This window comes from Vigna umbellata, chromosome 7 (assembly GCF_029865625.1).
Source record: "Vigna umbellata cultivar VRB3 chromosome 7, Vumbellata_1.0, whole genome shotgun sequence".
Taxonomy (NCBI): domain Eukaryota; kingdom Viridiplantae; phylum Streptophyta; class Magnoliopsida; order Fabales; family Fabaceae; genus Vigna; species Vigna umbellata.
Window position 1 is genome coordinate 38,990,070 of NC_142171.1, and position 144,179 is coordinate 39,134,248.

A 144,179-nucleotide genomic window follows, 5' to 3' on the forward strand; every position below is an offset into this window, starting at 1 on the left:
CATCCAAGATCCTCCTTCAAAGGGGTGGAAGAGAGAGTGTTTGCTTCGTTCCAGCCAAAGACACCTAACCCTAGGAAACCCTAAAGCTTATATATTATTCGTAAATTACAGAAAATTAGGTCCAAGCCCATTAAAGTGCCGCTCAGCGGTAAAATACCGCTCAGCGGTAAAATACCGCTCAGCGGTAAAATACCGCTCAGCGGTAAGTGCGTGTCACGTTTCTTCCCCTCAGCGGCCATTTTGCCCCTCAGCGGCACTCAGGAGCTCCTGAGTGCCGCTCAGCAGTAAACTGCCGCTGAGCGGTGACTTCGGCTTCTCCTTTTGCACTTTTTGATGTCTTTTCTGATTCCATATCTCTCCTTCTTCACTTCTTTCACCAAATACACCTTAAAACCTGCACAAAAACACTGAAATCAAGCATAAACCTGTCCAGCTCTCTTATTTCTGAAAATATGAAGAAAAGCATGATTTGAAGCTAGTTTCTAAGTATAAAGGTTGCTTTTAGTATCAATTTTAAGCATGAAAATAACAGTTTTTCAACTGTTATCAGTGGATCAGTGATGAGGAGACTCGTCTAGAGTTTTTTAGGTGGACGAAGTTTAAACATATTATTCCTCACAAGTATCTGAACCTTGACTTATTTGAAAAAAAAGGGATTTCACTTCCAAGAATGGATTGAAACTCAAGGTCTCTGTACACTTGTCCAGATGAAGGGTGATTGGTACCCTAACTTAGTAAGGGTCTTCTACAACAATATGAGAAACATAGATGGTGTCCTTCATTCTCAACTAAAAGGAGTAAATGTTCACATTGACAATGATATTTGGTTTTAACTTATGTACACTGAGTTGTTTCTATATTGGTAAACCCTAATACTGAGGAAAATTATCTGGTATCCAAATTCAAATGGCTTCCTTATCACATCCTTCAACAGACAGAGGAAAGGTTGTTGTGGCTGCAAGAAATGTTGATCTCTCCGGGTGGATGATGGACAAATTTATGAACACCAAATTATGATGTCACAAACTTGTTTTTCAATCGGCAAGTGTGACCGAATCGTTCAAGTAATAAACTTGGTAAGACCAAGTATCGTTCTTCCCAAAGGACTCACGGCCTAGTTTAGTTGTGTGGTTTCTTGATTAGTTAAGACTTAAAGACAAAATATTTGGATTTTTATATATGCAAAAGACGAAAATTAAATATGTATGCATGAAGTTTTTGATCAATGGCAAAAAGCAAAAGATAAACACTTTCAATGAAATAAATGTATGAATATGTTGTTGGGGGTCAATTTCATATTATCCACTCTCATATATTTTAGGAATTCAACATTCAAATCATCATTGTTAATGTCACTCTCTAAAGTACCTTTCAAGAAGGCTTCTCCCTAATCACGAGTTCATACAATTCCTAGCATTCCTAATGATCAGTTCATAAGTACAGGAGCTTAACGACAACCAATATAATATTGGGAGAAATTCCCCGGATCTAGACTTCCCCGTACGCGCCCGTATCGACAAAACCAATAATCATGCATCGAATGAGTTAAACAATGCAAGCATTACGCAAAGAGGAAAAACCCTAACTAATGATGAAAGAAAGCATAAGTCTTAATTAAAAGATGTAAAAACAGATTCCATATATGAGAGCTTCAAAAGATTACATTGATTCCCCAACAAACATACAGAGTTTAGTTCACCATATTCATGGTGAACCTAGATGAATTACAATGAAAGAATGAAAGATAAAACCCTAAAAAGGTGAAGAGGAAGCCTCAGCATCCAAGATCCTCCTTCAAAGGGGTGGAAGAGAGAGTGTTTGCTTCGTTCCAGCCAAAGACACCTAACCCTAGGAAACCCTAAAGCTTATATATTATTCGTAAATTACAGAAAATTAGGTCCAAGCCCATTAAAGTGCCGCTCAGCGGTAAAATACCGCTCAGCGGTAAGTGCGTGTCACGTTTCTTCCCCTCAGCGGCCATTTTGCCCCTCAGCGGCACTCAGGAGCTCCTGAGTGCCGCTCAGCAGTAAACTGCCGCTGAGCGGTGACTTCGGCTTCTCCTTTTGCACTTTTTGATGTCTTTTCTGATTCCATATCTCTCCTTCTTCACTTCTTTCACCAAATACACCTTAAAACCTGCACAAAAACACTGAAATCAAGCATAAACCTGTCCAGCTCTCTTATTTCTGAAAATATGAAGAAAAGCATGATTTGAAGCTAGTTTCTAAGTATAAAGGTTGCTTTTAGTATCAATTTTAAGCATGAAAATAACAGTTTTTCAACTGTTATCAGTGGATCAGTGATGAGGAGACTCGTCTAGAGTTTTTTAGGTGGACGAAGTTTAAACATATTATTCCTCACAAGTATCTGAACCTTGACTTATTTGAAAAAAAAGGGATTTCACTTCCAAGAATGGATTGAAACTCAAGGTCTCTGTACACTTGTCCAGATGAAGGGTGATTGGTACCCTAACTTAGTAAGGGTCTTCTACAACAATATGAGAAACATAGATGGTGTCCTTCATTCTCAAGTAAAAGGAGTAAATGTTCACATTGACAATGATATTTGGTTTTAACTTGTTGGATTAAAAGTCGAAGGGTTATTCTCTCACTTACGGTACTTAGAAACAAACAGATGGCTAAAGAAAAAGGACGTGTACAGTAACTGGTTAAGGTTTCTTGGGAGATACACAATTGAAAGATTATATATGCATGAGGGACTGAATAAAGAAGAAAAGATAACAGCACACGTTCTTGCTTGGGTATTTTACCTACTATACCTGTACAAGTACAAGACAGAATGACAATTGAAGATGTTTTCCTGTTGTATGCCATCAAGAATGATGTTCCTACCAATTGGGTGGAAGTAATAAAAGATCATATGATTGATGCAGGAACCAAACATGCACGACATCAACCATATGTTGTGTTTATCAGTAAAATCTTGACCCTTCAAGGTGTGGATGTTAGTGGTGAAAAGAAATACTCTTGTAATTGCTCAAATGTGATAAATCGAAACACATTGAATTCCATTGGCCTTGTGAACACCATAAAGGGATGGTGCTTCAAGGATGAAGAGAATATGGTTCAAAGTTTTGGAAGCACACCTTCACTAAATGAAGACCGCACCAACTTCGTCCCTGAAACCAGTTTTGAAAGATTTGTTGTTGAAAAACTCAGGAGACTCAAACAGAAGATAGACGTTCTGCATGAGAAAAAGAATAAAAATGATTCTCCAACTGAAGATTCAAGTGAAGAGTATAGTGAGGGGGATTCAATGGAAATATTCTGAATGAGAATAGAGGCTTAGAATTTTAGTATGGAGTCGGTTTTCTATTTATGCTATGTGTGTGTTTTGCTTCTAATCTGATTGTAATCACTATGATAATAAATGAAATTGTACTACAAACGAAATCCAAATCTATTAACTTATTTCTTGTTTTTCTATAGCTCTTTCATGTGTCATCCTAACTTTTGTGACCTTGAAAGAGCTATGAGGAAACATAAAAAATATGACATCCGAGTGACAAGTTACGACTAAATTTTACAAGTGCAGGACTAGATCAAGGATCCGCAAGTATATTTATAAAAATGGACTTGATCTTTGACGTCATCTTTTACAATATGTGACATAACATTCATTTTTCCTATTTTTATATTTTAAAACGTCGACGTTTTTAAGAATAAACGTAAAAAAACTTCAAGGATTTTTAAAAAAACCATAATCACATTAAACAAAGGAAAAATATGAAAATATAACCACGAAAAGTATATATTAAAATTTCAAACAGAGTTCAAACATACAAAAACATACTTAAATATATTAAAACATTACATTAATTTCAGAAAAATAAACTAAAATGGACTCTTCTTCCTAATCTGAGTCAGATGTCTCCATAGACTCATCTTCTATTGTGTTGTCTTCATCATCAAATTCACTTGCTGAGGGAGTTATGAGAGCATTGTCTTCATCTGATTTCTTGTGAATAATGATCAGAGATTTTTAAACTTTTGAAATTCTTGTTGAAAGCCTTCGAAATTGATCCACAACAAATCTTTCAAACAAAGTATGTGGAGTGAAGGTAGAAGGAGTTTCTGTTACCAATGAGGAGCATTGGTAAATTTGAAGATAAATGATTATGATGATGATGTAAGAAGATAGATTGTTCTAATTGTTTTAAAAGCACTTTGTAGATTATAAATGTATTAGGAAAGGCTTTGGACATGTAATACTTAGAAAAACTTGTACTTCCAGAACTGTTACGCATTTAATCGATTATCCTGAGCTTTTCTGAAAACCTTGTTGGTTTGGAATAATCGATTATTACTCCAAATAATCGATTATCACTAGTTCTGATGAGAACTGCCAAAGTCTCTGGAATAATCGATTATTCCTTAGGATAATCGATTATCACTTTTGAAAAACCCTATAACGGACTCAAATAATCGATTATCACTAACAATAATCGATTATTTGTGGCAGTTATAATTCATCTATGCGAATTCAGAATAGTTTGCTGTATAAGGTTCTTCCAAAACTCTAAGAAGATAACTTTGAGCTTTTGAGAATACAGTGTAATATGAGGAAGTTCCATAAGCTAGTTCATTGCACTACCTAGTCTCGTGAAAAGGAGAAGCTCGCGCTTTGTGGGTCAAAGGTCGGAGCGATTCTCTTCGAGTTGGCAACGCTACTGTTCTTCAAATTCGTTGGTCGAAGGAAGAACTGTTCTGCACTGTTTTGGTTCGTCAGTCGAAGGAAAGTGTAAATTGCTTGCTTCCAATTCATTGGTCGAAGGAAGGTTTTATCTCTCTGTTTGTTTATTCACTTTTATTGTAATTTGTTGAAACTGATTTTAGTGGAATCGTTAATCACTTTTTATAGTGATTAACAACTGGACGTAGATTCTTTTGAATCGAACCAGGACAAAAATCCAGTGTGTCAATTTTTTTTTCTCCCTATACTCTTTTCTGTTTTATACACATTAATTGTTTGATAAATTTTCTCTAAGAAAATTGTTTTTTCAAAAACAGACCATCAAAACTTGATTTGTGACCATAACACGCTTTCCAAATATTTTATTTTGCTGCACGACTCTTTAACGGTACCGATTGTTCCGACAATTGGTATCAGAGCTTGCTTTGATATTCTTTCAAACTTTTGCGAAAATGGTCGGTCATCAAAATCAAGTATATGCTGAGGGTGCATCCATCAACAGACTACCTCTTTTTACTGGTGATAAATATGCCTTCTGGAAAGTCAGAATGGAATTTTTTATGGGGTCTGTTGACAGAGGCAACTGGGAAGCTGTGCTAAATGGTCCCTATATTCCTAAAAGAACAGTTGATGGTGTAGAAGTAGAAAAACCATACTTTAACTGGACTCCTGAGGAAAATAGAATAGCCCAATTTGATATTAAGGCTCGTAATATTATTTCATCTGCTGTAGTACTTGATGAATTTTATAGAATTTCAGTGTGTAAGACAGCACAGGAAATGTGGGAGGTGCTCAGAGTCACACATGAGGGTACAGACGACGTGAAACGTGCAAGGAAGAATACACTCATCCAGGAGTATGAGATGTTCAAAATGCAACCTGGAGAAACAATTTCTGATGTCCAGAAGCGTTTCACTCACATTGTGAACCACCTAACATGTTTAGGTAAAACTTTTGACATTGATGAATTGAATGTTAAAATATTGAAATCATTAGACAGGTTTTGGCAACCAAAGGTGATTGTCATCTCGGAGTCTCAAAACCTAACTCAAATGTCAACGACGATTCTCTTTGGAAAGCTTCATGAGCATGAGCTTGAGCTGAGAAGATTAACTACAGAAGAGGATCAAGGCAAAAGAAAGACGCTTGCCTTCAAGTCTGAAATTTCATAAGGAAAAAGTTCTAAGAGAATTGAGAACGATGATTCCGATGACGATGAGGAAAACATGAGTCTTATGATTAAGAAGTTTGCTAAATTTATAAAAGCAAAGGGAAAAGACAAATACCATGGAGAAAGGAAAGAAAATCAAGGATCTCCATCAAGCATTAAATGTTATGGATGTGGAGAAAGAGGTCATGTGAAGATTGACTGTCCTAAAAATAGGAAAAGTGAAGAAAAGAAAGAAAGAAAGTTTCCAAAGAAGAAGAAAGCTTACATAGCTTGGGAAGAGAATGCTTCTAGTTCTTCAAGCTCAAGCGATTCAGATGAAGAAGCAAATTTGTGCTTAATGGCAGACTTAGAAGATGCAGGAAGCCAAGTAAGTGATTCTAGCTTAGAGTCAAGTGATGAGTTTGATTTACAAAAGGCATTTCTTGATTTGTTAAATGAATCTGAAAAACTTGATCTTGCTCATAAAAGGCTAAAGAAAGAGCATAATGAATTGAAATTGAGGTATGAAAAAGTACTAGATGACGAAGTTGTTTTGAGAAACAAAGTTAGTAATATGGAAACTAAATTATATGAATCTGATGTTGTTGTACAACCTCTTGAATGTTTATCTTGTAAAAGTCACATGTTTGACATTAACATACTGGAAAATTTACTTTCTAAAGGAATCAAGCATATCTCACATGTTCAAAATGTTTTTAGAAAGAGCAATGTTAGAAATATAAACATGCATCATCATAAAAAGTCTAAAGTTAAGAGAACTCGTAGAGTTTGGGTTGAGAAAGGGACTTTTGTGAAAAATAAAGTGCATGATGTTTGTTGTTTTTATTGCATGAAAAAGGGACATACTTCAAACAAATGTAGAATTAAACATTTTGATGTTCCAAATGGAAAATATGCTTGGATTCCTGTTATAAAGTAATATGTCTCTAACCTCAAAGGACCCAAATGAGATTATGGGTACAAAAACTATATTGTTTTATTTTGCAGGTAAAGTTTTCAAAAGGATAAGAGAGATCTATGGTATTCTGCTCTTTGAATTGAGGCTACAAGCCAGGATGTAACTCCATCAAGTGGTATCCAAAAGCCTTCGTTCAAGCACCAAGTATTTGAGCTAAGTGTTGTTTGAATTGTGATGTTGCATCTTGTTTTTACTTGATCTTCCATTATTTAATTACTGTTATATTCATTTTGGTTAGGCAAATGATATGTTCATCACTATTTCATTCATCCTGTGGTGTGTTCTTATCTGTTTACACATTTTGATCAAGTGAAATTCATCTATTTAAGATATTCATGTTATGAATTTCATCCATGTCATGTAAAGCCATGTGCATTGTTATTTTAGTGCTTTGTTGATAATTATCTATTGAATTTGGGTTTAACTGGCTTAGTATTCAATTTCATGAGTACTTTGAAGTTACTTTTGGTGTAATCTCTCTCAAGCATCAAAACTATGAAAAAGTCATTTAAATAAGTTGGCTGACAGATTTTCATTAGCAATTTTGGATGATTAAGACATGTGAAAATTAAATTGTCATTTCTATTTCAAAGTTCGTTCTGTGGAGATTTGTTTTTAAGTTCAAATGCATAACGAATGAGCTATGATAATATACATTGAGAGCCTGGATGCAGAAAATGAACTGATCAAATTTGCATAATTTTGATGTAAATTATTTTGTTTAAAACTGTTGAAAGATAAAACCTGAATCAGCTCTTGTGGTTGAATTTTTGTATATGTTGTTTTGATATGCATAGCTAAATTTATGGGATTGAGCAGATTGTGATATGATACTGTACGTATGACAGTTGTTGTCTAGGAAGTTGTAAATTGTGCTGTCAAAGTTAGTCTTAAACTATTTGTGCTAGCTGTAATGCTTTCATGTTAAACTCTTTTGGAATTACAAATCCTAATCTGAATTGACTATTACAAATTTATGCATTGCATTGGACTGAATAAATCTTAAATTTTTGGAATTTCTTTAAAAGGGGAATATTACATTTAGGGGGAGAAAATTTGGGTTGACATCTTCTACCTCCTGATTATTCTTCAACTCGTCCTTTTTAAAGTCTTACTTGTATTTCTTGATTAAGAGCTAAATTTCTGTCTTCTATGATGAACTTTATTCTTTCATGTTATGAAAGTTTAAAATACACCTATTCTTTTATTAAGGGGGAGTGTTATCAATCTTTTTGCTTATGATCAAAAAGGGGGAGAAATATGTGTAGTTACTACTAACTCTTCTCGTTGTATGTTAGTTTGTATCTTTTGCAGATAACCCAAAGTTGCTTTTAAAAAGTGATTTTTGATCATCATCAAAAAGGGGGAGATTGTTACCAATGAGGAGCATTGGTAAATTTGAAGATAAATGATTTTGATGATGCTGCAAGAAGATAGACTATTATTGTTTTAAAAGCACTTTGTAGATTATAAATGTATTAAGAAAGGCTTTGGACATGTAATACTTAGAAAAACATGTACTTCCAAAACTGTTACGCATTTAATCGATTATTAGAAGCTATAACTGATTATCCTGAGCTTTTTTGAAAACCTTGTTGGTCTGGAATAATCGATTATTACTCCAAATAATCGATTATCACTGGTTCTGATGAGAACTGCCAAAGTCTTTGGAATAATCGATTATTCCTCAGGATAATCGATTATCACTTTTGAAAAACCCTGTAACGGACTCAAATAATCGATTATCACTAACAATAATCGATTATCTGTGGCAGTTATAATTCATCTATGCGAATTCAGAATAGTTGGCTATATAAGGTTCTTCCAAAACTCTAAGAAGATAACTTTGAGCTTTTGAGAATACAGTGTGATCTGAGGAAGTTCCATAAGCTAGTTCATTGCACTACCTAGTCTCGTGAAAAGGAGAAGCTCGCGCTTTGTGGGTCAAAGGTCGGAGCGATTCTCTTCGAGTTGGCAACGCTACTGTTCTTCAAATTCGTTGGTCGAAGGAAGAACTGTTCTGCACTATTCTGGTTCGTCAGTCGAAGGAAAGTGTAAATTGCTTGCTTCCAATTCATTGGTCGAAGGAAGGTTTTATCTCTCTGTTTGTTTATTCACTTTTATTATAATTTGTTGAAACTGATTTTAGTGAAATCGTTAATCACTTTTTATAGTGATTAACAACTAGACGTAGATTCTTTTGAATCGAACCAGGATAAAAATCCAGTGTGTCAATTTTTTTTCTCCCTATACTCTTTTCTGTTTTATACACATTAACTGTTTGATAAATTTTCTCTAAGAAATTTTTTTTTCTAAAACGGACCATCAAAACTTGATTTGTGACCGTAACACGCTTTCCAAATATTTTATTTCGCTGCGCGACTCTTTAACGGTGCCGATTGTTCCGACAGTTTCGTCAACATCCTTGAACGCCCAGCCATCTTTTGTTTTCCTTAGACCATTATGTCTCAATGTCGCTTTTCCTATTTCATTTGATTTGGTGCACCAAATTTTTTTTGCACTAGTAAGGTCAACTTGATGATGCTTCATACATGGCTGATAAAAACACCATATGGTAGAATATGTCCATGACTACTTGCAATTTCAATCATGTGCTCACTCATAACAGCAACCCAATTGGTTGGTATTCGAGTTTTTATGGCATGAACAAAAAATAAATATGCAGTAGTTAGACGATCACGTAAACATCTTCCAGGTAGAATTACCCAAGTAAGTACAAAAGCACACATTTTTTCTTCCATTTTCAAACCATCAAGTAGATACGGCTTGTATACATTTAGCCTTGTTGGACTTCTCATATATTCCTTATAAATTTTCTTCTTATTGGTCCATTGGTTGAGTTTAGAATTTCTTTCATGAGACATGAAGCCTTCTGCTTTGAGACCAGTAAAAGATAGCCATATCTCGTCATCAATTTTAATATCGACACCTTTCACCCGAGAGCATATAACACCATCGACAACCTTCAGATTGTGGTACAAGACCTGTACCAGGTCAGGATAGCAATCACCGGTCATTTCTACAAATTTTAGAAGACCAACATCTACAAGTCATTCTTGAAAGATAAACCCCTCCCTTCTGAATAATTCCACATCCAAGAACTTGTGAGGGATCACCTTGAAGAGTTTTCTATAACATCCAAATATGTATCGTTCTTCGTCATCACTTATCCACCCATTTGGACTAGCATTTCTTAGAAGGTGTGTAGCCTTCTTTCCACACCGTGAAGATGAAGAAGCCATCTAAAACAGGATTTAGACATTTACAGGAAGGGTTTAAGAATTTTGTTTCTGACGATGGTACATGATAGATTTAATCAAACTATATGACGGTTTATTTTCCTGCAGAAGTATTCATTTATAAACCTTGAAGTTTATTAACTTTTAATTTCCCTGTTAAAGTTTGTCGTCGAATTCGATTCATATTTGACGTCCTATATCTTTTACTTGAACAAGAAACTACATTAAAAAAACACACGAATTAAATAAAAAAACGTCGAACCCTTTAGAAATAAAAAAACCCATCAAGTCAATTCTTATATTGTCAGAGTTCAATTTCAACCGCATAATAAAATGTCGAACCCTTTAGAAATTTGTCGCCCATCAAGATAATCCTTATATTGTCAGAGTTCAACTTCAACCGCATAATAAAACGTTGAACCCTTTTGACATTCGTCGTTGATGAAATTATTTTAATGGGATATATAAAATTGAAAATTTTAGTTGGGCCTAAAACTAATAAGAAGTGATGCACAACTTTATAAATACTAGATTTCAAAACGCACTCAGTGTTTTCTAAACTGAAGAGTTACAAACCCTAGAAATGTGAAAGACGTTCCAAAATCTTATCAGAAATGGCTTCTTTAGCATCATCAAGAAGAAAATTGAAGGTTGCCCGGATTGCAAGGAATGGTAATCCTACAGGTTGGATTAGTGATGAAGACATTCGACGGAAGCTTTTTAGTCTAAGGAAGATCAAAATTGTGGTTTCTCACAGATATCTGAAACGGGTGACCGTGTTCTACTCCAACTTAAAGATGAGTGATGAAACATTTTGTAACACAGTCAAGGGGGTCGATATGAAGCTGATCAAAGAGGTTTGGATTGGGATTGTCGTTTATCAACTGATTAGCAAAGAAGGCTTTCTCTTTCAAATTTGGATTGGTCATCAAAGACTTATTGGATTCACCAAGATAAAAAATGATGATCATCAGCAAGTCTATCCCATATCTGATTCTTGGAGTGCAAACAAAACAGATTCGACAAAAACTAAAGAAGATGAGTGGGCTAGATGGTTATGCGGTGAAAATAGATTGTATGTCAAAATCGCTCAAAAACATTCTTGGGGCTCAAGTAAATTGAAAGCTGACTGCAACAAAAGAATATGGATTTTCGTTCTTCGATTTTAATTTTGTAATCAGTGGCCTCTTAAGCGATCTTTTGTTTTGTTGGTTGTAATCATCTTTTGTATCTCAGAATCGCTAAAAAGTAAATTGAAAGTTGACACAATCATTGACAAAAGACTCTAAGGATTAAAAAATCACCGACAAAATGGAAAGGAAGGTGATGTGAACAACCAGAAAGGGATCAACAATAATTCTGCAACAGAAGAATATGAATTTTCGTTGATTGATTTTAATTTTATAATCAGTGGCTTCTTAAGCCATATTTTGTTTTGTTGGTTGTAATCATCTTTTGAATATTAATAAAATTCTCTTTTTGCAATAACATTAGTGAATGGTGATTGAATTGTTTAAATTGATTAAATCACTTGTATGATTGTAATTGAAATTTTTAATGTTACAACATTACATTGAATATACCATTACACTCTTTTTGTTTTTTTGTTCTTTTAGAACACCAATAGTACGTCGATTAGTAAAGCTATGTTAAAACGAAGAGATACACGTCGATATTGACACCACTCGACATCCTCTGTAGGGTCTATTTTTTAAATGATTTGAAGGAGTTTATGAATTTTATGAATGTTGTAGCGTTTTGAAAGGCCTTGGAGTTGTTACAAGTTAACACAAAGAAATCTTGGAGTTGTTAAAAGAAATTTTATAAATAGATGTCTACATAAATAATTATTGTTGGGAAAAGGCCTGATATGGGCCTGAAATGGGCTTCAATAGTGAAAGACAGACTACATAAATGATATATGTCAATTTCTTCAGACTTCCAAAGTGTCTTTTTGGTTTAATTCTTTTTTCTTTTAATACAACAATAATCGTCGGATTCCTTGGGCATCTAATGTATTATTCGTTATCAGAAGGCAAAGGTCGCTCTATTTTTTCTTTTTCCTTTTTAAATTCCCATAAAACGTCTGACTTTAGGGGGCTTCGACGTGAAAGGCATTGGAGTCATTGTGAGCATTAATTTTGTGCTATTATCAGAGGGATGTCCAAGTTATTTGGGAATTACATAGGGACGTCATTTTCCTTCAGTATTCGACGTAAAATTATTTGAAGGATTTGTAAAAGAAATCCATTATTATGTAGGTTATAAATGGCAACGAAACAAAGGAAAAACATAATAACACTAAACATACGAAAAAAATGAAAATCAAACCACGAAAAGATCCACAGGATTGTTAAAATGTAGAAGGATTTTTGTGAATGGAGGTTCTAGCGTTTTAAAAGGTTGCAAAATCCAAATCATTCAACCTTTTTCTTTGTTAAAATGTAGAAGAATTTTTTTCAATAGTGTCTGTTTTAAATTCATAAGTGTTAACATTTTCCTCTAGTTTGCTACCATGTCTTCATCGTTAACAAAGAAATTTCTTCGTTTAGTAGAGGAGTGGATAGCAAACCATGTCTACCATGTCTTGATGTTGGCCTTATTTGACGTTAATACATTTTAGATTACGTCGATATGTTTCTTGTTGACGTTAATACTTTTTAGACGACGCACTATTTTAGTAAATGAGCGAATCAATTTATTTACGAAAATGCCACCGATTATTTTTAACGTTGCATATTTTGTGCTACGACGTTGAATGTGTGACGTTATACGTTGTTTTTGCACTAGTGCAATGAGTTAATGAGTCTTTCATTTTTATATATTGTTCTACATTTTAGCATTTTCATCCAATGTGGGACTTGGACTCACACTTGGATACCCAACACTGTCTTTCAGTTTCAGACCTCTGGACTTTATATACTCCTTGCCAAACCTCTTAGAGGTTTATCTAAGCCACCTGAGAATACAAATACGTTCTGAGGAAGTTTCCAAGTGTTCAAATCAAGTCTTGTGAATAGGAGAAGCTTGCACTTAGTGTGTCTAAGGTCGAAACACTTCTCTTCAAGTTGATTGAGCAGGTTCTTTCGTTCATTTGTCGAAGGAAAGTGTTTTTTGTTCTTTATCTTTATTCATCTGATTGTAATTGTAACAACTATATTTTAGTGAAAAAGTTAATCACTATTTAAAGTGATTAACGAGTAGACGTAAAATCTTTTGATTTGAATCAAGATAAAATATTTTGTGTGATCTTCTGTTACTCTACTCTTGTTATTTACAACTGTTTGATAAAAATTTTAACCAAAATTACAGATTTTTAAAAGAACCATTATCTTGAGTATTGACGCTGATACCTACAAACTTACCATATATTTAGTTATGATCAAACAAATATAAAGAATTCTCTTAAATAATTTCATCGATAGTTCCAGGTCGTTAAAAGAATAAACGGTTTGGTCCGAAACCTAAAAAAAAACATAAATATGATTCTAAGAAAATTTCTAAAAATATATAGTTTTTTTATAAAATAAAACTTTATTATTAGAAAGCTATTTATAATTCAGTTTTTTAATAATAAAATAATTGAAACTCTTCTTTTAATAACTATATATATTACGTAACTCTTTCTTTTATATCCTTAAACTTATAAACTAAAGAAAGTAATTATGTTATTGATATGAAATATTTAGGGTTAAATATGTTTTTAGTCCCTAAACTATTGACCGTTTCTGGTTTTCGTCCCTCTTCCAAAGTAAGGTACAATTTAGTCCTCAATCTTTAAAAAACGTTCGTTTTAATCGAAAAAACGAACGTTTTGAGGACTAAAACGAGGACTAAAAACAAAATTTTGAGGACTAAAACGAACGTTTTTCTAAAGAATGAGGACCAAATTGTACCTTACTTTGGAAGAGGGACGAAAACCAAAAACGGCCAATAGTTTAGGGACTAAAAACATATTTAATCCAAATATTTACTTAGTAATTAATCTTACCCATCAATTATCCGGAGTCTCGTTTCTCCTTAGGACGTTTGAGATTTAAAGTCAAGATCTTTAATACATTATTACTGGACACCACAACTTATGTCCTTTAATAATGTAGTCGAAAGTTTAATTATGGTAATGTGACTTTGAATATATATATATTATGAATTTGGGTATTTTGTATATGATTTTCAATAAAATAATTATCGTTTTGGTTATTAATTTTTTTAATAATTAATAAAAAAATTATATGTTATGATTTTTTTTTTAATTTTCAGATTACCATTTATTGATATCTATTTGATAATTATTTATTAAAGATAATGAATGAATACGCGTAACTTATGCATTTTTTTTATTTGTAATCCACAATAAGTTTTTTTTTGCTTACATTTTGCCTGTAATAAAAAAATATATTTCAATCCTTATAAATTTGTATTTTGTTTACGATCTTTATCATTTCATTACGTTTTGAATGAGATGTGCACTGTTGTGATAATTTTTGTTAAACTGTGAGTTGAAAATATCTGTCTCCTTATATTCATTGTATTTTTTTTTTTCCTTTGGCATAAAGCAAAAGCACCATTTCACGTAATAAATTAATGTATCTAAAACATAAAAAAACATGTTTCATTAACAATTTAAATAAATATATCAATAATTTTTAGATGATTTTCACGTAAAACTTAATATAAAACTAAAGATTTACGCTTGATTATTCTCTACTGATTTTTTTATATTATTCTTCTACTATGTCATTAAAGTAAACTAATTTAATTAATATATTTTAAAAAGTGGAATGTAAAATAACATAAAAATTTAAACTGAATATTAATTTAATGCACAGTTATTAAACTTTAGTTTGAAATAAAAAATACTAAGTTTGCTTAAGTTGAATATTAAATTATCTCAAAATATTAATAATACATTCCTTTTAATGCAAGACACTGATACAGCATAAAATAATTCAACCCTTTTTCAATCATTCTCGTGCTGTACCTTTCCTTCAAATCTTTCGTAGCTGCGTAGGTTACTGAACAAAAAAAGTAAAATAAAAAAATGATTTCAAAAGATGGCTTCCACCATAATTGCTTTTCTTAGAAGCAAAAATAGCTGATGAAAAAAAGTTGGATAAGGGAAAACTAAATACAGTATTTCAAATCACATTTTCTTTCATTAAGTCATTTTCATTGTAACATTTTCTTCCATTGAGTTATCTTGGTTAGAAGGGTTATCGTATTAAGTTTTAATTAATTTTATATGGGTATATATTTTTAAAATTCAGTTTTATCTTCTTTTGCATTGAAAAACTTTTTTTTTCTGATTAAAAAAATAAAATTTTATGATAACTTTTTTATACTTATGACTAGAATTTAGTTGAAACTCTAAATCTTTAATTTTTGTATTATTTCAGAGTATAATAATAAAAAAGTTATACAAAAATCAAGAGTTAAATTTACCAGCTATAAAAGCTAACAAAAACACTTAAAGATTACACCGTTCTATAAAAGCTGATAAAAACACAAAACATATTTTTTGAAACGTAAAATTTTACTGTCTTTAAGAAATTATTTGCCGATTTTTGAAGATTTTAAAACTAGTAAGGATTTCTAATAATAGTATAAAATAAGCTTAAAATATTTTCTAAAAAAGATAAAAAGGATGAAATTAAGAGGAAACGAAAATGGGAGAAGAGTGATTTTGATGCGATTTTCATAATAGAGAAAGGTCTCTGTTTATAGAGTTAGAAGAGAAGAATAAAATAAGAAAAATTTTGACTGTTGCATCAGAAAAGGAACATTACCATTAGAACATTGCCATTGGAACGTTGCCAAAAGAAAAAGGATTGTTACAATTATGACGTTAGGTAACATTTCTTTTGCAATAATACTATATTATTACAACATATACTATATTGCAAAAGATTTATAATGTCAACAACAACTCTACCTTGCATGATCCAAAATCTGATGTTAAAAATACATTGGTAGTATTTTTATAAATATTTTGTTCAAATTAGACCTCTCATAACATATGTCAATTTTCAATTGAACCGTTGGCTTTAGAATTAATAGATAGTTTGACATTATTTAACATTTGTTATGCCTATGATCGATGTTAAATTGGAAATTGATGTCTAATATGTAAGGGGTTCGATGTCAACTTAACTTTTAAAATTTCATAAATATCATCAATGTTCTCACTTCTTTTTCTTGTTATCACAAAACCTCCTAACAAAGTGTAAGGATGACACCAAACTCGTAGAAATAAGTTCTTCAACCAACTTCATGGTAATGCTCATTTGAGTTCAAGTTTTCATTCTCCTCGATTACCTTTCACATTAAAGTTGGTGTTTTTATTCATTAGCTATTGTTGTGGGTTCTAAATGTTTCATTTTTAGTTTAACTATGATTTTGCACTAGTAAAAAATTGGGTTTTTACAGCGCACATTATGTCACGGTTCACTAGAAACCGCAGCATAATGGTGCGCGGTGGCAGTTTTGTAAATAGAAACCATCCCCTTTGACGCCACGTCTGAAAAAAAAATTAAATAACAGCGTATATGCCGCGGTTCTCTGGAAAACCGCGGCATATACCCCTGCCAATTTATTGCAGGGGCTGACTGAGTCAGAGAATTTTAGAAGTTACAGGGGTATATGCCGCGGTTTCTCAGCGAACCGCGGCATATACCGCAGTAAGTTCTGAACTTCTCCGTCAGTCAGAGAATTTCAGAAGTTACAGGGGTATATGCCACGGTGGCTCTGAGCAACCGCGGCATATACCCCCTGTCATCTACTAATATTCCCCAAAAGGCAGTTGGGGAGACAGTTGTATTCAGAAGTTACAGGGGTATATGCCGCGGTTCGTTGGGAAACCGCGGCATATACCGTAGTAACTTCTGAACTTCTCCGTCAGTCAGAGAATTTCAGAAGTTACAGGGGTATATGCCGCGGTTGCTCAGAGCAACCGCGGCATATACCCCCTGTCATCTACTGATATTCCCCAAAAGGCAGTTGGGGAGACAGTTGTATTCAGCACGTTTAAAAATAATTTCAAAAATGCCATTTAGGTTATTTTTTTAATGAGTATAGGCCGCGGTTCGTTGTGAAACCGCGGCATATAATCATGTTATACCGCGGTTAAGTAGTGAACCGCGGTAGATTCCCCAGTCAGAGTTAAAAAATAAAACTTTGGAACAGTATCGTCTTGTTCGCGCAAACGCTGGACGTCGAGTTTTCTTCTCCCGCCGACCACCCATCTCAGTTCCCTCGTTTCTTCACCGTTTAAACTCAAAATTGTTCGGTCATTTCCCATTTTTGACGATAAGAAACAGTTTTAGCCGATCAAAATCGTTTGAAACGCCTGTCATTCCTCTCCGCTGCCATTCCCCTTTGTTGCACCAAGCTTTTTCGCCGCCCCTGTTCCAGGTATTTATGCCCTTTTGCATTCTTAACATGATTTCTTCATTAGTTTTTGCATAATAACAATTGCTATAGTTTTGGTAATGTATGAAATTACTATAATTTTGGTAATGTATGGTATAGTTTTTGCTAAAATTTTGGTAATGCATGAAATTGCTATAGTTTTGGTAATGTATGGTATAGTTTTTGCTATAGTTTTGGTAATGTGTGTTGTAGTTCTTGCATTATTTATAAACCTTAAAATATTATTCACTAAGTTTCAATGATATGTATGAAATTGCAAGTTTGATTTTTAGTAGCTTATCTTTTTATGTAATATTTAGGAATATGGATCGAAATTGGATTAATTTACCACGTATTAGTGCTGAGTACGAGAGAGGTGTAGAGGAATTTATACAATTTGCGCAACGTAATGAGGGGAGAAGTGATGATGAAGTGAAGTTTAGATGTCCTTGTGTGAATTGTTTGAATGGGAGAAAGTTGAACGCAACTCAAATTAGATAACATCTTATATGTGATGGTTTCCTAAGATGCTATACAACATGGATATGGCACGGCGAAGAAATGCATTTTCCCACTGACTCTCAAACTGTAAATGTTACTGATTCCACCATGGAAGAAGATCGACCGGATGAAGACAAATTGGAGGACATGATCCGCGATGTTGGAGCAGAAAATTTTGCCAAAGCTCATGTGTATGAGACGATGTCGACTAATGCGGAAACACCTTTGTATGTCGGTTCAACTAAGTTCACACGTTTGTCAGCGGTGTTAAGGCTCATGAATTTGAAGGCGAGCAATGGATAGACTGATAAGAGTTTTACAGAACTGTTGACGTTGTTGAATGAAATGTTGCCAGATGGAAATACACTGCCCACTCGTAATTATGATGTGAAGAAAATTCTTTGTCCAATGGGTATGGAGTATAAAAGGATACATGCTTGTCCCAATGACTGCATTTTGTATAGGAAAGAGTTTGAATTTTTGACAAAGTGTCCAAAATGTGGCTTATCACGATACAAGTCAAAAAACAATAGTGAAGATAATGGTCAGATAGAAAAAAATGGATCTGCTTTGAAAGTAGTTTGGTACCTTCCAATAGTGCCCAGACTTAAGCGTTTGTTTGCGAATCCCAAAGATGCTAAAAACCTTAGATGGCATGCAGATGAGAGAAAAATTGACGGGCTGCTTCGTCATCCAGCTGATTCAAAGCAATGGAAAAATATTGATCGACAATTCCCCGAATTTGGTAAAGAGTGTAGAAATCTTAGGCTTGGTTTAGCCATTGATGGAATGAACCCATTTGGTAATCTGAGTACCAATCACAGTTGTTGGCCAGTTATATTGATAATTTACAACTTATCTCCTGCATTGTGCATGAAGAGGAAGTACATGATGTTGTCTATGATGATATCTGGTCCAAAGCAGCCTGGAAATGACATAGATGTTTATCTAAGCCCACTAGTTGAAGACTTGAAGGTTTTGTGGGTTGATGGGGTTGAAATATTTGATGCATTCGCTTTAGACACTTTTATGATGCGTGCAATGTTATTTTGCACCATTAATGACTTTCCTGCTTATGGTAATTTGTCAGGATACAGTGTCAAGGGTCATAAAGCGTGTCCTATATGTGAAGAAAACACTGCAACTCATCAATTGAAACATGGAAGAAAGACGGTGTATTTGCGTCATCGGAGATTTCTAAAACGTAATCATCCATATCGAAGGTTAAAAAAAGCATTCAATGGAGATCAAGAGAGGGACGAAGCACCAAATCCACTTACTGGCCTTCAAGTTCTTGAAAAAGTTAATAAAATACATCATGTATTTGGGAAAACATCCAAGAAGTCATCTGTAACGACCCCTTGGAAGAAGAAATCAATATTCTTTGATCTTCCATATTGGTCAAAGTTAGATGTTCGACATTGCATAGATGTGATGCATGTAGAAAAGAATGTGTGTGATAGCTTGGTTGGTACATTACTCAACATTCAGGGAAAGACAAAAGATGGAGTGAATGCTCGTTTGGATTTGGTTGACATGAATATCTGAGAAGAGTTGGCACCCAAGGAGATTGGTAAACGTACTTATTTGCCCCCTGCATGTTACACAATGTCTAGACAAGAGAAGATAAGTTTTTGTGTATGTTTAAAGAGTATCAAAGTACCACAAGGATACTCTTCAAATATGAAGAGTTTAGTGTCGATGCAGGACTTAAAGCTTGTTGGCATGAAGTCTCACGATTGTCACGTCTTAATGCAACAGTTGTTACCGGTGGCTATTCGTGGAATTTTGCCCAAAAATGTTAGGCACACCATAAACAGGTTGTGTTCATTTTTCTCGTCAATATGTAGTAAAGCCATCGATCCTACAAAGTTAGATGAACTTCAAGGCGAGATTGTTATCATCTTGTGTCAACTAGAGATGTTTTTCCCTCCATCTTTTTTTGACATCATGGTACATTTACTTGTTCATTTGGTTAGAGAAATCAAGTTGTGCGGACCGGTATACTTAAGATGGATGTATCCTATTGAGCGTTATATGAAGATTTTGAAAGGGTACGTTAAAAATTCATATCGTCCTGAAGGTTCGATGATTGAAAGGTATATTGCTGAAGAAAGTATCGAGTTTTGTTCAGATTACATGACATCAACGAATCCAATAGGAGTTCCTCGCACAGCATGGTTGAATAAATTTTCTACAAGTAAAAGCATCTGAGGTGTCAATGTGGTGACAAAAGATCGCGAAGAATTGTTGCAAGCGCATCTTTATATATTGAACAACACAGATGAGGTGATCCCTTTTTTGGAAGCACACAAAGCCATTGTTAAGAATAAAAATCCAAGACAATCAGAGAAATGGCAATTGATGGAGCATAACAAAACATTTATGTCTTGGTTCAAATCTGAAATTGACAAAGAGCCACATTCTTCTGAAACTTTATTGTGGCTTGCAAATGGTTTGAAGTTTGATGTCGTGTGTTGTACAGGTTATGAAGTCAATAATTGCACATTCTATACGAAGACTTTGGATGATAAAAGCATAGTACAAAATAGTGGAGTCAGTTTAGAAGCTGAGTCACTTCAATTTTCCACATCAAAAGATCAATCTCCTATACTTGGATCAATGAGATATTATGGTATAATAGAAGAGATATGGGAGGTTGATTACACCAAGTTTTTTGTTCCATTGTTCAAGTGTAAGTGGTTTGACAATAAGAGTGGTGTGAAAATAGATGACTCGGGTATGACACTAGTTGATTTTCGCAAGGTGGGTTACCGAGACGAACCGTTTATCATGGTACATCAAGCATCTCAAGTTTTTTATGTCAAAGATCCTGCGTCTGACCATTGGTATGTTGCTCTTCAAGGCAAAAAACAAATTGAAGTTAATGAAGACAATCTGATTAATATTTATATTGCTGACAACCATTCATTTCAAACCACAACAAATTTGGATGACCAATCTCTAGTTGACGATGATGTACATGCAATTCGGTCAGATCATGATGAGGGAATATACATATGATGAATCCATATCTTTATGTATGAATTTTCAATTTCTGTATAAGTATTTTATTAATATAACATAAGTTTTCCTTTTAATGTTGTTATTTATTTTGACAGATATATGGCTGATCATCCACATTCTTCAAGGGATGAGGCTCCCCCAACCAGATCCACTAGAGGGACCCACTAGGATGAAACAACTATTGATAAGGAAAAATAGTGGTGAAAGAACTCCGGTGAATGTGAATGTCACCACGGGTGTGGCAACTGGCCCCCATGCAGATGACTTCCGATCATACCTTGGAGTGGTGGCACGTGATAAGATTAGCATTCTCATTCCATCTTTTGATCATGTGTCCGAGGTTGATCGGAACATTATTTGGAACGATATATTGGTAAGTTAGTTAATAGCATTTGAATTAAAATTTGTTTATATTGATAATTTTGTACTAATACAACTTTATTATGTTTTTTTCAGCTGACATTTGACATTCCAAATGTCACAACACTTAGAAATAAGTGTTTGTCAACTGTTGCAAAAAATTTCAGAAACTTTAAAAGCAAGTTGACATCAAGATACATCTTTTGACACCTTAAACATAAAAGTCCATGTAGTTCATATAAGTCCATTGATGAGGAGACTTGGCGGCTTTTTAAAGAGAGTCGGATGTCAGAGGAATGGCAGGTTAGTGTAGTTCATATTATTCAATTCCTCATTAACAAATATATATCATATGAACTAATTAATTGATGTGTATGTGACAGGCAATTAGAAGCAAAGCACAAGGAACAAGTGCTCACAACAAAAACCCCCACATATTATCTCGTGGTGGGTATAGGAAGCTTGAGGAGAAAATCCTCAAGCAAAAGGCAGATGCTATACTACCATCTCAGGGTGGTAGCCCTCCTCAGCCTCCTTCTCCACCGTCTAGACATGAGAAATGGAAGTTGGCCCATATGCGACCATCGGGCACCTACTCTTCTGACACTGCACGAGAGATTTCTGAAAGAATTGTAAGTTATCACTGTTCCTAAAATAATAAGTATTGTCATTATACATACTACATTAAACTATTTAATGGTGTTTTGTAATGTTACAGGACGCCTTGGTTGAGCAGAGCTCCCAAGGCTAATTCACTTCAGAGGGTCGCCAGGATATTCTTGCTGCTGCGATTGGACGACCTGAGCACCCTGGACGTGTACGTGCTGCAGGTCCTGGAGTAGGAATTAAAGATTATTTTGGGAGCTCTTCTCGTCAGCCTTCATATTCATACAGCGATACACAAAGGATGACAGAAGAGATCACAAAAAAGGTCCGAGAAGACCTTAGAGAGGAGATCAGGGCCGAGGTGAGGGCTGAATTCCACATCATGTTCCAGCAGCAGTTTCAGAGCATGCGCCCGGTGCCGTCTCCTATAGAGGAACATGTTATCCCTCCCCCTCCCACAGGTAAACTTAATAAACATTTATGTGCAATTATTTCTATCTTTTGTATAATCTAACATTTACTCTGATAGGGAGAAGCGGGAAAGGAAGTTGTTCCGCATCAGCCATCCCAGAGGATGACATGGACGATGGTAGTCCATGTCTGCTATACATTTTAGAGGATACTGAGATGGTGCTGGTAGCTCGTGGAACAGAGTTTAGGTCAGCGACTGTATGTCATGGTATGCAACTATTAGAGGATGAGGTGAAGGTCTCAGTGGATGAAATGATCATACCAGATGCCTCGGTTCCTCTGTCCACGGAAGATATTTTCACTGTGGAACAAGCATATAAGTCGTTTATCACTTGGCCTAAATTTTTGGTTAAACTAGTTTCTGACCCCTCGGTATGAAATTCTTCTTTACACTTCTCAATTTTAAAGGATTTTGATGTCAAAACTTATCTTATCTTTTCATGTAACAACAGACGCAGGCACAAGAGAAGATTCCTCTATCTGAGGATGACCCTCTTTCTTCATTGCATCTACTTGCTGACATCCTTGATGATAAGCCTTTGGAGGTTGAGTATGATGCTAATGTATTTGGGACAGGCTCTGAGGTCCCAATATACCTTAATAGCCAAGATGTCCGTGAGCTTGCGTCGGGAACACAAGAGTTGAATATTTCAATTATTCAACTATGGACGATGTAAGTCTATGACCAATTATTTATATATAAAATTGATTTATATATCAAGTATCCTTATATCAAAGTTAATTTTTGATTTCAGGTATATGTCTGGGGTCAGTAACAAGTTGGGGTGTTCTGATGATTATGGATTCATTGATCCCCAATCAATTCATGAATCAAATGATTTTGAGCAGATCAACATGAATCTGATAAGAAGTTTTGGAAGGGGCAAGAAAATATACTTTTTGCCTTATATATCCGGGTAAGTGAACTTTGTTAACATAATAATGTTCCATATGTGATTTTAATATTTAATAGTTACGTTATTATGAATTTCAGGCGCCATTGGCAACTTCTTGTTATGTATATGCAAGACAACTATGCTTTGTGGTTCTGTTCATTGCACAGGCCTCCTCCCACACAACTCAGACAAGCAATTGATTGGTAAGAACCTCAATGTTTGGACTTTCTTTGTTATATAAATGAATGCTAAAACCTTTTTTTATATACAGTTCTATTCCAGCAAGTATGATGATGGGTGGGAGATCAATTGTTAATAGTAGAAAGATTGCTTGGATTTCTCTCAAGGTTTGACATATGCTAAAGCCATACTTTGTTATAATTGTTTTATTTTAATGTTATTCACTAACTATTATCAACTGTGATGATATATTGTAGTGTAACAGACAAAATGGGTCATATGAGTGCGGATACTATGTAATGTATTGGATGACCCATATTGTTCGTTCTCACATCACAAGTCGCTGGGAAACGGTAATATTTAACTTTAACAACATTTGATTTTTTCCCAAATGTTGAATTCATATACACTAATTAATATGAATTGTCTTTTGCAGAGATTCAAGACTACTACACCAGTTCCTGAGAAGTCACTATTATTCATTAGGAACGCTGCTGCGAAGTATATAATTAGATTATACAATAGCTCTTAGATTTAAACATTGCATTTGATTAGATTGATTTTTCTTAGACTTTGTACTTTATTTGATGTTGAAATACATTTGAACATGTGTTTGTTATGTTCAAATTGAATTTGTGTACATGTTTTTATATGCAGGTCTGTTTTTGTGGTAGTGGATATCACAAAAACAGACCTGCAATTTTAAAAAACTGCAAGGGAATATGCCACGGTTGTAACCACAACCGCGGCATATAGTGTTTCGTTTTTTTTTTAAAATGAGACATATGGCCGCGGTTAGTGCTAGAACCGCGGCATATACTGACCGCGACATATCGTGGACAAATTTTTTTTTTTAAAAAAAATTGGATTTAGGCAGCGGTTCCTTGGACAACCGCGGCATATTCCGCAACCTATATACCGCGGTCATAACCGCGGCCTAAAGTCTCTGACTTACTACCGCGGCTGAATAGGCCGCGGTTCGTAAACCGTGACGTATAGTGAAAAATAACCGCGGTAAAATCCCCTCGTGCACTAGTGTTGATTCAATCTTTTTTTTGTAATAGTTTCTATTAGATTGTATTTAAATGTAAAAGTGTTTGAAAAATTGGTCACAGATTTAAATTTGTGAAGACACCAAGATGAAAAGCTTTAAATGACCATAACTTTTGTTATGAATCGAAGACATTTTAAAAATGAAAGTATTAGAAATGAGCTCACAAATGCCCTAACCAATACTTGAAAGGGAGTGTGAGTATAAAATTTCAAAAACTCCATCATTTACAATGTGTTGTTTTACTTTAATATTTTCACCAATTTTTCTTTACTTTATAATTTTATTTTTGTATTATATATTAATTTTTCATAGTTTCAGTAAGTATTAAAAAAATTTAAAAAAAAAACAACAAACGTCATACCTTTAATTAATGTGAAAAACCCACCATAAAACACTTCAGTTAAAAGCTAGTGGTTAACTTTTACTTGTATTGTTTTTGGAATATATAAGTAATATATGCTTGATAATTCAATATAGGTGTTGATAACTAATTAATAATAATAAAGACTTGATAATTTAGTCTTGGTGTTGATAATTAATTAAGATGATATTGGATGTTCGGACATTTCCCTTTTTCTTTTCCTTCAAAGAATAATTAATTATTCTGTCAAAAACACATTAGTTAATTATCAAATAATATAGTTGTCCGTGGTACAGAACAAGCTTCATTTGCAAATATTATTCTCTCATTAGATCACGCATAACTTATTTAAATAAGTATTTTAAAAATTTTAATTAACAGATAATTAGGGTTTAAGGCATTCCAAAAAAAGTGTTTGCTGATCCATTTTAAGTATATATATATATATATATATATATATATAATATCATGATGTTGTTTTTTGCAATATTACCTGCTAATTTATTTAGGTAAAGACATTTTATGCATAAAAAATCTTATAGTTACAATTTTATTTTTCCTCCAGTTTATATGTTTGAAATCGCTTTACATTAGGTTTTTAACACAAGCTAATTTTTATTTATTTGAAAAAAGTTTTTTTTATATTCATTTGACATAATTTGAAATCTTAACAAAAAGTTATCATTTATATTAAATAGAAAATGAAAAATAATTTATTTAATGTTCATAAAATACAGTTTTAATGACATTATTTGAAGAAATATTGACATATGTAACGGAGAAATAATCCTAACATGCATTATGGATAAATAATGTCAACCTTAGACACAAAATAACATTTATTATCGTTGACTAAAAACCTATCATTTAAGTTGATAGAAAAATAGTTTCATCGACGATGATAAAATAAAAATCTTTATTGGCATTTATCTGAAATCAATTCTTCCAATATTGGTTGAGAAAACCTTAATTAAAGCTAGTGATAACTATTACCTACACTTTAATTAATGTTAGAAGAAAATAACCTCCACTTATATCAATTAAAAATAATACTAGTTAGAGTTGGTAAAAAAACTATACTCTAACATTAGTCGAAAAACATCCCTAATGTTGACAATCAAAATTCAAACTTATTTCAACTAAAAAAAAAACACTAACCTATATAAAAAATGTATGTGTATGTTTATAGAGAGTTTTAGTTTATAAAAACATAAATTTAACAAGGAAACAACAATAAATTATGATTTTATATTTTAATTTAATAATATATATGACGAGATGCAATAAATTTGTAAGTGGTTTGTAAAAAAATATTGTTACTCTAAATTCCTACTCATCTTACCTTAACTCATTTACTACTATAATACATATTTTCTAATTACATATCCAAATTTATGAAGTAATTCAAAACATTGTTATTGATAAATGATCAGCAACAATAATTTATTATTAAGAGATATTTCAGGAATCATAATTTAACGTATTAGATTGTTAAAGAGATATTTCAGGAACCACTGATAGCATATATCTCTTATAATTATGTAATGCTCATCTTGTATAAATATTGCATTCATATACATAATAAAGTGAATAAATTCATCTATATGGTATCAGATATATTTTCTTGATCCTATCTCTCCCACCTTCTTCAAATTTCTTTTACGGTCCAGGGCGTCGCTCCCTCTCTTCACGCATGGTTGTGGAATCCAATCTAACTTTCCCTAACCCCCATGAACCCACAAAGCCCTTTTCCTTTGTTACTTTGTCAGGCGCCGTCAAGCTGACACAATCCAACTATCTCAACTGGCACTTACAAATAGAAGCAATTCTAGATGGCCTTGACCTCTACAAATTCCTCGATGGGTCTCATCCAGCACCGATAGCCCTCATCGACAACATTGATACCCCACCTGTCAGTCAAGCCAACCCCGCGTATCTTTCCTAGAAACGCCAAGATCGTCTCATCTATGGCGCTCTTCTTACCACTCTCTCGGATTCTGTTGTCTCGTTGGTTACCCAGACCAAAACCTCTGTTGCTCTCTGGTCAACTCTCAAAGGCACTTTCGCACGTGCCTCTCGTGGACACGTCAAGCAACTCAAGGATCGCTTACGTTCCATGGTGAAAGGCACACTTTCTACCACATAATTCATGAACAACATAAAAATAGTTGTTGATTTACTTGCTTCCATCGGTCACTCCGTTTTCGTCGAGGACATTACTGATCACGTTCTTCGTGGTCTTGATGAAAGCTTTAAGCCCGTCATTGATGGCGTCAACGCCCGGGACAACCCCATTGCTTTTGATGAACTCCATGAGAAGCTCATCCAACATGAACTTCACCTGAAAACCACTCACCAACTGACCATAGGTCCCACAACGACACTCACTGCTCAGGCTAAACCCAACAAAGCCAAACCGAGGCCATCTGCACAGTCATGGACGTCTCCTCCACCAAATGCTTCTTGGTCTGTGTTGCAACAACAATACACCTCTCGTTCAGCAGGACCAGGACCACGACCCTACTTAGGAAAATGTCAATGGTGCAAAAATGTTGGACATTCATTGTCACAGTGCCCAATTTTCCGTGAACTCCATCTCACATTGTTCAGGACTTGCTTGTTCAGCCTGGTATGGCTGACACCAAACCTACCTCAACCCCACTTTGTGCATCAGTTCCTCTTGTCCATGCCAGTGGCACCCCATTACCTTCACCTACTGAATACCGTCAACTTGTGGGAAGTCTTCAGTATCTCAGTATCACCAGATCGGATGTTGCTTTTGCTACAAATAAATTATCTCAATTTATGCAAGCTCCAACGACGGCCCACTAGTTTGCTCTCAAATGACTCCTTCGCTATTTGGCTGGGACGTCCACTCATGGCATTCATATATATGCCTCCTCTCCCTTGGTTTTTCGTGCATACTCTGACGCTGACTAGGAAGGTGATACAAATGACTATGTGTCAACCACAGGCTATATTCTTTATCTTGGTGGCACTCCAATCTCCTGGAGTTCACGCAAGCAACAGTTGGTTGCACGATCATCCACCGAATCTGAGTACAAAGCACTTGCAGACACTGTCATTGAAATGTTATGGGTGACTTCTCTCTTTGGGAAACTTGGGCATACTATCAACACTCAACCGGTCATCTATTGTGACAATCTCGGTGCCACAGGTCTTAGTGTCAATCCAGTTTTCCACTCTCGCGTGAAACATATTGCCCTTGCTTATCACTTTGTTAGAGAACAAGTCCAGAAGGGTACTTTTCGTGTCTCCTATGTCTCTACAGAAGATCAACATGCTGATCTTCTAACCAAACCGTTACCATGCACAAAGTTCGACTATCTAATGTCCAAGTTGCATCTATTCTACCGATCGTCCAACTTGCGGGAGAATGTTATTGATAAATGATCAACAACAATAATTTATTATTAATTGGTTTTGATTTAGTCATAATGGTTAAGAGATATTTCAGGAATCATAATCTTAACATATTAGATTGTTAAAGAGATATTTCAGGAACCAATGATAGCATATATCTCTTCTTATTATGTAGTGTTCATCTTGTATAAATACTACATTCATATACATAATAAAGTGAATAAATTCATCTATAAACATATCTACTTAAACATCTAACCAAAAAAAAATAAAAATTCAAAACCACTTGTAAAACTTAAAAGTGAAATCACAACACAATTGCACAAATTATAGTGAACATCTAATTTCAATATTTGATAGTACAATTAAGAATGCAAAATCAACAATCAATTTAAAACACATCCAATATTTTATAGCATCTTCTTCTAATAACTAAGAAAATACTATCAAATCAACTAAAATACTCGTAGAAAAATTGAGATGATAATTTCTTAATTGTTAAAACATGGATTGCGAGAAAATTAAAAAGATTAAAGATCTAAACCATTATCAAATAATTTTATTTTGGCAAATATAACATTAAAGACAATTATTAATTAAAGTATACTAATTTCGAACCTTTCGATCGATATATATATATATATATATATATATATATATATATATATATATATATATATATATATATATATATATATATATATTTTTTTTTTTTTTTTTTTTTTCTTACTCTCAATTAATTACATGGTTAAAAAAAATCCATAATCAAACTTAAATATTTATGATCTTTGTTTTTAGAGAAAATCATATAAACATTATAGGCTGGAGGGCTTTTATCTTGTCGTTCAATTACAGATTATCATGTATAATTAATGAAAAAGATTAATATACTACACCTTTTAACATACATTTTGCCGAGTTTCATTATTACTTAACTTTAGTGAATTTTTCCTATGTTTTTCTTTTAAAATATTAGAGAGTGTTAGACAATAAATCAATTTAGAAAGGTTTAATGTCTCAATAGGTCCCTATTTTCGTCCCAAATTTGAAATAGGTCCCTGTAATATTTGAAGTCTTAATTAGATCCTTATTTTTGTTAATTTGATGCAAATAAATCATTTCCGTCAATTTCAGAAAACGGCGTTAAGGAGTGCGTGACGTGGCGTGTGTGAATGCAATTTTTTAATACTCAGAAATTTTGAATGAAGTAAATATAGTATAATCCATGCTGAAATTAATTAAACAGAGGGCAAATATGAAAAAACGTAATATTTTTTTTGCTGAAACATCTCTGGAAGGGAGAAATCAAAATCAACTTGGGGATTTTTCTATTCTAGGGCTCGTGTCATGTCAGAGTTGGGAAAGAGTGGATGTTGTTCGAGTGGATGCCCGAGGGAGAATCAAATGCAGAATTCACGTTCAACATGTTCTTCGACTTCCAATGGCTGGCGGAATGGAGAGGCGAAGGTCGTTTTTCGTGGTGCGTCACCCCTTTGTCTGTGTGGAGAGAAAACAGTGGTGAGAACAGCTGGAACGGCTAAGAACAGAGGGAAACAATTTTGGGGGTGCCCTAAGTATAAGGTAACCGAAACGTGGATGAGTTGTTTGTTTTACTTCAAAGTCGTATTCATTGGGTTTTAATTTTTTTTTTACAGAACGGGCATGAAAATGGTGGTTGCAATTTCTTCAAATGATGTTGTGATGATGGTAATGAAAGATGTTATACGAATCTGAAGTGGGAAGGAAAGCATGAGTGTTTGTCAAAGACAGAAGAAATGGGTGGGGTAGCGAATATGGTGATTGATTTGAAAAATTCTGTTAAGGTTGTGGAAAAATGGATGAAGTTGTTGATAGGGGCTGTTTGTTGTATTTGTGTGGTTAATATTATTGTAATTTCAATATGGATGACAAATCCATAATGTATTCTGCATTTTCTTTGTCATAGGATGCAGTAGGTGATGAAAACGGGATGAACAATGTATTGAACTAGCAAAAATGAATGAAATCATGTTCTATTTTCGTTTTTCTTGTTATTGCAATACCAACCTAGAACCAGTGAGAAAGGGGAAAGAAGATAAATGGCAGAGAGAAGAGATTGGAAATAGAATCAAACCTCCTTTGCCGCGAATTAGAACGGAGAGAACAAGAGGAAGAAGAACCCTAGGTTGGAGAGAAGAACTTCTTTGGAGGCGCGAAAGGGAAAAGGAAGAATACTGTTAATCTGTTTGGCAAGTGCACCAAATCGTTCAAGTAATAAACCGTGGTAAGACCAGGTATCGTTTTCCCAAGAGACTCGTAATACTAGAAAATTGTGCGATTAACAACTCATCTAGACTCAAGAACAACTCATCATTTAAGAATATGTGCAAAAAGATAAATTCACAAGTAATTACAAGGTTGGACTTTGCTATTGAAGGCACTTGGAAATGGAAAAGACTAGAAATGGTATGAAATGACATTGTTAAGGTTAGTTTTCACCAATGCACTCTTGTGTATAACCAATTTCATCTCCTCTCCATCAATTTACTAAAGTCAATCCACTAAAACACTCTAGCCCTAATCCCTTAGGTGAAAGAGCCTAGGTTTTCCTTATCAAACTCCAATCCCTTAGACAATCTAACAAGCAAAACCGCATTAAGAACTAGGATCTAAGACAACATGTGAATCATATCCCATCCCTGGCTCAATGACCCACAAGGACTCTTGTTTCAGTTCAAGATTTCATATCCCATCCCTGGCTCAGTGAAACCTCAAAATCAAGTCATGAACGTTCCCATTACATGCAAGCTTTAAGATCGGAAACAAGAATACTAGTAATAGATAGAAAAGGCATTTATAAATACGAAACAATCATTCATTACACAAGAGTTCATAGGCTACATCTAACCCTAACAAGATGAATCTGGTTCTCCATTTCCATGGAGAACCCTAAAGCTTACAAACATGGAAGATGGAAGAAGAAGGAGACCCAAAGGAAGAGGAGGAGATGTTCCCACAAGCTCCTCGCGCCCTCCATGAGCTCCAGACGTGAAATCGCGCCTCCAAAGAACCAAAGACCCTTTTTCTTTCTGCCTCGTGAGTATATATACTGCCCGAATTCTCGCTTAAGCTAAATTATTCTCGCTTAAGCGAGAATTCTTCTTGGAGAAGATAGTCATTCTCGCTTAAGCTAAATTATTCTCGCTTAAGCTAAAATGACTGTTAAATCAATGACTTCCTAGATCATCGAGGCTCTTCAATGTAATGAAGGATCTTCCTAACATCAAAATAGATCAAATAAAACAAGGGATTAGAGTATTATTTACATAATGTAGCTCAAAATATAGATAAATACTAAAACTAAATAAAAGAGAGGATTTAAGCAAGTAATAAGCTAAAGAAGAGTTGATTTTGCTACTAAAATGATGCTTAGATAATGGTAAGAATTAGCATTATCAAATACTGCGCGAGAAAATGCGTTCGCGTTTAGATTACACAGGGGCTATTACCTCGGTTCAGTAAAAGACCGAGGCCGAACAAAACTATTAATTTTGTCCCTAGACAACAGAGACATATAAGTGGACAAAATTAACTTGGAACGTTCGGTTATTGCCTCGGTTCATAACATAAGCGAAACCGAATGGTCTTATTGCCTCTGTCCCAGACGACCAGGCATATTAGTGGACAAAATTAACTTTGAACGTTAGGTTACTGCCTCGGTTCATAGCAGAAGTGAAACCGAACGTTAGTGTTAGAGAGGCCGTTCGGTCTCTTTAGTCACAGTGGCAACAGAGGGATTTGTAGGGATGATAAGAGTAAATGTCTCGGTTAAGCGCATAACCGAGGTCGTTCGATCAACTACTGCCTCGGTTCTGCAAACAAACGAGGTCGTTCGATCTATTCAGTGTGTACGTTAGTGGCAAAGAGGTCGTTCGGTCTGTTCAGTTTGTACGTTAGTGGCAGGGATGACAGGACTAAAGGCCTCGGTTCTGCAAACAAGCGATGTCGTTCGGTCTATATAGTCTGTACAAGACTAAATGCTTCGGTTAGGCACTCAAGTCGAGGTCGTTCGGTCTCTTAAACAGGACTAAATGCCTCGGTTAGGCGTTCATCGAGACCGTTCGGTAAACTACTGCTTCGGTCACCGAGGTCACCGAGGTCGTTCGGTTTATAACCGAGGTCGTTCGGTTTATACGCTTCGGTTTTTCTGAAACCGAAGCGTTATGTGCGAGTTAAAATACGCTTTTTTTACTAGTGCATAAAACTTAAGTGTATCAGTATCTGGAATATGCAGAAGTCACAGCAGCAAGCTTAATAGCAGAAGTCACAGCAGGAAGCTTAATATGCAGAATTCAGAATATGTAATAATATATTAACCAAGCTGGAATGGACACCCAAAACAAGATCTGGCCCATCCAAAGTATTACGTTACAAGAGTACATTAAAAGAGTAGTATTTCATAAGTGTAGTATTACATTAAAAGAGTACATTAAAACAGTACATCCAAAAGCTTCTACGGTGCAGCTACTTGGTCATTACAGACGTCAGATAATTGGGATGATGGCATTATAGGTTGTGATGAAGGAGTAGCTTTGGGGCAACGACTCCTGTTATGCCCAAGCTCCCTACATAGGCCGCATCTCTTACGCAAACCAGCCTTCGTCATTCGAGATTCATCTTTTTTGATCTCCCACTGTTCCATTCTTCTTTTCCTTTTAGGTCTTCCAGGCATAACTTTTTTGTAAGGAGGCATAACATCCGGATATGGTTGTATCTCCCACATGTTGTTGCCGTTGATGGGAAATACGATTGATTCATATGTTTCTTCATAGGTGGACTTCATAAAGCAAGTTGGAATGAATTGTTGTCCATCAATATTCAGAAACTTCATTGCGGCTAAGGAGTGGCAACATGGGATTCAGAAACTTTAATGTTTCTCATTTCCCTCTCCCAATTTTGTGGATGAGTGGCAGTAGCTGCCCTCCACATCAGTTTTTTTAGATTTTTACCTGGAAATTTCTTCCTAAAGTTTGAATATAAGTGTCTCACGCAGAACCTCTGATCAACACCAGGGAGTAGCTCTTGTATTGCTGGTAGTAGACCCTGTGGGCAACATTAAATATGATTAAATATAAGTAATGTATTAATGTAAGAAAGAACCAACAGTAAATATCATTGTTACCTTTTGTTGGTCTGAAACAAATGTTATTGCTGAACATACTTCTTGACCACCAAGATCATCAATCAAAAGATTCAAAAACCACAACCATGAATCTTTGTTTTCCCCTTCTACCACCGCATATACAATGGGCAACATTTGATCATTTCCATCTCTCCCAACAGCCGTTAACAACTCACCCCCATACTTCCCTTTCAAAAAGGCCCCATCTAGTCCAATTATTGGCCTACAAGAAAGAAAACTGTCTTTGCATGCCTTCAAACAACAGTAAAATCTTTTGAAAATTATCTTATCATCATTATTGTCAACAACCACTTTAATTGTAGATCCGGGATTTCTTCCCAACAACTCATGTGCATAATCATATATCCTCTTATATTGTTCTTTAAAGGACCCATCAATGTGCTCAGAAGCAATAGCTTTGGCTCTATAAGCCATATCCCTAGATATACCTATGTTCCACTTCCTTTGAACTTTTTCCCGAATATATCCACCCTTCATTTTGGGATTTTCCCTTATTGTTTTCTCCAACTTTGAGCTCAACCACTTGGCATCAAGCAACTTGAGATTGAACTCCCTGCTACATGTGTGAATGTCATTTATAGTTCTCAGTTGCCATGATTTCTCAGCCTCCATATAAGCACAATATATGGTCCAGGGGCATTCTCCTTTTGCACCAAAGCACTTCATCCTCAATCTATTTTTGTCATTTTTGACAAACTTTATATTCCTACCATTTTCCAACGCATACCCTTTTAAAGCATCTACAATATCTTGCTTTTTTGTAAAAAAAGTCCCTACTTCCCATGTAAAGTCCACCATACTTTTTGGCATACAAAAAGTACTAAACCTCCCATAACCTTCAATGTCATTAACCTCATCATCACTATCTGTTGCAGTAAGTAATTCCTCAGATTTCCACTCCTCATCCGACAAACCTCTCTCATCATGATCATCACTTTCAACACTCACATCATCACTGTCTTGAAGATTTTCTACTTCTACTTCCACTTCCACATTACCATCTATATCACCATCTACATCACATTGAACACTCACATCCACAAGTCCCTCTAAGCACTCATTATTTTCACGTTCATCACGTTCATCACATTCATTAGTAGATGTACTGCAACTAGAAACATGACCTTGGTCCTCCACAACTCCTTCAACACAATTAACATCTTCTTCATCCTCAACTTCACCCTCAACTTCACCATCAACTTCACCATCACCATGTTCTTCACCCTCAACTTCACCGTCTTCTTGTACTTCACCATCATCATGAACTTGTCCTTCATCATTAGTAACATATTCAACCATATTTATCACTTCAGGGTCTGAAACAACATGTATAACGTATAAATGAACCTCGCCATTAAGCCTACCTAAGTTAGCCATATGCATGGCACCAGTGTCATCCCTCAATTCTTCCAACCTATTTTCCAAAACTGAACCCCCTCCTACACAGTACCATAATTCTTTAAAGTTATCATATCCAAAACTTTTCACTACACTAACAACCACAAAATAACTCCAGACATCATGGTCAAAGGACAAAGTTCTTGTCTCTCCTTCATACTTCAAGGTACCATCGGTAATCAACTTCCCCCCATGGTGGAAAACACAGTCAAAAACATCGCCCATTATACGCACAACACAATATCAATATATCTACACGCACAACACAGTATGACGAAAAAAAATAATATATTAAAACGCACTCACAAAGACTCATATAACTTTAAACATACATGGGGGACCACCAAAACGCAATGAAGAACGCAAACCAAACCATAGGGGACCACAATCCAATATTATACTTTCCCAACTATAAAAAGCAAGACAATAAACCACAAAAACTTACCTTCCTTCAGATTAACCTCCACTCCAGTCAACACCTGCTTCAGCGTCGCGCTTCCAAGGACACAAGGTCCCACACTTCACCTCGTGCTTCAACCTTTTCCACACGCACATGCACCGGTAATTCACCCACCAACACTCGCGCATCCACTCGAACAATAACGTCTTTCTGATTCCTATCCCACTCGCGCATCCACTCGAACAACATCCATTCTTTCCCAACTCTGACACGACAGGAGCCCTAGAATAGAAAAATCCCCAAGTTGATTTTGATTTCTCCCTTCCAGAGATGTTTCAGCAAAAAAAACATTAAGTTTTTCCAAATTTGCCCTTTGTTTAATTAATTTCAGCATGGATTATACTATATTTACTTCATTCAAAATTTCTGAGTATTAAAAAATTGCATTCACACACACCACGTCACGCACTCCTTAACGCCGTTTTCTGAAATTGACGGAAATGATTTATTTGCATCAAATTAACAAAAATAAAGATCTAATTAAGACTTCAAATATAACAGGGACCTATTTCAAATTTGGGACGAAAATAGGAACCTATTGAGACATTAAACCATTTATAAATGTTGTTTACTAAATAAGTAGAATTATACTTTGTGCGTGTTTGTCAATTTATATTTCTTTTTAAAAACAGATATTTTTCTGCAATATTATTTTTTTTTTAAAGTGAGCCCTATTTTTTTTTTCTCAAATTAGCGAATTTTAAAAATATTTTAATTAAAAGAGGAATGTCTTTTTAATTTGAAGAAGTTGGTGTTTAACCATCTTTGTAATAAATGAGTAGAGACACACTGCGTGTTACCAAAACAAAAATCAACTGTTATCAGAACAGAGTAAACAGTTAAAAAAGTTATTATAATAGGAATAAAATATTAAAAAACTGTGTAAATCAAAATGAAATCAAATCAGTGTGAAATATTATAAAGTTGTATTAATAAAAAGAATTATTTAAAACTTATGTTTATGGTACCTTTTGCTTGTTAACAATATTTTATTATATTATCTTTGCATACATAAAAGGAAAACTGTGATTTTTTTCTTGAAATTTTTGAAACAGTAGAGAATATAGCATACCAGAATAATGAAGCTGAGAAAAAAATAATAGAAAGAGACGTTGGGTCCGACACCACTCTGCTGTGTATGTACATATGAACCCTCTTTGGAGTTTTCTCTCTTTGGACTTCTTTTGACTTCATTTCGCTCTATCTCTCTCTCTCTCTCCTTCTTCTTCTTCTTTTTCCTCTCTGCACTTCAACAACCTTTTTCTTTTGGTTCTCTCTCTCTCATCCTTCTCGCAATGCTTCTTCGCCTTCTTCCAGATCCGGCTAATGCTCCACATTGCGCGCTGTATTTCTAACCTCTGATCCCGAAGCGACGCCGTCTCGCCGCGTTTCTCGTACGGAAAACCCTAGATCTACGATGCTCCACCTCCGGCAACGACGCGACGCCACGCCGGCCACCACAAGGTGGCGCAACACGGTAGGTAACCGTTAGCGAGTCCTGGTCGAAACGTTGTGGTTTTTCGAAGTGACACGTAGTTTGGTTGTTGTGCAGTTTGAGGAGAATCTGGAGCAGTGGCCGCACCTCAACGAACTGGTCCATTGCTATACCACGGATTGGGTCAAGGATGAGAACAAGTACGGACACTATGACTCCGTTGGAACTCCGTCGTTTCATAACCAGATATATGAAGGCCCTGACACTGACATTGAGACCGGTATTTGTTTCTCCCTCTATTTCTCTTTCTCTTTTCAATTTTTTTTCATTATGTATAGTTATTTACTGCCTTTTATATTCTTATTAGTTTCTACATTATGCGATTTTTGTTTTTCTATTTTTGGAATGGGCTTTAAATGTGATTGTGGTTAATTAATGGGATACGGCTAGTTATAGCATGTGAAATGGACGGAGACTGGTGTTATTTTTCTTTTATTACTTTTGGCTTCTGCTCCTTCTTCATTCGTTGTATCAGTTTACTATTTGTTTTGATAATATTCTCCGTAAGGAAAGATCAAACAAGTTTCTCTAGCATAAGTTAAAAAAATAAGCTTTGGGAGAAATTAACATGAGAAAAATTCTACTAACTAGTTTTTAATTTTATGCATGGTATAATTTTAGCTCAAAGATAAACGTAGTTTAATTTATTTTCTCCAAAGAGTACTTGCGTATAAGTTTATCGTAGCACGACCTTTTGCATTCTGCTATTTGTTGTTTTTACCTTTGTTAAAATCGTGAAACGGGGTTTACATGGGAACGTAGTTAGTTACTGGGATAAAGCTAATAATAGTATGTGAAACTGATATCGGTATCTTTTTCTCTTGGACTTTTAATTTGTTTTTTATTTTTGCTTCTTGTTTAACACACCAGCTTGTGTATTCTGTGTCGTAACACTCTCGAGATCATGCGGGTGGTGGGTTTAGGGTTGTGTTTATTTGCAGTTAGTGTTTTTAGTTTTGCATTTTGAGACCGCTTCTTTTTCCTAAGAACTTTTAGAAGAGAAAAATAGGAAGAAAAATTCAAACTAGCTTCTCCATAAGCTAAAATTAGCTTATGCTTAATTTATGATGAAAATTTAAAAAATTTATACGAAATTTATTTGTTGAATCACATTTCGTATAGATTTTTTAAATTTTCATCGTAACTTCTGCATAAACTAATTTTAGCTTATAGAGAAACTCATTCTTTTTTTATTGTTGTTTTTTTTTTATTTTCCTTTCCTGTCATAATAGCTTCTGCATTTTTCAATTTTATGCTTTCATTTTTCTAAATTATGAAATGGGTATTTATGTCACCTTGACATTGGTGTGCAGAGTATTCACCATCTGTTGATGAGTAGTCTTTGCTGAGAAACCTAATCACCTTTTGTGTGGTCTTCTCTACTCCCAACCATGTTTTTTCTACAAAGCTAAAATCAGCGATAACCTGATTAAGAGATTCAAGTCTAGTTCCATTTGGACCAACAAAATTTTGTTTATGAGTAAGGGGTTTTAATGTGAACTGGCTAATACTAATAATGGCATATGGCAATGGCATATTAAAAAGGGGTTTTGTGTGTTAAAAAGGGGTGCTTCTCTTTCTTTTTGCCTCTGCTTCTTCTTCCTCATACCAACTTTCTCATTCTGCATCATAACACACTGGATAGCATATGGGTGATTAATGATTGTAGGAAGTGCTTTTTTAAACTAAATTATTGGTGTATGCAGAAATGCGGCTTGCTGGGGCAAGGCGAACAAAGGGTGATGATATCAGTGAAGATGACGCACCAAGTACTTCGGGAAGGCAGTTTCCAGAAGGTGCGGATGGTGACTTGCTTCATGCAGATGTTCCAAAGGTTGTTGATGGTTAATTCCTTGTTTTTATTCTGTTGGAGATTCTCTGCTAGTTTACAACTCAAGCTTGTTAAAACATTATTGATACAGATTTTGGTTTTATTTATTTATTTACTTGGATGTGCAGCATATTGGTCAATCTCCCCTTCCTGCTTATGAACCGGCATTTGATTGGGAAAATGAGAGGGCATTGATATTTGGACAAAGGATACCGGAAACTCCTATATCGCAGTATGGCATTCGTTAGATGTTGTTTCTGAGTAGAGTATATTTTGATCTTCTTTTGCTGTTGTTTTCACCCAACTAAGTTTTTCCTTGTCATTCCTTTTCTGTTCGGCATTTCAGTGGAATGAAGATATCTGTAAAAGTTCAGTCTTTACAATTTCAAGCAGGATTGTTTGGTGAGTGTTATGTTGTTGATATTGGGTGGATAACGTGGTAGACAAATTGCTTCATCTCTTTGTGAAGCTGCCAATGCTATGCCATTTAATTTTAGTGTTTATGCTGAAAGTGGGTTCAAGTGTCTGACATGGTGCTCTGTTTCTGTTCTCTTGATTTGTAGAGCCCTTTTATGGTACAATTTGCTTATACAATAGGGAGAGAAGAGAAAAGTTGTCAGAAGACTTTTACTTTCACGTCTTACCAACAGAAATGCAGGATGTAAGCTATGCAAGTTCAAAGAACTTTTGTGGATTTTTAATATATGAAATCAATGGATGATTTTGTAGTGACCATGATTTACCCCCATCCCCCCGTTTTTTACAATTGCCAGGCCAAAATTACATATGAACCTCGCGCAGTCTTTTACTTAGATGCACCATCTGCTTCAGTTTGTTTGTTAATCCAGTTAGAGAAGCATGCTACTGAAGATGGCGGGGTTACTGCTTCTGTTTATTCACGTAAAGATCCAGTATGTATTGCCATTTTACCCCTTTGTTGTCTTTTTTGTGCTTTAGCTAAGAATTTTGGGCAGAGCATTTACTATTATGCGTGTATGTAAAGTATATAGGAGCATCGTTTGGACCCACAATGTATGATTTCACAAGTAAGGTGAAGATTTTGATCATCCTCCTTGGGGATCTGCTCTTTATATAGGGAAACTGTGAAAAAGGGTAAGGAGAAGAGAGAGAAAAGGGAGAGTAGAAGTGTAATTTCCTTTATATTGGACTTGAAGATTTAATGAAACCATATGCTGCAGCAGGAAAACACATTAAAAAAGAATGGGAAGCCAGGCACTTGAACTAGGTTTTTAACTGAGGATATTAATGTGATTTTGGTATTGGGCAATTCAAAAAATGGAGGAAAGACATTATTTGTTTTTTATTTAGTTTTTTTGGACAGGTGTTCATGGGATGCTGGTAACAAAATTTAATTATTGGTTGAATTGGGAGCTCAGGCCTAAAACTGCATTTTCTGGCTTGTACTCTATATTTCTCTCTCGAGAAATCAATTTGGTTCCTGAATTTTTTTCTGGCTTATTGTGGTTCTTGCTTATTTAGGTGTATAATTTACTGGGTGACTGTTTTTTGTGTGTGAAATGATGCATTGGATGGGCTTTTAACATTCACTTCACTTGGACAGGTGCACTTGACTGAGAGAGAGAAGCAAAAACTTCAGGTGTGGTCTAAAATCATGCCTTACAAAGAGTCCTTCGCATGGACCATTGTATCATTATTTGATAGCAGTATTGGTGCAGCTTCAGTAGGGCCTGCTTCCCCGAGCAGCCCTCTTGCTCCAAGTGTATCTGGTTCAAGTTCTCATGAAGGTGTTTTTGAGACTAGTGCAAAAATGTCTTTAGATGGAAAGCTGAGTTACTCTAATGGGAATTCTGTGGTAGTTGAGGTTTCAACTTTAAATAAAGTAAAAGAATGCTATACGGAGGAATCACTTCAGGTGTGCGTTTCAGGTTTCCTGTCTTTGATTTTGTTCTTCAGGAACAAAATTTCTCGCTTAATTTGCTGAAGAAAATAGAGATTTGGTGAATTGCTTGTGTTAGTCGGCCCCTGCAGCTCTATTATTTATTATTATTATTATTCAGATTGAGGTACATTAATTGTAAAGCTAAAAAATATAACCCTAGGATAATGATAAACCAGCCACTATACCCAGATGTTAATTATGCTATAAATAAGTATGGAAACGGTTTCCAGCAGCCGTAAATGCATAACTTGTGATTATGAATAGTACTGATGGATATGGAGAGCCATATAACCTCCTTTTAACTGCTAGTCAAGATCCATTTCCAATGACTCTGACAATCATGAGGCGTGATATTACAATTATTCAGCATGCATTAAAATATTTTTTATTTATTGAATTTTCGTCTCATAGGTTTTCATTACTTATTGTTTCATTGGTTTTGTTCATATGCACTGTATTACACTTCTTTAGTATGCTTTAAATATTTATTTATTTGTTCCTCTTATTTGGGTTTTGTCTATCTACTCCTCCATGAGATTAAAATGTTAATTTGTGATTGCATCGTCCTCTATGATCAATTGTTTATTTTATTCAATATATGTAAATCAATTTTTTGTTATAATAATACAAGAAAGGAGCAGATCCTATATAATCAAGAATATCTAGATTATATATGTATTATTAGGAGCATTTTTATTTATTCATGTAGAGATATCAAATCTCCTCTATTTATTGTATTGATTACTTTTTCTCAATATAAATGAAACATTGTGCTATTTGAGAAACACAGTTTAAGTTCAATGCCTCTCTCTCTCTTTCATATAGTTACTTGAGATCTAAAACAGAGAAAAATAGTTCTTGAGGGCTTAAACACCTCTACACTTACATTTATAGGAAACAAAGTAACTAACCACACTCCTTTCCAACTCACTCTTAGTTGGAACACTCCTTTCCAACTCACTCTTAGTTGGAACACACTTGAACACAACTCATACACAATAACCAATAATTCTAACATAGTTTAACAGTTTTAATTGGTCTAATTTTTGGGTTTCTAAAGGTTATGTAGAGGTGTAGGTTTGGTCCATATGACACTGCTGTCCCTCTTCTTATAATATTAAGTCTCAACTTTTGGTAACTGAGCATTTTTTCTTTTCTTGAGAAGACAGACTTCTCTGATTGCTATGATTAAAAAAGTAGAGTTCGACACTGATCTTTTTGTTGTGGCTGGTATTTCATGAAAAATGTTTAGGATCCTAAACGTAAGGTGCACAAACCGGTCAAAGGTGTTTTGAGGCTGGAAATTGAGAAACACCAGATTTCCCATGCTGATTTGGAGAATGTGTCAGAAAGTGGAAGTATAACCAATGATTCTGTTGACCCAGGGGATCGTGTTGCAGATTCACTGTCTGGAAAGTATACTAGTAATGGCTGTGATGATCCTCAGGGTAGCATCCCCAGGGTAGTATCTCCAGCTTCCGGAAATGGAGCAACTCAACATGGAAATTCAGATTTTAATGCTGAAGATGTAAGTATTATGTCTTTTTATCGAGCTGAAAGACTTTAGTTAGTAGACTGGATTAGTTTTTGTAGAGTAGAATTTACTTTTTTTAACGAATTAATAATAGATTTTGTCCTAGAAGTGAATTTGAACTGAGTTCTGGTTGACATTTTCTTTTGACTTGGTCTTTTCAAGGAGGATAGTGGTAAGTAGGGATATTTTAGTGTATGATCATGGAGACAGCTTTATAGTGTACTGTACCATGTTAAGTTTTATCATTGTTGAGTAAAATAAGAGAATAAAGTTACTAGCTATTAAAAGATAACTCGTGCATTGTTACACCAAATGCATTAATGATGTGGGGTGTACATGCAAAATTGTCCTAAATTGGACATACCTGGTGTCATACGGGTTTCATTGTTGAATGATTTATGGCTTAGTCATAGCAGAAGACGAAATTTATGTATATTCTTGAAACAATTAAAGTAGGGCCTAATTTTCAAAACTTGGTCTTTCTTTCTTGGTTGTTTCTGCTCATCTTGTTCACTTCGCTAGGGATCTTCTAATGTTACTAGTCTGTTGTATTTGGTTAAGACAATGATGTCAACAGTGCTTAATTTTGCTATGGTGGTCATGATACTGTGGTTTTGTGTAATTCTATTTATATATGCCAGGCCTCTGCTAATGTGCTTTATATTGATTAAAATATAGTTCCATGCATTTGACTTCCGCACTACAACAAGAAACGAGCCTTTTTTGCAACTTTTTCACTGCCTATATGTGTATCCGTTGACACTAAGTTTGGGTAGGAAAAGGAATTTGTTTATACGGGTTGAACTCAGGGAGGATGATGGTGATATCCGTAGGCAGCCATTGGAGGTAGTGTCCTCTATTTTATTTCCTTATTTGTTTATCTTAAAAAAATCCGTTGCTCTTTATACACTTTCATCTTATTTTTTTGTGTGTAACTCAATCTGCTCAGGCAATATATCCTAGAGATCCAGGTGTGGATGCATCTCTTCAAAAGTGGAGTCACACTCAAATTGCTGTTGGAGCTAGGGTTGCTTGCTACCATGATGAAATTAAACTTTCCCTCCCTGCTATGTGGACACCAACGCACCACCTTCTATTTACTTTATTTCATGTTGATCTGCAAACGAAATTAGAGTCTCCGAAGCCAGTAAATTCATTCACGCATTCAACTCAATTTATTGTTTTTTCGTTCCTTTCATTTTACCACTGGTGTCTGGGGCTGAATATTGATGATTCATAATTATACTTATTTACAGGTAGTAATTGGATATGCAGCCCTTCCTTTATCTTCCCATGCCCAGTATGTTTCCTTAATTTGGTCTTTTTTCCTATGATTAAGCTTACGTGTTAATATTAACTAATGGTAGTTCTTGGCTGTTTGCTGTTGCTTAGTGAAACTAAAATGTACTGGTTGGTTACCATAGCATACTCAATTACTATTTTAATTACACAAGAACTATGTAGGGAAACAAGAAAGTTTTATTGATAACTATCACATTGATTGCATTCTCAGCTCCTCTCTCTGTAACGATCAACATCTCTAAAATAAGGAAATAAAATAATATGCTGAAATAAATAGGAAGTTTCTAAAGATATTTTTGTCCTAATTATTTACAATAATTATCGTAGTGTTCATGGCAAGGCTGGATCTAAAATTTTACATATGATGAGTTAGAAAGATTTACTTGTTTTCGTATTCTTATGGCATGCTGGTTATATTATATATCTTTTCTGATGGTATCCATAAGCAGATTAACTAATTGAGACGGGTCATGAGAAGCTCAGCCTATAGCATATGTGCATAAGCTATTAGTTGAGTATAAGCACCAATTTGAGTGTGAGGCAGTTAAATATATGTTGTATGTATACTTACCAAAATACAAAGCTTGCGGGATTATTTAATGAAAAAAAACACAAAAAAGTCTTGCGGCAGGCATTGCACATCTTTATTTGCTACATTGTTTATGATAATGTCTCTCGCTCCTATGGTTTCAGTCTAGATGATACTCAATATATTTTGCCAATGAGACTCTTCATTTATGTTTTATCCATTTCCTATTTTTCTTTTATATTCTGAGAACTAGTTTTGTCTTGAAGGCTTGGTGCATAGTTGGTTCTGCACTTTGCGGCCAAAATGTTTTCTTTTCTTTTCCTTCAGTTTACTAGAGTGTTTTTTTTTTTTTAAAAAAGAGAAGTACTCCCATAAAATTGTCTCCAAACATGCACTTATACTCCTAACTTGGTATATGGCAGCTTATGATTTCGTTGTTCTATACAGGCTGCGGTCTGAAATAAATCTTCCAATTATGAGAGAATTGGTTCCTCATTATCTACAGGATTCAGGACGGGTGTGTTTATTACTGTACACATATGTTAATTAACTTTCATGCATTACTTGTTATTCCTTTTCTCTCTGGGTTCTGTGAACCAATGGTATGTTTGGACGAAGGATAGGAAGGTTTGCTTTGTTTAAGAGTTGTATGAAAGGGTGAAGAGTTCCTCATGTAAATGTTCAAAACCTCCCATATAAGTTATATCTACTTGAGACTGGAAAGTATGAAAAATGCCTAAGAGAGTTCAATGAACTCGTAGCTAATCCATTCATTTTTATGTTTCTTACATCAGTGGTGAAAACAAGAAGTTGAACAAATATATCAAGTTAATTTTTTACATAAGTTAAGCAATCCTGACATAAGTGTTACGACCCAAGCGCAATGTATAGGAGTTGAATCCTAAACTCCCCTATTGGAATTTTGCACTCCCCCAGTACCAGACATTTTAAGTTTTCACAATTTTGGAGGATATTAAATATTCAAAGACAATGAACAAAACTTGTTAGAATGGTGCTTCATGCATTAGTAAACTTATAGTATGGTTGTCTATTTCTTTTAAAATTGTAATGATGGTTACTGGTCTTTGAATTGTATTGTACTGCTCTTGATATTATGTGGCTCTGGATTGGTTTCTATTATTATGTTTGAATTTTGAATCAGCTCATTTTATATCGAGTTCTTATTTATGATAGGAGAGATTGGATTATTTGGAAGATGGGAAAAGTGTGTTCAGATTGCGTTTACGACTATGTTCTTCATTATACCCTATCAATGAACGTATTAGAGATTTCTTTCTTGAATATGATCGGCATACTCTTCGAACAAGTCCACCATGGGGTTCTGAACTTCTGGAGGTATCATTCTTGTCTAGTTTTTTTTTCTTTTTTTTTTTTTAATTTTGGTGTTCTTGTTTGTTGTATTTGTTTATTCTGGATTTGTGTGTACGTTGTATATTGTACTCGTTTTGGGGGGCTACTTTTTCATCTTCATTCTTGAACTGGAGGGGACATTTGGATCCTTTTGACTTATGCATACTCGCTATTTGATTCATAATGACGTCTCATTGCTTTTTCTTTTTATAAATAATTGTTTTCAGTAGTGGAGGAACGAAAAAATGGTTGATGGAAACCATAAATTAGCTATCTTTGCTTCTCACTGTTTTCCCCTCATATGTTGGTAAAAACATTATTGGTTTTTTACGGCTTATTGGAAATCCTATATTGACTAGTGATATGACTAATATAGAGTATACAAGTGAAGGGCAACTCTCGTCTTACATTTTTAAGATGGTATTAGAGCCCATCCTATAAATATTACTTGAGATCTAAAACTGAGAAAAATAATTCTGAAGGGCTTATTAGACCCTTCTCAATTCTCTTATTTATATAGATAAAACTGATACAATAGATGGATGGAAGATGAAGAGATTGTCCTAGACTGCTAGGAACAATCATTATAGATAACCCAACACACAACTACCTACTTTAGGCCCTGTTATACTAATCATAGGTAGACTTAATAATTATTCTAACAATATTAAAAGAGCCACCTTGCATATTATAAATGCACCAAGTCCAATAGTGATGGGTCTGAGGGGGTATGCATTGGGAACAACCCAAATCTCATATTGAATAGAGATAAAGTCTGAAAATAATAGCATGTGTTGTTAGGCCTATTTGACCGACCACTATTTGGCCATTATACATTTGTAGATGTCTAGTCTTACAAACTTCATACTCAAGATTTCAAATCCTCATTGTTGAAAGCAGTGTTAAAGATCCCATATTGACTAATAAAATGACTAACAAGATGCAAGTGAAGGTTAATCCTCATATTATAAGTCGGTTTTCTGGATTGATTTAGATTCTAACTCATGTTCTAATGTAACTTAACTGGGATTAATGGATAAATTTATAGATTTATCGTAACTTTTCTTTATAAGATAATAATTATAGGAAAGAGAAACCGGAAAAAAATAATAGCTCTTGATGGTATCTCAATTCTCAATTGATCCTCTCTCAGGTGTTCTTTACATATAACGTCTTTCCAAACTGTTCCGGCCGGAACCTTTTGATGAATTATAAGTATTTCAATATGACAATGAAAAGATAAACATTTCTTCCTACAACAATGATAAGATAAACAGTTCAACGATCCTAACCTTTCAATTGATACCAAAGGAAACTTCACCATCTTTAGTATCACATGTCCTGATAGAGGAGGTAAAAATAGGACAAAATCATTGCAGTCGATTTATTTTGTCAATAATTTTTATGTTTTATTATATTTGGTTCCACCTTTTCTAAAGGAATGGGTTTAGCAAGCTCTTCTGGTCATATAGGTTCTATTATCAAGTCAATGGCCAAGCCTTAATAATATATTGTAAATTTAAAATTTTTTAGAAAAGTTCTAGGTTTTGAGCTATTCCTAAACAGATTGCTGACTTTCTGATGATGTACTCATTGCTTTGTGATTTCTTTTACAATGTATACATATTTCATGGGTTTCTCTTTTTCGAATGATTAAGATTCACTTATTCTGGATGCAGGCTATTAATAGTTTGAAGAATGTTGATTCCACAGCTTTACTTCAGTTTCTTCACCCAATTCTTAACATGCTACTTCATCTTATTGGCAATGGTGGAGAAACACTCCAGGTTTGCAAATGAGTTAGTTCTTTTTTTTGGTTAAATTTTTTTTTTGATAAAAGTGCCCTGGAGTTGCATTGACAGTTATAGTAGCCCTTTATATTTTATTGGTCAATTTTCTCTCTCCTTTCATTTCTCAAGTGGGTTTGCTTCTTTTGATATTTACCTTTCCACTATTGTTTTCAGGTTGCTGCATTTCGGGCCATGGTTAATATCGTAACCAGGTATGCCTTGTAGCTATATTTGATCCAAGTCAAATGAATTTAATTTGATGTTTGAAAACAAATTAAGGGGCTGGTTGGCTTGAAGAAAAGTTTCCTGTTTTCACTTTTAACAACAGCTCTTGGTGTTTTCATGTATAAATCTTTCATATGGTTTAGGAGCTCTTGTTCTTTGATTTGTGCGTATAATTTTTTGCTTAAGCTCTGTGTAAGTCATATCTCTATTCGATGTGAGACTAAGAATATCCTTCTTGCGATCAGGACTGTTCCAAAAAGACAACAATTAAGGCTTGCTAAGGGAGACCACAATTACAGTGGCTTTCCAACAGCATTGCTATACCATAGTACTTTATTTTCTTATTGACTTTGCCTAGAGTAAAATGTTTTTGCTTGAGATCCTTAATTTGTGACACCTTTGCTTATAGAGGTATTAAGAACTTCAAATACAGTTTCTTGATCAAACCACTTTGAAGGACGGAGACCTGGAGTGGGAGAACTTCGGGCAACCAGAAAGTATTTGTTATTACTTGTATAGTTCATGGTATTTGTGTCACATGCAATTAGTAAATTGGCATGCAATCTGTCTCATTCTTTAACCAGATATGCAAAATGGAAAATAAGTAGGGTAAAAGACACATGAATTCATAGGCATTAAATCTTTGATTTGACAATTGTTTATATCCTTTCAATGTTGTGGGAAATTTACTTAGATTTTGTATCTGTGGTTTGGAATATGTGAGTTTAATGTAGGGTGCAGCAGGAGTCGGTTGATGATGCTGAAAGAAATCATTTTCTAGTCAACTATGTTGACTGTGCTTTTGATGATTTTGGTGGTCGTCAACCACCTGTATATCCTGGACTGTCCACTGTTTGGGGAAGCTTGGCACGAAGTAAGGTACTGGCATGTTCATTATCATTCGTTCTATTTAAGATGTGCTCCCTAATTTTTACTTTCTTATTTGTTTAACTTTTAGTACTTGGATGAATTTCTTGCTACCGATAGATGATCCTAACAAAATCAGCTAATTATGATTAGCATGATTTCTCAAATATTTGTTTCTGTTCACCCTTCATGGTAGTGAATAAAATGGGTTTATATTGCAGGCCAAAGGGTATCGTGTTGGACCTGTGTATGATGATGTTTTGGCTATGGCTTGGTTTTTTCTGGAGTTAATTGTTAAATCAATGGCATTGGAGAAGACTCGCCTGTTCTATCACAGCCTTCCAATAGGTACCTTTTAAAGCTTGTTTGATCAATGCAATGTTTCTTAAAAAAATTTAGTCCTTTTCAATTCTACCTAATTCCTTCCTATTTGTTATACCACTATGAGGAATATTGGTATAGGGGGAGCTGGGGAAACAAACTTGGGTTTAAGGACTAGATCTTTCAATCCTGGCTCCAAAAACTATGGCTTTTTCTTTGTCTGGGCTGCTTGAAAATTTTAAAAGTAGGTAAAATAGGTCGGACCTATTTAGAAAATGCATTAAATAAGTTAGGGTGTTATACATGTAGTTGTGGTGGGATCAAACTACATTGCTGTAAATCTACCAAATGCTAAACCATTCAATAATTTTTTATTCAATAAAAGATAATTCAGAGAGAAAATTAAGAGATGGAAGTGTAAATTGTATTTCTGAGAAGCCAAGTTATGATGTAAATTTAGTATATTCAGCTAGTTATAGTTGACTGTGTATCCTAACTAACCAAACTAACTTCGTCCAACAAACAGTTAAGTAACAGCTTGACTGTTTACGTTCAATAGAAATCAGATATTTGATAATTTTTTCTCCAAGCACAGTTTAATTAAAAGTTTCTTTTAGGAAGATTATATTTTCAAAAATTAGTTTAATTCAATCTATTGTGTTCCTCATTCATGTACATGAACATTAATGTAACATATACTTTTGAAACATGGATGTGGGCCTTCATCTGAACAACTATTTTTATGATCGCATCTGTTATTTTTTCATGCACATAGATTTTGGAGTCTACATGTATCTGTCTCACCATATGTTAGGCCTGTTGTCAAACACTTGGATATTGCCTTTTTGCAACAAAATGGACTTTACAGTAGAGAAGTGAACATGCTTATTTATCAATGCAAGTATGCATCTCAATGGTTTAGTGTTATATAGTTTGGTTGTTCCCATTGCTGGTTTTGTGTATTAGATTCACTGGAAAGGGTTTGTTTTTATTTTCTATTGTTGTGTTTGCAAGTCAAATTAATCAATACAAGTATGCATCTCAAGGGTTTAGTATTATATAGTTTGGTTGTTCCCATTGCTGGTTATGAACTAGATTCGCTGGAAAGGGTGTTTTTTTTTTCTTTTGTTGTGTTTAAAAGTCAAATTAATAACCAAAATTTAGAATTACGCCATTTCTTAATTGGCTTAACTTCTGGCTTGAATGTTGATCTTGATTTTTTCCCCTTTATTTTGAAAAGGTGAAGATATCCCACCAATGCAGTTGAAGGATGGTGTATTCAGATGTATAATGCAGTTGTATGATTGCCTTCTCACTGAAGTGCATGAGCGCTGTAAGAAGGGTTTAAGCTTGGCAAAACGCTTGAATAGTAGTTTGGCTTTCTTTTGTTATGATCTTCTATCCATCATTGAGCCACGACAGGTTTTTGAGCTGGTATGTATTTATGAGTTTGCTCCCCACGTTTATATGTATTTGGATTTTATTTTTTCTTTACTTTAAGAATAGCTTATGCATATCAACTATAAAATAAGACTTTCTATTTCTAACTAACATAAGACAGTCCTTTTTCAGTCTGTGTTGTTGATCCTGAACTAAGTTAAATTACATGATCAACTATAATGATCAGCTTGCAGACATTCTAACCAAGTCTTTAAGAGGACCTAAAGTTAGGTTACATGTTCCAAGCTTGCTACATAAAATTTATATTTTCTAAAAATTTATATTTTCTAACTTGAGGGGGATTGTTTAATAATTGTTTATGATTTGTTGTTTAGCATTTAAAAAACTTTCCTTTTTGGATGTATCTGATTTTAGCGTCAAGAGTCATAGCTGTAGCATTGTACTTGTTCTGGTCTTTTCATATATATATACATATATATATATATATATATATATTTATATTTATATAATCAGTGTTATAAAAAGTCGGGTAAGTTGTTGCCATGGTGGAGTTGTAGCTTGCCACCACAACATGGCACCATGGTGCCATTGCGGTCGCATTTGGCCTCAAGAACGCAGATGGAGGAAATAGAATACGAAGAAAGTCTAGAGAATATTAGGAAATTTGTGATCTCTTTGGAGAGGAAGAAGTCCCAAGTCAGTGCAACCTGACCCAGACCCAACTCAAAGAACCCTATTTTTTTGAAAGGGTGGTGATAGACAAACATTCCATATAAACACCAATCCTATAATTTTTATTTTAAAATATAAAATAATTTAAGAAGAATCATTACAAGATTAAAAATATTACTTTCCTATCAGGTGTGTCATAGGGGTAGAAAAACATTTTGTTGGTCATGTAAAATTTTCCTTTTTAAAAAGTAGTTATGGGTCCTTTATAACCCAACGCAAGCCCAATAAATTAAAAAAACAAAAAATGGGTTGATTCATTAACCTGACCCAAACCATGTCCTAAATTAAGGAACCTAGCCTTAAATTAATTTAATGGCAGACCTGTTGTGCCACCTTCATCAACCGGTAACACTGTTGGCTGCATCTTGTTCCACAGCTACCACCACCGACCGACTGCAAGGCCATAGTTAAGATGCAGTGCTATCATTGCAATTGCATCACCTGCATTCTGTCTTTTTGATTTCTGTTTTTTCCTTTTCAACGTTAATTCTTTTGTTGGTCTCTTCTTTTCTTTTTTTTTTCTTCATTGTTCTACTCAGTACTCATTCTCTGAAAAACTGAAACCCTTCAGTACTTATCCTCTGAAGTAGGAGGGCAAAGGGAAGATCCTATTTGAAGATGAGGATTATTTTGTCTTACACACCCTTTTTTTTGTTAGGAGGAGCTAAGGATTAAAAGTTTGGAACATTTATCTTTAGTTGCGTCATTATTTTAAGTCTTCCACTTGGTGGTGTTTTATTTTTATTGTTATTTGAATTTTTAGACTTATTATTAGGTTGTCTTTCATTATTTTTGAACGACAATAATATTTCTTGTAAATAGGGGATTGTTAGAATGGAAATATTCTTATCAGTATTTAGGAAATATATACATTCATTCCACCAGATTTTATTTCCTTTTTTAAGAGAATGTGATTGTTACAAATAAAGGAGTTGAGAATCTAATTGACATGATTGTAACTAATAAAATATTTCTTTATCCCCTCTCATTATTCAATATATCTACTTAATATTGAATTTGTTTTGTCTGATATACTTCTGCCATAACCAACTGTGACTTTTGATAGATTTCTGCAAATCTTGGGTTACTGATATTGTCCTTTAGCCGACACAAATTTTGTCACAAATGATCAAACACTGGGTTTGTTTACCAAATTATTAAGAGGTCTTTGGATAGGTTTTCTTTGTCACAAGTTTGACACATACAAATTGCATTCCGGTAGTTGAAGAAGAGTCTATGGACATGTATATCCCCTAGGTGGGGTAAGGCTTTTGTTATTTTGTTGTGGTCATATACATACTGTGTATCATGAAAAGATAGTTAGTAAGACAGTTGTTTGTGTTTATAATTATGTTCATTATATTAGTATCTTGTCTTTGGTATACTTGAGACCTATTCAAAGTTTATACTTCTGTTTTCTAATTTTGTAATGTGATGGTTGCTTGTACATGCTAAATCTTGTTTTGGTTGGGAAGTGTTGCCTCTTGTATTTTGGTGTTCTTTTCCTAACCTTTTTCCTTGCTTTAAATCTGCTATTTAATGCAAACTTAATTGTGTGGCAGGTATCATTATATCTTGACAAGTTTTCTGGTGTTTGTCAATCAGTTCTTCATGAATGCAAACTTACCTTTTTACAAATAGTATGTGATCAAGATCTTTTTGTGGAAATGCCTGGAAGGGACCCTTCAGATAGGTACTTTATCATGTTTCATCCTTGACAAAGATAGTAACTTCACAATATCATGAAGCATGTGGTCAGATTTTTTAAATCAGTTTTTGAACCACTATTATGCATTATGTACTTCTAGCAATACTGTTTATTGATTATATCAGTTGTAGTATACCTATGATGACCTCTCTGTTTGGACCTGGTTTTCTTTCTGTCACATTTGGATACTTTACTGAACCGAAAGGTGATGAATACAACTTTGGAACATATTGAATAACATCTGTTTTTACTGGTGATATTTTATTGTACCGGTGTAAGTTGCTCAGGGGAAACTCTGAAGTTTTATATTTCAATTCTATTGGTATAGGAACTACCTTTCTTCTGTATTAATACAAGAACTCTTTGTTACTTGGGATCATGAAGACGTGTCTTTACGAGCAAAGGTGAGTATATTTAGAAAGGGTAAAATCTTGATTATCTTCTGCCTGACCAAAGTGCTATAATTTCTGGTTCATCACACATTTATTTGCTATTATCAACCTTGTCTATCCAATTTGTAGGCGGCAAGAATCTTGGTAGTGCTCTTGTGCAAACATGAGTTTGATGTGAGATACCAGAAGCCTGAGGATAAGTTGTATATTGCTCAACTATATTTTCCACTTGTCGGACAGGTGTATTAAATTATGTTAATTATTATTTGCTTGCATTTATTATTTTAGTTGAAATATTTGTGTGGATTCCCATGTCATACTTGGGAAATCTTCCCCTCTTGAGTTATTAAGCTCAATCCATTTCTAATAATATGATTGATATACTAACTACTTACCATTCTTGCTTTTTAGTTTCGTTCCTACAAGTACTGTGTAGTAATCAGATATCTTTGAGAGAAGAAACTTAATTCTTCACCAATATTTGTCTCATGTGATAGTAGTGTGTAATTGAAATTACAGATGTGTGGATTTGAAGTAAAATTGTGACTAGTGGGAACCTTATGATGTTGGGCACAATTGTTTGATTAGTTAATATATTTTGTAATATCACGTGGTGAATGAATGTGATTCTCTGTTCACTTAATTATGTTATCAATTTTTAAACTGTTTCTGAATGTGCAATTTCTCTAATGTATTATTCTGGTCTTTTCAGATATTAGATGAAATGCCTGTTTTCTACAACCTCAATGCTGTTGAAAAGCGGGAAGTTTCAATTGTAATTTTGCAAATAGTTCGAAACCTTGATGATGCATCCCTTGTCAAGGCATGGCAGCAAAGCATTGCCCGGACTAGATTGTTTTTCAAGCTCATGGAAGAATGCTTGCTTCTATTTGAGGTTACACTTTGTGAAGCAAATTCAGTTATCACTTGTCAATCCTGTGATTCCTTGTTGATTAATTTGGAATTTTGATGTTGCTGAGTATTTGTGCTAATTGGGACAACATTTCTTTATTTGTCCTCTAATCTTGGTTTTGTCAGTTGTCATAGTTGTTCTGATAACTGTCTTGTTTTACAGCACAAAAAACCTGCTGATGGCATGTTACTTGGCTCCAGTTCTCGCAATCCGGTAGGTGAGGCACCTGCTTCCCCTAAGTACTCTGACAGACTTTCTCCTGCAATCAACAACTATCTGTCTGAGGCCTCACGGCAAGAAGTCAGGGTGAGCCAACTTCTGTAGAGCTCATTAGCCAGTACTAGTACAGAGTTCTAATATGTTTTTCTGCTGTTTGATATCTTTCTATATCATGCTTTCTTATTTGGCTTAAGTACTGGATGTATGTAGGTGTCTGCATTTTGTGCATCTCATTCATTAACTTTTTTTTGGCAGCCTCAGGGAACACCAGATAACGGGTATTTGTGGCAGAGAGTTAATTCCCAGTTAAGCTCCCCTAGCCAGCCATATTCTTTGAGAGAGGCTCTAGCTCAAGCACAGTCTTCTAGGATTGGAGCTTCTGCTCAAGCACTTCGAGAATCTTTACATCCACTTTTGAGACAGAAATTGGTAAACTTTTTCTTCTGTAGTTAAATTTTAATTTGTTTATGCTTGAAGCTCCTTATTACTTTTCTTTCTGCTTTTAAATTTTAATTTGTTTATGGGTCATGCTTTAAGCTCATCATTACTTTATTTTATGGGTCAAAGCTTTGCATGCTGTTATGCACAGTTTCAAATTAATCATCAGCTGCAATGGCTCTTAAACTTGGATGTATTTTCTGTTCATTTGAAAGAATTCCCACCCACTTGTTTTTGTGCTTCTCTTTTTTCTGTTTACTTTTGGTAACTGACTCTACATTTTCTTTTGTTATGGATGTGTATATATTGTAGGAACTTTGGGAGGAAAACTTGAGTGCCTCAGTTAGTCTTCAGGTTTTGGAGGTGACTGAGAAATTTTCCATGATGGCTGAATCCCACAGCATTGCAACTGATTATGGAAAACTTGATTGCATAACAGTCGTGTTCATGAGCTTTTTATCCAGAAATCAGCCATTGACATTTTGGAAAGCATTTTTTCCTGTATTTAACAGTGTTTTTGATTTACATGGGGCAACTTTGATGGCAAGGGAAAATGATCGTTTTTTAAAACAAGTCACTTTCCATCTCCTCCGGCTTGCAGTTTTCCGAAATGAAAATATTAGGCAAAGGGCAGTTGTGGGCCTTCAGATACTTGTGAGGGTATGTTTTCTTCTCTTTAAACTTTATAGATTGTTATGTCCTTTGGTTTCATATCCTATTAATGAAATCCTTATTTTTGGTTTGTCCAATTTGTGCAGAGTTCATTTCATTACTTTATGCAGACAGCAAGATTGAGAGTCATGTTGATTATCACATTGTCTGAGCTAATGTCTGATGTGCAAGTTACTCAGATGAGATCTGATGGGAGCCTAGAGGAAAGTGGCGAAGCACGGCGACTTAGGAGGTCTTTAGATGAAATGAAGGATGAAACTAAAAGTTTCTACCTGTTGAAGGAGTGTGGATTATCTGAGAATGCTCTTGTGGCCGTACCAGAAAAAATAACAGAGAATAGATGGTCCTGGTCTGAGGTGAAATATCTCTCTGATAGCCTTCTTTTGGCCCTTGATGGCAGCTTGGAGCATGCGCTATTGGTAAGTTTTATTACTGATGCATCATTGTAGGCTTTAATTGCAGCGAGATTTACTATTCAGAATTGCCATTTAATAGGTAGAATCTATTTGGAATTTGCTTTGTGTTTAGTCTGTATTAGAATTACCGAGTTGGCAAATAATTGGTTTAAAATGTCTGTTTCAGGCCCCCATGATGACTATGGATAGATATGCTGCTGCTGAAAGCTTCTATAAACTGGCCATGGCATTTGCCCCAGTCCCTGATCTTCACATAATGTGGTTGCTTCATCTATGTGATGCACATCAGGAAATGCAATCTTGGGCAGAAGCTGCTCAGTGTGCTGTTGCTGTTGCTGGTGTTGTAATGCAGGTAAAGGCAATTGATTTATTTATAGATGAATTGTACAACTTTTTTCCAGAAAATACATAAATGGTCGTGAGGGACATATTTAGCACTCAGATCTTATTAGTGTCAACATGATTATAAATATTGGTGTATTTTACTGAGGATTTTCAATTATTGATTCTTGGATGTTTTGCTTTTTGAGTAAAATGTGACGAGACCAATTATGCTTTGAATTATCATGCTTGTTCTTCCTATCTAAAGACATATTATATTGCAATTTGCTCGTGCCCTTGAACGAATGTTAACTCTGATTATAGATAGGTTGCCCCCTTGTTGCTAATATTTTTTCTTGTTTTATAATATTAATTTTCTTCATGTTTTGTACCCGCTTGTTTGGGGGTTGTCAGAAAAAATTAAAGCCTTGGGATAGTGCTAACTAACCTAAGATTATTAATTATTTTAGCATTGTTAAATATAAATTTAAGGAAACCAAATTGTAGTGCTCATTCTTTTGATTCTTCAAATACTATTGATATTTTTATATTTTAACTACTGTAATGGCTGCCCTTTCCATTTTAGGGACCATTATCATTTTTAATTTATGCCATGGGTTAGAGCAGAAAAGTTCGTCTGGTTTATATGGTAATACTATTGTTCTTACTCCATTTTTAAATTTTAATGCAGGCTCTTGTTGCCAGAAACGATGGTGTGTGGAGCAAAGACCACGTTGCTGCTTTACGGAAGATTTGTCCTATGGTCAGCAATGAGATCACCTCTGAAGCATCTGCCGCTGAAGTTGAGGGATATGGTGCTTCAAAACTAACTGTTGACTCTGCCGTGAAATACTTGCAGCTTGCTAATAAGCTCTTCTCACAAGCTGAACTTTTTCATTTCTGTGCAAGCATTCTTGAACTTGTAATCCCAGTTTACAAAAGTAGGAGGGCTTATGGACAGCTGGCTAAATGTCACACGTTACTTACCAATATCTATGAATCAATTCTTGAACAGGAATCTAGTCCAATTCCTTTTACAGATGCAACATACTATAGGGTTGGATTTTATGGTGATAGGTTTGGGAAACTTGATAAAAAGGAGTATGTCTATCGTGAGCCTCGTGATGTACGTCTAGGTGACATAATGGAAAAACTTAGTCACATATACGAGTCTAGAATGGATGGTAATCACACTTTGCATATTATTCCAGATTCTAGACAAGTGAAGGCAGAGGAGTTACAGCCTGGTGTCTGTTACCTTCAGATTACTGCTGTTGATCCAGTCATGGAAGATGAAGATTTGGGAAGTAGGAGGGAAAGAATTTTCTCCCTCTCTACTGGAAGTGTTCGAGCCCGGGTATTTGACCGATTCTTATTTGACACCCCATTTACCAAAAATGGCAAGACTCAAGGTGGATTGGAAGATCAATGGAAGAGACGTACTGTTCTTCAGACCGAGGGTTCCTTTCCAGCGTTAGTAAATAGACTATTGGTAATCAAATCCGAGTCCCTTGAATTCTCTCCAGTAGAAAATGCAATCGGAATGATTGAAACACGAACAGCTGCATTGAGAAATGAGCTTGAAGAGCCTCGAAGCTCTGAGGGTGATCAACTTCCAAGACTTCAGAGTCTACAAAGAATTCTCCAAGGCAGTGTTGCAGTACAAGTACGTTTTAGTATTGGTAGTCGGATATGGTATCGTATGTTTTCTGCTATCTTTATATATTCGAAAAAAGTATGGATACAAGTATTCTTGATTCTAAAAATCGGACTGGACCGGCTTGACTGGAAAACCAGGGATTCGGTTGGGTGCTTGGTCCAAATAAACTACTGAACTGGCCTTGATAAAGCTAAAAAGCTGTTAACAATGCATTGATGATAATTGCTTAAATACATTTTTTTATCTAAAAAAATAAAAGTCAACCAAAGTATCTGTCATTTCCTCTTTCATTTTAGATGTAAACTTGTTATTGTTAATAGACATTATTGTGTATTGTCTTGAAACTTAGACCCAAATGTTGTGTTTTATTTGTACATTTATGTTACTAATGTTTAAAATCTATACAATGATGGTTATTTAAAATTTAGTGTTATAACGTTATAACATGGCTTTTATATTATTTAATTACTATTATGTTAAAACCACTTTGACCTCAATTCAAGCATTAACTCAGTAAAAAACATTGATTCATTGATCGATCTGGTTACAAAAGAACATAGTTTGTATTTCTAGTAATCCTAATATTGGTTGTTGAAATTAAAACCCAAATTTAAATATACATGCATCATTCTTTGTTTTTCTAATGTGACAGCACACTTGGATTTGTACAGGTGAATAGTGGCGTCTTGAGTGTTTGCACAGCCTTCTTGTCTGGGGAGCCTGCAACAAGGTTGCGGTCACAGGAACTGCAACAACTAATAGCAGCCCTTCTTGAGTTCATGGCTGTTTGTAAACGTGCCATTCGCGTACACTTCAGATTGATTGGCGAGGAAGATCAGGATTTCCATACACAGCTTGTTAATGGTTTCCAGTCACTGACAGCGGAGTTATCACATTACATTCCTGCCATTCTCTCAGAGCTATGACAATGGTACAAGTGTTGCTTAACATTGCTTCCATGTGTTAGTAGAGTTTTTTTCCTGGTTTCCTTTGCCATCACATGCAAAGATCTGTAATTGCATTTGCATCATGGTACGTATATTTAGAATTATTGGAACCAGGTGATTCAGGAAAAACACGATTCATCCTGTTTGTGCATCACGATGTTTCTAATTTCCCCACTTTCCCCATTTTAGTTTGTGGTACGGGGAATGCCATTTGTGTAATATCTTAATTGTTCAAGTGTTTAGCCATACAGCTATTGTGAATGTGTACTATTTTGTGTACATGAGAATGAATCCTAGGGCATTCACTTCACAATTCAAGAAAAAACTATTCCTAATTCCTTTTTCCAAATGATTTTATATACTTAAATATTTATCTTCTTGTAAACCCAGTTTAATATTGGTCATCGTTCCATCCATTTTTAGTGCACAATTTTAAATTCTTCAGAATAATGTTAGATTTTAAACATATCTGGCTTATGATGATGAATGGACAAAAGAACATTGGCTGGAAAAAATTATGTTTAATACTGTTGATAGATTCAAATACAAGTAAACTAGGCATTTGCTTTGTTTTATTTATATTTGATTTTTATTCAAATGTTCGTATAATGAGTATTATTATTTAAGTCCATTTAATTGATATTACTTTATTTAATGATTTTGTTATTCTTAAAACAAATTTTAGTCTCGTGATTTAATTTTTAAGTACTTGATTCTAGTTATTATATCTTAACAGTATAAGCCTACGTTCGATAGAAATTTCAGATTATTCTTTTTATTTTAATGTTACAATTATATATCAATCAATTTGTTTAATTGTATTTCATTATGTTTTCGTAACTCTTTTTAATATTAATTACATCGTAACACAAAAATAAAAATAAAGGTATACTTGACATACAGAATTATCCTTTTTAAAGTTATTAATTTAAAATCATTGATATTCCGTGTTATTTGTAGTCTTTAAGTTTAACTATAGTTAACTCGAAACACTCATTAACGCAAGTACTAATAATTTTTTAAAAGTATGATAATTATATTATGTGTAATATATATAAGATATGTGGTCTTTAAGGTTGTCTTTATTTTAAATATACGTTTCTAAAACATTACTTAAATTACTTAATACAGTGACAATGAATCTTAACACTAAATTAATCTTTTCATATTTCAACTCATCTTCACTTATCATAACTTTAGTTTATATCGTGGTTTCGCTAAGGATTAGTTTAGGATCGAGAGACAAATATTTCTGACGTGTCTTCCTTACTTCTGAAAGTCTAGAACGTCTGAATCGTTCATTTGGATGTTCGTTTTCAGTTTGAACCGCTCAGTTGTCACCTATTCCGATCGGTTGTACTTTTGATCAGAGGGGGAGATATACCTGTAAAAGGTACTCCGACGCTCAAGTAAGGAACTGTTTAATGAACTGTTTATCACACTTGAATATTTGAGTCTTATAGAGTGATTTGAACGTAAGTAGAATGTAAGTGAAATGTAGCTGACTTTTGGTCCTGTCATTGTATTTATAAGTGTTTCATAGACCAAATAATAACAAACTTACCTGGAGATTCGGTTAGTTACTCATAAACGACTTTATCAATATCTCTAATCAGATCTTTGGTTATTTTAACCGTCTGTTGGGCTTTTGGCCCAATAACGATTTAAGCAATAGTAGCTTAAACGTTGGCCCAATTATGGCCTAGTATTGATATAGCGGATGGACCGAACGACCCTTAGTGGAGGGACCGAATGGTGCTGAGTGTTAACCGTTCGGTCCATAGTGTATAGCATACATATGCCCCCTAAGTCCGAGTTAACCATAGTTAACTATAGGACTTATGATAAGGTATTTGGGGAAGCTGTGTTCGGCGCTCCTTAAGCTTTCATTTTTCCCTGCATCAGGAAGCAGACTCTAGGAGTTTACTTAAAACATTTTGTAGGTCAATGAATCTTGGGTGATAGTTCACGGAGAATGTTCCTCACTGAACAGTTCGCTCAAAGTTGGCAAAGTGGTTTGTCCCGTTTTATAAGGCCGGATTAGATTCCACAAAGAACGTTTGTAATCGTTCGGCTTTGACCTAGGAATTCCTGGAGAACTTCCTAGTGAATGGGCTTTACCGTTCGATTTTGTCATAGGAGTTGGTGGAGAACTTCCTAATGACATACTTTACCGACCGACTTTGACCTAGGAGTTCTTAGAGAACTTCCTAGTGAGAGGGCTTTACCTCTTGGCTTTTGTACTCCTCTTGGCCAAGTGATTTGTAGGATCCTATCACCTGCACTGAAAAAATATAACAACTCGAATTTTACATGGTGAGAAAAAGAGTAGCCAAACAAACCAATGCATTAATGTCAAAATAGGTCATGTTATAAGGCCGGTCGACCAAGCAAATAAGACCGCTCGGTCTTTGGTTGAATGTTTGTAACTCAAACTGAGGAAGCCACATTATTATGTATCTCGGATGAGCTGTAGGTGTTTTATGCTTTGTGATCCTGTAAGTAATATTTTTCTGCATAAACTTTCTCCAGTCATATGGATAAGAGCGATCGACGTGAGGCCATGGAAAATCGAGCAGTTGAGGCCGAAGGACCGAATACCCGATGGTCGAATGGTCGAATACCTGTGAGGCCGAATGGTTAAATGCCTGTGAGGCAAAATGGTCGAATACCTATAAGGTCGAATGGTTGAATCCCTGTGAGACCGAATGGCTGAATAATGAACGGGTTTTACCGTTTGGCTTTGACTTAGGAGTTTCTGGAGAACTTCCTAGTGAGAGGGCTTTACCTCTCAGCTTTTACCTAGGAGTTCCAATGAACTTTCTAGTGGACGAGAGTGACCGTCCATCGGGGACTGCCTTCACCACTCGGTTTTTCGACCTAGGACTTACGGAGAACTTCCTAGTGAACAAGAGTGATCGTCCATCGGGGACTGTCTTCACCACTTAGTTTTTCGACCTAGGAGTTACGAAGAACTTCCTAGTGGACGAGAGTGACTGTCCATCGAGGACTTCCTTCACCACTCGGTTTTTCGACCTACGAGTTACGGAGAACTTTCCCTATACTAGGGGTTCCTGGAGAACATCTCTAGGTTTCTTTGTATTAGGTGTTCCTGGAGAACGTCCCTAGGTTTCTTTGGACAATAAGCTCTCATTTGATCAAGAGGCCTGTATGATAACGGTTTAAAATATCGTTATCTGTGATGTAATTTTGATACTAAATACACCCTTTTTGACTTAGAAACTTGCTTGTACTCATGCTTTTTCATTAAGTTGTGTGAATAAGAGAGTTGAGATTGAATTTGATGATTTTATGAGTAATTCCCTTTGTTTTGATAGAAAATGAGTTAATACAGGAAGCAGAGATGAAATGCTAAGGATATAGAGCTCAAAAAGGCCTAGAAAAGTACCAGAAGAGGGAACTGCAGGAAGCTTAGGCGACCTGCAGGAAGCTTGAGCGTGGAAAAATCGACGCTCGTCGCCCGGGCGGCCTAGCCCGCCTGGGCGTCGGACTCCCGAAGCTTGGGCAAAATTGGAGGCTCAAGCCTTCCGGAAATCGACGTCCACTGCCTGGGCGGCCAAATTGGCCGCTCGAGCGTCGCGCGTTGCTGATCCGACCCAATTTTTGCTCTGTTTTGACTCGTTTGGACCGGGCCCTGTTTATACTCTTTTCCAACTTTATTTAAAGGACCCAAGCACTCTAGGTTTTGTATCTCTGGCTGGAGCAACACAACCACACACTCTTTTACTCTCTGAAGGCGGATCTGGAGGCGGAAACTTCCTCTTCTACTCTTAGGGTTTTACTATCTCATGCTTTTCCATTGTACATCTAGTTTCTCCATGTCTATGGGGAACTAAACTCTATCTGTTGTTGGGGAATGATGTAACCTTTTGAACTCTCATGTATTTGAATTGATTCTTAATCATATTTTCTTTATTCATTAATTGTTAGGGAATTCATCTGTTTCAATGCTTCCTCTATTTAACTCATTTAGTTGCATGATTTATGATTTGCATGAGTGTCGGGAGGTTCCTTACAATTCAGGTTCTTGTTGAATTCTCCCAAGGGTAATATTTCTCAGGGATGAGGGTATGAGTATTTGGTCGTCTTAAGATCTTGATCTTCAGACTAAATTTTCTAGGAACGCTAGGAATTGGACGAACTAGGAATTAAGGCAGACTTATTGCGCCAAGGGATTGAGTTCTAAGTACTTTAGTGAGTGGCGTTAACATTAATGCATAAAGAGGAATTCTTATATACATGAGAGGGAACTTGGTGAAATCTAACCCCAACAACATATTAATCTCATATTAAACAAAATCCGTTCATCTCCGTGTTACTTTACTATTGATCAATTTGCATTCATATTTTATGTTATGTTTTTGCATCTCAAACCAATGATCTCTTTTATTTTAAGTCTTAATTAATTAATTTATCACACGACTGTTTAATGCCGAGAGTCCTCTGGGATACGATACTTGGTCTTACCATTTTATATTACTTGTGCGATTTGGTACACTTGCCAATCCATCAACAATGTCGGGTCCTATCACCTATGAGGTCGAATGACCGAATACTTGTAAAACCGAATGGACGAATGTCTGACGCCGAATGGTCGAATACTTGTGAGGCCGGATGGCCGAATACCCGAGGCTGAATGACAGAACACCTGTGAGGCCGGATGACCGAATACCTGTAAGGCCGAATGGCCGAATACCTGTAAGGTCGAATACTTATGAGGTTGGATCGCCGAAAATATGAAGTCGATTGACCGAGTATCTGATCGCTTGATTAAATAAAAATTGTTCAACACTATTTACTCCAACAAAAGAAATTAAACAACAAAAGTCTATGTCTTACGAAATTGAAATAAAACTTGATAGTAATGTTCAACTGAAGTAAAATTTGAGATGAATCGCTTTCCCATTGTTAGGGTCGACTTTCACATTAAGTAACTCAAGCTAATAAGCTCCTCTGGCAAGGTGTCGAGGTTATCCTATAGTTGTTTTTGCTTCTCTATTCTTTTTAGGGGGAATGAAAAGTGTGACTCTTAAGCTAGCAACATAGCATTCTCGCGCCGTTCGCTTATCTGCACGTACGATACATATGGTTCCTTTGTCTGAAGGAAATTTCATAATCAAATGAGGAGTGAAGACCACAACTCCGAAGGCGTTCAATAAGGGTCGTCCCAATATTATACTAATAAGAATCTTATTCTGACCTCTTTCGCTTTTTGGCCTGTTCCAAGCCGAGTTCTCATATCTAAATATCCACGAGTATCGACTCTTTCCCCTCAAAAACCCATAATATGTTCATTAAATGGGGTATTAAATCCTCAGACAAATCCATTTTCAAGAATGTTTTCCAATATAGGATATTGACTGAGCTGCCTTGGTCAACCAAGACCTTGCTGATACTGTATCGAGCTATCTCGGCTGTGATGACCATGGGATCATCCTGATCAAGGTCAGGAGCATGAAAGTCGGCATCAGTAAAGGTAATAGGTGGCCAGGATTGAGGCTTTCTCTCCACTGTGTGAACAGGTTTTAAGTTCCTTAATTGCCTTTTGCAGGGTGAAGACGAGGATCCTCTTCCTGCAAAGCCTCCAGATATAGTATTAATATGCCCACGAACCGAGCGGTCATGTTCATGACTCTGACTGCAGCTATGGTAGTGCCTCTGATACGACCGTTCGGGGCTTCTGCGCCTAGATTTTTCTCCAGGGGGGCTTCTTGTTCGATCTCTCTCTTCTTCTATATACTTTTGAAGATGGCTCTCTTGAACAAGTCTTTCTATTTCATCCTTCAATATGTCGCATTCCTCTATGGTATGACCACAGTTCAGATGAAACCGACAGATTTTTCTTTCCTCAGCGTTTTTGGGCCTATGCTTTTTTCGAATTGTAAGAAGTTTGGTATTACGAGCTTCCTCAAGAACTTTTGTCCAGGGTGCATTAAGGGTGGTATAATGGCCATACCTGAGCTTCCTCAAGAACTTTTGTCCAGGGTGCATTAAGGAGGACCTCCATTTTTGTCGTTATTGTTGAACGATCGTTTTCCTTCTTTTTTGTTCCCGTTCACAAAAGCTTCTTGCTGTTGCTTTTTCCTCGAGCATCTTATATCTTCAATACGAATAAACTCAGACACCCTCTCTTGGAGCTCGTCCATAGTTTTAGGGGGTCTCGCATACAAATTTTCTGAGAAGTATCCCGCTCTCAGACACGAAGGTAAATTGCTAATGATAAAAGTATGGTTAATATCTTTGACCCGCCAAGCGGTTTCGTTGTACCTTTTGATAAAGGGTTTTCAGAGATTCATCCTTCTCTTGCTTGGTATTCACCAGTTCCGCGGGTGTTAGCTCTTGTATTCGACTGGATGCATACTGTCTCTCAAAAAGGGATTGCACAATGGCAAAACAATCCACTGTATTCGGAGGAAGGGTGTTATACCACGACAATGCCTCTCCCTTGAGTGATAATGAAAAGGCTCTGCATATAACTGGGTCACTGCTCCTGTAAAATGCCATTGCATTGACAAATGTCTTGATATGATCATCCGGATCTGTTGAGCCATCATACTTATCCACTACGGGAGGAGTTCTTTTCGGCATAGGAGCTATCATGATTGCCGTTGTGAATGACAATAGACCGATCGGTCTTACGGTTTGCAGAGGTGTCAGTTCTCGGCTGCTTCGATTTCTGTTGGGGTTATCGTTCGGGTTTTCGTTCGAATTTCTGTTCAGGTTTCCGTTTGTGTAGCCATTCGGATTGTTGTTGGGGTATGTATGGTGGGATTGCTTTTGGTTTTGGCAAGTTTCATTATTGTTTTCGCCATTATGGCCCCGTTGGGTCGACGACGCTAAGTGTGGCTTGGACTGTTCTTGACGAGTATGTTCGGCTCTCAGTATCGTAATCTCCTCTTCGTGTTTTCGCTGCATCTCCTGCTAAGCCCGGGTTTGTGCTTGCATTTGTGCTTGCAAGGCTCGTGTCTGTGTTTACATTTGGGCCTGCAATTGGGCTATCAGATCTCTTGTGGTTTGCTGCTCCTCCATGCTTCTCGTGGTCACCACTGGGTTTCTTGAGCTTCTCTCGACCCTACGGTAGGCGCCTAAATGTTTCGACAGGGATTAGTTTAGGACAAAGAGACTAACCTTTCTAACGTGTCTTCCTTGCTTCCGAATGCCTGGAACATCTGAACCGCTCGTCTGGATGCTCACTTTTAGTTTGGACCGCTCGGTTGTCACATGCTTTAATGGGTTGTACTCTTGACTGAAGGGGGAGGTACCTGCAAAAGGTACTCCGGCGCTCAAATTAGGAGCAGTTTAATATACTGTTTATCACAATTGAATATTTGAGTTTTGTAGAGTACACGTGCTGTCCCTAATATTTAAGTTTCATAACATGTTAAGTAAAAAGTTTATAACCTGATAGTGTGAAGCGAGCTTATCCAATCATGTATGATAAATGTACTGAATTTAATTTAACAATAATTACTTTAATAATTTTATTTATTAAAAGGTTTGTTCACAAAAGGAGTTAAAGAAAAAACATATATGTCACAGATCAATCATATTTTTTTGTAAGAAGCCTCTGGTCAGAGATTATTTTACACAAACGAAATAAAATCTTTACCTGAACTACAAAGTTGCGACTTTCACAATGCAAGAACATGAGAAAATGAAAATCCACCTTGGAGAAAAGTTTGTCCCTGACAATTGAGAATATGAATGAGCATATGAATGACGGTGGGTATGTCACTTTGTTATTTCATATATGGTAGAAGATTCAATTATGTTATTCAATTCCTTCATTTGCGGGTGCCTAGTGCATGTATAGGATCATCCTTAGATATTCACTAACATAAAGGAGAACAACAAATAATCAATTACTCAGAAATTCTTATTTTTCTTTTTTTATTGGGGGCTTCCTCTGTGCAGATTGTACTTCTACGTTATGACCTCAAAAGTTCCAAAAGAATATCCACACCTTGCATCCAAGGTTTTGTTCCAGAATACGTAAAATCCAATTCAGATTATAATGGATGTTGTTTCGGTTGTAGGGCCAAGTCGTCAAATACCTCTACATTTTACTCTTCCAGTTTTTTGGCCGTCCGGTCTCGCTTCCTACTCTTCGGTTCACTCCTTTGCGTGCGGGGGAGACCTGTCAAAGATTCTCCAATGCCAAAGTCAGTTTGAGAACAATGGCGTTTTCAGTAGTACAATAATAAATATGCAGTAAATGCAACCTATCTACCACTCACCTTTGACCTGTATTTATAATTTTTGTTATGGGCTTGGGATTAGTGAAAAGTTAACCACAGTCCAACTTTGGCCCAATAGCTTTTAACAACTACTTACCTTAATCTTAATCTTAATCTGGTCAATTGGAAATATGGTCGGCCGTCCTTCTGATATTAGGCCTTATAATCGGCTAGCCCATATGAGTCGTTGTTCGTCCGTTTGACCAGTGGCAAGGTCACGTAATTGGGTGGTCATTGGTCATGCGGACGTCCGGTCTATACATTGCCCGGTACCTCGGGATATACGTAGTCATAGACTACACGGACGTCCGGTCTTTGTGCCGCTTGGTCCCTACTGGTACACAAGCCCCCCAAGCCCTAATACACGCAGTGTATGTTGGGTTTTGAGTGTGATGCTTACCCTGATTGTGGGGTATCGAGGGTCACTGGACTGGTATTGGGCTGGATCCAATGGGCTTTTGGGAACTCGACTTTCCCAACTTGGATTTGGGCGGGAATACACGTTTCGCGCTTATAGAGGCAGAAGTTGAAGCGACCTCGCATCTGGAGCATTGATTGTGCTGGCCTTCGACGGCGTAGATGTCTCTAGCGGTTACAAAAATTTCCTCTATAAATAAGGGAAGGTGTTGATGTCATTTTCACTTTCTCCTGTTTTTCTTCGAGCTCTGTTCTGTATTCTTTTTCCCTCAGGTAATAAATGGTTGTTGTCCATATCAATTCTTCTTTCGAGCTATCGGGCGGAAGCGGTGGGAGTTCGACGGGGGGTAATGGTGAGCGCGACGCTTCTTTGAGTTCGGTGTCGTCTTCATTTCTAGAGGAGGCCGTCTGGTTTCTTGGAAGGGAGCCTGGCTCTCCTGACGTTGTGGGTAGTCAGATCGTCAACGGGATACCTATCTTTTTGCTCAAGGGCGGCAGTCGTATCGACGACTCTCCTTTTGAGCTGGATGGTGACGGTACTGTGGTGACAGAGTATGACTGGGCTCCTTATGCTGCCAGTTTGTTTGCCTCGGCGTACGCCTCCAGCGAGTTACTAACTTGGAGGGTCGACCGTCTTCATATCGTCCGAGACGTGGAGGACGCTAGGCTAATCCGGGTGGGGGTTAGTCTGAGGAATGAAAGAGTGTACTACAGGAAGAGGTCGAGCCCGGACGACTTCTTCTATATGTATGCTAATGTCCTTGCGCAACTCTGCGTCCGGGTGCCCTTTACCGAGTTTCAAGTGGCTGTCCTTCGGGAAGCAAACGTAGCCTCGGCACAGCTACATCCTAACTCCTAGGCAGCCGTGCAGGCATTCTTGGCAATGTGCCTAGCCGTGGGTATTCAGGAACCCTTCGCCTTGGGCTTCGACATAGAAAAAGATGTCTTCGATGGCGTCCTGGTCGACCTCAATACTTTAGTTGATGGCGAGGCGCCGGAGAGTGAGGCACCTCCAAGTGTTGCGGTAGCTGATGAAGCAGCGGAGGTCGAGGACGTGGATGATGAGGCGGAGGATGCTGATACTTAATTGCTTTTGTTTCTTAGGTTTAGGGATTTTTCTTTTTATTTTTTGATGTATTCATGAGGTCGTCTGTCCAACATCTCGAATTGTCGGGATGTTGGTCGGGTCGTCCTTTCGCCAGATCTAATGGCGTTTTTTGTGCATTCCTTTGTTAATTAATACAATTTTATTTATTCACTCGGTTGTTTAGATTTTATTTTTTTGGTTCGCTATCGATTTACTTTGATGTCTCGCTGATCGGCCAAGTCGAGAGTGGTTCCTAGGGAACTCTCTGTTCATCAACTTGTTTTTTTGAATGCTTGGACGGTAGTTGTTCTTCGGAAAGAAATCTCTGTTCACCATCCAGCCAAGTTCACAGTGATTCCCGAGGGAACTCTTCGTTCATCAACTTGGTCTTTTGAATGCTTGGACGATAGTGGTTCTTCGGAAAGAACTCTCTGTTCACCGTCCGGCTAAGTTGACAGTGATTCCCGGGGGAACTCTCCGTTCATCAACTTGGTCTTTTGAATGCTCGGACGGCAGTGGTTCTTCGGAAAGAACTCTCCGTTCACCGTCCGGCCAAGTTGACAGTGGTTCCCGGGGAACTCTCCGTTCATCAACTTGGTCTTTTGAAGGTGCCTCGCGTGCTTAGTAAGATTTAGTTGTGGGAGGAGACAAACGTCCTATCATTGTATTAATCGTCGAAAATGAATATACAATTTTTAAGAATAATTCAACTGAAATAAAATTTTAAATGTGTGGCGTTCCATGTGTTTGGAATCGGCCATCCGTCTACATGTTGCAATCTGTATGCTCCGTTTCCCAACGCTTCTATCACCCGAAAAGGTCCCTCCCATTTGGCTGCCAGTTTTCCATGAGTGTTCGCTCGGCGAGCCTCTCCAACCTTCCTCCACACTAGGTCGCCTTCCTGAAAATTTCTTGGCCAGACCTTGGAGTTGTACTTCCTTTCCACCATGTGTTTGCATGCTTCAGCTCTTAGTGTCGCTCAGTCCCTCCGTTCCTCTAGGGAATCCAGCTCAACTCGCAGCTCTTGGTCGTTTAGCTGTAAGTCCTCTACCTGACGTCGTAACGAGGGCTCCCCCAGTTCGACTGGCAACATGACGTCAGTGCCATAGGTCAGGTTGAAAGGGGTCTCTCTGGTCGTTCCATGTGGTGTGCATCGGTAAGCCCACAATACTTCTGGTAACTCGTCGACCCAAGGTCCCTTCCTTTCTCCCAATCGCCTCTTTAGCTCGGCCACCACGATTTTGTTCATGGCCTCTACCTGACCGTTCGTCTGTGGGTGCTCCACCGAACTGGTGACGTGCCTAATTCCCAAGTTTTTGAAAAACTAGGCCAATTTTTTGTTGATGAATTGCCGGTCGTTATCCGTGATGATTGTTCGGGGAAGGCCAAATCGACACACCAACTTCCAACAAAATTTTTGGACCTGGGATGCCGTTATGGTTGCCAATGGGTGAGTGTTATTGGCATGCGCTTGACAACTAAGGCACTTCTGGACGAATGTCTTCATATCCTCTTCCATGGTTGGCCAGTAGTACCCCGCTCTCAGTACCCGGGCTTTCAAAGCCCGCCATCCGGTGTGGAAATCGCAGATTCCGTTGTGGAGTTCGTGCATCACGTAGCGTGCTTCCTCTTTCCCTAGGCCCTTGAGGAGGGGGTGGAGAACCCTTTTCTGTATAGGTCGTCTCCCACAAGGAGGTAGCAGACAATTCTCTTTACTTCTATCGGTTTGATGGGCCACCCGTCGTCTTGTCGGGATATTAATCCCCGGATCTCCGATCGCCAATCCCCCTTCTTCTCGCTCGACACCGCCAAGCATTCGATCGAGGGTTGCAACAGTACTTGACGGATGACTATTGTTAACTGCCCTTTTTCCTTCCCCGTGCTGAGCTTTGACAACATATTCGCCTAGGTGTTGTCTTCGCGGGGAATGTGTTGAATGTCGAGTTTGTCGAATGATTTCGCCAGCTCTGTTGCCCGATGGAAGTACTGAAGCAATTGTTCCTCCTTCACTTAGAAACTGCCATTCATCTAGCCCACGACCAGCTGGGAATCCGTTCGACATACGACCCTTCGAGCCCCCATGTCTCTTGCCAACTCTAGGCTGACGACCAGGGCTTCATATTCTGCCTGGTTGTTGGATACCTTGAACTTAAATATCAAGGAATGTTCCAATAGGAATCCGTTCGGGCCTTCCAGCACCACGCCCGCCCCACTTATCGATCTACCGGACGCCCCGTTGACGTATAGGCTCCACTCATCTTCGATTGCGTGGGGTAGTTCGACCGCAAAATCAGCCAAGTGTTGGCCTTTGATTGATCCCCTGGGTTCGTAGCGTAGGCCGAACTCTGACAATTCTATCGCCCAAGCCACCATGCGCCTCGCCAGATCTGGTTTCTTGAGGATTTTAGAGATTGGGAAATCGGTTCTAACGACCACTTGGTGGCTTTGGAAGTACGGTCGGAGCCCTCTGGATGCGTTTAAGAGAGCCAACGCCACCTTTTCCACTTGCAGATAACGAGTTTCGGCGTCCATAAGGGTACGGGTGACGAAGTATACAAGCCTTGGCTCGGGCCGCTCTTGCGTGAGCACGACGCTGATGGTCGACTCCGATACGCCCAAAAAGATCTACAAATCTTCTCCCAGCGTGGGGCGGTTCATCATTGGTGGATTCAGCAGGATGATCTTGACGTCCTGAAATGCCTACTCACATTCGTTATCCCATACGGCGCCAGACCCCTTTTTCATCTTCTACAAGACGGGTCTGACCCTTTCGGCCAACCTCGGGATGAATCGTGACAAGGTAGTGAGCCGACCGATGAGTCTTTAAATCTCCTTCAGAGTGGTCAGGCTTTGCATCTGCAATACCACCGCGCATTTGTCAGGGTTAGGTTCGATGCCCCGGGATGTAAGCATGAAACATAGGAATTTTCCAGCAGCTACTCCAAATGTGCATTTGGCCAGATTTAGCCGCATTTCGAACTTCCTGACTTGGCAGAATACCTCCTCCAAGTCTTTTATGTGACCCACCCCGTTAGTCGAACGAACGACCATGTCGTCCACGTAGACGTCCATGCACCGGCCGATCTGCTCCTTGAAAATCCTATCCATCAAGCTTTGGTAGGTGGCCCCGACATTCTTCAAACCGAAAGGCATTACTTCGTGACAGAAGTTCGCCCTCTTGGTGATGAAGGTCGTCTTCTCCCGGTCTGGCTCGTACATGGGTATTTGGTTATACCTCGAGTAGGCGTTTAGGAAGCTCAACATCCGATGATCGGAGGCACCATCCACCAAAGCGTCTATGCTTGGTAAGGGGTGTGAGTCCTTCGGGCAGGCCTTATTAAGGTCGGTGTAGTCAGTGCATATGCGCCACTTTTTGCTGGCCTTTTTTACCATCACCACATTGGCTAGCTAAGTGGTGTAGGTAACCTCCCTGATGAAACTGACCTCTCTTAGCTTATTCACCTCGTCTTCCATTGCTTTCCTCTTCTATTCGCCCATTCGGCGTTTTTTCTGTGCCACCGGGCGGGCTTCTTTAAACAGTTCTAGTTTGTGGGACATGACCAAGGGGTGAATCCCCGGCATGTCAGCCGCTGTCCATGCGAACAGGTCTCGGTTCTTCCATAGGAGCGACCTAATTTCTATTTCTAGCTCGAACTCCAAGCCCCGGGCCATGGTAGTGGTTTGGGTAGGGTCCTTCCTTATTAGGACGGGCTGTGTTTCTCCTATAGGTTCCAGCCGGTCCTCCATGTTCATCCTTGGATCAAGGTCGGCCATGACTACTTCGGAGCCGCTCGGATGGTGCATATAGTCCCTTTCTCCGAGGGGTATTTCATAGTAAGGTGGGGAGTGGAGACAATCGCTCCAAAAGCGTTGAGGCACGGTCGGCCAAGGAAAACGTTGTATGAGGTGTTGGCCTCTACCAGCAAATATATAACCCTCTTCTCCTCGCTAGACCGCCCGGTCCCCAACCTTGTGCGCAATTCAAGGTATCCCCGAGTGTCTACCCTTTCGCCCGCGAATCCTACTATTTGTTCGTTGTAAGGGACGATGAGGTCCTCCAATATATCCATCTGTTGGAAGGTTTTCCAGTAGAGGATGTTCATCGAACTTCCCTGATCCACCAGGACTTTACTTACACCATACCGGGCGATCTCCGCTGTTATCACCATCGGGTCGTCTAGATCAGGATCAAGGGCATGGAAGTCCTCGTCTGAAAACGTGATAGGTGGCATCGTACGCCGGGGCTTGTCCACTGAGTGAACGGACTACAGGGCCCGCACAAGACGTTTCTGGGCAGACGAGGATGACCCTCCCCGGCAAAACCTCCTGATATGGTGTTGATGTGTCCCCGCAGGGGACGATCGCGGCTTCTGCTGCGGCTTTTGCTTCATCGCTGCTTCGAGCGTGGGCGATCGATCCGATTACTTCCAGACCTTTTGTGCCTATAAGCATGCCGCGGGCTAGGTCGTTCCGCGGGTGTCGGGGGGCGATCAACTCGAACGTACTGTTTCAGTTGTCCCGCCCGGATTAGCTCTTCAATTTTGTCTTTCAAGGTCACACACTCTTCGGTAGTGTGACCCATGTTTTTGTGGTACAGACAGTGTTTGGTTCCGTCTGCGCCTGGCGGAGTAGGTCGCTTCATGGGTTCGAGGAGCAATTTCGTGCTTAGCGCTTCTCGGAGGATCTTCTCCCTAGGAGCGTTCAAGGGGGTGTACTGTTGGAAACGGGGTCCTCGACGCGGTTCCTTATGTTTGAGACTTCCCGGTTTCCCACCGAAGTGCCTGATTTTCCCCCATTCGTCCTTTCCCCCTTGTGCTCCTGACTTTCCTTTCTGTATGACAGTTTCATTTCTTCCACCCTGATTTCGTCCATCGCCCTTGATAACAATTGAAAAACTGTTATTTTCATGCTTAAAATTGATACTAAAAGCAACCTTTATACTTAGAAACTAGCTTGAAATCATGCTTTTCTTCATATTTTCAGAAATAAGAGAGCTGGACAGGTTTATGCTTGATTTCAGTGTTTTTGTGCAGGTTTTAAGGTGAATTTGGTGAAAGAAGTGAAGAAGGAGAGATATGGAATCAGAAAAGACATCAAAAAGTGCAAAAGGAGAAGCCGAAGTCACCGCTCAGCGGCAGTTTACCGCTGAGCCGCACTCAGGAGCTCACGGGAGGACCGCTGAGGGGCAAAATGGTCGCTGAGGGGAAGAAACGTGACACGCACTTACCGCTGAGCGGCACTTTAATGGGCTTGGACCTAATTTTCTGTAATTTACGAATAATATATAAGCTTTAGGGTTTCCTAGGGTTTGTATCTTTGGCTGGAACGAAGCAAACACTCTCTCTTCCACCCCTTTGAAGGAGGATCTTGGATGCTGAGGCTTCCTCTTCACCTTTTTAGGGTTTTATCTTTCATTCTTTCATTGTAATTCATCTAGGTTCACCATGAATATGGTGAACTAAACTCTGTATGTTTGTTGGGGAATCAATGTAATCTTTTGAAGCTCTCATATATGGAATCTGTTTTTTTACATCTTTTAATTAAGACTTATGCTTTCTTTCATCATTAGTTAGGGTTTTTCCTCTTTGCGTAATGCTTGCATTGTTTAACTCATTTGATGCATGATTATTGGTTTTGTCGATACGGGCGCGTACGGGGAAGTCTAGATCCGGGGAATTTCTCCCAATATTATATTGGTTGTCGTTAAGCTCCTGCACTTATGAACTGATCATTAGGAATGCTAGGAATTGTATGAACTCGTGATTAAGGAGAAGCCTTCTTGAAAGGTACTTTAGAGAGTGGCATTAACAATGATGATTTGAATGTTGAATTCCTAAAATATGAGAGTGGATAAGATGAAATTGACCCCCAACAACATATTCATACATTTATTTCATTGAAAGTGTTTATCTTTGTTTTTGCCATTGATCAAAACTTCATGCATACATATTTAATTTTCGTCTTTTGCATATAAAATCCAAATATTTCGTCTTTAAGTCTTAGCTAATCAAGAAACCACACAACTAAACTAGGTCGTGAGTCCTTTGGGAAGAACGATACTTGGTCTTACCAAGTTTATTACTTGAACGATTCGGTCACACTTGCCGATTGAAAAACAAGTTTGTGACATCATATTTTGGTGTTCATAAATTTGTCCATCAGCCCTCTCCCTCAACTCTTCCATGGTTTTGGGGGCCCGTCGACAGACGCTGTCCTTAAACGGTCCTGGCTTGAGGGCGGGGAGGATGTAATGCAGAGAGAGTTTTAGGCTTAAGCCCTTCACTTGTCGCACGGTCTTCTGATAGCGGTCCATGAACGCTCTAAGCGTTTCTTCCTTGCCTTGCTTCAGGGTGACCAGCTCGAAAACTGTCAGGTCTTGAGTACTGTTAGCGGTAAACTGCTGGTTGAATAGGCGTTGTAAGCCGGCGAAATTCTCTATAGAATTGGAGGGAAGATAATTGAACCACTCGAGCGCCTTTCCTTCTAGTGACAATGAAAATGCGAGACACCAGATAGCGTCATTGCCTGTCCTGAACGCCATAGCGTTCGAGAAAGTCTTGATGTGGGCCTCGAGATCCGTTGTCCCGTCATACATCTTGAATTGTGACGCAACGAACTGTTCCGATATATGGACATCCATGGTCGCTTGGACAAAGGGGAGTAATAACGTGGACGAAGGCTCAGGCTTCACCACCATCCGTCTATCCTCCGCGGCACTTTCCGCGTGTATCGATTTGACTTTACTTCCTTCGGCCTCGGACTCCGCCGGCTTCCAGGTCTTATCGCGTCCGCTATTATGCTCGGTCTGATCCTCCGCAGCGACTTTTCGCTTTTCCTTCGCTCACTCTTCCTCGCCTTTCCTTCCAGCGATCTCTCGGGCTATCCGTGCCTCATACTCGGCCTTGATGGCCACAAGTTTGGCCACATGGCGCTGTTGCATCTCGTCCATCTTCTGTTGTAATGCTCTGATCATCTCTACTGGATCGTCCATGCTCATGTTTCTCGTGGTCACCATTGGGTTTGAATAGCAACTCGGTCCCACGGTGGGCGCCAAAATGTTTCGGTTGTAGGGGCTGAGTCGTCAAATACCTCCACACTTTACTCTTCCAGTCTCTCGGCCGTCCGGTCTTGCTTCCTACTCTTCGGTTCACTCCTCTGCGTGCCGGGGGGAGACTTGTCAAAGATTCTCCGATGCCAAAGTCAGTTTGAGAACAATGGTGTTTTCAATAGAATAGTAATAAATATGCAGTAAATGCAACCTATCTACCACTCACCTTTGACCTGTATTTATAGTTTTTGTTATGGGCTTGGGATTAGTGAAAAGTTAATCACGACCCAACTTCGGCCCAATAGCTTTTAACAGCTACTTACCTTAATCTTAATCCTAATCTGGTATGGTCAATTGGCAATATGGCCGATCGACCTTCTGATATTAGGCCTTACAACCGGCCGGCCCATATGAGTTGTTGTTCGTCTGGTTGACGAGTGGCAAGGTCACGTAATTGGGTGGTCATTGGCCATGCGGACGTCCGGTCCATACATTGCCCGGTCCCTCGGGATATACGTAGTCATAGACTACACGGACGTCCGGTCTTTGTGTCGCTCGGTCCCTACTGGTACAGATGCATTTTGAAGACAATTCTTTTGACATGTGGTTTCGATCTAATAAAATAATAGGGTAACAAAAATCTAAAACTTCATATGAGTACAAGGTTCGAGAGAACATTTTAACTAATAAAATGTGACAGACAGGAAACCAAAGGTTTGAGAGAACTTTGGGATAAGTTGATTAATAATAATATTAATTAAACTTATACAAAGCCAGATAAAGAACATACAATAGAAAAAAACATGAACATTAACCGGAGAAACATCTTATTGTTACAAAACATCACCGATTACCCCAACCCCATAATACAAGTGCAAAAAATGTTTGAAATATGTTCGAAAAGTAGAATTGGGATCAGGATAAGTTGCCACCACTTTGCTGCCACAAATTGATGATATCAGTGGCTTGATTAAGTAGAATAATCATCTGCTTTTGGGAGATCCAAGGCTTGCTCTCAAGCAACTCGTTGAGCTCTTCTCCATCCAAATGAACTTCAACACAAGTCTTGGCTTCTCTTTTGCCTTCACCACCACTCCAAGCTTCTATTAATCACCAAAAAAAAATTATATATAAATAAGAGATTTTTTTTCTAATTCTAAAAGAGGTGGATAAATGAGAGAAATTGAATTTGAATGTTTGGGAGCAAAAAGTGAGAAGAGAACCTCAGATTGGGGAATGGGAGGGGCTTCTTCTTGGGCAACGATGGTTTCCGCGACGGAAGCGAGAGTGAAGCGTGTGGTGGTTGGAAGAGGGTGGTGTGGGATTGGTGCAAGGTTTTTCGTCAAGGGCAATGAGGCGACGTTTGGACCCATTAATGAAAGTATAAAATCAAAGCCCCAATCCATTGCAACCATGGCAGATAGCGAACCCTAATCTCTTAATACGAAATTTTTTTTAATCTGAACCAAATAATATAACATAACAGGTCATATGACAAATTAAATAAAAAATTTCACGTAATATAAGATGTATACATATGTGTGCACCACGTCATCACAGTTAGACGACGTTAATGAAAACTTAACAGATATGACTTAATTGGTTCAGTTTTACAAGTTTATGGACCCGATTGAGATCCAAAAAAAAGCGATAACCCACTTGAGATCCAAAAAAAAGCGATAACCCACTTGAGATTGACACACAGATACGAGGACCAAATGAGGGTTTAAACCTATATTTTAAAATAAAGAACTTGTTTATAACAAAACTATTTATAACTAAACCATTTAATATTAAAATAACCCAGTCTCACTATTTTTAAACTACCATCACTTTTAAAATACCATTTTATAAAGTTTTACAAAAATAAAGTTTTACAAAAATAAATATACTTTTAAAATACCATTTTAATTTAAAAAAATAATTAAATTTAAAAAATTAAATTATAGAAAATCGATCAAATTTTAAAAATAAAACCACTTAAAATAAATATTTAAAGATAAAATCAAAAAATAAATATGTACACCAAAATCAACGTCTCTTTGTATAATTTTACATAAATAATAGCATTTCTTGGAACTATTTATGGATAAACCTCATAAACCCCCAAATCCGAAAATGAACCGCAGAAGCTAGCAATGGAACTCTCCATTACGCACACTCCCAATCCTCTTCACTGTTTCTCATCACCACAACTCTTTCCAAACCCCAACGTTTTCACGCTAAGCGCACCTCGTCCCCGCAGAAAGCTTCGGTTCCGAGTTTCGGCCACCGCGGAGCCCGATGGGGCGTCGTGGTCGCAGTCGCTGCGGCGTGGGTCTCAGCGGTTCTGGATCAACTTTGGGGAAATGGTGAAGAAAGAGACGGGTCTTGACTTCCAGAGCAGCAGCGTGAAGAACGTAGGCGAGGTTATGAGCGGAGATGAATTGCGAAGGTTTGGGACTCAGTGGGTGTCTCGGTTTGTCGATTGGAACCGGTGGGAACGCTGGAAGGTAATGCTTTCAATTGCCGCGCTGGAATTGTGTTGTTAATTTGATGCTTATGTTTTTTTTTAATTTTTATTTTTTTTATTTGTTATTAATTTCATGTTTCTTTTTTTGTATTTTTCGGGTTGTGACCTGTGAGTATTAGTGATTTGTGGATGTTAAATTAGTGATTTGTGGTTTTATTGGGGACGCATTTGGAGATAGGAATCAGAGTGAGTAAAAATGGAAAACTTTTGGTTATAACCAAAGAGAGTGTTGACTGTTGACTGAGCAGAAATTGATTTCCGCATTTGATGATGATAGCAAAACTACTGTGGGTACTGACGCAGCAGTGGACTTGGTTACTGGAAATAAGACTCGGCCCAAAAGGATTGCAGATAAACCAATTGTATACAGGGAATATATTTTCTGTTTTCATCATGACATTGCTGTTGGTTGTTGGCATTGGTTCTCATTACTTTTCCTGTTTTCTTTACCAGTTCTGTTATTCTGTTTCCACGTAATATGGCACACAATGGTTTGTACTGTAAGCCTAGCACAGAATGTAAGTCTCGGTATGACATGAGTAAAACAGGAAGGAATTCAGAGTTGTTTGTTTTTTTGCTGTTTTGGGAGGTTGCCTTTGTCCTCAAATTCAAGGCTTTTCAATGACGCCCTGATGTTTTATGATTTTATTTTCTGGTTTTCATTAATAATCGAAGAAAATATTGATTTTGGGACTCAGTGGGAGTCTCAATTTGTCTATTGAAATCGGTGAGGACATTGGAAGGTGACTTGTTCATTGCTGTATTGGGATTGTGTTGCTAATTTCATGGCTTTTTATGTTGTTAAATTTGTGTTTTTCCTTTTGTTAAGTTGGGAATGTTGCAGTGGTGTTTTATGATTTTACTTTCTGGTATTGGTGAACAAGCCTTTCAGAGTAAGAGTCAAAGTGAAGAAACAAAGATAACATAGACATTTTTAAATTGCATGGGAACATTGAAAACTTTTCTCGAACCAAACAATGTATCGAGTGTGGGTGAATATTGATTTCCATCTTGAATAGTCCATTTTGTTGGAAGTCCCACATCGACTAGAGATAAGACCAAATTGTAATATATAAGTGGGGTGCAAACCATACATACAAGCCGGTTTTGTGGGGTTGAGTTAGGCTTAAAGTCCACTTTCTAATATAGTATCAGAGCCATGGTTGGAGCCTTTCCTAACGAGATCTATGTGGGTATTCTGTTCCACCTATTGTCGGGCCACTATTGGATCACCCATTAATTCTACTCTCACGCTCGAGATGTCTATACCTCGGCGTGAAGGGGTGTGTTGGAAGTCCCACATCGACTAGAGATAAGGTCAAATTATAATATATTAGTGGGATGCAAACCTCACCATACAAGTCGGTTTTGTGGGCTTGAGTTAGGCTTCAAGTTCACTTCTTAACACATTTTATTTTTTTTCTCATCATTAGTAGTTATAAAAAATTTTACTTTTGGCTGTTTTTGCTCAGTCCTTTGAAAATAGGATTCTGAAAATAATGTGACAATTTTGTAATTATAATTTAGAGTTAATAAAGTTTTCTACCTCATTTCCAAAAGATTTCAGTCTTATACCCGACATTTAATAAATGTGTCATTTCGGTCTCCACAATTATTCCAAAAACTCTTGTAACCAAATCATTTATAAGCAAAAGTGGAAAATGTTTCCTCAAACTAGATAGATTGAGGGGGAGCAATTTTTAATTTCCACATTCAACTACAACTTGAGAGTAGTGACTAGTCAAAATTTTGTGGCGATGCCTGCATTTTGGAGGCATTTCTTTTCCTTTACATAGCGTATGGAATAGGATAGAATTGTGCATATTTTTCGAATGTGTTGCTTTTGTTCTCTTATGCTGGTATTTAATATTGCTTTGTTCTTCAATATTGCATTTTGTTTAATAAATAGTGTTGGGTTAACTACTATTGCAGCATTAATGTATTTTTTTAATTAAATATGTTTTTAGTTCTTAAACTTGAATGCTAAATTATATTTGGTTTCTATCCCAAACTTTTATACTCTAACTTCGAAAATGAATAGATATAGTCCTCCTAGTCCAATTGGATTACATCTTTTTGACGTGTCAAATGATATTTCAAGTTGACATTTGAGTTATTTTTACCATTTGACATGTTTTAGCTTAAATGTCAGTTTAAAACATTGTTTAATATCAAATGATATTTCAAGTTGACATTTGAGTTATTTTTACCATTTGACATGTTTTAGCTTAAATGTCAGTTTAAAACATTGTTTAATACATAAAAAGTTATAGCCATTGGGTTAAAAGAACTATAAATTTCAATTTTGCGTCTAATTTTAGGGACTCAAAACATATTTAACTTTTTTTTTTCCTGGGACATTTTTTACCTAGCTAAGAATTTTGATTGAAAAATATATACTATCAACACTTTTGGACCAGGCTGGTAAAACTGACTGCTTAATCCATAAAAGGGGTTTTACTTATATTTGTTATTATTCTGTATTGCTTTCTTTTTAATATAAATTAACTAAAACAATGTTGTTTTCTTGTTACAGAAAATCAAAGACTGGGAACCTTTGCGAATTGGCACATTTGTTCTTTATATTTTTGTTGTCACATTTGCTTGTAGAGGAGTATATGTTGCTGTTCAAACACCTTTCGTAAATCGGCAGAAAAAAGAATTAGCAGAAGCTTACATGGAAGTGTTAATTCCTGAACCATCCCCTACTAACATCAGAAGGTAAGTCAATCCTCCTTTATTATCACATTCTTTTGGTACACATGCTCTTGTTTAATATACTTTTGGTTTATCTAATTCTTATTGTCATAGAAGTATAATTGCTGACTTCTCAAATTTTATTTGTTGTGAACATATATTATTTCTTTCACCAGTTTCACGCTAATATAATATTTTTAATCAATCAAATGAAATAAGTTCTTAACCTGCTATAATGTTGACTTTAAATTCACTAAAACTAGACAATGATGACAGTTGAAGCTCATTATTCACTGGCATACTGAACTAAGAGCTCGCTATGCAATTTTGTATCATTAATCAAATCACATGTTTTTCTTTCTTTTCTATTTTTACTTTTCTTTCACCAGTGTCATGAAAGAAATCCAAAACTCATATAAGCTTAATTTGTTAATTGAAAAATTGCTTCATGAGACTTATAGTTGATGTTTTTTTATTATCTTGTAGTTTAAATTATGATATTAAATTCTATGTAACATCTACATGATATATTTGAAGTTATTTTTCATTGTCTTTGAATTTTGATTTGACAACCTTGTTATGGAGTGATCTATTCACATAAAATAATCTACAGCACAATTGTAGTGATTGCATCGGCTGTAATGTTGTATATTTTATTTGAAATTAAAATTTGACGGTGCAAAATTGGATGACTCTAAAACTACATCATTTGTTACCAACATTGTGATCTGCAATGCTTGCAATCGCATAATCTGTAAAACATTTACTTTCGATGACTTAGATGAGTCAGCCTTTTTTGAGGACATCCAATGCCAACAAGTTCATCAACATGGAATTGATGTGTCCCAATAATTCTTGTATTGTCTTATTTTCAAGAGAAGCTTCTTGGAGATCAATGCGAAGCTACCTCGCACGAGCCTTGGTCTGAGTGAAGAAGTGGTTGTGTATCTGTTCCCATACTTGATACAAATGAACAATATGAAGAACGCGTGGCAAAATTGACTTGGAGAGAGTCGATTATTGCCAAGAAAGTAAGATCTAATCTTGAACTTCCCATTCTTCATAAGCGGGATTAATAACTCTTGCAGTGCGATAATCATCAGTAAGAAATCTTGGAGGAATTTCTGGATTAACAACAAAGTGATGAAGGTTATTAGAATATAATCAACCGTTACAGATTTATAGGAAATTAACCTTTAGATAATCTAGGAAATCAAGATGATTGATTCCTATATAAGTGTTTTTCTATAATTAATTTTATAAAATAGTATAAATACATATTGTGTGGTCTGTATTAAACACACAGTACATTCAAAACATATACAATTCTATATGATATCAATAGTTTAAGGTTTCAATCTTGAAAAGACAAACTGTGAGAAAGATTGGGAAGCATGAGACGCATTTTGGTAGGACTATGATGACCTAAGCGTTGATGCTCAAGAGCTTGAGACACAATGGACATAGAAGCAACCGATTGTGACAGATAGTAAATCCTCAAGCATCATCTTCTGCTCCAACCTCCCCTTCGCCCACGATTCCTGCACCTGAACTTCCTATTGTGATACGAAAAGGTATTCGTTCTTCTCGTAATCGTAACTCTCTGCTTTTACCATTACTTATGATCGTTTGTCTCCATCCTATTTCTCCTTTGTTTCTTCTTTGGATTCTATGTCTATTCCTAAGACTATAGGTGAAGCCATGGCTTATCCTGGCTAACATCAGGCAATGGTAGAGGAGATGGCAACCTTACCTTCCTTCCAATGGCACTTGGGAACTTGTTCATTTACCTCCTGACAAAAAAACGGTTGACTGTCGTTGGGTTTATACAATGAAAATTGGACATGATGGTCATATTGATTGGTTAAAACCTCGCTTAGTCGCTAAAGGTTATACACAGATTTTTGGTCTAGATTATGGGGACACATTTTCCCCTGTGGCCAAAATAACTTCTTTCGTCTCTTTCTGGCTATGGTTGCTATTCATCATTGGCATCTTCATCAAATAAATATTAATGCATTCTTACATGGTGAATTGCAGGAAGAAGTTTGTATGAATCAATCCCCTGGTTTTCTTGCTTCCGACGATTCTCGTCTTGTTTGTAAGCTTCAACGGTCTCTCTATGGTTTGAAGCTGTTAGATATATTATCTTTATTTTATATTTATCTTTTATCTTTAGTTAGTTTGTTATTATTTCTTATTTGTATTTTGGGCTTGACCCATATTTCTTCTATTATAAATAGAGGACCCTATGTGTATATTCAACATAAGGTAGATTAATCCCATATATAGTTTTTCATATATTCAACATGGTATCTAGAGCTTAAGGTTCTTTAAAGGAAAAAGTTTCTGGTGCCTTTGTCACTGCATCTGCCGCTGCCGACAGTGGCGCTATCTACTACTGGCGGCGACGCCGTCATCTACCGCTACCACTATCGGAGTTTAAGTTTTGATCAACGATCACATGGTGCTGAAGCATAATATTGTGCTATGACAGTAGCCACTTGTGAGCTTATGTGGCTTAGGCAACTACTATTACAACTAAAAATAGGGGATATCCATGAAACAAAACTTATTTGTGACAATCAAGCTACACTTCACATTACATCAAACCCGATCTTCCATAAAAGAACCAAACACATTGAAATTGATTCTCTTTGTTAGAGAAAATGTGCCCTCTTGAGAAATCACTAATGATTTTGTCAAGTCTAACAATTAGTTGGCTGACATATTCACCAAGTCTCTTAGAGAGCCTCAGATAGAGTACATTTGTAACAAGCTTGGTACATATGACATATATGCTCCGACTTGTGGGGAAGTGTTAGAATATAATAAGGTATTATGGATTTGTAGGAAATTAACGGTGACATAATCTAGGAAATTAGGATGATTGATTCCTTATTATTAGGTGTTTTCATTATAATTAATTATGTAAAATAGTATAAATACATAATGTGTGGTCTGCATTAGACACACAATACATTAAAAACATATACAATTCTATAAAGGTGATGAGACTTAATGTTAGGTTCCTTTATTCAGGGAACCTAAACAATAGTCACTCTTCTCACTCAGACACTCAACAACAGAAGATATAATGGATGTATAAGTATTTTATTCAATCTGTAGTGTGAAGAAAGAAGAAAATAGAAGTAAATGTTCCCAAGGAAGCCTCCCTTCCTCCACTGGCCAAGAGGTCCAGTCTAAACCCTAAACAAATCCTCTCCCCTCCTCAACCAATTCGGTGATTATATATACTCTGTTAGATGTTAAGATGTGTGTTTCTGTTATTTGGGCTTAGTCTATTCTGTATTAAGGGCATTGGCCCATATCTTACAATATAAATAAACTACCCTATGTGTATGCTAAACACAAGGGATATTTTCTCCCAATCTTCTCTATTTCTCATATGGTATCTAGAGCACAGGAATAGTTCCAGTCAACTCCACGGTCTCCGGCACCCATCACTGCCGCTGTCGTCGTAGTCGCCGCCGATGCCGTCGCCGCTGCCGCCGTCGCCATCGCCGCCGCCATCGCCGGAGTTCCAGAATCGACCAGCGACCACACCATCGGAATCGTCTCGGCCGGGCAACCACCGTGGTACGAAGATCGCGGCGAACGGACCACCCACGCGCCTCCACGCGCCGCCGCAAGATTCGCCGCTGCCGCTGCGCGTGCCGGCGCGTCGCCGGAGCTTTCCGCCGCCGATCAGCATCGCCGTGATCGCCTCCTCGCCCTCTTTCTGGATCTGTGGTCGTTGCGTCAATCGGAGCACTTTGATTTTTTAGGGTTTCTCCCTCTTCCCTCTTTATGGCGTCTTCCTCGTCTACAAACACCTCTATTGGTGGCTCATCTTCTAATCCCTCAATATATACCAATTATGTGAATGTACACTTGTCCATTGACAAGTTAGATGGCACAAATTATGCAACATGGGCGTCCGACATCAAACTTTGGTTGAAGAGTCAGGGGTACTTAGATCATCTTACTCAAAATGTGACTACTGCTCCCATAGATGACACTTCCCGTTGGATGAAAATTGACACTCCTCATTGAAACAAATGTTTCGATCCTATGAAACATGTTCAGAAGTATGGGCACAAGCGAAGTTGTTATACACAAATGACACTCAGCGTCTTTATGGTGTTTGTCAGGACCTATTCACTGTTATTGGTCCGCGCAATCCTGGCCCCATGGCAGAATATTTGGGTAAAATTCATGCCCTTCTTCATGACTTTAATGATATATTACCTCCTGCTTCCACTCCTGCTGAAGAATTGGAACAACGATCAAAGTTCTTCATGTTGTTGGCATTATACGGACTCTCTGATGATGTTTCTCATGTCCGTGATCAGATTTTGGGTTCTCCTGTCATACCCAACTTTACTTCTACTTGTTCTGCTCTTTTGCGTATACCGAGCAAACCCGTCACTGAGACATCCCCTCATACTGATGATTCTTCTGTTATGGCTGCTCAACGTGATGATCGAAGTCGGTCTCGCAAGCCAAGTAAAGGACGTCCAAAATGTGACCATTGTAGCAAGTTAGGCCACAAGATGTTATGCTCTCCATGGACGTCCTCCTCGACCTGTAGCAATGGCAAATTCTGATCCACCTCCTCGATCACCGTCTGCAGACCATCCTACTTCATCTAATACCGTAGACAAACCTGCAATCTTTAACGAATTTCTCAGATGGTATGAGGATCATCAGCACTCTGATTCCACTACATCTACATCTGTTGCACGTACATGTACACCTTTTGTTGGTCTAACTCACTCCCTCGGACCTTGGGTCCTTGACTCAGGCGCCACCGATCATATCACTGGTAACAAGTCCTTGTTTTCTTCCTTGTCATGTCCGAATAATTTACCCTCAGTAACAATGGCTGATGGGTCTAGAGTCTCATCTCATGGTATTGGTACTGTTAATATTTTTCCATCCATATCCATTGATCATGTACTTTATGTCCCTGGGTCTCCCTTCAACTTATTGTCCATTAGTCGTTTAACTCGTACTCTTAATTGTGTTATTTCATTTACTAAAGATTTTGTTTGGTTGCAGGACCGGAGTTCGAAACACATGATTGGCACATGATGTGAGTCTCATGGCCTTTATCATCTCCGCCCTTCTCCACATGTTGGCGTAGTCATGGAGTCACCATCCCTTCTTCATGCTCAGTTCGGTCATCCTAGTCTTGCCAAACTACAACAACTTGTCCCGAGGTTGTCCACATTATCAAGTTTGTCGTGTGAGTCTTGTCAGTTAGGGAAGCATACTCGTAGTTCCTTTCCTCGTAGTGTCTCACAATGGGCGTCGTCCCCTTTTTCATTGGTTCATTCTGACATTTGGGGACCTAGTCGTGTTAAGTCCATTTTAGGTTTTCAGTATTTTGTTACCTTTATTGATGACTATTCCAGATGTACTTGGTTGTTTTTAATGAAGAATCGTTCTGAGTTGTTTTCTATTTTCCAATCTTTTTTCAATGAAATAAAAACACAGTTTGGGGTTTCTATTCGAAATTTACGTAGTGATAATGGCCGTGAATACCTTTCTCAACCGTTTAAACAATTTTTGGCTTCTCATGGCATTCTTCACCAAACCTCATGTGCTTATACCCCTCAACAAAATGGGGTGGCTGAGCGCAAGAATAGACACCTTATTGAAACAACTCGTACACTTCTTATTCATGGTCAAGTACCCTCACGTTTTTGGGGTGATGCAGTTCTCACAGCATGTTATCTTATCAACCGCATGCCATCTTCCGTCTTAGATAACAAAATCCCTCATTCTATCTTATTTCCTCAAGACCCTCTGCATCCATTACCTCTTCGAGTTTTTGGGTCTACATGTTTTGTTCATGATTTTAGTCCTGGTCTTGATAAGTTATCTCCTAGGTCTCACAAATGTGTCTTCTTAGGATTTCCACGGTCACAAAAGGGCGATAAGTGTTTTTCCCCTTCCCTCAATCGTCATTTTATCTCTGCTGATGTTACTTTTGATGAGTCTTCTTTGTATCGGAATTCTGTCATTGTAAACGTGAGATCTTAAGAGAGGTAGGTGTATTCAAGCCCTGTAAAATATATTGTCTATTATTAATCTTAAGTGATATTATGGCAATGTTATTTCTTGGAAAAGCAAGGAACAAAATGTGGTTGCTTGATCTAGTGTTGAAGCTTAATATTGAGCTATGACATCTAAGACTTGTCAACTCCAATAATCAACTTGCATGTATTTTGTCTAAGTTCTTGAGAGGAGCTCAAATCCAAAGAATAGGTTCTTGGTATATGCTCCAATTTGAGAGGGAGTGTCAAAATTGCTTAAGTTATGTGAAAGGGTTAATTTGTTAGGATAGATATACCCATCTTTTGTACTACCTATCTGGCACCTATGTGTAGATCATTGTATTTTTTTTTTTTTTTTGTATTTTACGGATGTAAGAACGCATATAAATGAATGAATAAACTAGGATATAAAGCTCTCTTGGGCATTTTTTCATGGGGGTTCCATCTTGCTTTGAATAGCTATACATGTATTTTCTTCATATCGATCTTAAAATATCTTAGATGATCTCTTAGAAATTGTTCTTTTATATTTTATGATTTATTTCCTTCTTTATATTTTATAGTTATTAGAATATCTTAATAGAATATGATATATAGGCATGTCTTATAATGTATACAAGAATAAAATCACCTATAATTATACTTGAGATTGAAACTATAAAGTAATTCTAGAGGGCTTGTAAGATCCCCCTCACTCTCATTCTATATATAAAAAAGTTACAAAATAGGGTAGTTCTAATACAATAATAATAAAAAATAGAGTAAATACTCTAACAATGATAAATAGGGTAAATATTCTAACAATGATAAATAAGATAAGTATTCTAACAATTATTTTACATTTATTTTAATTATATTATGTAAGATGAACTGTGTTGTGTATACCATAGAGGCAGTTTCAACATCTCAAAGAAATCATTTCATGCAACAGAAGTGTTTAGCGTGTTGAATCCATTTAAAAGAGTTTTTGTTCATTTATTTGATTGCAGATTTAAGAAGGGTATGTGGAAGAGGACCATGCCAAAAGGCCTAAAAATGAAAAAGCTTATTGAAAGACCTGATGGAACACTTGTTCATGATACTTCTTATGTTGGAGAGGATGCATGGGAGGATGATCAAGAGGAGCGTGTAAAACAAATTATAGAGGATGATGAAAGGTTAAACAAAGAAGAGAAGAAAGAACTAACAAAAGGCTTGGGCATTTCAGGTTATCTTTGTAGAATTTTGTGTCTGTTACCATTTTACTTTTTTCTTCAATTTGTTCTTTCTTTTTTTTGTCATTAGTTTTAGTTTATTTAAGTGAATTGAGAAGTTACGATGACTTGAAAATTAATTTTGTTCACTTTGATGTTTCATTTGATTCCTGCTTATAATTTATTTCACTGTTTCTTCTGCATTGAAATATAATTGTAATAACAGAATGCTTTATAATTTATTGCACTGTTTTTGCATGCAGGTGAGGTTCCATTTGAGGGTACATGGCGTGAAAGACTTCATAAATGGAGAGACATCCTTAGAAAAGAACGTTTTGCCGAACAATTAGATTCCTTAAATGCCAAATATGTAGTTGAATTTGACATGAAAGAGGTTGAACAGAGTCTTCGGAAGGATGTAGCAGAGAAGGTGACACCCACTCAGGATACTAGGGCTCTATGGATAGCTAAGAGGTGGTGGCGCTATCGGCCTAAACTTCCTTATACTTATTTCCTCAACAAGCTTGATAATTCTGAGGCAAGTTCCATTTCTATAATCATATTTCTGCTATGATTTATTTGCTCTTCCCCCTTGGATGTTCATGTATCACATTCCCATTAGTATGTATATTATTAATTAAAAATTGGTCGTGTTATTTTTGAGGAAGCATATGTATATATATTAAATTTAATGAATCAAATCCAATGATGAGTGTAGGCAGTTAGCATACCCAAGGTAATAAGGGGACGAGCATGTCTTATTCACCACTATTAACTATAGAATAGTTGTAGTTGATGAATATCTTAATATGTTGGAGATATCAAATTGACTAGTAATATGACCCAAATTGTCTATGATGAGTGCTGACAGCACACTCCATGCAACACACCTACCAAGTTCAATTGTTACTTTTACACGAGATCATGTGATCTCTAATGAGTGCAAAATAGCCATTTGTGGATCTTCTATCATTAGCATCTCGACCTCTATCCATATAAACAATTCCTTTACCAGGTAATCTTTTGATGTGTATCAAGATTTGAACCATGAAATTTTGCTAACTATCATGGGGTTTATTTAAAAATTGACTAACAACACAAACATGGGAGGCAATGTCTAGCCTAGTCATTGTGAGATGATATAATTACCTAACTAAATGGCTCTTCCTGACTTGGTTGAAGCTTAACATTTGGTTGACACACATTCTCTTTGTAAGTGGATTTAGCTTAATCCTACAAATTGGCTTTTAAGGTGAAAATTTCCCCTCAATTTATTTTATTCACATCTCTAGATGATGCCAGATCTCCAACACATTTAATCTCACTTATAAACAAAGGAAAATGAGGAATACACGAAAGAAATATGAAAAATATCCTGATTGTCACAACTTGACATTCTCCTGCAAGGACAAAAAAATGCAACTCTGCAGTTACACTGCAGATATGATCCAAATAAAATTCCTTATTAAATGTAATCTGTGGCTCGATTGCATCTAGGCCATTTGTAGTACTGCAAAAAGAAACTTTGCTGCACTGCTATTACTTGATATCCTTAGAAGTTATACTTATCTTTGGGATGAGGCTCTGCTGTCATGGATGACAGCTTAGAAAAGTAAGTTCAAAATCATACTCCGACATGTTCTGTATTTGCAGTGGTGTAATATTTATCCTTATTTGCTGTGTAACTGCAGCAGTTGTAATTCTGTCTTTGTGGCAGAGGGTGAAGTTGGGGCAGTTTGGGAATCAAACTTGGACTGTTCAGTGAGAAAAGGGTGCTGGAATTGAGAGTGTATCATATTTTTAGTGAAGTCTTTAATTTAAACTGTAGATTTGGATCTAATTATTAAGATTACATCCTCTCATCTCTCACAATAAGCCGTACTCTTGCATGATAATCTCCCTATATATGTATGCATGCATATACATGTATGTTTGTGTATATAAATTAGAAAAGCGGTTATCCCATTCTCCTGCTATTCCACTTTTTGGGTCAGCAGCTTCGCTCCACAGCATGAGAATGACAACTATGCTGCATATGCTACCGAATCTTGACCTATGAAGCACAAATACAGACAAGTTACGAGTACAACACAAACATGGAGATATGACTAAATTGGAAAAACTGGGATACGGACACGGCATATGTATATATAACTAAATTGTTCTTTATTGATAAGATAATGATACTTTGACAATATTTTTTTGACAACATTTTAACACCATCTATGTGTCATTTTGTGATTGGTCCATGTTGGTGTTTATGATTATTATTATTGATTGTGGAGTAATTTTGAACCAATCACAGAATGACACGTAGATGATGTTAAAATGTTGTTAAAAAAATATTGTCAAAATATTATTATCCTTATTGATATATTTAACATATTGTGAAATTTAATTAATTATTACCAAATAATAACTTAATCAACTAATTTTATATAGAAAAAAATAATTATATACCAGTTTAAATATAAAAATTAATCGTAACTTCAATAGTTTCCAAAAAGAAATAAAAAAAACTATTAAACAACAACTAATTTGTTTTAAAAGGAAAAAAGTAAAATAAAAAATATAAGAATGGATAGATATCTATATATTAATTTAAATAATAGTTAATTGGAAATAAAATAAACTAGAAACATTCTAACAGATTTGGTAGTCTCACAACATAGAATTGTGATTCCAATTTTAGAAAAAGGAAAAAGAAATAGTAAAAAAAATTAAAATTAAGGTGGGAGTCATTCAACAGGTATCATAGTCATTTATAATGAGAGAAAAAGCAAGTGCCATGTCTAGCCGTGCTTGTAGAGTTAAAAAGCAATATTATATCATCATATTAGAATATTAACTATGCATCGACTCTTGAAACATTTTCACTCTGTATATTGACTTACTGTTCATCTTCTACATAGCCTCTCTGGTTTTGCACACTTTTTCTCTCCTCTGTACACAGTCTCTTCTCCATATCTGTGTGATTTCTTCATTTCTATTACTAGCCTCACTTGGCTTACTAATCTTTCATTTCATATACTAAACTCACACATTATAGAATCATTGGCAACTGAGTTGAATTGCAAATCACATGATTTAATTCCGATTCAAACTCCAATATGCGTGTCCTAAGATTTGACTGTGTTTGACCTGATGCACCGTGTCAGACACAGGGTGTCGTATGCGTGCTTGTGTCGCAAACACTTCTGAAGCAGGGAAGTGCAGCAGGGAAGCAGGATGGAGCCGTATCCAAGCTTCATAGACCTTGACTAGCATGATAGTCATTTATTAGAAATATTTGAAGCTCAGACATGCCTCTTTAATGGTGTGTCCCTACGTCTGACATGTATTAAACATTGACAAGTGTATGACACATACCAAACACTCTGCTGAAATGCCTAGTTTTAGAAAAAAAAATAAATTTGGGCTCTGATATGGCTTTAACACAATGTTAATGAGGGTAGACCCGATGATTTGTTTTATAAGTTAAAATTTTAGAATAAGTTTCTATTACAATTGTAGAAATAAGGAACATATCCCATATAATCATGGACATTTAGATTGTTATGTATTATTAGGAATGTTTTTATCTATTCTCCTATCATATCTTCATATAATGTGGAAATGTTTTTATCTATTCTCCTATCATATCTTCATATAATGTGGAATTATTTTAAGTTGTTAATTTGTCTTTATATGAATCTCGGATAGAGTGTTTTTTTTTTTCAATGATGATGATAATCAAGAAATGGGTGAAATGTCTTAAATCAGTTAGATTTTTTCTTCACTTTTTGGACTTTAGATTAATGGACTAGATTCTTTTTTGTGCTTGGTAACAATATGTTCAAATAATATTTGACTAAGTTTTTCTATAGATGATTTTGAATATATAAATCTTGATTATCAATGTTCACTTATATATATGTGTGTCTATGTCTAATTCATGCTCTCAAAACCGGCTTGTAAGTTAAGTTTTGCATCCTCTTATATACGGTAAACAGACATTATTTCTGGCTAATGTGAGATCTCCATAAAAAACTTTAAAACTTATGAATGTAACAGGTTGGTGATTAACGTCACCTATATTAGAAATTGATACAATTCTGGTTAATGAAGATTCATGTGGTTGACCCTAAATTTCTAATTCATCTTGATGTTTGATGATATGATGGCAATGCAACTTTTGGAATTAAATTAGTAAGTAGGGGCTATAAATATGAATGTTGTAGTACAGCCTCTCTGTTTTTCTTACTATGATGTGAACTCCTTATGTATAGTTATATTTTACGTACGTCAGTCTTTTGACAAGTTAGGTCAGGTGGCAGTTGCTGAGCTGTTGTCTTTTTGACAGGTAGCAGCTGTTGTCTTTACTGAAGATTTGAAAAAATTGTATGTGACAATGAAAGAAGGTTTTCCATTGGAATTTGTCGTAAGTTACTTCAAAATTGTTACTGGTGATCAGAAATCTCAAATCTCTCTCCAAGGTTCTCCAGCTGGCATGGACATGCGATTGATTAACATAGCTCTTATTTGGTAGGTTGATATCCCTCTCGATCCTCATCTGTTTGAGATTATTACGAGTTCTGGAGCTGAAGTAGATCTCCTTCAGAAGCGACAGATCCATTATTTCATGAAGGTTGTGATTGCTTTAGTACCTGGAATACTGATTCTCTGGCTTATAAGGGAGTCTGTGATGCTTCTACACATCACTTCCAAGAGGTTTCTTTACAAGAAGTATAATCAACTCATTGATATGGCCCGAGCAGAAAATTTCATTATGGTAAACTTTTGATCTCCTATATTCTGTGGGAAATAGACACAACTAAAATTACAGCACAAGGGTTGTTTTTTCCACAAAAGGACAACAATGTATATTCTGTTTAGTCATTGAATTATTCTTGTAAATGAGATCACTATATGTCAATTTTTTAGTAAAAAAAGGCATACCATTTTGAAAGAAAAAGCTATATAAACTTAACCTTATTCCACTATTTTGATGGATTGCTAGTTAAATTCTGCTGTTCTTTGGTTTTGGATGAGAGAGACACATATTTTACTTCAAATACAGTCAGTGTAGCAATGCTTTCCTCCCGAGATGTTGAACTTATTATGTACAAATTGAATCCTGTATCTGCATCAAATTTTGGAATTGATTTTACCTTGCTGCTTTTCTACTGGATTTTGTTACTAGTTATGTTCCTCTACTTTCAGCCAATTGGAGACGTTGGTGAAACAAAGTCAATGTACAAGGAAGTTGTGTTGGGGGGTGACGTTTGGGATCTTCTTGATGAGTTAATGATCTATATGGGAAATCCTATGCAGTTCTATGAAAGGGGTGTGCAGTTTGTTCGGGTAAAACATTTGATATTTTTAAAGCTAGTAATCCTCCTCATGGCTATAAATGTTATAATTGACATGAAATGAGGTAAGCTGTTTGATGAGAGCACGTTGCAGGGTGTTCTACTTTCTGGACCTCCAGGAACTGGAAAAACATTGTTTGCCAGGACACTTGCAAAAGAAAGTGGATTACCTTTTGTATTTGCTTCGGGTGCTGAGTTCACTGATAGTGAAAGAAGTGGTGCATCTAGGATAAACGAGATGTTTTCCATTGCTAGGAGAAATGTAAGCAATGAAACCCTAGCTACTTCTAATATCAAATACAAGTTAAAATGGCAATCATGGTCCGATTTAAAGTTCTGTTGCTTGCACTTAGTTAGATATGCTCATTCAAGGCGATTGATCCATTTTTAGAATTGGTCAGATCAATAGAAATCAGATGTTGTTGCTTGTAGCTTTGCCACAAATTTTCGGTAAAACATGAATATACTCTTGTTTTTTTATGCTCCTTAACTATCATATTCCAAGCTATTTTTCCTGAATTCAGTCCACTTAATCCTTCTGGCTGAGTTTGGTCTTGTTGGGTACTGAATAAATAGGAAAGTGAAAATCCTTATGATTAAGAAAATGTGTAGAATTTAAGAATTTTTAAATTGTGACATCTATTAGTAATCTAGTGTAAATTCATAATGGGTGAGCTTATTTCTGTAAACCAATTTCAATTTCTCAGAGGGCAGTTTGCCTTTTTTCTTCAAAGTATGTTGCTTCAATTCCATTACATTTGCTGGGGTGCTTTAACATGTAGAAAACCATATTCTGGTGACCTAAATCTTCACTGCCTGGTTTGTTTGAGGCCTATGGTGGTCGGCAGAAAGTTTGTCATGCATCACATTTAGCAGCATATTTTATAGTTCTTTGTTTTCTGTGTACTTTTTTCTCTTTTTGTACTGTTTTCTCTTTCTAATACTTTTAGAATTCATTAATAAAATTAGATACCTGTTGGAAAATATATTTATAATGAGATAATTTTTGGCAGGGTTTCACCCTCTGAAAGTAAATGGTGATTTGAGGTCACAAATTCTCATTTTTATCCTGCAGGCACCTTGTTTTGTATTTGTAGATGAAATAGATGCTATTGCTGGAAGACATGCTAGGAAGGATCCTAGGAGAAGGGCAACTTTTGAGGCTCTTATTGCACAGCTTGATGGGGAGTAAGTTATCAATTTGTAAAAGGGAGGTTATGTGGCTCTTGAAAATTTACATTATCTAAATCAGAATCTAAAATTAGCTTGAGTTAATATTATGCGTTGGACATATGAAAACATTATATTAATCATTATTTTGCCTTGATCAATTAGCTTGAATTAATATAGGTCAATGCTTATAGTCTTCTTTTATTTCATATAGCTTAACTTTTTTATATTTTTGTAATTGTTATTGTTGAATATATAATATTCAACTGCTTTTCGCCTGTCATGGCATCTGCTATATCATAGCAGATTTTCATCTCTCTGTGATCTGCTATTGACAACATTGTATATATGCTCTAGCTTTTGGGGTATTGTTAAATATGATTTTAGTATATGTGAATACGGAAATATGTAAACTTTCCAATTTTAGAAATCAGGGATTGATATATTCTTTGTATCAATAGTTATCCACACATTCATTTAAACACTTTTTATAATACTTATGTAGTTATTGCTATATAAGTCAAGTCTGTGTTGAAGAACTAGATATTATTTGCCAACTATTAATATTTGCATTTATATGTGGCCATAATTTATTTTGTGTTTCTTTTCCATATATATATATTTATTATTTTATTTTATTTTTCTTGTTGGTGATTTCTATTTTCATCTATTTATGAGATTAGGAAGGAAAAAACTGGAGTTGACCGTGTATCTCTCAGACAAGCTATCATATTCATCTGTGCTACAAATAGGCCAGATGAATTAGATCCTGAGTTTGTTCGTCCTGGCCGTATTGATCGTCGACTGTACATTGGTTTGCCGGATGCAAAGCAGAGAATCCAGATTTTTGGTGTGCACAGTTCTGGAAAGCAATTGGCCGAGGATGTGAATTTTGAAGAGGTACATGGTTCACTTGAGGAATATATAACTTAAGTAAATAAACATAGGCTAATGAAGTCAAAAGGCTGCTTGTGGGTAAAATAGACTTTGATAATTGTGGTACGTGAAAGATAAGGACGTGGCATTTTGAGAAACAGGCTACTGTGTAGTACGCACTGTAGAATTGGCAGATTAGTATCTTAAGGATTACAATATTCACTGCTTAAATTAGGAGTCATTCTTGGTACCAGATTCATTTTCTAATGAAATTTTGTGATGATCAAAAGTAGACTCTGCGTCAATAATATCTCCGTAGCAATTGGCATTGGACTGCATTTTTATCATATTTGTGTCTTCCTATTCGTTTTTCAATTCTTAATTAGAATGTGAGACTTGATCTTCTTTGAGCTAAATGTGGTTGCGCTCTCTGTATCTCAACAGCTTGTCTTCCGTACTGTTGGATTCTCTGGAGCAGATATAAGAAACCTTGTTAATGAATCAGCAATAATGTCGGTAGGTATTGAACTTCAAATATCGGTTTTGGCTTTGAATACCTGTTGTATAAAATACCCTTACCTGGTACCTTTTAATATCATTTTTAATATAATAAACTAAATAGTAATAGTAATAATAATATAAATATAGTTGTTAGAATTATTGGTTATTGTGTACGAGTTATGTATGTATGAGTTGTGTTCAAGTGTGTTCCAACTAAGAGTGAGTTGGAAAGGAATGTGTATGTGCTGTATCTGAGTGTGTGAGGTGTGTTACATTCACTTAATCCTATAAATATAAATATAGGATTAAGGAGAAGGGTGTAAAACCAAGTGATTCAATAGAATTTCATTTCACATGGTATCAGAGCAGGTTCTCTGATCTTCTTCCGGGGTCTCTGCTGTCTGCCGGCGGCCGGCAACCCCTAAAATTTCAGTGGGCAGCCCTTTTTTCTTCTTCTTAAATCTGTGTCACAGTCAGCACCAGTGTAGCCAGTCGCCTCTGTCGTCGACCATCGCCGCTATCCGCCGCCGTCGGCCACTGACGCAGTTTTAGTCGGTAACCTGCGGATCTGGACCGTCTCTTCGAGCGACGGCCAACCACGCCGGTTTCGAGAGCCACTTCTCAGTCACGCGCCGCCACGAGCATCAGATCTCTCCCATCGTCGTCGGCCGTCGTCACAGTTTCCACCGATGACTAGTGGATCTGAAGCATCTCCTCGAGCGACGGCCAACCCCGTCGGAGTCAAGACCAGACTCCTCTTCACGCGCCTCCACATGTCGCCTGTCTTCAGCTAGTCTTGGGTGCGTGTTTGTCACGCGCCGCCTTCTCGTCGGCCACCGTCACAGTTCCGACCGGTGTCCAGTGGATCTGGACCGTCTCTTCAAGCGCGACCTAACCCTGGTGGTTGCCGTCTCTGTCTCGTCCGCATGCACCGTCATGCGCCTCCTCTCTCCGGTAGATCTCGGATGCGTGTTCATCACGCGCCGCCTTCTCGGCGTCGACATCAAACCGCGCCGCTGCCGGTCGTCTGGCTGGACCTCCCTCTCCCTGTTCAGATCCTCTCCTGTCCCATCAACAAGCTTACCTCTATCATCTCTGGTTTAGAGCCGCTGGAAACTAAAAGTCAGGATGCAGGAGCTGGTAGAATTAGCTACACTGCCTTTGGTAGCTCATCTGCAGGGATTGGTAATTTTGGCTTCATCTCTTCGGCAACTAAAACTGTAAATAGCCTCTCGAGATCTGTTGTTGGTGCTAGTAGTGGTTCTGTGCATAGTGCCCAGGCTTCTACAACCATTGGGTTAGAAGCCTGTACTCAGACCCAGTCAGTTCCATTTGGTTCATCTGCATCTTCCCCATCATATGGGTTAACTGGGAACACAACTTTTTCTTTGAGCAGTTTTTCATCTCCTTCATCTAGCCCTTCTTTTTCTTTTGGGAGTTCGTTATTTTCCTCTAGTCCTGCCATAAATGTCATGAATTCTGGCACAACTTTTGGATTTCGCACCTCGGCTTCCTCTTCAGCTGTAAACTCCCTTAGCTCCAATACCAGTACAAGTTCTACTTCATTTGGGTCTAGTTGGCAGCCCAGCAAGTCTCCATTTGGTTCCACATTTAATTCGTCATCTTTGTCTTAATCTGGACTTTCCCTTGGAACATCCACCGCTTTTGTCAGTTCACCAACAATGTTTTTATCGACCTCTAGTGCATCAACTCCTCAATTTTCATTCACTTGAGCTACAACATCTATCTCAACACAACATGCTTTTGGAAGTCCTACTCCTGCCTTTGCATCGTCTGTCTTCGTCTCTGCCGTTGATGGTCCAGGCACCGTTTTCCGCTGTCCAGGCACCGTTTTCCACTGTCCGGCACTGTTTGCCGCTATCCAGGCACCGTTTGCCGCTGTCCAGGCACCGTTTGCCGCTGTCCAGGCACCGTTTGCCGCTGTCCAGGCACCGTTTGCCGCTGTCCAGGCACCGTTTGCCGCTGTCCAGGCACCGTTTGCCGCTGTCCAGGCACCGTTTGCCGCTGTCTAGGCACCGTTTGCCGCTGTCCAGGCACCGTTTGCCGCAGTCGGCACCGGCACAGTCAACCGCCGCTGCAGCGCTACCGTCTCAAACGGACGCAACTGCGTCAGTTCTTCTTGGGCTAGAGTTTAGCTCGATCTTCTTGTGATTCACTGCTAAGTATCACCACTTGGGAGTTGTCCAACAAAGAATTTTGGACCTCCAACATGTCTTTGGATCTTTGATGCCTTTGTTTCCGCATTGTAGCTTAATATTTTGTTTTGTTTTAGTGGTCCAGCAACTGTGATATTTCACATTTCCGCTGTTCACACTAAGGGGGAGTATGCTTCCAACCACTGCCATATGTTTCCAGCCACATGCTCCATCAGTCAGTAATGACAGTCCCTGCAGTTTTGTCCTTTCAACCACTGTAGGCCCCCATCACCTCGTCAGTTAGTGATGGCAGTCCCTGCAGTTTTGTCGCTTCCAGCCACTACAGGCTCCATCAGTTAATGATGGCAGTCCCTGCAGTTTTGTCCTGTCAATCCACTGTAGGCCTCCATCACCTCGTCAGTTAGTGATGGCAGTCCCTGTAGTTTTGTCGCTTCCGGCTGCTATAGGCCCCATCAGTTAGTATGACAATTTAGTCCCTACAGGCCCCATCAGTCAGTAATAGCAATTTAGTCCCTGCAGTGAGGGGGAGTATCGTTCCAAGACAACATTGCAAAGGAAATGTTAGTCCACCATGGGTGTAGTCCCTGCAGTTTTATAACTTTCAGCTACTAGTGTTGATCCCATCACCCATCCATCATTGATGGGGATTCAGTCCTTGCGGTTTGTCATATATGATGCTTTTACTTCTTTTATTTCAGTTATATGATGCTTAACTTGCCTATTAGAGTCCAAATCACAATTGAATTCATATAATTTCACCCTCAAGTGTGAGCCTTTTCCACGTTGTAAGATTGCCCTCTAGCATAAGCCTTTCTTATCGACAATCATGAGTTCTTAATGGTGACCCTCACTTGAACCACCATTCACTTTTACCAGGGACAGAGGGAGGGGGTGACATGGGGATGCGTGGTCACTCTAATTTTGATCCCCTCTAAAATTTATACAAAAAATATTTTATGGATCCCTAAGAATAGAATATGTTGGGCCCCCTTACTACAATTGTTTGGCTCCACGATTGACCTCAATTAGACACAATGCATGAATCCCTACAGGAAGACTCTGGATACAACAGATCTACAAACCTAGGATTCACCATCAGCTCAATCGTACTACTTTGAGCTGATCACCAATGATCAGTTCCAATACTACTTGCTGAGAGATTTTCATCAATAAGTCACAAGCTAATCCATTAAGAGAACTTAACCCACACTCAATCCAAAGCCTTGTGGCAATGTGTTTGAGTTTTCTTACTTAGATGTTACTCAACTTGCCTGTTTCTACACAATTTTGGCCTCCAAATTATGGAACACCCCTTACGGAGTGCCACTAGAAAATAACAAATCCGAAATTTTACGCTAGTTTTTTTTTTAACATCGCGGAACTAAACCATCATAAGTCTAAGTATCTTACAACATAAGGTTAAAACCTTACAAATATCAAATTCATTATTCAAAGACATAAAATTACTTTTAAACATGATAAGTCCCCCATAGTATTTCCCATAACTCTCGTCGTGCTACTTCATCTCTGCCTCATCTGCAACGCCATCTACTCCCGTACAAGTACGATCATCGTAGGTGGAAACCACAACCACAACATTTCAGGGTGAGTAACGAAGAACCTAACATAGCATATAATATCAATATCAAAATATCACAACATAGATTTTCCTAGTCACAACCTTACATTACAACGCAATATTCAACACATAACTCAGATCATCACCACTCAAACTATCAAAGTCACAATATTAATAACCCGGATCATCACCACTCAGACTATCAAAGTCACAATATTACAATACATCACAGTATTAAACTCACGACTCAATCATTTACTCAAGTTTTTGTTGTTTCCTTAAATTTTGTCGTACCAAACCTGTTTCGCAAAACAGGGCGATTTGAGCCGTCTTCCATCGCAACTTCAGACATATCTCCCCGACTCCTCAAGGAATTACGAGTTTTGTGTCCAAAGAAAGATATTTGAGTCTAGTTTCCAACAAAGCAATAATCAACTCAATTGGAGTTCGGTAGGGAGAGTAATGAGTAAAATGGACATCAAAGGTCAAAGCTGAGCATAATAGAGAGTGATTAAATTTTCAATTTTATTAATTTTACTGCAGCTAGTCCTGCTATCCAAAAATTACGAGTTTGGTGTCCAAAGAAAGATGTGTGAGTCTAGTTTCCAGCAGAGCAATAATAAACTCAATTGGAGTTTGGTGGAGAGAGTAATGAACAAAACAATCAACAAAGGTCAAAGCTGAGAATACCGGAGTATGATTAAATTTCCGATTTTAATAATTTTACTGCAGCTAGCCCTGTTGTCCAAAAATTTCGAGTTTGGTGTCCAAAGAAATATTTGAGTCTAGTTTCCAATAAAAAAGAAATCAACTCATTTGGAGTTATGTACAAAGATTTATGAGTAAAATAACAAGCAAAAGTCAGTGTTGACACCGTTTTTTTATACTGATAAACTAATAATGGGGTATATAAGCTGGAAAACCGTTGTTAACCTCCCTTCGTTTTGAAGGCATGATAGGTAGAACAATGCTACGAACCCTAAAAATTAATTTAACTTAAACAAATCATGAATATAAACTTTTTGGACTTAGATCTAGTAAGATCCTTTGCGAGAAAGGGAGAATACATCTAGACTGGACTTATGGACAAAATTGAGTTAAAAGAAAACTAATTGTATCAGCCCTCTTTGACACATACATAATATTCCTTCACTTTTGCCTCTTAGAAAAATGAACAAAAATTTAAGAAATTTGGAAGTTCAAGACAAGTTGGGATATAAACGATGAAGTCCTACTAAAGAACAAGTTGCTCTACTAGAGGCCCTTTTTGCATTTGGGATACGAAATCCAAATAGAGAGCAAGTGCACGAGATTGCAACGAGACTTAAAGTTTATGGGGAAATTGGAGAGTATGGTGTTTATTGTTGGTTTCAAAATTATGGGTATCGTGAAAAACAATGATGCTTGAAGCAAAGCACCACCACCACATCTTACTCTCCGCTGCCCCTCTTGCCGCCTTTTATGAATGGTAAGATAGACATTGATGTGTTAAGATGAGCGTGGAAGTGACTCCCAAAGCCTTATTTCACTTTGCATGTGGCACCCAGGCATTGCCGGTGCAAGAGGCACGAAGTGCAGGGGGCACTGACAAGGAGCGGCTCCTGGCAGGCTTCCAGTGGAAGGGACACATGGATGAATCAAACATACACCGGAATGAGAAGGATCTAGAGACTGTATAGGTATGGGACTATACAATTGAAGGATAGCTTAAATGGATTGATTTGGCTACTCATATCACTAAATGCATTTGCTTTTCGGTAGCCTAACCCATAAGAACTCCATGGTTAAGCAGTCAATATTCCCTGTAAGTTGCCGGGGCGTTACAAATTACACTTGAACTCCAACAATTGTCACATGTTATTGGATCATTTGTGGGTATTTATGTTTGCTAACTCTATGTTCAAGATGTTTAGTCTTTGACAAAAAAGTGGTGTGTTTAAAATCTTTCATATTCTAGAGATATGATCAGGTTATAGAAGGTAATTTGGAGGCAATCTTCACCTTACAATTCAAGTTTTGTATGATTGAGATAGACTTAACTCAAATTTTAACTCTTCGAATGATAGATATCTACAGCCCAAGTTAAGGAGTGTTTATAAATAAGGAAAACAATTAGAACCATGAATTGATCTATGGAATCAGAATTATGCAATATGTTTGGCAAAAAGGAAATTTGATCTAAATACAGCCAAAAAGAAAGAATGTGAAGGGAGAGAGAAGGAGATATATGCAATGCTGAATCTGAAATTGTATTTCTCATATACAACGTATACAATCTTACATACAACATCTATTTGTAATACACATTACAAGTAGTTAACAGCAGACTAACCACCTAACTAAAAGATAACACTATCTGAACTAATCGTATTATCACAATGGTAAGTAGATGTTTTTATTTCCTTTTTTCCACTTTTAGTGCTAGCATTTACAAAATAGATTATTCCCCGATATTCATGCATATATTACTGTACATAATTAATCTCCCCTTCCTACTTATAATTCCTCATTATCCATTTCAGATCAGGGAAAATATTCTTTTCTAAAATATAGTTGACATCTCATTGTCAAGTAATGCATTTACTGCTAATCTAGATATTAATACTTTACGTGGTAGAAATGTTTTTGTCATATTCTATTTTGTATGATTTGAAATCCTCATGTAACATTTTCTATATCTTGTATGCATTTTTGGTTATGATGACATTTTTTCTTGTTCATCTATTAGTATGCTATAGTAAAACATGAAGTGTTTTAGTCATACAGAGTTGTTTTTTCAGGTGAGAAAAGGGCATTCCAAAATTTTCCAGCAAGATATTATTGATGTATTGGATAAACAACTGCTTGAGGGTATGGGTGTCCTTCTGACAGAGGAAGAGCAACAAAAATGTGAACAAAGGGTATGCTTATCTTTAATTTTCTTACTGTGGATCTGACATAGTAGACCATTTTGTATTGAATTTATTTCTGTACAATAGGTATCTTTGGAAAAGAGGAGATTGCTTGCTGTTCATGAAGCTGGGCATGTGGTGCTTGCTCACCTATTTCCTAGGTTTGATTGGCATGCATTTTCACAGCTCCTTCCTGGGGGCAAGGTATGGGCATCATGTAATTGCAATATGCTAAACGAGGATATTTGATTATTACTATTATTATTTTGTCTTTACATGAATTAATATTCCAATTAAGTAGGAAACTGCAATATCTGTATTCTATCCTCGAGAAGATATGGTAGACCAAGGTTATACAACATTTGGTTACATGATGATGCAAATGGTAGTGGCTCATGGTGGTCGATGTGCTGAACGTATTGTATTTGGTGATGATATAAGTGATGGAGGAAGCGATGATCTTGAAAAGATAACAAAGGTAACTAAGATATCATTTCAGTATATATTTTTGCTGCCTCAAGCAATTAATAAGTACTACAAATATAAGATATTAGTACTTTGGTCATACAAATTTATCGTTTTAATTATTTTTCTTATTGGTGAAATTTGTTTCCAGATTGCTAGGGAGATGGTTATCAGCCCTCAAAATAAGAAGTTGGGGTTAATCGGTTTAACAAAAAGGGTTGGTTTAATAGATCGACCAGACAGCCCAGATGGAGAGTTGATAAGATATAGAGTAATCCTTCTTTGAAGCTGCAAATATATGTAGGGTTTACCTTTCTCCGTAATGTGATAGTGACTAATTTTTTTCCTTCATTTGTTCTTAGTGGGATGACCCTCATGTAATTCCTGCTGACATGACGCTAGAGGTGTCTGAGCTTTTTACAAGGGAGTTGACTAGGGTAATTCTGTTTTGTTCTCACTCCTTTACTATTTGGCATTTGAAAGGAAGTTTATGCTTATCCAAACTCTTCACTGTAGAATCTAATAAAGGCTTGTGCTTATGAACTGCTGTTTCATGTTAAACAATTGTGACAAAAGTGATGACAATATGAACATGGCATTTTTGTATACATGGTGAAGAGAGAACTAGTTGTGAGGGGTCTTTTAGTTTTCATGTTAAATAATCAATAAAGAAATAAATATTATAAAATTGATTAAAATTTTAAATGGTTACTATAATTGTTTTCTGTGAATATACAATGAGTTTTGTTATTTAATTGATATATTGTGACAGTACATTGAAGAAACTGAAGAACTTGCAATGAATGCTTTAAGGAATAATAGGCACATTTTGGACTTGATTGCAAAGGAACTACTGGAGAGGTCAAGGGTGACTGGATTGGTATGCTATGCTCCTATTTCTGTTGTCATTTTCGTTTTACCTTTTTCATTGGAGAGGGAAGTGGTTAAAGTATAATTAACTTGTTTTATGTTTGATATTTCATTGTATTGTATAATGTATTTACACAAAAAATATCTCTGTATCCTCACATGCTTGAAATTGTTCCATAGAGGCTGTGAGGATAGTTTTCTGTCTCAAATTTTCTCCCGTACAAGAGAGCTGTTTGGGCTTAAAATGTGGTTTATACACCTATTATACCTCATGGATTGAATTTAGATAAGTGGGATGGAAATGGACTGGCTGTTTTAATCAGAGTCGATATGATAAAACCCAAGTTTGAGGTGTATTTTTAGGAGACAGAAGAGAAGTATGACACTTGGTCATCAGAATAAGGAGAGATAGTTGGGGCCTTAACTTGCTGCTGACTTGGCAGTAGTGGCGTGGGATTTGCACAAGTTGTTAGAGGGATAGAAAAAGTATAAATAGGTGGTTGTAGGGAGAGGTGGTAGGCAGAAATTATTTGGGAATTGGGCACTCTAATTTGACTTGTTATCTTTCTTATCTTCTGCAATTGCTAATTGTATTCCCAGTTCTGAATCTCGTTGATTTTGGCTGGAACCTTATTAATGCAATTAGAGTTGGTTGTTCTTTCATACATTCCTGGTTCTGAACAATTGGTATTTAGAGCATTTGGTTTTGGTAACTTGACTGGCCTCTACATGCATCACTATGGAGTCTTAAGTTCAAGAGTTTGAGAGGAGAGTTAATGGTAGCTGAATGAGATTAAGCAGTTGCTGAAAGAAAGAAGAAGAACCTGTCAGATTTCATCTTAAAACCAATTAACATTAAGTATAGTTGCCCAACGGATAAGTAAGTTGCGCTCCAAGACTTGAAGCATGCAATGTGGTACTTCCGAACGCTCACTCCACTAATGTCTATCTAACCAAGCTTGCCTACCAGGATAGATAATTATCAGGATGAATAATAGGCTCTGGTATCTTGTCAAATTTTTTCTTAAAGCCAATTGACATTAGTGAAATTGCACTGCAAATATTTATTGAGAAAATGAATCAATACAATAAATAGAGGAGATTTAATATCCTCTAATAATAAATATATTATGCACGAATAAATAAAAACGACCCTACTAAAAGCGTATATCTTCTGCTCTTTGCTGCTTGTGGCCTGACATAATTTTCTTTTCCTTTTCCCCCTTTTATGTAACGTTTTTGTTTTGTTTCTCTTTTTATATATCTTCTATTTTATGATCTGTAGGAAGTTGAAGAAAAATTGAAGGAACATTCTCCCGTAATGTTTGAGGACTTTGCAAAGCCATTCCAAATAAACCCAGATGAGGTACTTTCTTTCCTATTCCCTTTAGCTTAATGTGGTTAAAGTGGGATTGGATATCCTTCAATGTCATATATTGTCGCAATAGCATGCATTCGATGATATAGCAGCATAATTGCAGGACTCTAGCCATTTATTATTATTATTGTTATTGTACAAAAGTAATTTATTGGTTGAGAGGTCGAAAGGTGATCTGCTTATATGGTTAATTATTCTTTCTCACTCTCTACTGCCTTTATCTGTTAATATTAGCTGCCACTATTCACTTTATATTTTTCATTGGTATTTTATCAGCAATTTTTATAAATTCTAATATTTTAGAAATTGAACTTAAGGGCTAATTCGACTCCACTAAATCAATATCTGTTGTGTAAGGTGAGAACTCTCCAAACTTCATAAGATATATTTAAGCTATATCTCTGGCTGGTGTGAAACTAAACACCAACCCTTGAGGCTGCAATTAAGCATTCCTAAATGATTTGCTACTTAGGTAGTCCCTAAAGAGGCTGTAACTAAAGTAATTAAGCATTCCTACTTAGGGATGACTGCAATTAAGACAACTTGCCAACAAGCAAATTGGGAAGCATTGTACAATTTCTTGGCTTATTCTTCCTCTAGAATATTAACTTTTGGAAGTATATATGATTTTCTGGTTGGAATTCCCACCAATAGTTAATTTCAAGTGTTAAAGATCTCACATGGAATAGAGATAAAGTCAATTTATAATGAGTAAATACAAACTTCACCTTGTAAGATAGTTTTTGTGAAGTTGAATTAGACTTAAAATTCATTTTCTAAGAGAAGTTTGTTGATGTTAGAATATTTACCCTATTTATCATTGTTAGAGTATTTATCTTATTTATCATTATTGTATTAGAACTATCCTATTTTGTATCTGAATTTTCTTATATATAGAATGAGAGTGAGAGGAATCTTTCAAGCCCTCTAGAATTATTTTACAGTTTCAATCTCAAGTGTTGAGCCTATTATCCACATATATGTATTCCTACGCTCAGCCCATCCCAGCCTATTACCTCCTATAATTTAAGGTTTTCCATTTCTGGATCAGTTCCTGTAATTTTTTCCTTGCTGTTGTGCTGCTTTTCACTTTCCTCCAAACAATGCAATAATTATAATTTTATCGATGCAGGAGGGACCATTACCGCATAATGATAGAATACGATATCACTTACCTGACTTATATCCTGCTCCTCTCCATAGATGTTGACACACTAAGATATTCCTGTCACAACCTCAGTTGCCACAGTTATAATTGGTGACAGAAATGAGTTTGATGCGGTAACTTCTTTATAGGAACTCAACCGCATGCTACTCATTCATTGGACAAGAAAGGAATCAGGAAGAACACAGTGAAGTAATGAATTGTTTATGATTCTCTACTCATTTTGCTCTTCCATCGGTCGCTCATACATCTAATTTAGTGAATTATTTATGATGGTAAGCCTTGGAGACTTTTCCACAAGTTAGTTAGGGGACTGCTGAAATTCTTTTTTCAGTTTTTTTACGTGTGGATGAGGATGAAGTTTTTAGCTCTCAAAATTTGAAGCTGAATTTTGTATGCTTCTGAGTATGATGCTGACTGAGTCTAGTGAACTCAATGGTTTGCAATTTTGTAAAATCTAAGCATGGACAAGATATAACATTTCACACACAAAAAATTGTTCTGATGATTAGTATGATTGTAGTTTTTAATTCTTACTGTTCGTAGCATTATTTGTTCTTGTTAGAATTTTTGCAAGAATCTTACCAAGTATGTTCTAGTATAAGATATTGATCTTGTTTCCTCGTTATTCTATGTAAGATGTTTTCTTACATAATGAAAACCACTGCACCTCTATAATAATGAAAATGAGTAAAATGCCCTTCACTGCACCACCACTGCTGTTGTTGCTGTCATTGCTGCTAAATCGCTTCTATCACTGCTACTTAATGAGCTTAATTTCTCTTACTAGAATGAACAAATCATATTTCACTTCAGTGTTATGGATATTAATCTTGCTATATTGGAAGACATACATGTTCTCAGTATTGGACGCGTCAAATAGTTTTGGAGTTTGTGAGAGAATGCTCCCAAACAACTAATAAATCTTTTGGTAGGCCATCAATGAATACATTGACTACTATGAGAAATAGAGAAGATTGGGAGAGAATATCCCCTTGTGTTAAATACACACATAGGGTTATCTATTTATAATAAAAGAAATATGGGCTAAGCCCAAAATACAAATGAGAAAATAATAACTAACTAACTAAAAGATATAATATATCTAACACTCCCCCTCAAGCTGGAGCATATAAATCATATGTTCCAAGCTTGTTACAAAGATAATCAATTCTAGGTCCTCGTAAGGACTTAGTGAATATGTCTGCCAACTGGTTGCTTGAGTTAACAAACTCAGTCTTGATATCTCCGGATATGATTTTTTCTCGAATGAAATGACAATCAACTTCAATGTGTTTGGTTCTCTCATGGAAGACAGGGTTAGAGCTAATATGGAGAGCAGCTTGATTATCACATATAAGTGTCATGTGAGTGACATCTCCAAATTTCAATTCACTAAGCAATTGTTTAAGCCACACAAGCTCGCAAGTAGCTGATGCCATAGCTCTATATTCTGCTTCTGCACTGGACCTTGCCACAACACTTTGCTTCTTACTTTTCCAAGATATCAGGTTGCTACCAATAGAGACACAATATCCAGAAGTAGACCTCCTATCAGAAGGGGAACCAGCCCAATCAGCATCTGAATAACAAACAATTTTTGTATCTTTGTTAGGGCCATATAGCAAACCTTTTCCAGGTGATCTTTTAATATACTTCAGTATGCGAACAACTGCATCCCAATGGTCTTCACATGGGGAGTTTAGAAATTGACTCACCACACTAACTGCGAAGGAAATGTCAGGACGCGTAACAGTAAGATAGTTTAATTTACCAACTAGTCTTCTGTACCGTTCAGGATCTGAGAAAGGCTCCCCCTGATTTGGTAGGAGTTTGATGTTAGGGTCCATAGGTGTCTCAACAGATTTACAATTCATTAACCCTGTTTCCTCCAAGATGTCTAACGCATACTTCCTCTGAGATATGACAATACCATCATTGGATTGTGCTACTTCAATACCCAAAAAGTACCTGAGTTTGCCAAGATCTTTGGTTTGAAAATGATGACAAAGGTGTTGTTTCATCTGAGAGATGCCAAGATAGTCGCTTCCTGTGAGAACAATATCATCGACATACATTATTAAGTAGATACATCCAGCACTCGAGTGGCGATAGAACACTGAATGATCCGCTTCACTGCGAGACATACCAAATTGTTGAACAACACCACTGAATTTACCAAACCAGGCCCGAGGAGACTGTTTTAGGCCATATAAGGATTTGCGAAGACGACATACCAATCCAGATGACTCCCCCTGAGCAACAAAGCCAGGCAGTTGCTCCATATAAATTTCTTCATGCAAATCACCATTGAGGAAAGCATTTTTGACATCAAGTTGGTAAAGAGGCCATTGTCGAAGAGCGGCCATGGCAATGAAGAGGCGAACAGAGGTCATTTTTGCCACTGGAGAAAAAGTGTCACCATAATCCAAACCAAAAATCTGTGTGTAGCCTTTGGCAACCAGTCGAGCTTTCAGACGATCAATCGTGCCATCAGGACCAACCTTGATAGCATACACCCACCTGCAACCAACAACAAACTTTCCAGATGGTAATTGGACCAGCTCCCAAGTTCCATTTTCCTGTAAAGCACTTAATTCATCCAGCATAGCTTGACGCCAACCAGGATGAGTTAAGGCATCACTCACAGATTTGGGAATTGACACAGAAGAAATGGATGAGAGACAAGTATAAAAAGATGGAGATAATCTGTGGTAATTAAGAACAGTATAATGGGGGGAAGGGTTACGGGTAGAGCGTATACCTTTACGGAGGGCAATAGGCAAGTCAGACTCAGTTGCTGGAGCCGGAGGAGACACATGAGGCGGCACCGGAAGTGAGTCATGAGGGAGACGATTACGGCGACTATAAACCTGAAGGGGTGGAGGTGAAGGATGATCTTGTGGTGAATGAGAGTCTAAAGAAGGAGAAGACAAAATGGGTGGAGCATCACCAGGAGGATCACATATAAGAGGGATATCAACAGTAGCAGGGAGAGGTACAGAACTAGAAGATAGATGTGAAAAGTAAAAAGAAGACTCATCAAAAGTGACATCAGCAGAGATAAAATGACGATTGAGGGAAGGGGAAAAACACTTATAGCCCTTTTGTGACCGTGGAAATCCTAAGAAGACACATTTGTGAGACCTAGGAGATAACTTATCAAGACCAGGACTAAAATCATGAACAAAACATGTAGACCCAAAAACTCGAAGAGGTAATGGATGCAGAGGATCTTGAGGAAATAAGATAGAATGAGGGATTTTGTTATCTAGGACGGAAGATGACATGCGGTTGATAAGATAACATGCTGTGAGAACTGCATCACCCCAAAAACGTGAGGGTACTTGACCATGAATAAGAAGTGTACGAGTTGTTTCAATAAGGTGTCTATTCTTGCGCTCAGCCACCCCATTTTGTTGAGGGGTATAAGCACATGAGGTTTGGTGAAGAATGCCATGAGAAGCCATAAACTGTTTAAACGGTTGAGAAAGGTATTCACGGCCATTATCACTACGTAAATTTCGAATAGAAACCCCAAACTGTGTTTTTATTTCATTGAAAAAAGATTGAAAAATAGAAAACAACTCAGAACGATTCTTCATTAAAAACAACCAAGTACATCTGGAATAGTCATCAATAAAGGTAACAAAATACTGAAAACCTAAAATGGACTTAACACGACTAGGTCCCCAAATGTCAGAATGAACCAATGAAAAAGGAGACGACGCCCGTTGTGAGACACTACGAGGAAAGGAACTACGAGTATGCTTCCCTAACTGACAAGACTCACACGACAAACTTGATAATGTGGACAACCTCGGGACAAGTTGTTGTAGTTTGGCAAGACTGGGATGACCGAACTGAGCATGAAGAAGGGATGGTGACTCCATGACAACGCCAACATGTGGAGAAGGGCGGAGATGATAAAGGCCATGAGACTCACATCCTGTGCCAATCATGTGTTTCGAACTCCGGTCCTGCAACCAAACAGAATCTTTAGTAAATGAAATAACACAATTAAGAGTACGAGTTAAACGACTAATGGACAATAAGTTGAAGGGAGACCCAGGGACATAAAGTACATGATCAATGGATATGGATGGAAAAATATTAACAGTACCAATACCATGAGATGAGACTCTAGACCCATCAGCCATTGTTACTGAGGGTAAATTATTCGGACATGACAAGGAAGAAAACAAGGACTTGTTACCAGTGATATGATCGGTGGCGCCTGAGTCAAGGACCCAAGGTCCGAGGGAGTGAGTTAGACCAACAAAAGGTGTACCTGTACGTGCAACAGATGCAGAGGTAGTGGAACCAGAGTGCTGATGATCCTCATACCATTTGAGAAATTCGTTGAAGATTGCAGGTTTGTCTACGATATTAGATGAAGTAGGATGGTCTGCAGACGGTGATCGGGGAGGTGGATCAGAATTTTCCATTGCTACAGGTCGAGGAGGACGTCCATGGAGAGCATAACATCTATCAATTTTGTGGCCTAACTTGCCACAATGGTCACATTTTAGACGTCCTTTACTTGGCTTGCGAGACCGACTTCGATCATCACGTTGAGTAGCCATAACAGAGGAATCATCAGTATGAGGGGATGTCTCAATGACGGGTTTGCTCGGTATACGCAAAAGAGCAGAACAAGTAGAAGTAAAGTTGGGTATAACAGGAGAACCCAAAATCTGATCACGGACATGAGAAACATCATCAGAGAGTCCGTATAATGCCAGCAACATGAAGAACTTTGATCGTTGTTCCAATTCTTCAGCAGGAGTGGAAGCAGGGGGTAATATATCATTAAAGTCATGAAGAAGGGCATGAATTTTACCCAAATATTCTGCCATAGGACCAGGATTGCGCGGACCAATAACAGTTAATAGGTCCTGACAAACACCATAAAGACGCTGAGTGTCATTTGTGTATAACAACTTCGCTTGTGCCCATACTTCTGAACATGTTTCATAGGATCGAAACATTTGTTTCAATGAGGAGTGAATGGTGGACTTTATAACAATGCATAACTGAGCATCAATTTTCATCCAGCGGGAAGTGTCTATGGGAGCAGTAGTCACATTTTGAGTAAGATGATCTAAGTACCCTTGACTCTTCAACCAAAGTTTGATGTCGGACGCCCATGTTGCATAATTTGTGCCATCTAACTTGTCAATGGACAAGTGTACATTCACATAATTGGTATATATTGAAGGATCAGAAGATGAGCCACCAACAGAGGTGTTTGAAGACGCCATAGAGAAGGAGAAACCCTAAAAATCCAAAGTGCTCCGATTGACGCAACGACCACAGATCCAGAAAGAGGGCGAGGAGGCGATCACGGCGGTGCTGATCGGCGGCGGAAAGCTCCGGCGACGCGGCGGCAGCGGCGACTCTTGCGGCGGCGCGTGGAGGCGCGTGGGAGGTCCGTTCGCCGCGATCTTCGTACGACGGTGGTCGCCCGGCCGAGGCGATTCCGATGGTGTGGTCGCCGGTCGATTCTGGAACTCCAGCGACGGCGGCGGCGGCGGCGGCAGCGGCAGCGGCGATGGCAGCGACAGCGGCAGTGATGGGTGCCGGAGACCGTGGAGTTGACTGGAACTATTCCTGTGCTCTAGATACCATATGAGAAATAGAGAAGATTGGGAGAGAATATCCCCTTGTGTTAAATACACACATAGGGTTATCTATTTATAATAAAAGAAATATGGGCTAAGCCCAAAATACAAATGAGAAAATAATAACTAACTAACTAAAAGATATAATATATCTAACAACTACCATAAAGTTTGATGTGCACATATTACACACAACTATATTATTGATGATAAACATTGTAGTAAGACTTAAGAAAGGCCTTGGGAATGCTGGTGAATAAGAATTTTTTCATACAATTTATTTGGAACTGTTTAACATCTAAGTATAGCCCATTTCAAATATGGGATAAATATGGATATTATTGTTAAAAATGAAAGTTGAGTATTATGTTCTTTTTATGATAGATGATTAACACTTTGAGGTCAATTATAATGTTTCTGATTAAATATTATGATTGCATGCATAACTGTATTTGAGTAATGTAAACAAGGATTATCTTGAATTATGTTAGATAAATTATGAACAATGCTAATATTAGAAAGAAGTTTACTATGAGGAACATGGAATGGAGTATGACAATTAATTGATGTCCAATTGTCAGGACCCAAATTGGTCATATTTTTAATTATGAAATTATGATTTACCCAATACAAAGAATGCTTGAATATTTTAATGTGCATAATGTTTGTTTATTTGTTCATAAACTTATACAATGTCACATGAGCAAAGTGAAAGAATGTAACCTTTTTATGTCTCGTTTGAGTGGCACATTACTTGTTGATTAAAAAAACTAATAAGTAGATTAATTAATAATAAACGATAAAAAGGTAATTATGTTAATGAGGAATCGTTCCTTAATGATGACTTGATAGGCCTATAAGAAAGAAAGGATTTATATATAAACCACAAACGCAAAAACAATGTCCCTTCTTGACGAATATGTATATTTTTTTACTCTTTATTTATCAAGAAAGAGAGATCAAAGAATAGATTTATAGGTAGTGAAACCTTGTATTATCATTTATTTAATTGAATCTATAGAGCATTGAAGAACAATCTCTCTAAAAAAAGAAAGTTAGAGTTATTCATCTAATAGAATCTTTAGGGCTTTAAAGAGTAACTTGTCATGAAAAAAGATATACATGCTCTCTCTCTCTCTCTCTCTAAAATATGCGAGAATCACGTAAATTTAAGATCCAGTTTTGAGTTTCTATATTATACAGCTATTTAAAAATGTTAAGTTTTTACGTAGTGATCTTGTACTTCAATGCTTACTATGTCAAATGATGCATGATGAAGCCATTAAGATAAGGATTAAATCAAAAGCCATTTAGTATATAAGGAAAAAGCAAAGAACATTGAGTTAGAAAAGCATTTAATATTAATCAAATCCTCAATTTATTTATTTCTATGCAAACAAATTTTTATCCAATTTGAACGCCTTAGACATCTATCATCTCGGATGTAAACTCTAAGTTGAGCAAAAAAACTTTCTATTTTGTTCTTTTTAGATTCGCCTCCAATTTTAAAATAATTATAATTACTGAAATTATATTTACAAATACAAACACGACTAGTTGCCATTTTAATAATTTATTCAAATGCTTACCATTTTTACTTATTTCAATTATCGATAAAATACCTTATGCAATTGAAATTAATAACTTTTATTTCTTTTAGAATGTTCTTTTTATTTGACAAAATGCTACTTAAAAAAAATCATCCTAAAAGAACTTACCAAGTTATTTTTATTTTAAAAACTGATTTTAAACCAAAATAATTCAAAAAAAGTGACAAATAACTTATGTTTTATTTTTGAAAGTCTTATTGTTAAATGTATTTTGTTTTTGAATTTTAAAGCGAAATTAATATTTGTAATTATTTGAAATTATTTTTGATATTTAAACTTTTATAATGAAATAATATAGACATTTTAACACAATTACATTAATTTTTTTTACAAATGTGTCAAATAATTTAAATGGTAACATAAAACACAATTATAATGTGAAAAAAGTAAAAAAAAATTGAGTAATGTGAGACCCTAGAAAATTAGCACTGCAAATCCCTGTTACATCACCATTAATACACGCCACATCACGGCTCAGGGAAATTAAAAACCCACTTTGCACCGCATGCAAGCCTGCCATGTGTCATTTTAGAACCTTAGGAAATCTGTAGTGGGAAACAGGTGGCAGTAAGTGAGTGCAGGACCGTTTGACGTGGGGGGAGAAAATGATTTCTCTAAAAACACTTCCTCTCACTCTCGCCACTCACCTTCTTCCTCACGAAGCTCACCCCTTCATCTTCTCCAACTTCTCTCCAAGAACCTTCACCTCCTCTCTACCATTACTCACTTCTTTCAACTCCAATCAACTTTCTGACACCGTAGAAACGTTCACGGGCCAGTAAGCTCCATTTTGATCCGAACCTCTTTTGATCCTGTAACCGGTAAGTTACCCAGCCATACCTTAGTTCTGGAGTTACTATGAACGCTGTTTCAGTTGCATGCAAGGATAAAATCTGAGTTTCTGAGTTTTTTTGGTTAGACTTAGTTAAGGAGCGTAAGGAAGAGCTTAACGGGTAGAAAGCCATAGTTGGACAGATTCAAATTATACTGTTAAACGTTCACTGCTATCCAGGTAAGGGAAGCTTATATGTTTAATTTATACTGTATGATCTATATTCTGATTTGCATGTATGATACCTCTGAAGTTTGAGCTGCTATGGAAATTTACTGATATGAATTCTGGTTGGAATGATCTGTTGTGAACGAACACTGCTCGTATGTATTATATGTTGTTGATCTTGATTTAAATGCATGATTGATTTGATTATGTATGAATGGAATATGATTATTGTATAGTTGGAATTATTAAAATGTTGAAATCTGTATGATGGTGAAGTTGAAGGTGAATTAAATCTGGAATGAAAGTTATAAGGTTTATAAAATGGAAATCTGGAAAAGTCTGTTAAGTTTGTGAAATCTGAAATTTTAAATCATCCCCTTTGCTAAATGACGCTCGTCACTGTACGGTCTTAGACCGTTCGGTTTTCATTAAATAACTTAGATTGGAATTCTTTCATTTGGAAAGAATTCTGCTCGAGAACGAGCGTCCCCATTATTAGTGAATGAGCGTTCGGTTTAGCTCAGTATGGATAAATATTTGAAACTTTATAAATACGTGACGTTCGGCCTTAAGTCGAGCGTTCGTCCTCAATGACGTTCGGCCTTAAGTCGAGCGTTCGTCATCAATGACGTTCGGCCTTAAGTCGAGCGTTCGTCCTTAATGTCGTTCGACCTTGTGTCGAACGTTCGTTCTACAGAGCGTTCGGCCTTATATTGAACGTTCGTCCCAATTGGCGCTCGGTCTTATACCGAAGTGTTCGTTCTGATTTGTGCTCGGTCATTGACCCAGCGTTCGTCCAAGTAGGGTTCGGTTTTATAACTGAACGCTCGTCCTTATTATTGAATTCTGAGCGAACGTATCTGGCGTTCGTCCACGGTTATTTATGGAACGTTCGGTCATTGACAGTAAGTGTTGTTTTCTGATTTACAATTACTCTGATTATTTATCCAAGTCATTTTGTAAGGTATTTATCCTCTTTATTCAACATAAAGTTCTTGTACTCCAAATCTTCTAAGTATTATACTGATCTTCTAAATTCAATTTCATTTAAATATGTTAGGTTTTCTTAACGTCCGTAAATGGAAAAGAGTTTGTTTCTTTTGTTCAGAAACGTGTGGTCAAACAAACTGGAATACTTTCGTTTTAATTGATTAAAGGATGCATGTTGTTAATGTTAAGAGAATGGAACACTGAATGAAAATGTGAATAAAGAGAACTGGTTATTATGGGCGAATGATATTTTGAATGAATAATTGGAAGTGGATTTTAACGAGCGTTCCAAGGAGGAACGTCTCAGATGTGCTGAATATGAAATATTGAATGGTAAAGTATGAACCTGGATAAGTTAAGCCTCGCGGTCCATCCTGATATTCCGTGATGCTCATCTTCACGTAGAAGGGGGTAGTCATGTGTGGGAATGGCAGGAGGTCTTTCGTATCTCTCACTTAGCAGGGGCGAAGGATTAACCTCAAGTGGAAGCTGATTAGGTATATCCCGGCTACTACACCACTTGGGTGCAAGGATGCTTGTAACTACATGGTTCATACAGTCCGGACGGTCTGTCTTATATTACATTTTTCTATGATTATTATTTGATGAATCACATGCTGTATGTGTGTTTTGAAATGTAACTGTATGTGTTGATTGTATAAATTAAATATTATAAGCTTACCCTTGCATTTCCATTGTGTTGTCTACTGTTCATGTATATCCGTCTTGTCCAAATGCAATGATCATCCGTTGTGGATGTGAGCAGATGGTGGTGCATCCCTTGAGCAAGTGCTGGAAGAAGAAAATTTAGATGAAGCCAATCTAGTAGAGGTTGAAGTGAAGGCCGAGCCTTAGAGGCGCTCGTTAGAATAGGAATTGTAAATGTTAGTGCTTAAAGAACGTTCAGCCAAGTATTTTGTAAGGCCGTTCGTCTTAATCATGTATTCCCCTATTTTGCATACGTTGTTTTGTGCATATAAGAACGTCCGTTTTGGGTTTCCTTTGTATGCGTTTAAGAGCGTTCCCTGTACTGATGCCGTTTAGGCTTTTGTGAATCTGATTTAATACAAAGACTGTTTGTGATTACTGTTAATTGTAATTAATTCTGATTTATGGTGATTACTGTATTTTGGGATGTTACAAGTAAAAAGAAATGCGTTAATTTATTTTTAAATTTTAAAGCTCAATGTATTAAAGTTCAAAGTTCAGAGATTAAAAATATATATTTTTTAAATGTAAAAAGTATTGACTAGGAGGTAAAAGAGGAGTTGAGCCTAAGGTACAGCTAGAGTTGTGTAAGTGTTGAAGATAACACATTATAATAAAGGGAATCACAGCTTAATTTTATTTTGAGTTGTACAATTTGAGAAAATTCACCTGTTTAACAATTGAAAATTAACACATCATCATGGCTTCCATATCCATAATTTTCTACAAATCATTAATTGATTTAATAATTTAAAAGTAACACATTATAAGTAATATTCTATAAATCATAGAATGATTCCCGTTGTGTAAAGGAGCTAAAACCTGAATGTGGTGGTTCAGAGCTTGCTTTTTGGAACACCAACTGGTGCATTTCTTGATCTCTTTTCTACTGATCGAGATACTTGCTTCACAGCCTCTTTTGCTAAATGACGAGGCCGGCTCAGCCAAAGTCCTCCGTCAACTATCACAACGTCGCCATTGATGAATTTTCCTTCACAATTTTCGACAATTTTTTTCAATTTTCCATCGGTGAAAAGCATTATGAACTATGTACGTATAAAAACATTGCCCCCATCAAAGAATTTAACATGTCAACAATTTTTTTCCAAGATGGGTGAAACATGAAAAGAGTGAAAGTAAAAGATATTAATTAGATATGTTTTAAAGAGTCTATCACCGTGATAACTGTTTGATGATGACCTAGAAATTATAAATATTTCGAGGTGTTTTTACACCAATCCATTTTTGTTTTCTAAAGTTAAGAACGATTGATTTTTTCCAACTTATGCTACAGCGTTCTTGGATAAATAGAAAAGTATGCATGTATGCAGTGTCCCTAGATACATATCTAGCCAAAGGATAACAATTCAACCAAGATATCAAAGATCACATAGACATGCAATACAGGTTGGGATCGGTTAAGAAAGCGTGTACAGTACAGGTACAAAATAGAACAACAGATTAATCACTAATAGAGATCACAAAAATGAGATATTTTTTTTGATAAAAACATAAATTACACCCTCAGGGAGTATAGGCTGCAAAAACTTTTCTTTGTTTCAATCAAATCTAGAATAGGAATAGAATGCTAGCAGCCAAGACTATTATATAAAAGAGAATTGCAACCAAGAGAAAGACATTTTTATATTATAAACTTATATCTGTTTAAATATTATAAAAAAGAGACCAAAAATAACGACAGGATAACTAGATATTACAAGAGTAATACACATAACTAGAAACTGTTTAAGATACCACTCGTATAATTGTGGAATATAGTACGAATAAGAAGAATATGACTTATGTACAGAGTTACACATACCTAAATCTTGCAATTTTTGCTGCCAAAACTAAAACAGAAAACCCTGAATCAGCTGCTTGTTAATCGTGCAAGAAATTTAAATGCATCCCCTGATGTCGAAAGAAGTTAGGAACATATGTTCCAAGATTTCCTAACAATTTCCTACCATATAGTATTGCACTGCACATATTCAACTTGGTACTAAATAATTTGGTGAAACATTCTTAACACAGTATTAGCTGATTGGGACGTGGTGAAGAGAGTACTTAAATTCTAAACTAATATTCTGAACTGAAAATAATTTTATTTAGAATTCATTTCTGTAACTTTCTGATATTTTTTTGTTTTGTTTGTGAGCTGCTCAAAATTAAGAGGAACGAGAAGTTCAAGAAATTCAACGGGACATTCATTCATTAATACATACAGAAACATTTTATTGCCCAAATAAAAGCATGTAACAAGATTAAAACAATAATTTGGGTGAATAGACAAAGCGACCAACCTGCATCTGACGCTAGGAAAAGTGCAGTCATGGCTATATCCCATTTCTCCCCAAGTTTATAAAGTGGCATATAGTCTCTGGCTTTGCTACTTATTTCGTCGGGAGCTAGTTTACTCATGCCAGGAGTGTCACTTATTGGACCTGGAGCAATTCCATTGACTCTAATGTCATAGTCTGTTCCCCATTCTAGTGCCAAGTTTCTTGTAGTGGCATCAACAGCTGCCTGGTGAATAATAGAAATTTTAAAGGTGAATGCCAGCAAGATGATTTTAACATGTTAGTAATGTGTTACAAACCTTTGCAGCAGACACGTGAATTTGGTACCAAGAAGCTGTGTAGTGCAAGGTGGCACTGATATTTATTATTGATCCCCCACCAGAAGAGTTGCTCCTTCCTTCTCCTCCTTTCTTGAGATATTTTAGGGCTTCACGGCACATTGTGAACGTGCCAACAGAGTCAATGTCCAAAACTGTCAAGAATAACTACATCTTATCACCACTTCCTTTCTCTTAATTAGTAGAATTGAATATGCTTGCATCACGCTCTAAACCTAAGATAGCTAGTAACTAAGAAAGTGTCTGGAGTAACCACTCATCTGAAACACTACAAATCTATCCTATCCACATTTTTGGATTAGTGCTTTCTTCAAGCACCGATGCCTTCGATATAAGAAATGTATAGTCTCCAACAACAGTTAACATAATTGACAAAACTTAAGACCCGTTTGGAAAACAACCTAATTAAGTTCTTATTATATAAGATCTTATAAAAGTTGTTTCCATGACGACCAAAAAGAAAATAAGATGAAATACTTTCTTATAAGTTTAAGTTGATTTCATAAATTCTTGTAAAGAGCTTATTGAAATAAGTTGAAAACAGCTTATGAACACATCACAAGGTATTTCCATAAGCTCTCCCAAACACATTCTCATGTCACAAGATAAGTTTGAATTACTATAAATAAGTTCTCCAAAATATGACACAATTTATTAAGTACTTTTGGTTCAGTTCTCCGTCAGAATAAGAATTTCACCAATCCCCATGGTAGAAGTTTGTATCAAAAGTTTAAGTTAATTTATGTTGACCGGGGTGAACTTCAATTTTGATTGGAGTATCACTGAAGTCTAAAAGTAATCTAAAAATGTGACTAAGTCATAAACGATTAATCTAAAAATTCTATTAATCAGATTTAACTACAAAAGGGATTTGCACCTATCATCCTACATGAGATAAGTTAGACAACCCTTCAACAGAATCATAACGAAGATGCGTTGGAAATCACATATTAATGACACTTCTCAATATACTGTTTTATTTTTAATTCTTTAACCAATATCCCGATTTATCATTTGCCTTAAGAAAAAAGAAAAGAAAAGAAGATGTGACACAGACAGAACCTGTGCGAAAGCCATTGGGGGAGAGATCCTCTGCCGACACAAGGAAGTTCCCAGCCGCAGCATTCACAAGTATATCAATCCTTCCAAAATGCTTAAACGTTGATTCCACCACCCTCTCTGCATCCTCTTGCTTCCGTACGTCCCCCTCAAACCCAACCGCCTAAACCAGAACAAAATCCACATCAATTACCCATTCACTCTTGCCAAAACAAAAGACAAAACTAAAACATTCAGAGTCAGGATGCAATTTACACGACCAAAAAGTTCATCAGTTTAGTTGTTCCTAGGCAAAACTTACATGCAGTTCTACAACGTTGTTTTGTGTTCTCTAATAAAAATTGATGTTTTGGCTCTAACATTGACTAAAAAATTTCAGTATGTATTTCTGATAAAAGAAAACTCTATTTTTCATCTAAGAATAACACTAAAAGCACCTTGCACACTACATCTAACTTTGTCCACGAATCCTCCCGTGTTAAATTTTTCCCACGCATGTCTTGTGGAAACACATGTCTAGGTACTTCAAAACCAAAATAGTCTCATGTGACTTAGTTTATATAGATTTTTCCCTCTCAATTCATAAAGACGCCATTTCAGATAAATCCATAACGCTCATACCAGTGTCCAATCCTGACTATACCTTGGTTGCGATTATCCTAATTCTAAAATCTGTTTAAACAAATTTCTCCACAAACTTTTAGAAGAGATAAAAAAAAAAGAAAAAAAAAGAACAAAATGAGTTTCACTGTAAGTTGAAGTTGCATAAATTAAAAAAAAAAAAAAGAGAAACTAACTATCTGAAATAACTTTTACAAATGAACTAATATATGTTAATTTTAACTTATAAAAAAGTTCATCTCATAGTTTTCTTCTTGTCCAAACAGGCCAATACTAGTGGACTTGAGAGATAACTTGAGGATGAAAGATTTACATACTAGAAGCAAAGCCTTGTAATACACAAAAAAATAACTTCAGTTCGGAACAAGTGTGTTAACCTCATTTTTATAAATCCACACAAATTGAATCAAAATCTTATTTGATTTCTGAGAGTGTAGGAAGTGAAAAATGAGCAGCGAGAGAATCATTCCCTCCGAGAAAACACAAATTAAAAAATTGAAGGAAAACAGCGACTGGAGAGAAAAGTAGGAGTGAATTGATTACGGGAATGGCGAGGGATTGGAGAACGGAGACAGCGGAGTGAAGAACTTGCTTTCGGCGACCCATGAGCGCGACGGAGGCTCCATGTTTGCCGAATTGCGTCGAAATTTCGAAGCCGATTCCAGAGGCTCCTCCTGTTATCAGAGCCACCTTCCCTTTCAGAATTCCTGCTTTGAACGGCGATTCCATAAGATTCAACGATTTCTGGGTCCTCTCAAGAGAAACCTTTCGTCTCTATGCTTTCTTTGTTGAAATCGCTGTTTGCTCCACTGTATTTACATATATAAATTTATTACACATGTGATCGAATTTCTGTTAACATAATAATATTATTTTAAAAAATAAATATATTTATAAAAGAAAAAGGTGAAAATTAAATAATTATTTTTGGGGTGATTTGAAAATTCACCGTGTCTAGAAAACATTGCAATTTATGGATATTGATCTGTTATAAAAAGTTACCCTGAACCATTTGAAACTTATTAAAGACTAAATCGTAAGTCTAAATATAAGAATAAGAATAGTGTCAATCACCTTTAAAATATTTATAACATCTCACTATTTTAAAACTAATAAAATAAGATACTTTACAATAATAATTATAACATGTAATTTTGTATATAAAATATATTAATACAGTCTTTCAAAAAGATAGAATTATAAAAATATGATAATTTATATTTATACTAAACAAATTCATTGAAATAGTTAAAAGCTGTTAATAATATTATCATTTTGATGAATTATCGACGGTCATTTTTATAGTTGGTAATAACTTTGTTGATAATGATTACCAATAAATATTAATAACTAAAAGAATAGACCTTCCAATCAAAGTATTAAGTTATTGGTAAGTACGTCGAAAATTACCTAACAGAATCAAGTGTAATTTGTGTTTGTTATCCCAAGTACACAATGAGACATGCGTAATATTTTCATAGCACAATGACACAATAAAAGTTGAGATAAATATGCATCCCATAATAATTCAATCACTGATACAATAAACAATATCACATTAAATATTGATGTTTAAATTTAAAAACTTGTATTTGTAATGAAATAGAAAACATGTTCATCTAGACCAAGAAATTAGTTGTTTGTAACACATGAGAAAGTGTAAAGCACAATCATAATGTTAGAAGAAGTATGTTCAAAAATACAACAAGACTAATGCGGTCACAACAACAACCACAATGAAGTTGTAGATACCTATAAAAAAAATTTACTACTATAATGCCCTAATTTTCAGAGTGTCACAGGTTACTCAAAAATCAATAAATTTCAAAACTTTATCATGTCACAAAAACATATTTTGAAAACCCTTAGTATTTAACGTGCATAATTTATTCAAAACATAATAGTTCAAAAACACTTGTCCAATAGAAATAACGAAGGCAATAAAATAACTTCAACTAAAAATTGTCTTAAAGTTTAAACGTAGTAACTTTAAATAAAAATCCCTAGTTTTTCCTTCGTCATCTCTTGAATCTATCATGCCTTAATACCATTTGTAACATCATCTGCTTACGTATAATACATTATACGATCATCGTCGATAATATCATTCACAACACAAAAACACAAACACACGAGGTAAGTTACCCGTAAAACAATCGTAATAACAAGACATAAACATATTGATTATATCAACAATAATCAAACACCCCATATATAGTAGTAATAACAATATTATTTCTAATCCTCTGACATAAATAATTCAATCAAAATGAATTACTCAATCGTCAATCATTGGCCCTTGATCTCTAACCCTTGATGTCATTACTAACATCTGACACATAGACCCTTGGTTTATCCACTCATTAACACTTATGTTAACTACTTACTATAACTATTATAGTAACATTACTATCACATAACATCACCTGGAGCATCTCAAATACCATGATTATCATCATAGATACACCACCATCCTGATTATCCAAGTCATGAACAACACCATGAGTGTCACTGTACCATAACACCATAGTTGAAAGAATCAGTCACACTCATGTACCTTATCTCACCGACTATAGTCGTTCCTACAGCCCTATATGCAGATTCTCCATACAGATACGCTCAAGTAGTCCCACAATCCAACTAAGGAACATGTAATTCTGCCACACAAGGACAAGGAAGACACATTCACCCCACACAACGAAGGCTCAATACCCAAGCAACCTTTCCAATGCACACAAGGAAAAAGGAAGCACTTATCCACAAATAACACTAGGATTTACTGGGTACAAAGGGTAAACTTATTCTCTACTCTCATGCTCATCAATCACATACTCAGGTATATTCCAATACTCACTCATGCTCAAATCTCAACCACAAGTCAAACTTGACCCTAAACATAACCGTTAATCTCATTATCTGATTACAATCACATTCCATAACTCCTCAAGTTTGGTCCACGTTCATTCTTCATCAAAAATGCATTATTTCTAGTAAAAGTAGTCTAGGATAATCGATTATCATAAGTGATAATCGATTATTCCCGAAACACACACATTTACACAAAATGCACTATTATAATCGATTATCATTGATGATAAATGATTATCTCAAATTTTCTACTTAGCAAATCACCAGAATTCATCACGCATGAAGAGATAATCAATTATCCTCCTAGATAATCGATTAATCTCGAAACCAAACTCAAAACAATTGCGTAAATAATCGATTATCACTGTCGAATCGAAACACATCCTGGTCATAATTCAAGTATGCAAACACACATGCAACAACCCTAATCATGAGGGGAACTCCCCCAAAACATCATGCATGCATTCAAACCTCATATACCCTTATGAACAAACCCTAATACATACATTACATCACTTGAATAATCCAAATCCAATCATTGACATGTTATACCCTAATAAAACCCAAATATACTACATACGATTATCACCACACCCTAACAACATATATTTGCATGAAAACCCCCAAGCATCATAACTTCGTTCTCCCTTGGCATCAAACCCTTTGTTGGGATAACCTAACAAAACATACATAATATATTCATAGGGAAAATTCATCACAAATATTACACATGTATCAAAACAAGGATTATCAATTAAGATAATTAATAACACATATAACATACAACCACAAACAAACAATAAGCTTCCCCATAACCCTCAAGGAAATCAAGAACAAACCCACATTCATCATACAATCAAATAACAAAAACAAAGGTAAGCTTCCCTGATGGCAATTCCTTTAAGGACTTCCCATCCAGAGAAGTATCAACTTAGACTAAGACTAAGAAAGGGAAGTGAATAAAGACTTTCAACAAAAACTCTTTCCTTATCTAAGTCTTAGATAGATTTACTTTATAAATAACATTTGCATTGTTTTGTAGGCCTTAAATAAAGGTTGAAGACCATGGAGAATCAATCAAAGAAGCTTGGAGAGCTAAAGGAAGCAAAGGAATCAAAGAAGAGTAGAAAATAAGTGTTTTCCGGATTGGAGAAGATAGCTTCCAGATTAGAAATGCAAAGGAAATTGGCTTCCGGAATGGAAATTCGCTCAGCCACCTGCTGCTCACGCTTAGCCATTCTGCACCATATTTTTCAGCATTTAAAACACGTTTTTAATGTGTTTCGTGCGAGACTTGCGACCCAAGCTTGGATTGCGTCTTCAACACACTTACTTTGGCATTCTTTAGAGCTTTGTAAATCAAGTATAGAGTCCTCTCTTCACCTATAAAAGAGAGGCATTCTCCTTTGTAAAACCCAACTTGAAAGCTATAGAGAAATGTTGCTGAGATTTATCTAGGCATCCTTGCTTTGAGTTCACTGTCTTGTGCCTATTTCGCACATCCTCCTCTAGCTTCCTTCCCCTTTGGAAGGTTGTCTCAGCTTGAGAAACATCATGCACACATCCTAAGGCTGTCTGAGCTTGAGAAACATCACACACACATCTAAAAAACGTTCCATCAAACACTTGGCGCACATAAGATCTTTCATCATTCTCCTCTAATCCGCTGCTTCATTCTGATCCGTGGAGAGCTCTGCTTTGCAGAGTGGAGTTGCTTCTATCATTCCTCATACATTTGCCTATTCTAAGGCTTTATCTACAACTCCTAACAACACCAATATTTCCTTGCACTAAGAATTTCTACAGTTCTTCCTCTTTTCTCCTTGAAACTGACTATTCTCTCCCTTTTCTTTCTCAATTTCGTTTTTTAGAATTAGGGTAACAATATTTAGACCCCTTTTACTCTTCTCCTTTTTATTTTCTTCTATTATATTTTTATCTTTTTTATTAAAATAAAATTTCTCACTTAATGTATAAAACCATTAAGATTTCCTTTCTTATTTTATCTTATCTACTTTTTAAAATATCATTAACCACCAAGTCTTTTAAAGATTCACGTAATCTTTTAATTTCATATTTTAATTTTATTCTTTTACTTCCTACACCCCCTTAATTTCTACACCAATTAATAAAGGAAAAAAGACCATTTTACCCTTGGACCTAAAATTCAATTAAAACAAAAGTTTCTCTTAGCTCTTTTTCTTTCTAGAATTGAACCCACACACATTCAATCCTAAACCACCCTTCCATCAACAAGGAGACACATCACATTGGTAATATCACACATACACAAATCGTTAAAATGATAACATACAAATCATGTGTTCCACTTAATCATTAATAACATTAATTAATAAACATAGCAATTATAAGCATAAAAAGAAACACCTAAGCATTACACATCAATTACCAGAAATAATTCTCAAGTCTCATTATCACTTCCTTTCCTAACTATTACAATTTCCTTGGGTCTTACAACTACTGTAGTTTGCATAATGCAATTCAAAGCCTTGTATAAGACATGATAGTGATGATGATGACGACAACTCAAAAGAGGAATTGAAAGAGAATCAAAGAACCTTCAACTACTAAGATCATTCCTTTCACATGTATTCTAGGGAAAGGTTGTTGTTAGTGTTTGGAATAAGTTCTGGTGAGGAAGCTAAATCTGCTACAAAACCAAATTTGGAGCCTATCTAGTTTCTCATTTCAAGGACCTTCTTGTGGGATTTGGAGTGCACAAATGCACAGAACGTCGAACTGGAAGCCAATCATAATTTGGGGAAGAGTTGTTCTGACTTGTAGAGTGTTTTTGGCCCTGTTAGCCCTGCCCTCCACTGTGTTGTCTTGGTTATCTCACAGTGTACACATTTTCTCTCTGCCTATGATGCTGCAACATTGTGATTTAATCAATGAAGTTAGGTTTAATCGAAACTCCAAATTAGATTTTTATTTGTGGTGGCAGCAAAGTTTTGGAAAGATGAGAGCAAGAGTTTGCACCATACAACTACAAGCTTTGACACTAGGAGTTTGCAACAATAACCCACTTTAGCCTTGAAGATTAAGGTGGAGCAACTCATAGTCTCTATCCTTGATGACCCTTTCATTAGCAGGGTCATGACAGAAGCTGGTTTCTCTACTGCCTTTGTCAAAACCAGGGTTGAACAAGATGTTTCAGTGGACGTTTGTTCATAACAACGAGCTTCCCATGAAAACACCACCAAGATTCAAGTTCTTGGTGGTAGGAACACGTCCCCACCAAGATCTTTTAGTCAATTTGGGGGCTCATTCATTAAATCTTTGGACCATGTTGATGATCAAATTGTAGGTGTAGATGATGTAACCAATGCTTCAACTTCAATTGTGAGCAAGAGGAGAAAACATTAATTGTTAGGGAGGGTCTTACTAGTGCTGAGGGAGTAGCTAAGGGAGTGATTCAAAGTTGGAGAATCCTCAAGGAGAGTTCAGGTTTGTGAAATTTATGAGTCTTACTCTTTTTCCTTTTAGGAACATTAGCAATGAGGAGGTTGAAAGCAAACTACTAGAGATTAGAAGCCTGGTAAAAAGTCACGTGGGAAGAGGGTTCATTCTACACTTGTATATAAGATAAAAAGACTACATGCAAGCAAAGGAGACTCACATGCAAAGAAAAAACATGTTGGACTAAGTAAAAGAGAAAAAACCCAATTCACTCAAACTAAGAAAGTGATCGGTCCAAATTAAAGAACCCAGAGTGAGATCACTTCAAAGATTTCATATCATCAAACAAATGGAAAAATAGGAAAAAATCATAGAGAGAACTTAGATAATGATAACGATTGAAATACCGTTATTTTTATACTTAATTTTGATATTAAAAACACCCTTTATGATTTAGAAACTAGCTTGAACTCGTGTTTTTGCTTTAGTTTTGTGAATAAAAGAGTTGAGGTTATACTTGATTATTTTATCACTAAATTCCCTTGATTTTGTAGGCTATTGGAATGATTTGAAACAAGAGTTAAAGTACCAAATAGTTGGAATGCAGAAATGTCAACCAGAGTGTAGAAAAGTCAACCAGAGTGCATAAAAGTCAACCATAATGAAAAGTCAACCAGAGTGCAGAAAAAGGGCGTTGAGCGCAAAAAAGGGCATTGAGCGCCAATTTCTTCTATCTCACGCCTGAGCGCCACCGTTGAGCGTCAGTTTAGTGCCACAACTACTATTGGGCGCCCTTTTGGGGAGCTGAGCACCGACGACGTGGGTTTGAACTTGTTTTCTGTTATTTTTATGTTCTATTTAAGGTCTTGGACGATCTAGGGTTGGTATCTTTAGATAGAAAGAGGCGAAAACATATTTCTTTCACCCCTTGGAGGTGGATTTTGGATGCGGAAGCTCAAATCTTCAAGTTTTAGGGTTTTATCTTTCATTCTTTTCATTATTTTCATCTAGTTTCACCATGTCTATGGTGAACTAAACCTCCATTGTTATTGAGGAAACGATGTAATCCTTTGAAACTCTCATGTATTGAATTGATCTTATTATAAAAGCTTTACTTCATTAATTGTTAGGCTTTTTCCTCTACAATCTATGCATGCTTTGTTTAAGTCATTCAATTGCATGATTATTGATTTTTTCAATATGGACACATATAAGAAAATTTAGAACTGGGGAAATTCTCCCAAAAGCAATATTACCTAGACATAGGGATAGGAGGGTTGGTTGCCTTTAAGCTACTGTGCGAATGTAATGCATAATTAATTGTTAGGGATACAAGACATTGTGAACTAGTAATTAAGAGTAGGCTTTCTTCATTGAGACATCGGGTTTAAGGTAAATTAGAAAGTGACATTAACATTAATGAAGAAGATGAATTCATAAATACATGAGAGTGGGTAGGATAAGTCGGAAACCCCAACAACATAATCATTCCATATTTTATATCAATCACCTTTGCCTCTTTCAAGTCAATTTATCAACATTTGCATTCATATTTATTTTTCGCAATATAAAAATAATGATTTTGTTTACAAGTCTTAATTAATCAAGAAACCACATGAATGTATAGGCCGTGAGTTTCTAGGAAAACGATACTTGGTCTTACCATTTATTATTACTTGATATAATTCGGTACACTTGCCGAAGTATTAACATATAACTCTATAAAAATAGTTTTAAAAAAATTATATGTTTTAAAATAATGAAATTAATTTAGAATAAAACTATTTCTACTAAAATACTTTAACACTAACCATTATTAATTCTAAACCACAATTTTCTATGGTCGCAATATCAACATGTGCATATGTATGCACAAAATCTTTTATAATACAAATATTTATGGTTAACTGTACATATTTTTTTTTTAATTTAAAAAAAAAACTTTAAAATAAGTTTAGATGAAAAAAATTATTTTTAATATCTAATTCAAATAAAATTACATATTAAAATATTAATGTAAATAAATTTTTTATTTCTAAAATTAAATTTAAAATACAAATAAAAAAAAATTACATATTTAAATATTTTTTAATAATTAATATCTTTTTATTAATAGTTTTATTTTAAATGTAAAGAAAAAGTCTTGAGTAAAATTTACCAATAAAATTAGTGAATAATGGATAGTGTGAGACCCGAAAATTTACTCTGCAAATTACCTGTCACATCACCATTAATACGCACGCCACGTCACTACTCCGGGTAATTAAAACCCACTTTGCATTGCATGCATGAGCGCCATGTGTCAAGTTGGAAACTTCTGAAATCAGAAGTGGGGGTGCAGGTGTCAGCACACGAGACGCTCGTTCGTCTGGGATTGGAATGAACAAAAATGATTTTCGAAAAAACCCTTCCACTCACCTGCACCACTCATCTTCTTCCTTAGAACCCAACCTCTCCTTTTCTCCCGCTTCTCTCTAAAAACCTCCAACTTCTCTCTATTGTTACTCATCCATTTCTTCTCCGTTCAACATTCAGAACCGTAGGAACGTTCCCTACGCCGTGAACTTCATTTTGGTCCGAACAACTCCAGATTCTGTAAACGGTAAGTTTTCCAACCCATACGCTCATTTCTGGAATTCCTGCGAACCCAGATTCAGTTGCATGCAAGGGTATAAGTTGATACCTTCTACGTTTCTTTGGTTAGATTTAGTTGAAGAAACTTAAGTGACCGTTGAGTATAGAAGAGCCATAGTTGAACGAGTTAAAGTCATACTCTTAGGACGTACACTGCTATCCAGGTAAGGGAAGCTTATATGTTTAATTTATACTTGAATGTGGTATGATCTGATTTGGTTGTATGAAAAAGTATGCATGTTGATGACTGAAATGCATGTATGCAGTATGAATGCGAATGTATGATGTATGATGATTGAGATGTGTGATCATGAACCTGGATGTTTATGTTGTATGAAGTAAAATCTGTATGATGATGTCAAATATGAAGTAATTGGAATGAATGTTATAAAATTTATAAATTGAAAATCATATAAATTGTAAAGTATAAGTTTAAATGTTGAAATCTGTTATGGTTGAAAAATCTGAAACGTAAATCACTCCCTATGATAAATTACGCTCGTCACCGTACGGTCTTATACCGTTCGGTTTCCCTGAAAATAACTTAGAATGGAATTCTTTCATTTGGGAAGAACTCCGCTTGAGAGCGAGCATCCCCAATTAAATGTCTGAGCATTCGGTTCAGCTCAGCTGTATATAAATACTTTACACTTTAAAATATGTAACGTTCGGTCTTATACCGAACGTTCGTTTTAAACAATGCTCGGTCTTAAACCAAGCGTTCGTCCTAAATAGCGCTTGGTGTTAAACCAAGCGTTCGTCCTAAAGAGCGCTCGGTCTTGTACTAAGCGTTCGTCATGATTGATTCTTGGTCATCTACCTAAGGGTTCGTTTTAATGAAGTGTTCGGTCTTAGATTGAACGCTCGTCCTATCGTTGATTCCTTAACGAACGTAAATAGCGTTCGTCCAAATACTTAATAAATGTATATTGTCGCGTTCGGTCATTGACTGGCAGTCGACCTCTTTTGAAACAAAAGGTTCCTAATGTAGTTAAGTATTCTTCTTGACGTATCTTCGTCCAAGAGGAGTCAACCTGTCCTCTTGGTACTTAAAATATTCTGAAAGTAGTCGTATTATTCTGGAGTCTTTCTGATTGTTAACGAGTTCCTCTAAATCTGGCTTTTAACGTTCGTCCTCTTCCTTCAGAAAGTTGAACGTTCGTCCTTTTAAAAGAGTGGAACATAGAATGAAAATGTTATGAATATGAAATATTAAGAGGTGTAAACACTATATTAAATGATTATACGATTATGGAATTTGAACGAGCGTTCCATGGAGGAACGTCTCTTATATATATATTTGAATATTAAATTTGGTAAAGTATGACTGTGGATAAGCTAGGCCAGGCTTGGTCCATCCTGATATTCCGTGACACTCATCTTCACGTAGAGGGGAGTAGTTCATGTGTGGGAATGGCAGGAGGTCCTTAGTCCATAAGTTAACATGGGCGACGTAAGAACGGACTAACCTCGAGTGGCAGCTGATTAGGTGTATCCCGGTTACTACATCACTCGGGTGCGAGGACGCCTGTAGCTACACGGTTTCATACAGTCCGGACGGTCGTCTTTTATATATATATATATATATATATATATATATATACAATGTTACATGATGTTATATGTTAAACTATGTGATTGTGTGGAATGATATGTTCATTGTATGTGTTGTTGTATGAATTAAATTATATAAGCTTACCCTTTCGTTTTTCCTTGTGTTGTCCATTTGTCTATGTACGTTCGTCCTGTCTTGGAATGATCATCCGTGTGGATGTGAGCAGAAGGCGAGACAACTCTGGAAGACGTTATCGAGGAGGAAAACTTAGTTGAAGTGGAAGTGAAAGCGGAGCAGTAGGACGTCCGTCTTTTCTTTCTAGTTTAGGACGTCCGCTTTTGGTTTATACGTTCGGTTATTTTATTTTGTAAAACCGTTCGTTATTTAGCTTTCTTTGATTTCGTTTTGTATATTGTAACTCTGCACTTTAAGCCGTTTGGCTTTTAAATCTCTGTTCATATTAAAGAATGCATTGATTTACTGTTAATTGTAATTAATTCTGACTTATGGTAATTACTGTATTTTGGGATGTTACAGATAGCATGATTGTATATTTATCCTATTAATAATTACATAATTAAAATATTTATCTAACATTTATTAAAAATTTATATGGATATTTAAGGTATAAATTATTTAAATATTATTCTTGAACTTGAATCTAGAAATAAAATTCCTTTTTCATACAGTTTGATTTTCAAACTTAGAAAATAATAAATATAAGCATTCTAATTAAATTATATACATTTTTTTAAAATACATTTAAATTACGTTTAAATTATTTAAACCAGTTCAAATATCAATGTAATATATAATATATAAATAAAATATTAATATTATTAAATTAAAAAAGAATATTCTACTTATTTTAAAATTAAAAGTCAAAATATATTAAAATTTTGAATATAAATTTTAATTTTACACCAAAGTTTTATCAATGAAAATTTTAATGTATGCGGAGTGGTGTGTTAAACGTGGAACAATGAAGTTAATCTCATTTGGAAAGGTAGCGTTTCTCTCTTTTCTAGGGTGCCATACCAAAATGGACACATTTTATGGTTTCAATAACTATTATAGTTTTCTACACTAAATATGAATACTAAAGTTAAAGTTGTTTTTCCAAATAATTATTGGAAATAATATTTTAAAATTATTGGAAATAATATTTTAAAAATTATTGGAAATATATTTTAAAAATTATTTGAAATAATATTGTAAAAAATTCATTAATATTTAGTTTACAAATTCTTTTTTGTTTTCTCTCTTCTTCATTAATATGTGTTTAATGATTATTTCAAGATAAAAAAAGAATAATATTAAGTTTTTCCTTACCTCCACACAAAAATTTAATTGTACCTAAGATCTTTATTTTATAATATATATATATATATATATATATATATATATATATATATATATATATATATATTAAATGGTGTTACATTATAATTATTTCAAAGTTTAATCATAATAATATTACAATTAAATATATTTGGATGTATCTATTTATAACATCCCATTATAATAAATACTATTTGTAATACTTAAATATAAAACATTTAATATAATGTCATGAATTTATTAAAAGCATTAAATTCTTTAATTTTTATTTGTATTTTAATTAAATTTTAATAATATAAAATTTAATTATTCATTAATATAAATTTTAATTCTTTAAAACATTAGTTAATTTTATAGATAATTATATAATAAATAAAAAAACATATATTTATACCATTAATTTTTAAATGTGCAATTTTAATATCTATACAGCATTTATTCTAAATAATATAATTTATTTAAATATTGATTTAAACCGTGATTTTTGATCAACATATAAATTTTTGTAGTATCTTTTATAACATCCAAATTATAATAGAAATATAATTAATTAATTTATTCTAATTGAATAGGAATGTATTTAATTTTTTAATTTATTTTCGTAAGAATATAAGATATTATTATTTTTTATTAATATTTTTAAAATTAATAAATATAATAGTTTTAATCATAGTTTTTTTTTTTTGTAAAAAATTGTTATACTTGTAAAATGTCACGCCCCATTAATTATTCTGCTTAGTCACCTCTCTGCTTCCATTAATGCACCGTGACACGCACACTCCTTCATTAAAACGCACTTACTCACACTGCATGTAGACTGCCAAGTGTCACTTTGGAACATTCTAAAACGGTAGTGGAATCCAAGTGGCAGCAGACGAATGGACGTTCGTCCTACGTGGGAAGAGAAATTAATTTCTCTGGGAAACTCTTCCCATTCTTCTGCACACTTCATCTTCTTCCCCAAACTCTTGATTTCCAAATTCTCTACCTTCTCTCTAGAGACCTTTCTTCTTCTCTCTTCTGTAACTCACCATTCTGCACTCCGATCACGTTTCAGAGCCGTGAGGACGATCACTGCACCAAGAGCTCCAGATTGAACCGAACAACTTACAGTTCTGGTAAGTTTTATTTGGACGCTCGTTTTTGGAAGTTCCTGCAAACCATATTCCGTTGCATGCAATGGTGTGGACTAAGTCCTTTCATTTTCTTTGGTTAGTTTAGTTGGAAAGCTTAAGTGAAACGTTGAGAGAGTCTCGGTTAGACGAATCAAGATCCACTCAGTTTAGGACGTTCACTACAATCCGGGTAAGGGAAGCTTATTAGATTTAATTCATTTGATGTCTGTACTGCATGCGCGTTATGTGATGCTTGAAAATATGATTTCTGATATTTGAATTTTGAGTATATGAATATGATTCTGAGATGATATATGAAAGTGTGGCATGTATGTACTGGGAATTATATGCTTGTGTGTATGAATGTTCTGTAAATTTGTATGCAGTATGATTTTGATATTTGATGTAGGTATATGATTTTGATTCAAAGCTTGAGAAGTATAGAATATACTGTGATATGATTAATTGAATGAATGTAAGTTATACTGGAAAATGAGTTACGGGAAGAGAAAATTTTAATATGAGAAGTATATGAAAATGAACGTTCGTTATCGATACGGTCATTGACCGTACGGTATTCATAGTAAAATTCTTTGAAGTAGTCGAACCCTTTCATTTGGAAAGGATTTCCTTTTGAGGACGAACGCCCTCTTATATAGCTTTATGTTGTGCGTTCGGCCAGATGTAAACATCATGAGTGTTGTGTGAGAATTGAGAAGCCTGATAATATCCCTTTGAACTCTTAGTCAAATTATTAAAACAGAGACTTTAAATATCTCATCTTATATAAATCCCAATTTTCTATGATTTTGAATTCAGCTAAGAGTCTCGACCTAAAAACGTACGTCCTAAGTGGCGCTCGGTCTTAGACCGAACGCTCGTCCTAAAAGGGTAAATGATAAGTAGCGCTCGGTCTGATACCAAACGCTCGTCCAAATGTGTATGTGGAAAAAGAACGCTCGGTCATATACCGAACGTTCGGTCCTTCTTTAATTATCAACGAACGGTAATAGCGCTCGTCCTGAATTCTCCTAGCGTTCGTCCTAAAATCTAAATAGCGTTCGTCCAATAATCCTAGTAACGTTCGTCCAAGACTTCAGTGACGTTCGTCCAAAAGTTTCATTTTAGCGCTCGGTCATTGACTGGCGGTTGTCTCTTGAATTAAATCGTGTTCGAATTCTTTATCTAAACAATTTGTGATATATCTATCCATTTGATTCGTTCCAGAGTTATTGAATTTAAATTATTCTAAGTAAATTCCAGATCATTCTAGATTCAGTTCATCTAACTGATTCAAGTTCGTGAGCAAGCCTTCTTGGTATTGCATTAACGTTCGTCCTCTATTACAAAGAGGGCTGTATGTTCGTTCTTTTATGGAAGTGAAACTAAGAATGAAAGTGTGAATAAGATGAAAGATTAAGATGTGCGAACACCATGAGAAATGAAATTGTGATTGTGGAATTTGAACGAGCGTTCCAGGGAGGAACGACTCTTGGTTGGAAATTGAGATTTGTAAGTATGAACGTGGTAAGCTTAGATGGTGGTTCATCCTGATATTCCGTGAGTGCTCGTTCTCAAGTAGAGAGGAGTATGTCATGCGTGGGAATGGCAGGAGGTCTAGTCCATAACTGTAACTTGGACAGAACAGACTAACCTCAGGTGGCTACTGATGAGCATTCCAGTTACCCCACCTGGGTGCACGGACGCCTTAGCTACACAGGATTCATACAGTCCGGACGGTCAGTCTAGCATCAGGATTTGGATGGAATTATTGTATGAATTGAATGTATATGTTTGTGAATTTACTTGCTGTATTTGATAAGTATGAAATATATGTTTGACTTGAATTAAATTCAGTAAGCTTACCCTTGCATTTCCATTGTGTTGTCTGTCTATGTATATCCGTCTTGTCAAATGCAATGATCATCCGTGTGGATGTGAGCAGAGGGAGTTGCTTCTCTGGAGCAAGCGCTTGAAGAAGAAGTTATTGCTGAAGATAACTTAGTAGAAGTTGAAGTGAAGGCCGAACAGTAAAGGCGTTCGGTTATTTTAGTTAGTGTAGTTAGGATAGCGAGCGGCTGTGAGCGAGCGCTCTTTTGTTGGTTGTAAATATTTGGACGTTCGATCATTTTTGTAAACCGTTCGTCCTCATTCATTTTGTAAACGCTCGTTAATTAATACATGAAAGGCCGTTCGGCCATTTATGATTTTCTGCTCCCTTTTATATTAAAACTGTTTTGCCATATTGATTAATGTGATTATTCTAAGTATATAGTTGATGACTGTATAATTTTGGGATGTTACATTATTGGTATCAGAGCAGTTTTGTTCTCCTAAGGACGCTGTAGGTTATGAGTGCATTGCGTTTTGCTGTGTGCTTATTGTGTGTTTAATGAGTTATTGTTTTAACTCTTAGACTTAACTAACGTTTGTTTTTCTCTGGTCCAGAGAACTAATGGCGCCTAGACTCGCTCCTCCTCCGCAACCGAACGAGTCTGACACGTCCAATAACACTAGATTGTTGGAAACAGTGGTGGAACGATTGCATCAACAAAACACCACTTTAATGGAGCAGAACGCTGTTCTGATGCAGCAGAATCAGAGCACCATGCAGAGTTTGGAGGCTGCTCGCGCTAACTCTGAGGAAACTCAGAGACAATTGATGGAACTCATCTCTGCCACCAGAGGCACGCCAGGAGCGTCTTCTTCAAATGCTGTTCATCATACCGAGTGGAGTTTGGAGAGTTTTCTTCAACACCATCCGACCAAGTTTAGTGGGAAGGGTCTTCTGGATGAGGCAGATCAGTGGCTGCAGGATATGGAACGGATTTACAATGCTAAGAGGTGTCCAGATGAGAATCGTTTGGCTTTCACGGAGTATTTGCTTACTGGAGAAGCAAGCCATTGGTGGACGAGCGCGAAAGCTATACTGACGGACGCTCACAGACCTGTTACTTGGGAAGTTTTCAGAAGCAAATTCTATGAGGAGTACTTCCCGGATAGCGTCCGTTTTGCTAAAGAAGTGGAATTTTTGCAGCTGGTGCAAGGGAGAATGTCGGTTTCAGAATATACAAATAAGTTCAAGCACTTGGTGAGGTTCAATACTATGGCGACAAGTGAGGAGTGGCAGTGCCGAAAGTTTGAAAACGGGCTGAGAAGTGATCTTAAGGTGTTGATATCCAGTTTGTGCATTTGGTCGTTCCCAGCCATGGTTGAGAGAGCCAAAGTGTTAGAGAAAAATATGGCTGAGGTGGAACAACATAAGAAACAACAAGCGTCAAGGGGACCAGTTCTGTCGAGGCCCAATCTGAACCGGAACAGGACACCGTACGCTCGTCCAGCACAGAATAGTGGGTCTCAAGCTTTGGTGGTTGCTGGACAATCAGGGCAACAGGGGCCGGTTAGATGTTTCCAGTGTGGAGGACCCCATTTTAGATCATCATGCCCTCAATTGGTTGGAGGAAAGTATTGTAATCGGTGCAGAAGAAATGGACATCTGGAGAGCTGAAGCGAATCATATTGGAAGAAGGACATCACAGTCGTCTTAGCATGCACCCTGGCATGACTAAGATGTATCATGATCTCAAGCAATCGTTCTGGTGGCCAGGAATGAAGAATGATGTCGCACGTTTTGTGGCATCATGCCTAACCTGTCAACGTGCTAAAGCTGAGTACCAGAGACCGGGCGGCTTACTGCAACCTTTGGAGATTCCTGAGTGGAAGTGGGATAGTATTTCAATGGACTTCGTGACACACTTGCCTCGCACATTCAAGAATCACGATTCCATTTGGGTGATAGTGGATCGTTTAACAAAGAGTGCTCACTTTCTAGCCATCAACCTGAAGATGTCAATGACTAACTTGGCAAAGCTCTACATCAAGGAGATCGTTCGTCTGCATGGAGTGCCGTCCAGCATCATTTCTGACCGAGACACAAGGTTCACCTCTCGGTTTTGGCAGTCGTTGCAAAGCGAACTGGGCAGCAAACTCCAAATGAGTTCAGCGTACCATCCTCAGACGGACGGTCAATCCGAGAGAACGATCCAAACGCTTGAAGATTTATTGAGAACATGCGTACTCGATCACATGGGCGTTTGGGATGAAATCCTGCCGTTAGTGGAGTTCACCTACAACAACAGCTTCCAGTCAAGCATTGGAATGGCTCCTTTTGAAGCCCTATACGGACGTAAATGCCGCACACCACTTTGCTGGTTTCAAGAAGGAGAAAACATATTGACTGGACCAGAGCTCGTTCAACAAACGACTGAAAAGGTGAAGTTAATTCAAGAGAGATTGAAGACGTCCAGAAGCAGGCAGAAGTCATACGCAGATAAGAGGAGACGGCCCTTAGAGTTCAGAGCTGGCGATCATGTATTTCTCAGATTAAATCCAACTACTGGAGCAGGAAGAGCATTGCGTTCAAAGAAATTATCTCCTAAGTTCGTGGGGCCATACCAGATCACAAGGAAGATTGGACCTGTTGCATACGAGCTAGCCCTACCTCCACAATTGTCCAACCTTCATCCAGTATTTCATGTCTCGCAACTCCGAAAATACGTAGCTGATCCCTCGCACATATTGGAGCTTGAGGACGTTCGTCTTCGCCAAGACCGAACGCTGGAGATGAAGCCAGTTCGTGTGGAAGACGTTCGTACTAAATTACATAAAGGGAAGGACGTTCATCTGGTGAAAGTGGTGTGGGATGAAAAGACAGGCGACTCTACATGGGAAGTTGAAGATGCCATGAAGGACTTATACCCTCATCTCTTCCCTGGTAAGTCCTCAATTTTCGAGGACGAATATTTTTGTAGTTAGGGGGATTGTCACACCCCATTAATTATTCTGCTTAGTCACCTCTCTGCTTCCATTAATGCACCGTGACACGCACACTCCTTCATTAAAACGCACTTACTCACACTGCATGCAGACTGCCAAGTGTCACTTTGGAACATTCTAAAACGGTAGTGGAATCCAAGTGGCAGCAGACGAATGGACGTTCGTCCTACGTGGGAAGAGAAATTAATTTCTCTGGGAAACTCTTCCCATTCTTCTGCACACTTCATCTTCTTCCCCAAACTCTTGATTTCCAAATTCTCTACCTTCTCTCTAGAGACCTTTCTTCTTCTCTCTTCTGTAACTCACCATTCTGCACTCCGATCACGTTTCAGATCCGTGAGGACGATCACTGCACCAAGAGCTCCAGATTGAACCGAACAACTTACAGTTCTGGTAAGTTTTATTTGGACGCTCGTTTCTGGAAGTTCCTGCAAACCATATTCCGTTGCATGCAATGGTGTGGACTAAGTCCTTTCATTTTCTTTGGTTAGTTTAGTTGGAAAGCTTAAGTGAAACGTTGAGAGAGTCTCGGTTAGACGAATCAAGATCCACTCATTTTAGGACGTTCACTACAATCCGGGTAAGGGAAGCTTATTAGATTTAATTCATTTGATGTCTGTACTGCATGCGCGTTATGTGATGCTTGAAAATATGATTTCTGATATTTGAATTTTGAGTATATGAATATGATTCTGAGATGATATATGAAAGTGTGGCATGTATGTACTGGGAATTATATGCTTGTGTGTATGAATGTTCTGTAAATTTGTATGCAGTATGATTTTGATATTTGATGTAGGTATATGATTTTGATTCAAAGCTTGAGAAGTATAGAATATACTGTGATATGATTAATTGAATGAATGTAAGTTATACTGGAAAATGAGTTACTGGAAGAGAAAATTTTAATATGAGAAGTATATGAAAATGAACGTTCGTTATCGATACGGTCATTGACCGTACGGTATTCATAGTAAAATTCTTTGAAGTAGTCGAACCCTTTCATTTGGAAAGGATTTCCTTTTGAGGACGAACGCCCTCTTATATAGCTTTATGTTGTGCGTTCGGCCAGATGTAAACATCATGAGTGTTGTGTGAGAATTGAGAAGCCTGATAATATCCCTTTGAACTCTTAGTCAAATTATTAAAACAGAGACTTTAAATATCTCATCTTATATAAATCCCAATTTTCTATGATTTTGAATTCAGCTAAGAGTCTCGACCTAAAAACGTACGTCCTAAGTGGCGCTCGGTCTTAGACCGAACGCTCGTCCTAAAAGGGTAAATGATAAGTAGCGCTCGGTCTGATACCAAACGCTCGTCCAAATGTGTATGTGGAAAAAGAACGCTCGGTCATATACCGAACGTTCGGTCCTTCTTTAATTATCAACGAACGGTAATAGCGCTCGTCCTGAATTCTCCTAGCGTTCGTCCTAAAATCTAAATAGCGTTCGTCCAATAATCCTAGTAACGTTCGTCCAAGACTTCAGTGACGTTCGTCCAAAAGTTTCATTTTAGCGCTCGGTCATTGACTGGCGGTTGTCTCTTGAATTAAATCGTGTTCGAATTCTTTATCTAAACAATTTGTGATATATCTATCCATTTGATTCGTTCCAGAGTTATTGAATTTAAATTATTCTAAGTAAATTCCAGATCATTCTAGATTCAGTTCATCTAACTGATTCAAGTCCGTGAGCAAGCCTTCTTGGTATTGCATTAACGTTCGTCCTCTATTACAAAGAGGGCTGGACGTTCGTTCTTTTATGGAAGTGAAACTAAGAATGAAAGTGTGAATAAGATGAAAGATTAAGATGTGCGAACACCATGAGAAATGAAATTGTGATTGTGGAATTTGAACGAGCGTTCCAGGGAGGAACGACTCTTGGTTGGAAATTGAGATTTGTAAGTATGAACGTGGTAAGCTTAGATGGTGGTTCATCCTGATATTCCGTGAGTGCTCGTTCTCAAGTAGAGAGGAGTATGTCATGCGTGGGAATGGCAGGAGGTCTAGTCCATAACTGTAACTTGGACAGAACAGACTAACCTCAGGTGGCTACTGATGAGCATTCCAGTTACCCCACCTGGGTGCACGGACGCCTTAGCTACACAGGATTCATACAGTCCGGACGGTCGGTCTAGCATCAGGATTTGGATGGAATTATTGTATGAATTGAATGTATATGTTTGTGAATTTACTTGCTGTATTTGATAAGTATGAAATATATGTTTGACTTGAATTAAATTCAGTAAGCTTACCCTTGCATTTCCATTGTGTTGTCTGTCTATGTATATCTGTCTTGTCAAATGCAATGATCATCCGTGTGGATGTGAGCAGAGGGAGTTGCTTCTCTGGAGCAAGCGCTTGAAGAAGAAGTTATTGCTGAAGATAACTTAGTAGAAGTTGAAGTGAAGGCCGAACAGTAAAGGCGTTCGGTTATTTTAGTTAGTGTAGTTAGGATAGCGAGCGGCTGTGAGCGAGCGCTCTTTTGTTGGTTGTAAATATTTGGACGTTCGGTCGTTTTTGTAAACCGTTCGTCCTCATTCATTTTGTAAACGCTCGTTAATTAATACATGAAAGGCCGTTCGGCCATTTATGATTTTCTGCTCCCTTTTATATTAAAACTGTTTTGCCATATTGATTAATGTGATTATTCTAAGTATATAGTTGATGACTGTATAATTTTGGGATCTTACATAAAATAATTAGGTTAAAAAGTTTTAAAATTATATGTTTTATTATTTTATATATAATTATATATAAAAGACTAATTAATATTTTAAAGAAATAAATTTTATATTATTAAAAAAAATAATTAAAATATAAATAACTATTACAAACTTTAATAGTTTTAATAAACTGACAATATTATAAAATATAATTAAAATTTTATTATAATTAAAATTTCAAATAATTATAACGTAAATATATCTTATAAAAACAAACAAAGGCTAAAACCCAATAAACAGAGTAGGTGAATTGATTGAAAAGTATTCTTTAAAAAATTTAAAAAGAATGTTTGATTAAAATTGTTAATAATAAAAAGAGTTCAGTTGTTAATGAACATCAAGAAATAAAAATGAAAGATAATAAGATTTTTTATATTAATTTAATTCTTCCTAATCTACATTTAGTTAATCTATACAATTTGAGTTGGATTTTTCATTTAAAATATTGAATTATCCAATTACAAAACACACTATATATTTAGAACAAAATATATATATCACTTCTTAAATTACCTTTTAAAAAAAATTTGCAGAGACATCAAACATCAAACATTGATGCAAAAATATCAAATTAGATTACAAGAAAAACAAAGAATATATTACCATATATGTGACAGATTATACAATATTATAGGATAGTTAATCTTCTTTAATGAATTTTGAAGAATCCTTCTTACAAAACACATGAATTATGTAAATGTACTCTAAAAATTAGAAGGTTTTCCTTTTAAAATAGTTTTGAAGTGACTTTTTAGAATAATCACTTATTATTAAGATAATTGATTAATTTGCTGATTCATTATTCTTGAGAGCACTTCAACACAATTTTAATGAATTATATTTTAAATTAATTAATTATGGTTGAAAGATTGAGTTTTTTCAAAAAGTTTAACACGTGAAAACTAAAATTGACTAACTTGATTATTTTTAACATAACCGATTGTATAATTAATTATTTCTCACAATAATAAATTATTATGATCAAGAAATACATATAATTAGATCTTTTTAGTGCAAATTTAGTTAATATTATTTAAGAGATGGATTCAGGCTTTATATTTTAATAAAATTAAAATAATAAGTCATGACGAAATCTATTAGATTTTTTTAGTACAAATAGTAATTTTGGATGTGCAGAAAATAATAAATTTAAAAATTTCTATTTATTTAACAGTACTTCTTTTAAATATATATATATAGGTACCTAAATATATTATATAAAATTTAAATGGTACCTAAAAGTTAATTTTTTTCTTTACTTTTTAACATTTGAACACGTGTTTCTTTCCTATTCTAGAATATAAACCTTTTTGTATTAAATCCAGGTACTTTTGACGACACTTTCTTTCTGCGTTTCTATATCTTCCTCCTACATTTTTTTTAAATGTGCATTTTCTCCATTTTATTTATTACTGTTTTTTCTTTTAAATTAAGGCTTACTTGGTTAATTGGTCTCCAAATTCAGCTATGTCAAATTATACCTATTTTAAAAATGTTTCAATTGCGTTTTATGTGGTTTAATTGCATCACTCAAATTCATTTAGTTAAATATGCAAAAACAGGATTAACTTTATAATGATATGACAAAAATTTCTGTATTGTTCTTTCTCCTCTTTTTTTCTCTGACAGTAATGTAATTACTTTTATGAAAAAAAAAACATATTTTCATATTACAAATAAATATTAAAACAAATATAATTACACCAAAGTATATGACCCAAATTTCACAGAAGTAGATTTTTGCTGGTGACTTTTGATTCAGGCCGGTAAGACACATGAAAAATATTTACCTTAATAGTAACAATTTTATTACTAGTAATAATAAATTTCTTTATGAATAGAAAATATAATAAGTTTCTAATATAAAATGTGGAAAGTTAAATAAGAAATTTTGGTAGCTTAATTGGTAGAAAATTTTGGTGATGGGTTCAAACTCTTTTCTACCTTTTTGTAAAAAAAAAAAAACGAAAAAGTAAAATAAAATTTAAAATATTGATAATGGAGAAAGCATTCAGATTTGAAGGCATTATTGAGGAATCCACATTATGTAAGTGGTGATTAAGAAATTAATACAATAAAATAATATTAAAATAATAAATAATATAAAAAATTGATGAATACTAAAATTTTTGGACTATAAAATAGCCATGAGGGGAAGGCTATTTTGGACAAAGAGAGGAAGAATCAAGTGAGAAACCTTGAGAAATAGAGAAGAAAGAGTTAGGAAGAAATTTTTAGTTGCAAGAAGAGCAGAGCCTCTAGGGTTTTCGGGGAAAACAAATTCGGAGCAAGAGAAGTCTGGAATAAAAGTAGGGGAGCTAACCTTTCTAAGCTTTTATATTATGATTTAGTATTATTTTATTACTATTCATGTCTCGAAATTCTGTGTGAATAATGTTAATGAAGAACATAGGTGCTTACGGTATATCTATTTATAGTGAATTTCTGTGCTAATATTATATGCTGTTGTTTTGAATCTGTAAATAAGAAATTTGTTAAAAACTAGTTGAGGAACACTTTGGCTAAGGAAAGACTTGGTACTTAAGTTGTCCATTGTGACGCACCTCTCTTTCCTGGAAGTCTACTCGACAAGTTTTTAACTTAAATCCTATTGAACAGATTATGTACTATTAAATTATTGTGCAATATATCATGTTGGAATGGAAATTTCTTATGAATTCATGTTATTGTGGTAGATATGGAATTATGAATTATAATTGTGATGGTAGGATAGAGGAATCTTAAAAACCGGAGTTGGTATATTCCTGATCATAGAGCAGCCCTGGTCCAATCCAGTAAGTTGTGACTAGTCATATGTACTGACGTTTATGGTGAGTTTGATTCGTCAAACATTTGATTCTTCTTCGGTGACCATTTATGGTGATATTTTAGAATTGTTAATTTATTTTGTGATATATTCATTTTGTATGATTTATCTGATGATTGTAATTTATTATATTGGATTTGAATTTATGCATCTAAACATGATATGAGTATTATGGGGAGATTTCGTAAGGGAATAATATGAGTCGAGGAATGTGAGCATGGTATGAGTCTCGCAAAGAGATTCTGTAATGTCATGGTATGTGTGTATATGTCGATGTTGAGGGTCCTAAGTTGGAGGTTATCCTGATACTCTAATGATCATCCAGTCTCAAGTAAAGAGGGATGAATTATGTGGTGAGAAGGGCAGGAGGTCTTGGTCTATGTGCCGGTTTTGGACATAGTGTTGAGGACTAACCTTGTGGATAGTATGAGTCTCGCGGAGAGATTCTGTAATGCCATGGTATGTGTGTATATGTTGATGTTGAGGGTCCTGAGTTGGAGGTTATCTTGATA

The 144,179-nt window shown here is 36.3% G+C and overlaps 5 protein-coding genes and 1 long non-coding RNA gene across 6 annotated transcripts; 3 read left to right on the forward strand and 3 right to left on the reverse strand.

Moving 5' to 3' along the window:
- The first annotated feature begins 36,585 nt into the window (after positions 1 to 36,585).
- LOC124834941 (guanine nucleotide exchange factor SPIKE 1) lies at positions 36,586 to 58,729 on the forward strand. Its single transcript, XM_088093840.1, has 30 exons — positions 36,586 to 36,866; positions 36,942 to 37,104; positions 38,591 to 38,718; positions 38,844 to 38,947; positions 39,062 to 39,117; positions 39,279 to 39,376; positions 39,489 to 39,626; positions 40,298 to 40,609; positions 41,889 to 42,164; positions 42,849 to 43,016; positions 43,120 to 43,317; positions 43,427 to 43,470; positions 44,449 to 44,518; positions 45,196 to 45,357; positions 47,052 to 47,159; positions 47,337 to 47,374; positions 48,122 to 48,266; positions 48,476 to 48,602; positions 49,816 to 50,009; positions 52,271 to 52,401; positions 52,745 to 52,820; positions 52,938 to 53,048; positions 53,521 to 53,703; positions 53,884 to 54,027; positions 54,196 to 54,369; positions 54,691 to 55,038; positions 55,137 to 55,469; positions 55,633 to 55,818; positions 56,479 to 57,453; positions 58,119 to 58,729. The coding sequence occupies exons 1-30, from the start codon at positions 36,807 to 36,809 to the stop codon at positions 58,371 to 58,373; spliced, it is 5,505 nt and encodes a 1,834-aa protein (XP_087949966.1). The 5' UTR covers positions 36,586 to 36,806; the 3' UTR covers positions 58,374 to 58,729.
- A 13,814-nt stretch (positions 58,730 to 72,543) lies between these two features.
- On the reverse strand, positions 72,544 to 74,796 carry LOC124834942 (uncharacterized). The gene is made up of 2 exons (XM_047309778.1): positions 74,365 to 74,796; positions 72,544 to 73,032 (listed from the first exon to the last, which is right to left on the reverse strand). The coding sequence occupies exons 1-2, from the start codon at positions 74,794 to 74,796 to the stop codon at positions 72,544 to 72,546; spliced, it is 921 nt and encodes a 306-aa protein (XP_047165734.1).
- A 1,066-nt stretch (positions 74,797 to 75,862) lies between these two features.
- LOC124834943 (uncharacterized) lies at positions 75,863 to 76,654 on the reverse strand. The gene is made up of 2 exons (XR_015780563.1): positions 76,428 to 76,654; positions 75,863 to 76,307 (listed from the first exon to the last, which is right to left on the reverse strand). It is a non-coding gene; the product is annotated as an uncharacterized LOC124834943 (long non-coding RNA).
- Positions 76,655 to 77,293: 639 nt separating this feature from the next.
- On the forward strand, positions 77,294 to 106,630 carry LOC124822628 (ATP-dependent zinc metalloprotease FTSH 12, chloroplastic-like). Its single transcript, XM_088093830.1, has 19 exons — positions 77,294 to 77,696; positions 80,253 to 80,437; positions 87,468 to 87,685; positions 87,935 to 88,213; positions 92,018 to 92,091; positions 92,200 to 92,442; positions 92,874 to 93,014; positions 93,117 to 93,284; positions 94,098 to 94,210; positions 94,876 to 95,092; positions 95,513 to 95,584; positions 102,106 to 102,225; positions 102,304 to 102,420; positions 102,518 to 102,694; positions 102,833 to 102,952; positions 103,044 to 103,118; positions 103,454 to 103,561; positions 104,837 to 104,917; positions 106,062 to 106,630. The coding sequence occupies exons 1-19, from the start codon at positions 77,343 to 77,345 to the stop codon at positions 106,137 to 106,139; spliced, it is 2,940 nt and encodes a 979-aa protein (XP_087949956.1). The 5' UTR covers positions 77,294 to 77,342; the 3' UTR covers positions 106,140 to 106,630.
- Positions 106,631 to 116,640: 10,010 nt separating this feature from the next.
- On the reverse strand, positions 116,641 to 121,146 carry LOC124820565 (peroxisomal 2,4-dienoyl-CoA reductase [(3E)-enoyl-CoA-producing]-like). Its single transcript, XM_088093825.1, has 5 exons — positions 120,888 to 121,146; positions 119,727 to 119,886; positions 118,626 to 118,798; positions 118,330 to 118,552; positions 116,641 to 117,017 (listed from the first exon to the last, which is right to left on the reverse strand). The coding sequence occupies exons 1-5, from the start codon at positions 121,071 to 121,073 to the stop codon at positions 116,863 to 116,865; spliced, it is 897 nt and encodes a 298-aa protein (XP_087949951.1). The 5' UTR covers positions 121,074 to 121,146; the 3' UTR covers positions 116,641 to 116,862.
- Positions 121,147 to 137,435: 16,289 nt separating this feature from the next.
- On the forward strand, positions 137,436 to 138,894 carry LOC148195962 (uncharacterized). Its single transcript, XM_088095336.1, has 2 exons — positions 137,436 to 138,051; positions 138,890 to 138,894. The coding sequence occupies exons 1-2, from the start codon at positions 137,436 to 137,438 to the stop codon at positions 138,892 to 138,894; spliced, it is 621 nt and encodes a 206-aa protein (XP_087951462.1).
- Positions 138,895 to 144,179: the final 5,285 nt, after the last annotated feature.

Excerpts from the sequence above, each read along its gene's own strand:
- LOC124834941 (XM_088093840.1), top strand. The coding sequence starts at position 36,807 with ATGCTCCACCTCCGGCAACGACGCGACGCCACGCCGGCCACCACAAGG. Across the intron at positions 39,118-39,278 it reads ATTTCAAGCAGGATTGTTTG|AGCCCTTTTATGGTACAATT; the intron begins GTGAGTGTTATG and ends CTTGATTTGTAG. Across the intron at positions 39,377-39,488 it reads TACCAACAGAAATGCAGGAT|GCCAAAATTACATATGAACC; the intron begins GTAAGCTATGCA and ends TACAATTGCCAG.
- LOC124834942 (XM_047309778.1), bottom strand. The coding sequence starts at position 74,796 with ATGGATGTCCATATATCGGAACAGTTCGTTGCGTCACAATTCAAGATG. Across the intron at positions 73,033-74,364 it reads CAGGACCGTTTAAGGACAGC|GGCGATGGACGAAATCAGGG; the intron begins GTCTGTCGACGG and ends ATTGTTATCAAG.
- LOC124822628 (XM_088093830.1), top strand. The coding sequence starts at position 77,343 with ATGGAACTCTCCATTACGCACACTCCCAATCCTCTTCACTGTTTCTCA. Across the intron at positions 102,226-102,303 it reads AACAAAAATGTGAACAAAGG|GTATCTTTGGAAAAGAGGAG; the intron begins GTATGCTTATCT and ends TCTGTACAATAG. Across the intron at positions 102,421-102,517 it reads AGCTCCTTCCTGGGGGCAAG|GAAACTGCAATATCTGTATT; the intron begins GTATGGGCATCA and ends CCAATTAAGTAG.
- LOC124820565 (XM_088093825.1), bottom strand. The coding sequence starts at position 121,073 with ATGGAATCGCCGTTCAAAGCAGGAATTCTGAAAGGGAAGGTGGCTCTG. Across the intron at positions 119,887-120,887 it reads TCCAATCCCTCGCCATTCCC|GCGGTTGGGTTTGAGGGGGA; the intron begins GTAATCAATTCA and ends GTTCTGGTTTAG. Across the intron at positions 118,799-119,726 it reads CCCCAATGGCTTTCGCACAG|TTTTGGACATTGACTCTGTT; the intron begins GTTCTGTCTGTG and ends TATTCTTGACAG.
- LOC148195962 (XM_088095336.1), top strand. The coding sequence starts at position 137,436 with ATGGCTCCTTTTGAAGCCCTATACGGACGTAAATGCCGCACACCACTT.